The sequence below is a fragment of the Elgaria multicarinata genome, chromosome 9 (genome assembly GCF_023053635.1).
Source record: "Elgaria multicarinata webbii isolate HBS135686 ecotype San Diego chromosome 9, rElgMul1.1.pri, whole genome shotgun sequence".
Taxonomy (NCBI): domain Eukaryota; kingdom Metazoa; phylum Chordata; class Lepidosauria; order Squamata; family Anguidae; genus Elgaria; species Elgaria multicarinata.
In genome coordinates this window covers 74,029,103-74,173,281 of record NC_086179.1, presented here as the reverse complement: position 1 = coordinate 74,173,281, position 144,179 = coordinate 74,029,103, and the positions used below count along the sequence as shown (strand labels likewise).

Here is a 144,179-nt window from a genome sequence, read left to right as displayed (position 1 = left end):
CCCATTTCCATGAGCACCAAGGGTGCTTCTAGAGAGGGCTTCTTGGGCAATCAAATTGCCTCAGACACAGCATTCGATAGTGGGGGGGTGTATCCAGATGATGACATCTTCCATGTGTAACCCTCTTGGGTTTTCCTACCACTTCTTCCATCTTTTTTTCCCTTTACATGCAAAAAACCCTAAAAAGTTACACTTTAGCAACATTCTCTACATGAGCAATGTAGTACCCACTCATGATTGGCCACTTACAGATGTTCGCGGGTTGTTTGCATGGTGCCATCAACCTCCAGAACGTCTCCCATCCTTTCTCTGTTAATCTCATTTTTTTAAAAAAAAAATTAAAAATGGAGATAATCCAGTATTTAAATTATCATGGGATTTCCCCAGCATGTAATGTCGGCATAGGGCTGTAATTCTTCCACTAGATGGCACTGCTTCATTTAACAGAATAGCCATTGGTCGCCATCTAAAGAACCTTGTAGTGAACATGGAAAGACCTGAGAAAAAGAAAGTCTGGTAAGGATGTGGGTTTTTTTCTTTAATATAGAGACGCTCTGGGGAAAGGCAGGGTCTCCAAATATTTAAATGCTTTTGCAGTAGTTATTCCTGACTGAACACAAAGTAAAAAGGATTTGATCTTGTGTATAATTGTATTTCATATGTGTTGGAGCTTTGCTTTTCCTCCTTTCCCACCTACTCTTTTAATCTCCCTTTCTCTCTCCATTACATATGAAGAATCCTTTTAATCCTCAGTTGTCTCACTGCTCTCGATTAGCTCACACATTTGAACCATATGGATTGTTTTTACTCCTTCTCAAGATCTCCCTGCTACATCCTTTCCAGCCGAGTCAAACATTCAGCCTTCAGAAGTTCACAGCAAGTGAAAGGGCTATAGCAGAGGGAGTTGGGGCAACAAATAGCTGAATGGCCTGCCAGCATCTAGCAACATCTTGTCATGCTCCATCCAATTTGGATGACTTGCAACAGTAGGGTTTGTAGGGTTTGTAGGGCAGTCTGGTTCCGTCCAGCTTGCCTTTGTTTTCCCTGAAGTGCCCAGTAAACTGTGGTTTCTTGTACTGTGCTTGAGGATGGTATTGGGGTGCTCGTTCTTGTGGCTGCTGCTGTCTAGGAAAAAATTGTGGCTGGTTCCTAAACCAACATCTTTGTCCAAAGGGCCTTTGCTGCTGTTGTTGTTGTCCAATACCCATTCTCTTGGCTGTATTCTTTGCCTTCTGAATGCTTTCCATGGATTCATCAGTGGAGCAGTTGAATAGTCCGTCACCATCAAAGGGGAGGTCTTCTATACGGGTACCTGCCTCTTGGGACAGTCCTGCTGAACGTAGCCATGCGTGCCTTCTAAGTGCAATGGAAGCAATCACAGCTTTCGACGCACAGTCTGTGGCATGTCGAGCTGTGTTCAACTCCTGGCGAGACAGCCTCATTGCCTCAGTATAAAAAACTGTGGCTAACTCACTCTGATCATCCGGGAGATAGCCGTAGACGGATGCCATCTTTTCCCACAAGAAAAGTTGGTATTTCGCCATGGTGGCTTGGTAATTGTGGACTCTTAGTGATAGTGCAGTAGATGAGTAAATTCTTCTGCCCGGACCATCTAATCTGCACCTCTCCTTGTCGATGGGTGTGTTGTGTCTTCTTTGTGAACGTCCCTGCGAAGCCTCAACAATGATGGAGTTAGGTTTTGGGTGAGTGAACAGAAATGATGCCGTCTTTTCTTGTATTTTATACAAGTTCTCCAGCCTCTTGGAGGTCGGAGGCAGAGAGGAGGGCAACTTCCAAGATTGCTGAGCCGTCCTTAACAACACAGGTAACTAAGGGATGGCAGCAGGTGTAGAAGACTCACAGTAGCCATCGTCGTAAACTGGATCGTTTAGTTTCTCCAGAGGTTGGGACATTTCAATTCCCAAAGACTTCACCATCCTTGGACTTGTTCCACGAAGTGTGCCAGGTCCTCCGACCGTGAAACTGTGTCTGGAGTGGCCACTAGATCGTCTGGCGACGGAATAGACGGTGTTGGAGAGGCCTCCTGCGAAGAATCTGACTGGTAATCCTCCTCATGTTGGTGCTTCCAGTCTGCTCCTTTCGTCACTCCGCCCGACAGGGGGTGTATTGTCTGCAGGGGAGTTCCCATGCTCTGTACCGAGGTGGTCAGTACCACAGTGGTTGAAGGTGGTTGCGCCCAGAGCGACAGCCGTGTCGGTTGCGAGGGGCGCGCTGATTGCGGTGGAGGTGATGGTGGCGTAGAGGGGCCATCGTGTGGGAGAGGTGGACGAGTGATCATTTCCGATGGCGGTTGTCAAAAGCGAGGGTAAGCCGGGTGTAGCTGCCTCTCATAATAATAGTCTTGGTCCCTACAGTACTTTCAGTCGTCCCAGTAATGTGGGTGGTACGGAGGCGGTGACCAGTCAGCATAGTAATCATGCCTCCTTACAGGCGAGCGGGAACGTTCGCCATAGAACGAACGCTGGCATCCCGAAATCTCAGACGCGATCAAAGTCAGAGAAAGATCCTGGGGGCAGCGGTGCAGGGACATCACTCGGTACCGATGGTCCCTGCTGTCGACTGGAGGGTGAGATCCCTCACGGTACCGAGGAGGAGAGAGCCTTTTCCTAGATAGAGGCTGCGCGGGGCACACTGCAATGTTGTCTAGAGAAGAGTCTCTAAGCTCCCCTTCCGAAATGGACCTTAGGGGTGGTTCGTCCACCAGTACCGTGACTATCTGAAAAGATGATGGTACCGGAGAGTCCAAAGCTTCCTCATACTGTGGAGACATCGGTGTCGGTAATGTCAGCATCGGTGCTGAGGTCGACGTTGTATGCCTCGGTATCGAAAAAGATTTTGGTAGCGAAAGCCTCGGTATCGCGCTTTTCGGTACCGAGGGAGACTTCGGTAGCGAAGGTCTTGGTACCGGGCTCTTCGGTATTGATGAAGACAGATGTGATGCTTTCTTTTTGCCATGCTTTGTCTTAAGTTTGCTCTTCTTGTTGTGAGGCTCATCGCCCCTGTTGTGCTCCCTAGCTCTCTTAGAGAGCTTCTTTGCCGCCTTGACGGAGGAACTTTGTGTTAGAGCGGGTGGATCCGACAGGGCTTCACTCCATATAGGAGGAGGCTGGGGCAACGACTCCATTTTCTTTAGAGGGGTAGAAACTCGAGCCGGTCTCAGAGTATCTACTGCCGCCAGCGCCCTTTCCCAGAGAATAGCCCTAAGGCGATCTGAGCTGTTTTTCCTCGCTTGCCTCGAGAATTTTAGGCAGAAAACACAGGATTCCACCACGTGTGCTTTTCCCAGGCACAATAAACACAAAGAATGTCCGTCGGTTTGGGAGATTTTTTGTCCACAGGTAGTGCACTTTTTGAAAAGTGCCCTTAGTGCCATAGGCACCTACTAATCAATAATAACAAATTTTTATTTTTAATTTTTTTTATAGATAGAAAAGATGGAAAACTGGAGAAGGAGAAAAGAAGAATAGAAAATCGGAAGTTTTCAGCACGAGTAAGTAAACTAACCAGGAGTCTCACGAAAAAGCTGTTGACCCACAGGCGGTTGAAGAGAACTGAGGAGTTAGGGTGGGAAATCCCGAGCATGTTCAGTAGATGGTGTTGGAGGGTTTCCCTCCCCAAAAAATGTTTTCAGCTAGTGAAGTCTCCTGAGCTGGCCCCGCGCAGGTGCAGAGCCCATAATGTGTGATGCACAGAGACCATGAAGAAGAACAGCACAGGATCCATCACCATGCAGCATGTATATTTGGATGCGAAAGACGTGCTACAAGAGTGTGACTTTAAAGGGGCCCTGGCCTGTGATGGGGAGTGAAAGAGAAAAAATAAATGAATTTAATTTGTTTTAAAGTTATCTCACAGACCTAGCACCAGCCTACCTTGCAGGATTGTCATGAGGGTGATTTGCTTAAAAGTTAACTCAGGCCAAGCACTGGCCTGCTACTTTAAGATGATTACTTCACAGACATATATCTTAGGGGGGCCAAGCAATGCCAGGTCTCTCTCTCTCTCTCCATATTCTCATAGGGATATATATCCTTGAGCACTCTTCTGAAGTGCTCAAAGATAGAAATATGGTCTTTACCTCTAATATATTGTGTTTAGCTTAAACCAGCCTCCTCCAACCTAATGCTCTCCAGATATTTTCAACATCAACCCTCATTAGCATGGCCAATGGTAAAGAATCCTAGAAGCTATAGTCCAAAACATCTGGAGGCAACCAGTTTGGAGAACACTGGCTAATACTGAGTCACAGAAATGGGTCATACACTCACCAGGTCATTGACCTTGTTCACGTGGTGAGCAGGCACATGGATACATACACATGTGTCACACATACAAATTAATGTGTCTAGGGCTATGGTATGAAGGCACATAATCTTACCAAAGTTAACTAGGTCTGGGACCTGGTCTGATCCGTGCCTGGTACCCTCTGTAAACCAGAAGTGGGTTCCGTTAAAAGAAAGTGGGATATAAATTTGGCATGAAGACTTTGCCCATAGAACTAAATGCACATTGGCATAAATTGAATATACTATTAGTGGAAGGGACTGCTGTGCTAGTGGAGCTCTGCTGCCTTTGCCAATTGTGCAAGTGCTAGAGGAACACTTTGTAAACCTAAGATCTGTAATTGGTTGCACAAGCAAAACTATTGCTGCATTCTTCCTGTGTGCATAGTTCAGAAGTTGATTTCCGCTACTACAATGTTATTTAAAGTAGAAGAATGAAACCATTTGGTACAACCCATCACCCCAATTCACATGAATCTTTTCTTTGAACAACCTGTGGAAATACAGTAAATTGCTTACATGCATTTATGCCATACAGTTAGTCAAATATGTGTGTCTTAATTGGTTTATAGTGAGGGCCCTGTCAAAATTAATGGTTGGATGGGGATTTGAACTCATGACTCTATAGTCCAAGCATCCTTATAGAATGCTGTCTAACCTAAACAATCAAATTCTTCCAAAGTATATTACACATAATCTTTTACGAAGTGTAGTGCTTCACCTGCTATGTAATGAGTGTGTCTCTTTTTGCTTCTTGTAAACTTTGGGTTTTCATTCTGTCTATGCTCTGGAGCTAGTTTACAAAATAACCAATTTTCAATGCTTAGTTTCTTGTGATCTTTTGTCAGTCAAGAACACAGGCAGGAAATCTCTTCAAGTGCAAATGCCTTGACCATTGTCATTCTAAGAACTACCGGGCTAAGTCACAGGCACAATGGTGCCTAGCCACAAAACAGGGGTAAGCAACATGGTACCCACAGTCACCTTTCCTGGTACCCACAAAGGTGCAGTACTCCTTCAATAACCAACTTTCTTAGTCGTAGCTGGAATCACTTCATAGCAAAGTGATGGCTTTTTGCTGCTCCCATCTTCTTTTCCCACAATTGCCTCTGGGCCATACGTGAAGCTGAGAGGCATTCTTAGGAAATAAAGATGGCAGGTGTCTGCTTTTACTCCCAGTGCACCTATTTTGTGGTGGTGCCCAGACCAGTGTCTCAAATTGCCAGTTGGGCCCAAAAACGTTTGCCTACCTCTGCCCTAGAATATTCCAGGGAAGAATTTTCTAGTGAAAAATGGGTAGAGGCCAAGAAGAGATCTAGCAGGGGAGACAATTAGGTTCTTAGGAGCAGGAGTGAAGAGATATTCTGGAGAATAGGAGTCTCCATGACACATATCTGAAGTTTATAGGGAGATCCTTAGGAATCTAGGATGCTGTGAAATATATAGAATATTACTTGAGAAAGGGTTGATGGATAGTGCAGGAAAATTGGTCTGGGAGACAGATTTGAAGGTACAGATAGAACAGCAGAGTTGGGAAGGACTATGGAGACAAAGAGTGTTGAGAAATATGTCAGTGAGAATAAAAGAGAATTATTATAAAATTATATGGAGGTGGTACCTAACCCCGGTTAGATTAAATAAGATAAATAACCAGCACTCAGCAAATTGTTGGAGAGGTTGTGGGGGAAAAGGAACGTATTTACATATGTGGTGGGAATGTAAATATGTGCAAAAGTTGTGGAAGATGGTGTTTTCGGAGATTGAAGAAATTGTTGGAATGAAGATAGAAGAAACACCAAGAGTTGCATTACTCTCACTATATGAAGATTTAAAATGTAGTAAAGAAATTAAGGAATTGATAACAAATTTGCTGACTGCAGCAAGGTTGATTGTAGCTAGGAACTGGAAGATCCAAGGGAAGATCCATTGAAGAGTAGTATAAAGAAGTATGGGAGATTGCTATTAATGATAAATTAACATGTAACATTAAAGTGAGAAGATGTATAGCAAAAACGAATGATTTTGAGGAAATTTGGAAACAGTTCCTAATATTTGTGTTTTCTAAGGGAAGTGGGAAACCACCAGCAGAAGGTGTTAAGATTTTGGAAACAGGAATGATCCCGAAGGGAAGGGGGAGCAGTTGTTATTATGTTGAATTATGTTGGATTATGTTATGATAAAGTATTATATGTTAATATATATTCAAGTAATTTGTTAGGTATTGGTATTTTAATTGTTATGTTGGTTTGTATATTTATGTAGTAAAAAAAATGGAATCTAGGATGCTAGGGCTCATTAAGAACATTCAAGACCTCAAAGATCTTTGAATACGGCATAAAACGAAAACATTCTCAATAACTAAAGTTAATCAGTCTATTCTTTATAATATGAAAGTATGAACATTCAAAACTTGCATTTATTTCTTTGTTCATGAGCAGGCCAAACATGATTATTTTACTCAATTATTTTGTAGTTGTAGTGACAGCATGCATTTAGTAGTTATCTTTCGAGAGAGAGACTAGGGCCATAGCTAGACCTAAGGTGTCACCTAGACCTAGGTGACACACAGGGGATCCAGTGCTCAGGCAGGGGTGAACCCTGGATGATCCCAGGATAAACCTTAGGTCTAGCTGTGGCCTAGGTTGGATTAGCACGATTTTGGTTTTCTGCTAGTTGGTCATGCCAAAATACTAGGGCTGTGCATGGACCCACCAATCCGCTTCGGAGCCCGATCTGGACCCGGATCTGAGGCAAGATTCAAAAGTCCAATTTTTTCCCATAGACTTGCATTGGAAAAGAAAAACGCCTATAACTTTTAAAATTTATTCTATAGAGGCATTCAAGAGGCAGCTGGACAACCATCTGTTAAGTATGCTTTAGGGTGGATTCCTGCATTGAGTAGGGGGTTGGACTCAATGGCCTTATAGGCCCCTTCCAACTCTACTATTCTATGATTCTATTTTTCAAGATACACACATGTAACTGGATCCCATGATAGCTTCTACATAGGACCTTATGCATGCCAACTTTGAAGCAAATTGGATCATCCTCTGATTTTTAGGCGATTTTTTAAGTCCCCCCCCATTTACAAAACTGCATTCATCTCTGTCATTTTTCAAAATACACACATGTAACTGGGCACCATGATAGCTTCTACATAGGACCTTATGCATACCGACTTTGAAGCAAATCGGATCATCCCCTAATTTTTAGAGAATTTTTAAAGTCCCCCCCCCATTTACACTTCCTTTTGAAGTGCTAATGATGTCCTGAGATGCACTTTCAGCTAGCTCCTTCCAACACACATTTTATTTCTGAGGGATATTGTGGTTGAGGGTTAAATCTTTAAAAAAATTCCTTAAAAATCAGGGGATGATCCAATTTGCTTCAAAATTGGCATGCGTGAGTCCTATGTGGAAGCTATCATGGTGCCCAGTTACATGTGTGTATCGTGAAAAATGACAGAGATGAATGGAGTTTTGTAAATGGGGGCGGAATGCAAAAATCTTTTAAAAATCCCAAGGTCAGGGGATGATCCAATTTGCTTCAAAGTCGGCATGCATAAGGTCCTATGTGGAGGCTATCATGATGCCCATTTTCATGTGTATATGTGCTTCGGAAAGGGTCTGAATTGATCCAAATTGTTCCAAAGCTATTCGGACCTCTCCAAACCACTTCAGATAGATTCGGACCTCCCCCGACCTGGCGAGGTCCAAATCACCCTGATCTGCTTTGGATTTGGATCCGAAGCAGTGCACTGCCCTACAAAATACACTACTGAAAAATGTGGCATGTTGAGGCGAGACATAGCACTCTTCAAGTACTTGAAAGGTTGTCACATGGAGGAGGGCAAGGATCTCTTCTCGATCCTCCCAGAGTGCAGGACACAGAATAATAGGCTCAAGTTACAGGAAGCCAGATTCCAGCTAGACATCAGGAAAAACTCCGTGTTAGAGCAGTATGACAATGGAACCAATTACCTAGGGAGGTTGTGGGCTCTCCCACACTAGAGGCATTTAAGAGGCAGCTGGACAGCTATCTGAAAAGCATGCTTTGATGGGGATTCCTGCATTGAACTGGGGGTTGGACTCGATGGCCTTATAGGCCCCCTCCAACTCTACTATTCTATGATTCTATGCAATGGATGGGTAGAGAAGCCCCTCTTGTAATTGTTAGCTTAGCCCCAGTCTTAAAAGCTGAGAATTTTGAGAGTAGGGAAATTTTCCTCGGGGAATATCCCAAGGCTACTTGTTTTCATTTTTTCACAAGGAACTGGCTAAAGCAGCTTCCTTATGAAATGTAAGCCTTATGTGAGATTCTTTTACTTTAGTTAAAAAAGGGGGTTTCTGCATAAAGGCAGATTTTAATTTCGGGCATACTTTTAAAGCCACTTTGCATTGGACAAATGAGCTCATGCTAACAAGGGACGTTTTCTGCAAGAAAAGAAGTCTGTCATAATTCTCCTTAGGCATTTGGGTATTTGCACTAAATGAACACTCAATCCATCAGTGTGAAGTGCTAAAACCCCTCAAAGGCCATTATGCTAATGTAGTGCTGTCATTTGATTAATACTTAGCGCTTCCAGTGTTTTAGGCCAAAGAGGAAATGAGATGGTGGGGGGGAAATAAGAGGTGAATGTTATTACTCTAATATAAACCACAGGATTTAGTAGAGTATCGTTTTTACAGACGTTTTGGGACTCTATCGGGGTGGGGGGATACACATACTTTCGATAATGTAGTTTAACCTAACTACTCTTAGAAGATGAAGGCAGGGATCCAAAGAAACATGCCACTAGTTTTGCTAGCTCAAGGTGACTGTCCTTCTATTTCCCAAACACCAGCATTTCAGTTTTTACCACATCTCCATCTCTTTTGCTTTTAAGTGATACTTTGCACTTAGCAGGGAGAAGTAGCGCTATAGGGTTCAACTGCCCCTTGAAAGTTTGGGCCTGGAAGTTTAAAATAACTTTTTCACTGTTTTAAAAATAGTTTTCTATGAATGCAAACATAGAAATCATGAAAAAATATTACACACATAAAGAGAATACATACACAAAGTCCATAAACACTGTGCTATACCTAGATAATAAGAATATTATTTCCATCAGCCATGCTGACAATTTAATTAAACTCTGACCTCTAAACTTCACACATTGATAATTAGAAATGCAGCTAATTTAGCAATCATAAATATATGTAATACTTTCCTATCCTGAAAAACTGCTAGCCATTGACACCCCCCAAAGCGGCATGTTTTCTTTATCCTGGTTGTGCTTTTTATATTGTATTTTGTATTTGTGTTTTTAACTTGTTGGTTGTTTTATGATGGTTTTAATTTTTGTGAACCACCCAGAGAGCTTCGGCTATTGGGCAGTATAAAAATATAATAAATAAATAAATAAAATACCAAGGAAAACAGCCTTCTCTAACCTGGTGCCTCCTGATGTTTTAGACAACAAATTCCAGCATTCCTGACCATTGATCATGCTGGCTGGAGCTGATGGGAATTGAAGCCAAAAACATCTGGAGGGCATCAGGTTGGGGGGTAGCTGATGTAAAACATGTAAGTTGTGAAGTAAAACCAGTAAGAGCTGGCCACAAAATCATAAAGAGGTGGGCTACACATGATAAGAAAAGCAAGCTGGTTCTGTTAAGAACCCTGAAGGCTCTCTGCTCTATAGGCAAGGGAAGCTGGAGAAGCTTGAAGAACTCACTCATTCATCCATTGCTTTTCCCTGATTCCAGGGGGAACAAGAACTGAATTCAGAGGCTAGAAGCCACTGGGGCTTTTCTTTCTCTTCTTTCATTTCATGCAGCTAATCCCTCTGGACTTGTCCAAGGGGAAGTGTAGGGCAGCTCTTAACTTTGTGATCAAATTTTTATTGCTTAACTCAACCCTAATTCTATCACCCTCAAAACAGTCTAATAGCTGTAAACATTTGTTTATATCTTTCTGCCAAAGAGTTAGAGGTTAGACTTTTAACAAGCCTTTCAGGGAAAATTCCACAAAAAGCAACAAAGATTATGGGCAAGATTCTTACTAGGTATATATCAGATGCAGAAGACGCATGCATTTTACAACAATGTTATCTTCATTATAACACAATTGGAACTTTCACAGCAGCCCTTAGTGTCCGGTATGTAACCTATTCTAATATAGTACAATATATCTAGTGAAAAATCAAATCATGAAAAGGCAAAAAAAAATTTTTGATCAATCCAAAATGCACATTACCAAGAAGCCCTGGAAGCTGTCAGACTAATATAACTAATGTATCTTTTGTCCAGCTATGTCTCAGTATTTGTATCAGATTTTACATTTGAAATTTTGCAACTCTCACTTTAAAACTACTACATTATTCTCTTTGGGCTGGTCAGATACTACATTGGTCTCCATCTGTGGACTCTCCTGGCAACTGCATTTGAATGAGCATCATTATACACAATCATACAGAAGTTGGTTGAAGCAACCTGTCCTTTCCAGATGCGTCCATGTATTGCTGGGAATTCATGTTGTTACGTACAAGATCTGTGAGCTCCAGCCCTACAGTCGTTTATGCAAAGACAGATGTTAGGAGGTCCAAAATACAGCCTCGTGCAGGGAAAGTCTGAACAGGATATGTTGAACTGAGGTTGAGTCATCTCTATCATCAGAACTAGGGAGCTAGAAAGAAGTTGGGTAGTTCTGGATCTTATGGAGATTATAAGGGGCTAAAGGCATGACAAAAATATCACTTGAGAAAGGAATTTTATTTCAGCTTCTAAGGGGGTATTACAAACCATAGAGAATAAAAACATTAGAAACTATTCCAAAATTGGCTGTAGCTTTAAAATAAAAATTCAAGCAGGTTTTACAATGAAGAATGCTATTCCATGAAACTGTTTTAAAAGATTTTCAAAGTATTGGCTTTGCCATATCTGCTAACCCATTATTAAAAAAAAGCTGGGCATAAATATTTCGTGCATTCATATGCATTATTTGGTGTTGCATATTATATACCTTTTGTTACAGTATTTAAGTTATCACTGAAGAATCGAACGCAGTGCACTTATAAATAATGTAGTCATTATAAATCACATTGAAAACATACTTGCCATTTTCATAGTTACAAATTCAGTATTCCAGTGAACATAGAAATAAAGTAACTACAACAATCAATAGTTTGACTTTATTTTTTTTTAATATAAAAGTTATTACTGGAAACCCACCCTACCATTTTCCTTCCCTAAATGTAATGCTTTACCTCTTTGAAATAAAAATAAAGTACTAATTCTATATACATCACATGTACCATACAAAAATGTATCCAAAGTTTCTATTGCTACCAAAGTGTTCTAAAATTAAAAGTTACATAAATCCCCTCATTGAAACAAAGATTACAAGTTACAAAAAAGTCAAATTACACACAACCCATCAAGTTATTTTATACAACCATTTCCAAGACAGCTTTTTCTCCCAAAGCAAATTGTCTTATGTGCCTGTATAAAAATGTATATCAATATACTTTCTCATTTATTTCTCTTTATAAAGCAAAGTAATACATTTTCTACAATAAATATAACACAGGGAGGCACATAAAATTCAGGGGAGATAGATGAGATATGGTTTTTGCAAGAAATAATATACTTACAGGCTTAAAGCCAGTTTTGTGTAAAACACAAATAATTTCTAAAGTTATCTTTTGGGCAACAAGGGAGTGTTTTTGGTGATTTTTCAAGTGATGTACATAGCATAATTTTTTTTTTTACTTCTTTTGTCTTTTTCACAAAGTACCCTCCAATATAATGTAATTTCTTCTCTTAAAATACACATTAGTTGTTGTAAATTTACATCTTAACTATGTGGTACTTTGTGCAAAGACTAATGATTTATGAAAAATCAAACATTCAGAGGTCTTGTTAAAAGCTACAAATCACATAAAGTTACATAAGCAGCACCATATCATAATATCTGATTTAGCCAAACCTATCTGATGTTATTTACTTCAAGATTCACCTAGCACCTTAAGCTGGAAGGTGGCGCTTAAGATTTTTGTTTTTAAAATGTGGAAAGAAACTGAAGTGACAATCTATCCCTTTCCCAGCAAAATAAAAGAAATAAAAAGCTACATCTAAATCAGAATAAGTTAAGAGTTGAATATACATATATGTACAGTTTATGAACACTATGAACAAGATATTTTAGTGGAAAATCCTCCAAACGGCAACAATGATAAAAAAAAAATCTTTAAATCAATATGGCAATGGTGATTCAGAGGAGCTGCTCAAGGAACTGCAGAACTCTGCCACTGGATCAATGATTACGAAGCTGTATCTTCAATACATTCTTGTAGACAAAGAGGTTCATTCGTAGGTCTCTCTATACAAGGTATTTTTGTGCCTTAGTGATAACCTATGTTAGTCAATATCACTGAAGTCACTGACTGGTTCTCCATGAACTCTACTTAGATGGTTCATAGCACGATCAAAAGCAACTCTAACAGCTTTACGAATACTTGAGTTCCGACCTTCCATCATTTTTAACTTGTCTATTGTTTCATCAATCCCAAGTGGAATCATTTTGGATTTTGGAAGCCATTGCCTGTAAGTGGACAAAAAAAACACCTCATGTAACCTGAATACTTAATGTGTCTGATGCTATGTATTTTTTTAAAAAAAGTCTATACTTGTCTTCATTTTAAAACAATGCTCAAAGCAGCTTACAATATATATAATTAGAATCAAAATCTATTAAAAGTCATAATGAGAAACAACATAAATAAACAAAATTAATACTTGCAGATTAATCAGAAAACTCCAAAGGTAAAAAATCAAGAAACAGTGCTATTGGCCAAACAGGCTCCAAATAAGGAGAAAAAGGACTTACTTTGTACATTCAATTCATTATCCTATTTTCTGCAGAAGTGGGATGTGAAACAAAACCTCATGCAAATGTCACAATAGAGAGATGTGTGTATAGGAAAAAGTACTATAAGGTAAGCTGGGCCAAGCTGATTAGGGCTTCATTACGTCATGATCAGTAACCTGCAATGTGCCTGGAAACAAAATTAGCAGCCAGGCAGCTGAGCAAGAACTGCTGTAGTATACCCAGCACCAACTAAAAGGCAGGCAATATGGTTCTGCACCATATATCACTTCCATGTATTTTAAGGCAGGGATGGGGTACCTTTCTCTCATTCAGAGGACTACAATCCCTTGGGGAAAAGTGGTTGAGGGCAAAATGTTTTCTCTTCCACCCACATTCTCTATGACAATCTCGCCTCTCTTTCATATAATACACACACACACCATTTGCCTTCTGTGCTGTAAAGTGGGAAGGGAGCACAGAAACACTGTGATCTGGACATGAAGAAAGGGTTCTCCTTCTCCATATCCAAACAGTTGGGTTTCTGTGTTGTGTGGTGAAGAACTACACAGCAAATAAATACAGAGCACTCCCTCTTCCCTGTTGTTCAGGAAATAGTGAGCAGTGGCAAAGAAGACGCTACTCTGCCAGAACAGCTGCTTTGAGGCTCTGCTTGTGCCTTGAGGCAGCAGTTCTGAGGCAAGCAACTTCCTTCTCCCCTTGATCTTCCCAAGGGGTGGGGCTTAGAGGTAGGATCCTGGCCAAGCTTCAGTGGGCTGGATGGGTAGATCTGGTGCGTCACATCCAATCCATGAGCTGGAGGTTCCTCATTGCTGGTTTAAGGAAAAACCTCATATTACAGAACATTTCACAGTATTTCATCCCAAGATTAATAGTGGTCATAACCACTATGAATGGCCATGCAGGTTTTTTTTTTACAGTATTTATATACCACTCCATATCTAAAATAGATTCCAGAGCGTCGAACACAATAAGAAAGAAGACAGTCAAAAGATAAAAAGGTCAAAACAGCATATTAAAATTGTTCATATTAAAACAGAATCCCAATAATAGCCATGGCTGGACAGTTAAGGGATGCTTCCTGGAAAAGAGCTGTTTCCAGGAGGCAGTGAAAACAGTACAGTGTTGGTGCCTGCCTGACTCCAGGGGCAGGGAATTCCAAAGAAAAGAGGCCACCACCCTAAAAGTTATTCTCCTGATGGACAGCAGTCAAGAGCATGCCCTCTAATGACCACAGTGACCAGGCAGATTGATGAGGCAGAAGGTGCTCCCTCAGGTATCCTGGTGCCAAGTTATTTTGGGCTTGGTACAGTAGTACCAAAACCTTAAACCTGAACCAACAGCAAATAGGCAACCAGTGCAGTTACCTCAGCAAAGGAGTTACATTCTGAAAAGGGGCAGCTCCAGACAACAGCTAAGGTGCAGCGTTCTGCACTAGCTCCAGCTTCTGGAGCAGCCCTTAAGCGCATTCCAGTAATCCAGTCTTGAGGTTACTAACATCTGTACCACTGTGGCCAAGCTATCCCTGTCCAAAATAGGCTGTAGTTGGAGAGCCAGCTGAAGCTTTTAAAAGGCACTCTGAGCTGCCATGGCCACTTGGAACTCTAGTGACAATGATGGATCTAGGAGTACTTCCAAACTATGAACCTGATCTTTCAGAGGGAGTGCAATTCCATCTAGAACAGACAATAAGCCTATCTCCCAGACATGGGAACCACTCACCCTTCTGTCTTGCCAAGATTCAGCTTTAGTTTATTGTCCCTCATCCAGCCCATCACTGAGTCTAGGCACTGATCCAGGAGCTGCACAGCCTCTCCTAATTCAGATGTCATAGGGAGACGGAGCTGTGGGTCATCAGCATACTGATGGCTCTTGGCTCCAAATCCCCTAATGACCACTCCCAATGTTCCTTTTTCAGGAAGGGGCACAATCTTGGCTTCAGTCGTGTTTCAGAACTCCAGTATGTGCACATTCTATCAAACATGAATATCAAACATGAATAAGTGCTTGTGAAATCTCATGCCTGAACCGATTTTATCATTTTGCTCTACTCTTTCTGCAAAGCTCCACTTCAAAAACACATAAGAAGCTATAGAAACTAATTCATCACATTCTCAACTTCCTTTACAGCAAAAGTACATAGGACTACTTGGTTTGAAAGAGAGAAAAAAAGTCACGTACCAACTTCTTTTATTGTCAAAAAATAAAACCAAGAAAAGCTTCTCATCTGATTTGGTCTGCATTTGTTCTCCAATTTTCAACACATCAAGGGGTGGCACCGGTATTGTAACACCATTGTGATGACCAGCAACACGAGGCATTTTAGGGTCAATTATCTATAACACAGAGGGGGTGAGGAAGGATGGCAAATTACTAGCCTGTATTCTTAAGAATTTTCTTTTATATATAGTAATACTAATGCAAATTAAAACAACAACAATGGGTTGGATCCAGGGTTAAGTGTGTATAACAAAGCCATCAAAAGCCAACTCTCCTCCATCTTCCCGCCATAGCAGCCCCTCCAACCCCCACATAGCTCCTGCAAAGTATCTGGGGACCTTTCTGATTGAGGTAGTTATGGTATGGGTGGGTGCTGATGGGGGAGGAAAGACTTCCTGAAAATTTTAGAGCAAACTTCTGTGAGTGCTTAACTGTGGATCCAACCCACTGTACACAAACTTAGACCTAATTCAGACATTAGCTAAGCAATGTCAGAACGAATTCTAACTTGGGTTAGTGCTACCACCCAGGAGATGCTCCCACATGGTCAGAGCCCATACTGCTAAGGTAACACCTTCAAAATTTTATTTAAAAGAACAGAGGACTGAATTCCTTATGAAATATATTTTGAAATTTATTATGGATAAGTTGAGAAAACAAGGTTATGGTTGTTGTTTTCACCTTACTAGAGGGCTGACATTTTTACTCACAGAACAATGGGGCACCTATGCAAGTTATTTCACCAACTCCAGTGGCAGTCACCTCCTATGGCCACCACACATATAGTGAGCTGATTTTTTTATTACAAATTATAAATATATTTTGAAAACTAGCTGTTAACGGGATACTTGCAAAATTGGATGCATCCAGAGATGGATTCTGACAGCTTCAAGACATGACAATGATCATTTGTCATTTCATGAACTCAAACACATTAAGTAATAAATCATGCAACTGGAATAAAAATTGAAACCTGCTCCTGGTCAGCTCTAATGTACACTACAAAACAGAAATGTTCAGGATTCCTACATAAAAATGTTTGATCTGTAAACTGTGAAATTTAGTTAATTTTAATTATTTGGTGTTTTGCTGATGGGTTGCTAACTCACCAGTGCCGGATAGGAAGGATACCCACTGCATTTGGCCCACACGACTTTTAGAGGCTCAAGTACAGAACTGGAAGCATCAGTAGAAATCCACATGCTGCTGTGTCCAACTTCTAAAACGAATAGTTATTTCAGAAAGTAGTTCATTATGGTTATTTGCAAACAATACACTGTTATCATGGTGGCCACTGAAAAGGGAAATTATGTGGGTGCCTTCTGAGTAGGGCATTAGCGGGAAGAAGCTCCTATATGGTTTGGATCAATTTTAATCAGCAATCTCCCCCTCTGCCCTAGTTGCTCCAGTCTTTTGCATGATTAAAAATCATCACGAACCACAAAGGAGCTGTTTCAAAACGAAGCTTTCCATGCAGATAAGCAAGATCTGGGTTGGATCCAGATTCAGGCACATGCAACAGTACTGGTGGACATGGATTCTCCACCCACTCCTCTACATGTTTTTATGTGTTTTATTTTTGTACGTCGCCTTGAGAGATTGCCCAAAAGGCGGCCAAGAAATATTTTAAATAAATAGCACATCTACCACTCCCTGAAAAAGCTACTCTGTCAAGAGACCCTGATGAATAGGGTAGGTTGTGGCACAGGGAGCTGAGGGGCAAAGAAGGTGCCTTGGTCCAATTTTGGGGGACTCCCTTCCCCTTCACCCCCACAGCTTAGCCCATTCTGCAGGGTCCCGACCCTCTGCGCAAGCACTTTGGAGGGGCTGCCATGGGCAAATACGCTTCCACCATCTCCATTGCATACGCCTTAATCTGGATCCAACCCATAGGGTTTACACTTTATATTAGATGGAAAAAACAAGCAAAACTAGTATGAATAAGAAGGACAGCTCAGGGGAAGCAGATAAGGGGAGGCTCATTCAGGAAAGGCAATGCTAAATAGGTCATGAGAGGGAACTCATTTGATGAATGGTAAGGGGAATACTATTATAAACATAGGGAGCAACAAACAAAAGACATGGAAATAGCTGAATGAGTCAAAGCAAGTTGGGTCAGTTGCGAATAACAGAATGTGGGGAAACAAATAGAAAGAATTATGGGTAGAAGGGGGTTTGCATATGCTATGATAATTTTTGTTGGGGGGCGCATGCAAGCGAGACGGTGAAATATGAGACTGATCAAAAGAAGAGACATCGGGGCATCAAGATGAGGTGCAACTTGGAAAACCTTTTTATACACAATGGAATAGTCAAGTGGTAGGTATAAAAGGGCAGGGCATCCATTCACCTGGGCACAGAAACACATGACTTGAGAAGACACAGGCATTTTGCACCTAGAGAGCAGGCAGAAAGCCTTAGAGATGGCTATGTGTTTATTCAATATGTTTTTTAAAAAAGATGTTAGTTACCAGCTGCAATTCTTGCTGCTTTTGCGTAGTTTCCATTTTCAATGCATGATATCAATTCACTTCTGTCTTCTAACGTGTGCCTTCGTATAAGTGCTGGTTTGCCTTTTCCACATTTGGGCAAGCTAAAACTGCAAATATTTGAAGCATTACTAGAAAACACTAAAATAGTCACTTGTTTGTTTGCAGATACGAAAAAAAAAATATTCTACTTCTTTAGAGCGCTGCAGATATGGTTATTTATATGTCAGTATCATTACAAAGTATTGTTGAGCTGCCCACTTGACTTTGGCAACTTACGTGAGCCATCAGTTCACAAGCAACGTATGAGATTTTTTTAAAAAACTGTAGATACTCATATTTTCAACTAAACTATGTATTGGATCCTGAGTTGTTTTTCTGTTTGTGAAAGGTCTCCTTCCATTTGTGGAAGGGTCTTCAATTCAGTGGAGACTCCTGGTTGAGGAAACCGAGGAAATTTTCACTGTCCCCTCCTCTCACACTCTTCCAAGAGGGTCCCCCCAACTCTCCAGAACAGGAGAAAGGAGGAATTGGTGAAAGGAAGAATTTGTGAATTCACCTCCACCCCTTCCTCTATTGGGAGCATCCCATGAGCAGAGTTCTGCTTATGGGAAGTCTAAATCTAATCTGTTGTATTTTGCTCATCCTTTAACTTAGGCTAAAAACACCATGTTTTTACCTTGAATTACACAACAGGCTGTTACTTGAGGATAGACTAGATTCTGATGCACATCGTCGACGAGGTTCAACTTTTCTCCCTGGAGTATCATCTGATTCTGAGTCTTTACTGCCATCCCCAAAACCATTTGAAAGACCTGGCAGGTTAACAGAAAAGAACACACAAGCATAATTTGAAAGTGCACTGTATTTTTATACATGTCTGACATTCAAGTGCATGTTTTAAAGCCTCTGCTAAAAGAGCTGTAACATGTGCAAGAAGAAAGAGAAAATGTTAAACAATTAAGAAAAAAACATGCAAAAATGTGTAGAAATAGGAAGACAAGTCAAAGGAACTGATTATCATTTCAAGATATATCAGACAGTGCTGATCCTAAAATAATACATGCAGAACCAAATTTGAAGTAACATAAGAGACACACAGAACTAAAACATCATTAACTGCTTTGAAAGCTTCTTATCCAAAATTGTGTAAATATAGCACTTAAGCCATCAGAATTGTGAGGGAGTGCACTCATTCTGCTCCTCCAACTGGTCAGAGGAAAATGGAAAGTTGCTGTCCTCCATCCATGACCGTTTAGGTGGATCACACTCAGCCAACAGAAGGGCAAAAGTGCTTATTTCCTTTAGAGTCCAATTTTCGACCCTATTGTTTACATAGATAGCACTGCACAGAAGCCAAACACAACACTGAACAAGTCCAAACCTCCACAACCCAAGCAGTTTGACAGCTCTTAATTTTTAGTGTGTTATCTTTTGCTTCCGAACTGGGGATAGGGTAGTCTAATCAAACTTGTAGAGGATATACTGATGAAAACTGTCAATTTTCTTGTGGTGAACAGTCTAAGCAAGAAATTATGTGTCTTTAGAGAGCCTTAAATCAGGTATTTCCAATGTTGTTGTTGTTGTTTTTAAAAAACACCCGAAAACTCTATGTAAGATATAACTTTTCTTAAGTTAAATCAAGTATCACGTGATGTTCAAATCACATAGCAGTCAATCTAACAGTGTGTGCACCTGTTGCAATAAAAACCAGAGGCAGCCAACTATAAGACAGAATGCAGACAAAGCCTAAGAGTGACTTCTCACATTAAAATTTCCCTGTACCTACATATGCTCTGGTGGAAGAAAATGTGTTCATGTAACATGGGAAGCAATGCCAGAATCTTCTCCTACCTATCATTAGCTAATTATACTGCTAATTGACTGGAAACTAGGGAGAAAATCGTATACCGTTGTGGGATGCAGACATTAACCTCTCTCTATTAAGGGCACACATTTCCTTACTCTAGAATATGCTGGGCACAGGGAAATCAGTGTGAAAAAGAGTATTCAACAGTTCGTGCCATGTTACCTGTGAAGTTTTCCTGAAGTTTCCACATTAAACAATTCCAATCCATAATTGTATGTATATGCCCATTCTGTGAGATGGTGCATAGGCAAAGATGATTCCATTACTCAGAACAGTAAATATGTGCACAAATCTTAGTGAAAAAAACTACTATTAGAAACAGCAGTTACAAGGCTAAATCCTCATGCAATTAAGACCTCCAGCCTCCTCCAAAATAGAACAATTTAAGTTGGAAAAAAGCCATTCACAATTATACACATAAACCCAAATGTAACAGAATCTGAAAAGCAAGTGAATCAGGACGCAAACCAAGTGCTATGTACACACAGGGGCTGAGAAAGGGAGCTTGGAGGGCCTGCAACTTATTTCTAGGAACACAGTCTGACAGATGCCTGAAAATTTTGACCAGTATCATGGCATTAACTGAACTGGGTTGTTGTTGTTTTTGCTACCTAGTAAAAAGTAGAATATTTAAGACCTAAACTAGAATAGTGCAGTTTAAAATATTTGACCCAGTAAGAAGTAGACGATTTAAGACCTAAGCCAGAACAGTGCAGTTTAAAACATTTGTTCATACCCCTCTATATGAGCACCAGGCACAAGAGTTTAAAACCACATTCAACTGAAATTTAATTTCTTACATCCACACAGAGTTCCATGTCTTAAACTCCAATGAGTTGCAAAAATACATGCAAAATATATTTTAAAAACTACAAAGAGATAGAAGAGAAGTTACTGGGAACAGATACAGTTCCATATAGCATTTTGGACTGACCAACAAGTTGTTTATGAATTTATTTACCTGGTCTATATCCCACTTTTCTACCAAAACACGGTGCTCAAAGTGGCTTAACTCTATTAACACAAACAGTTCAACAAAACCAGTTAGATCATTATGAGGTGGGAAGCACAGAAGCTGCACAGAGTCCCAGAAATTGCTCTGTTGGGCAATGGTGAGTCTGAGAATCAATACTCAACTTCTTCTGCAACCGAAATGTTCTGTTAGATGCACCCTGAAATTTGCTGCAAATGGTTAGTACCATTTCAAAGGCTTGTTAAAATTCCCATGATCTTTCCATGTTTATAAATTCTCACTGTCCCAAGCACCACTTCAGCTAACAACACTCCATTCTTTGCTACAACTCTTCTGAATAACATTCAGAAGAGAAGTCGTATTAGTGTGTTTTAACAAGGAAAAGTTTGTGGCATTTTAGATACTAACTGCCTATAAAAGCTCATAGCCAAGAGCTTATTTCAGATCTACTTCACTTCTGATGAAATAAGCTCTTGTCTACACAACCTCATGCCACATAGTAAGCCTGTTACTGTGCCCCAGGACTCTTAAGTTGTAAAGGGCTCTTTGACTACTATTAATGAAACTGTCCTATATATAACCACCATGTTTGTACTGAGACTTCCAACCACTGAGAGGGGAATCTCTTTTGCAAAAACCCAATTATCTGAACATAGATTCTATACTTTAGTACTGCTATGCCAGAGATAACGCATATAAAAAAACACACGGACCATTGTCCACCAGATCAGTATTGTATACTGATCCCAAAAAACTTCATGAAGAAGCAAGCAATTTTGAAAGAACAGAAGGTAAAGGGAAATATATTAAAGGTTGAGAAATATTATTACAAATGTGTATTTAGGAATTCAATATCTTTGATTTTATGTTGTCAAAATGTATCAACCAATTCCCTCTCTATATAACTGAAGAATACAGGATTGGGTAGGCTTATCTAGACATTAGTTGAGGGTACAGCAGGCAAGCATTTTCAACAATCAATGAGATGGAGGCAACTACGTAGACACTTTTTGCCACTAGGTGCTTGTGTAAAATCATGTGTTTGTGTAAAATTACATTTATGTTTCAATAACTACTTCCATCTCCTGATTATTTCCTAATATACAGATGATCATATTGTATGAAACCAAATAAAGGTGGAGAGAAAAATAGTTACCAAATCTGGTGTATGTATTATGAAGTTAAAATCCTGGCCGAGGGAAGATTAGATTGGTTTGCAGAGGAATGGAGATGAAAAGGAACATTCTTAACCAATCAACCCACATGGAGCATGTTTGAGATAAGAGTTCTGGGGATTGGTAAAACTGCGACCAATTTATGTCACATAGATTGCAACATACAACTTTATAACTTACGGAGATGGGGAAATATACTGAATGAAGAGCATAGGTTCATATATATCAAAGACTTCCTCCAACAGTGTTCAAGATATTGATTTTGTTTTAAGGATGGCTGGTGTCTCCAACATGATCCAAAATAATTACTTGAAATGTAATTGTCTTTCTGCGTTCCAAAATGATCATTACATTGAATTCCAGTCCGGGTTCAGGATAATAGAAAATAATTAGGATCCAAATAGATAAATACTCAGCATATTAGTTAATATGAGAACCTGGAAGACAGTGAAAAAGCCATTTAGTCTCACTGAAAGGAAAAAGAGCTTTAAATAAATAAGCCCTCCTCCCAGCAGTTTCCAGAGCAAGATTAGCAAAAACTATGCAAACTATGTGTTCTACTAGTCATATTTAATATAAAATTTGAAAGTGAAAGACTGAAATAGTCTCCACTTTAAATCAACTGCTCATCACTGAAAGCAGTAGCGTCAGGGAACTCAGGGGTCATTTTTTAAATAAAAATAATGGGCTGCTTTTTGTTTTCTTTCAGAAATGCCTTTTAATGAAAGAAGAGGACAGATAATTTTTTCCTATAAGTTTCAAATGTTAGCTTATATAGCACCTATATTTAGAAGTCAATACCAGTAACTCTGAGGATGCTTCAACAGTGCAGAAAGACATTAGCAAAGAAAGCCCAAGAAAGTATCTTGCACATGTGAATTTTGGAATGTATATTGTAGGCTGTGTCCAGGGTCACAAGACGCTACTGAATTAGTTTTCAGTACATGGAAATTAAGAAAGGAAACAAAGTTGTAGGTTTGGGTTTAAGTAACTACAAAATAGCTTGATCTTCTCCCCAAATTTTGTTTTTATCATGTACAGTGGTTAAGAAGTTCAAAGAAAGCAGGGAAACCACAGAATGAAGTGCTAATGAAAAATACCTTGGGAATCTATGTACTAGATAACAAACAGAGCCTCAAACACAGATGATATTAATGTACTTGAGATTTATTTAGAACAATGCACTCTGCAATCAACTGCTAGATCTTATGTTGTAATGCAGAGTGTTTTAGAAATAACATTTATAATTACTGTAAACTGCTCCAAGAGAAATGAAATGGGCTTGAGAGCATTTAGGTTTAACAATTTCTCAGCTTCTTCTTTATCTGAAACCATCGCACAATTTTCCTTAAAACCTTCACTGTGCAGAAAAAGTACAGAAAGAATTTTGCTTTTCCACAATGGAAACATATCCACAGAATGGTCTTGCTAACATTTTCAATATAGTACAACTTTATCACTTTTAATATTTTTAACAAAAACAGGATGCTATTTTCCAGTTTAGGGGTTAACTGATTAGTTTTATTCCTCCAATCCTGTACTCATGACTTCTATACACTAAGCTAAAATTCTGATCAATACAGTCATAAGAACACTAGGAAGAGCATTTTTCTGCAAACCAACTTCAAAAAATTGCATAAGCATCTAGGATCCAGAAAGAAACAGCCCTATATTTTCTTTTTGTAAGCCAGCAGGAACAGTTGTTTACAGCCAGAATGCAAGACCCCTTTGAGATACTTATTTGAAAAAGATTAGCGTGCTCAAACATATTTTCATTATATGCAATCAAGTGAAATGGACTGCAACCTTGCAATCCTTTTGGACAAACTGATCACAGGCTACAAGAAGACTACTAGAAAGCCCTTTGAAGACTGCAGCGAAGCCAAAAAGGAATGTATTGAGCCACTTACTTTACTGACATTTTCCAAAGATTTTATAGATTTCTAATTTTATGGAATTTCTAGTTGGTTTAAAGTGAAGTTGTATACAAGAAGCTTTGAACAGAAACACACACACAAATCGAAAAGCATAGAGCATTTTTTTAAAACAACAACAACAACCAGTGTCAGAGAAATATCAGACGAAACCTTGCTTCAGGGTTGGGGATTATAGCCATCATCTTTTTTCTAAATTTTTTCTCCTGTGCTAATGGGGTTATTGCAGACTTCAGCAGCTGTTTGAAATATCTGTATTCTTTTTAGGGTATTTCAACCACTTACTCCATGTAATCTGCAACAACTGTGGAGAATTTCCTATGTTTCATTTCTTGCCTCACCTTTTAATTTTTTTAAAAATACATTTAACTTGCTATCAGTTTCAATGTTGAAATGAATGAGGAAGTGCAACTAACAAACAACTAAGTCCATTCTATCTCCAACAACTTTATAAAAAAATAATATATGATCACAAAATGCCAAGTTAGTTTTCCTATCTTATTTTAAAGTTATACCACTTTAAGAGCACTGTAGATTTGTAATAATAATAATCTGCACAACCCTGTGTGTATATGAAAACTCATTACAAGTATTACCTTAGGGAGTTAATTCTGCTCCGAATTGGTATAAACTGGCGCAGGAGTTAATACTCTCATTGTACAAGCTTGCAACACTGATTTGTAATGTTGTTTCTTTGGGTGGGTGGGGAACCCCTATTAGGCTATTGGGGTATATTGGACCCCTTCTATTATTTACTATGAGACCAGTATTTCACCTAGACATTTTTGGTCTCTGTTTTGCCTTTTCTTTTATTAACATTGGACCTGTTCAGACAACACATTAAGCCATTTGCAGCAAATGGTTAGTGAGCATGTTTAAATTGTGGTTATGTTGCCACCATGATTAGGAATGGTTTATACGACACAAAAAGCCATAATGTTTAGCTCAAAGTGTTTAACCACCATGGCTTAGCATGTCATATTGTGGTGTCCAATATACCCCAACAGTTTTAGTGTTAGACTAAGTTTTTGGAATACGATTTCATTAAAATATATATTTTCAGCACACAGCTCAGCAGCATGAAGGGGATAAGATTTCTCACAAGTATGCATCAGATGCTGCTTGAAATAATGGTAGGGGACAGTTGGAACAGGCATCCAACTATCCATTTGTCAGAGGAGAGGGCCTGTAGCAAGGAGATCCCTACCCCAAAAGCTTTATTTCCATTACTGTTTTGAGCAGGTGAGAAACAGCAGGAATCCCTTCGAGCACTGAGAGGACCCCTAGTGTTTCTTACTCCTCGATATGCCACACAAAGTTCCTGCCTACCTCTCAAGGCCTCTGTGCATGCCAGAGGATGCAGAGGAGGGGATTTGTGGTGATCACAAATAATGCCTGGCTATTAAGTCAAGCAACATTTGTGGATCTCTGGTTGAAGATAATGATTTTTCCTGAACTTGTGGTACATCTTTTTACAAAAACAAAACAAAAAACCACTGAGGTTAATGTACGTAACTGCTCAGCAGGAACGTTCTGAATGCACATGGTAAAAACGGGGTTCCACTATGACCTTGTTCTTCACCAATTGAGGGATTCAAATGAGCAAGAGGAAGTATGTTTTCGTTTGGGGGTTCATTATGCTGCCAATTAGGGGACTAAGAGCATAAGCATGAAGAACATATGCAGGAAAGCTTTGATCAATGGGGATTCTAGAAAAGAAAAGAAAAACAGGCTCTATTTGTGAAATATTGACTTTAATACTATTCACCCTTGTGGCTACTAAAATAAGCCCAGTACTTACCCAGACAAGTATAATAATAATAATAATAATAATAATAATAATAATAATAATAATAATAATAGAGTAACTACAAAGAACATTTCTCTCTGCATCAAGACAGTTCTGTGAAAGACTGAGAGAACTGCAGTGGGAAATGTTAACAGCTGACCCTAAACCACAGGACTTTTGACTTTGTTGGTTTCAACATCACCTTCACTACAATTTGAGAGTTGCAGCAGACCATGAAACAGCTTGCTTTGTGATTAATTCCCAGTAACTCAATCCCCATCAAAAGGCAGGACACAATGAGTTAGATTCAGAGCTAACCAAATGTAGGTCCCACTGAAATTAGTTTCACTGATTTCAACGGAACCAAAGTTTGACTAACTTGCTCAGCCCAATATAATCTATCAGCTACTTCCCTTGAATGAACATAGTTCTAAAACCTATACCCATCACATCTATTCAAATGAATTCCTGACCACAGAAAGAAAACAATATGGAGGCAAGGCAGTAGATAGGATCTCTAACAGCATTTATGTTTGTCAGATCACAGAATAAAGTAATCAAGTTCACTGAATATTTAACATAGCTGTGTGTATCTTTAGGGGTGGACTAGCGTTCCTCCTTGTGAGTTTTCCAAAGGTATCTGGTTTGCTAATGGAAACAGAACACTTGTGACAAGGTACTTAAAAATTGCTTTACTCCAGCAGTTTTAAGCAGACAATGTAAGTATAAGCCACCAACATTTTCTACCTCTGCAAACCAATAAAGCTTCTTAATAACAATGACATTAAATATGCCCATCAAGAATGTTATGCTTAAACTCAAGCTTCTCAAACATAGGATGGCATAATCAAGCCCTATTATTTAGATATCAAGTAGCAGCTGAGAACTGTTTAGAATTATATACATATTCATACATTGATCCAATATAGGCTCAATCAAACATGGAGGGAAAATAACCCACGGTGGTTTATTTTCCCTCCCCATGTGTGCTAGTCACAAGCCACCTAATTAGCGTAATTACCCTCCCCAGACCCGGTGAGGGTGGGTGGGTGGGATATGTTCTTTATTACCTAACCATGGTTAGAAGATTGGCTGTGTATTATGGGCTCATGCTGCTTCTCCTCTCCAACACAAATATTCCTCTTGCTTTCATGGTTTGCCTGAAGTATGATGTGGTGTTACATCTACATTGGAACATTGTCCTTGAAAACATGGAACTAATGGCTAAAGCTAACCAATAAATGGAAGTGGGAGAATACACAGGAAAGGGAGCAAAGAGCACTCAAACCTCTTGACCTCTTAACCATGGTAAATTTAAAAATGATACATCTGCACAGGGCCTTTCAAGATGGTAATAAATTCTTAACATAAGATACAATTCACCAGGTAACATGTGGGATGGTAGTAGTAGATGACCAGGATGGTAGTAGTAGATGGAACCTTAGACTGAGGAACATATCAATGATGCTCTCTAAATGGGGTCAACTAAAGAACACAACATCTACCTGCAAGGGTATTAATGGACTTGCACACAGCAGCTATGGCAGGAGTGACTTTTTCTAGCTCTACCTGGCATTTCAGCTATGTCTTCTAGGACAACATCTCCATAATCCATGTTTTGTTAATCTCTACATTAGACTACTATAATGCACTCTACATCTGCCTGCCTTTGAAGATAGTTTGGAAACAACTGGTCCAAGTTTCAGTGGCTAGAGTTTCGCCTAGTAAAGGCCAACAGGATGAGACAACACTAATTCTGAGACTTGCATCAGCTATATTTTTGTTTCTGGGCCAACTTTAAAGTGCTGACACAAAAAGCAACACTCCCTCTCATCTATTCCCCCACTGCTCTAGTCACTGAAATCATCTAAGGAGGCTCTTTAAGTGATTCTCACCATCTGAGGCATGACAGGTTGTTATAAAATCTAGAGCTACTTATTAGAGGCACCCCACCATGCTTAGTGAGGCATCTCTGCCATCCTTTCTATTGACTTTTAAAAAGTAAGTAAAATCTCTTTTTGTTTCAGAGAGCTTATAAATCAGGAGGGGGCAACTTTGTGAGGTATGAATGCCATTTTTGCCACCCAAGAACCCCATCCATGGGCCACACCTCTGCCCGGGGCTTCAAAATTGTTTTATTTTAATGGTGTCTGGAGTGCTAAAAGGGTCAAGAAGGCCACTCCTGATACCTTTTTACTTACTTATTTTTTTAACAATGTTGTGGGGCAGCGGAGGTGGCAAGATTCATGTAGCTCACTTGCATTTTTAATGAATTAGGTTTTCAGCTGATTAATATTTTTTAAACCTTGCTGTTATTTATTTTTGTATTGTAACATGTTGTTTACGGATTTATCATATTTTAATCTTGAATTGCTCTGAAATACTGTTATAGAGAAATCTAGGAAGTTATAAACATTCACCTTCAAAATCAATGGAACATCATCACGGAGCCATAATTTTAGCTTTAACATTTGTATACTATAGAGCCTGTTCTGACAACATGCTAAGCCATGGTTAAGCTGATAACCCTTTTGCAGCAAATGGTTAGTGAGCGTTTTTAAACTGTGATTATGTAGCCACCATGATTCGGAATGGTTCACACGACATGGAAAGTCATCATTCACATGACACGCTGAGCCATAATGTTTAGCTCAAAATGCTTAAACACTGTAGCTTAGTGTGTCTTCTGAACAGGGTCATACTTATTAATGTTTGCTGGACACACATACACACACACACACACACACAAAGAATGTAACAGGAACAGATACATATGCTCAACAGTCAGCTAGACATTAATATTTTGATTCACAGGTCTTTTAATGTTTCTGGTACATGAATTCAGAATCAATGTTTCTGAAGAGGAATTTATAAACAAGTGAACATGCACAAATAAAGATAATCTCGAGCTGCTGACTATACTCTGCATTTTATGAGTAGCTTTGTCATACATTTTAATAACTTCTCAATATTTATGTTTTAAGTATTTGTTTACCTATTTTCAAAAAATAGCAATGTGCACCTAGAGACGTACAAATAAATGTCATGATGCAAGTAATTTTCTTTCAGGAAAAAAAACCTAGCTCAAATGCTTAACAAAAAGTGAGGCAAGTTTGCAGGTAGGATTGCCACACACTTCCCACATCTAGAAAACATGCGTCCAATGTGTATGTGAAACACCTGTTCAAGTGAACCTTCAGCTCTGACTTCAATAGGAAGAAACCCCTGAGCATGCATAAGTTCATATCTCATCAGAGCTCCTGTGCGCTACAGAAGTTCTTGGATCAATCTATGCCAAGATTGAGTGCAATGATTAAGAGAAGCCATCACTCATAAAATTTTCAGAGCAATATAATTTGAAAAAATGATAAATATGAGTTTGGATCCCAAAGTGCTGCTTTAATATGCATTGCATAAGAATAGTGAAACTAAATCCAAAGAGGTTCCTGGGCAAGCACGCGAACTGTTACAGAATGTACCTACTGTAGCATAGCACAAAGTCTTGTGCAAACATTCATGGCATGGCACTAAGCAGTTATTTTCCTTCCAACTCATGGTTCCTTGAATCCAACCCATAAAGGTTAGGGCAGAACTACACTTGACACTGAATACGGGCCTGCTTCAGAAATGGAACAAAAGAACTGGTCAAAACCTTTGTTTGGGTTGGAGCACAAGTTCCTCTGTTGTCTTTTAATAAATAGAAAATAATTATTTTTTTCATGTTTCAAAACAAAGGAAACCATATATGCAATGATACCAAATAGCAAACATTATAACATGATTAGTAGGTAAGGTTTGGAGGAAGATATAACCTTTCATTTGATTTAAAGAAGAACAGATCACAGACAACTATTATAGCAGAAACGCAACTTCTAAATACAAAGTTAGACAACATGGATAAAACAAATACATTGAGATCAGAATATATCAGGATGCAAACAAATATAAAGCTCTATATTTACTTTATCAATTGGATGTGGACAATTTGATATTAAATAGATTATTTATCCATGTTATCTTCAAAAAGTATACTAAAGCAAATGTTTACCTGTATCCAAACGCTTAACAGGGGACTCATCATCCACCTCAGAATCTCCACATGCACTCCTTGATCTTTTCCTGGGCTGCAGTAGTGTCTCCAACCTTGGAAGGACTACAGACAAAAAGGTTTTGGTCCCTAGCTGTGGAGAAGTTGGCTGGGTTTCAGTGTTCTTTGCAGACTTTGGGGGGCTTACACTTTTCGATTTGCAGAAGAGAATTGATGTACGTCTGTTTACATCAGTTGATGACTCAGCTACAGCAGAAACAGTCGACTCACTGAGATTACTGTCAAGTAAGTGTTCTGGAGTGTGTCCATTTATTTCTTTCTGAATGGAAGTACTATACAATTCATTGCCAAATTTTACTCTTTTGTAAAGTTTATTCTGCTCTGGATTGAGTTCTACTGGTTTGAGGGTTGGTGGCTCTGAATTAGTCTCCGAGTTTGAAGGAAGAGGCAATGCATCTGATGGTTCAAGTTTAGGGGGAGATTTATCTCCTGAAAAAATTAATAAAGTTGGGTTTTTGAAAACTGATAGTTATAAGAGCTACTACATAAAACTTAGTATAAAATATGTAGCCCACAATAAGTACTATTGTTTGATACAAAGTATAACACCTCATGTACATAAACTTTAAACAAACTATCCTAGTTAATGCCTAGATTTATATGGGACTATAAGCATGGAAAAGATTGGCTCTAATCTTCAACATATTTATTACATAGAAGCAAGTCCCACTGGAACCACAGGACTTACTTGGAGGCCATGGCTAGACCAGTCCTATATCCTGGGATTGTCCCGGGATCATCCCTGTGCATCCAAATGACACACAGGAGATCCCGGGAGCAGGCAGGGGCGACCCCTCCATTTGCCTGGGATAATCCTTAAGTCTAGCTAAGGCCTTAGTATTATGGATTTGAACTTAAAAGAGATCTGGTTTGTGTCAAAAATTTAAGTCTCTAAAATATTATATAATGTGAGAGACAATAGTATTTCATGACTTAAACTGTTTATGGAAGTACTTACAGTTAAATGCAATAAACTGAATATAATACTTATTAAACCTTTTCAGTTAACTTTTTTACTTTTGCATCTTGAATTGCAATGAGGGGTTTTGATAAGTTAATATTATTAAGAACTGAAAAGAACTTTATAATTATGGCTACAAGTTTCAATCCAGTAAAACTTGCAATTATCTCTGAATGGAAAATACTTGGCAAAACATATCAGAGTATTTGGGAGAAATCAAACAATTCTTCTTTTCTACATTATTTATTTCAATACCATTTTAGACATTCTTTACAGCAATTATGCACTAGGGAGACTGCCTGCTATTTGGGTCAAGAAACCCAACCATGTTTGTTTTCAAGAACAAAAGATTCCAATAGTCAACAGTCCATATACAATCTCTACAAACTCCACTGAGGACATAAATATAGCAACTATTTCTACTGAAGTACTTTGTCAGCATCTTAAAACTGACAATACTTTATGGATACTTTAATGTAGTCAGCAACCAAACAGTCCTTGATTATAGTTTCATTTCCATGGGGTTTTCCTCTCATCTATTTCCTCCCTATTCATGCTGAAAATATTGAGTGGTTTCCCTTCTACAAACTATCTAAGTCCCAGCTTCAGATTTCCATATATGACTGGAAAAAAAATTCAGAACACTTAAACATTATTTATTCCTTCCTTAACCTTTTTATATTGTTTTGCATAGGCTTAAAAAAATCCACATATAAAGCTTAACTTTTAAAAAACAATTCAGTTTTCTTAGGATTTTTATTTAGAGAGGGGTATTTGATTTGATTTATGACAATGGACCCAAATGTCATAAATAGAAGAGCAAGGGGAGTTGATATGTTAAGTAAAACCACACAAGACAAGATGCACAGCCATAATTATGAGAACTGTGTGATGTATCCAATGGTGTCCTTTCAACAGCAGAACGGACTGACAGACTGAATTTCCCTTTACCCCCTGCACACATCCCAAACCTACTCCAGAGAGTTGGGGGGGCCCTCCAGAGCAGGGGGAGAGAAGGGAAAGGGGAACTTCCATTGCGAGAAAACTCCTCTCGCATAATGTTGGATTTAGTCCTACAGGGCTAATTGACATGCACACCTGAGGTAAACTGACAGTCATCTTAGAAGTATGAGAGCAGGGGAAGGGAATACCTATCTGTAAAAATGTGAGACACATTACTATAACTAATGCAACTCTCCATTCAGTGTAGCAGCTGCAATATCTCTTGAAAAGAGATAACAGTGAGCTATTTAGCCGCATTAGTTTAGTCTCACCTCTTAATACATGCTCTTTCAAGATTTACTATACCTTTTGGAATTATTTCTATTTGAAATTATAGTCAGTATATACAAAAACACTTAGGGGTGCACACATAATAACTTATTTTACTGCTGCAAGAGTCTGAGCTGTTATCATGTTAGCAATGAAGTTATCTGGAATATCATAACCAACAGCTTTGGTCTGGAAGAAACTGAGCAAAACTAGATTAACTTTCCCACCCCACTGAAATCTCCAATCTCTATGCTATCTTGCCAGCATGCAGTTTGACCCTATGCACGTTTTTACCCAAAAGTAATTCCTTGTAATTCATGCAGTGTAGGACAGCTTCCTGCTGCTTTCCAGATGTGTTGGACTACAACTCCCAGCATGCCCCATGGCTGGCTGGGGCATGCTGAGAGTTGCAGTCCAACACATCTGGAGGCTGGGGAAGGAAATGAAAAAAAATATGAAAATTTGAGTGAACTCTGAAACCAAGCTGCTATGAAATATTTCCTCTATTGGAATATGTGAAATGTCCTTTACTTACTCAATATAGTACAAAGATTTTGACATAAGACAATCGACAGCATTAGAGAATGTTAATTCCTGCACCTAGAGGGTGCTGTCATCTTTATGAGAGGCGCAGACAAGGCTTTTGTTGCTTGCAAATAGCTGCTTTCCTTCTTCTGGTGTCCTCTGATTTAGTCCCGAGATACTAGAAGCAAGTCTCCATCTGCTGTGCTTTGGATCTGCCCACCCTCCCACCCACCCCCGGTGATAAACCTTTTCACCTCCCCCACAAATGGCCATCCTGTTAAAGATTATACACTATGAAAGAGTTCAATATTTTCAGTGCTGTTATAAAGTTTAATTTGTCATCCCAATATGGTGCTAGTTCTTAATACTGTGACTGCATGTGATTTTTTGCCCTAACAATATACTCTCTTTTGCTCACTACAAAATGTGTACTTTCTATTTGCTACATTTATTTTTCCATATTTCTCAGATAGCAAAAACTAATATACATGTGGTTAGGCAGCATAGGGTACAGCGGTTTGCATCTCTCTCTCTCGTATTGGATATGTTCACAATCTTGCTTGTATAAAACTAAGGCATTTACACTTTTGAGGCTGCTTAAGTTGCACTAAATAGAATGGAACTTACTTCTGAGTAAAAACGCTGTATAAATTTCATAAATATGCAGAACAGTACAACTTTATATGCCAACTTATAAATCATGTATTTTATGTTGTTCAAGCAGTAAAGTAAGTTAAGTTTGAAAAGAAAGTAAGCATTGCATATATTTCAATTTTTCATTGACCAATCAACAAAACTGGGGAAGGAGGCGATAGAGACATTTCCCCCCCATGGCTTGGAAATTATAATTTTAGATTATAACGTACTCTTGGAAGCTAGACAGGGAAAGTAGTGAAAGAAAACATTTTTTTTTTGTTATGTAGTAACCAAAATTAAGTTTAGACTCTTAAACCTACTTTTAAAGCCAGCACAGGTTTACACAAGTGAAAGGCTTACAACAACTAATACCAAATAAGCTTTGCCAGCTTCCCCAAATGTCTCTGATGGTTACTTTCAACTTTTTAATGCTGTTTAAATCAACAAATCTCTTACCTTCTTCTTCACCTTCTTGTTCTAATACTGCATTTTCTTCTTCAAAACTTCCAATACCTGAATCAATCTGAGGGGGCTGATGCTGCTGCTGGCTTATCTTGATGCGAATCAAGTTAATTTCCTTCTTTAAAAGCTTTGCTCGTTTGCTCCTAGACCCGCTGGATTTCATTGCACAGGTGAGATCAAGTTTTTCTAACAACTCTCTCAGCTGCTCTTCCAAAGACATGTGCACTCTGTTAGCAGGATTCAGTAACCTATCCACTGTAGTTAAAACAAAGGCATTGAACACTATTTTTTCCATACTCTCTCAGCTGCTTCTGAAGCAACAATAACTCTCAATAACTTGTAGAATTCTGTTCTGCTAGTGCAGTTTATACAGTGCAGCAACAGTTAAAACAGCGTACTACACTAGACTAACAGGCAGAGCCATTAAGTTCCACCCTGCTGATATTTTAAAAGCATTAAATCATTCTACACCCTGGTTGAAACAGCATTTTGTTGACACAACATTGCACCGATAGCTCAGTAGTAAAACAGTGATTTGCATATAAAAAGTTGCAGGTTTAATATTGTGGTTTAAATTTTATACGTAAGTTTTATTTTATGGTTTTAATTTTTGGGAACCGCCCAGAACGCTTTGACAACTGGGCAGTATAGAAATGCAGTAAATCAATCAATCCATCCCTGGCATCTTCATTTCAATGTACTTCTGGTAGCAAGACCACTGACTTTGGAGAGCTACTGTTGGAGTAGACACTACTGAGCTCAATCGGCTGACTCAATGGCCAGTTGACATGTCATGGCAGCCCAGCATTCTTTTAGAACCAAGGGTTACCATGAATAAGCCAGCATCCTAGTTCATGCAGTTTGATCATTCCCGCTTGGCTCCTGGTAATGGAAGGCTCTGTCCCTGGCTTGGTTAGTGTAATGTCTGAAGCCACAACAATGGCTAGTGTCTCCCCTAACAAACCAGAGTTGAAACTTCCCGGCTCACTCACAGTATGCTGGTTCATTCATGGTAACCCAGCATTTAAATAACAAACTGGGGTTTACATGACGTATGAACTGGGCCAATATGGCAGCTGCATATATTCAGTAGTAATAGACTGTTCCAGGAGCTCTTTGGATCAATGTCAAGTGCTTTTGATGACTCTATTTATTTCCTACCATCCAAATTCCTAAGCAACACGAACTGCACTGCATATAGGGACTTAACTGTGGAAGGCACAGAGCAAACAGCTGCAGTTTAACCAAGTTCAGGGGAGTAACTTGGTGAAATTAACACTCCACAATAAAGTAAGATAGATGACTTCCCTTTACTGAAACAATTCAAAGCATTTCCACACTACTCTCGGACAGCCATTTTATGCTGCTGATTTGTCCTACATCTAAAAGTAATAACCCACTTCAAAGCATTCCAAGTTGGTTCAAGCAGAGCTATAATAGACAGCTTATATAGCAGTTCTCATGCTTCCGCATATGCAAGATTTTGAGCAGCCTAGAGCAAATGAAAAAAAAAACACCTTTGGATTTCCTTTCACTTTCCTAGTGGATGCTTTGGCAGAGATGTAGTACAGCCATTCCATAAGCGGAAGATACCTTCCATTTGTGGAAGAGGATCTTTTGTAGCCAACCCCTGAGAATGGAAGCTTTACTTGGTTATTTTAATCTGAATTTCATGTTCTGAAAGCCATAGGCATTTGTCTTATGGTATCACACCAACAAATGTATTTGGCCATCCTATTTCAAACAAGCTGTGGCATAACATGGTCTATATCAGGCATACTTCTGAGTTTCCTTCTCTTTGAATTTCTCCCTGGATTTAATAGAACTGCCCAGAGAGTTTTGGCTATGGGGCAGTATAGAAATGAAATCAATAAAACAGTTCCAATTTATCTAGTAAAGAGAATGAAACAATGCATTTGTTTTCTATCATTCTTCCAGTATGTATCCCTGGAATTTGTAAAAGCTGTTGCAATGGCACCACATGTATCATTTGATTGTTTTAGAAGCTCCTTTCCCTGCATTGTATGAACTTCTAAATGCAACACAATTTTTCTGAAACCCTGCTGCAGAGTAATTAACATATTACTATTATTCACGAAGAGTCGGAAACGACTGAACGAACAAACAACAACAAGTGCACATATATGTGCTTTTGAAGGAGAAAAAATCTACCAGAGGCTGAAGGTGAATTTGGGTGAGTTTGGACAACTGCAATGAGGAAAACAACCATTGTCGCTGCTCCCCACCCCTGCCCTGTCCGTGCACGTGCACAGCTACCGTTTGCATTATTCCCAATCCTGCAGCTTGAGTTGGCATGTCACCCAAACCCAGGGCATGGGGGTATCCACTTCTACAACCTACATTTTGCAGCAGAGGTTGTAGGGTATGTACAAATCCCCTACCACCACCATGCCACATTCAGATGATATGCCAAAACATACTGCAGCACAGGGAATAATGCAAATAGAAGTTGCACATACAGGGGGAGCAGCCACAATGCTTGCTTCCCTTATTGTGATCATCTGAACCAAGACATTTAGCTATTACAATATTACAATTTTTTTTCAACTGTTCTGTATGTGTGAAAGCTGAAATCAAATTTCCTTTCTTTTAACCAGAGACCAAGATGAGCATTATAATACAGATTATATATCTTACTAGAAAAAAGGGAGAAAATCACATGAATTAATGGAAGGAATGGAAAACTGTGGCAAAAGTAAACTGTAATGAACAAATTCTGAAGTAATAGAAATTCTCTATAAACAGGCTGAGTGAAACACTGGGCATAGTCAACCCCTGGAAGATATCCAGAATTGAACAGGGATAATATTGTCTCATCAACCCTCACTCTATTGAAATCTTTTTCTTCTTTCTATGCAAATGGAACAATGACTTTAACTTGTTTTACGATGCTCAAATAAGAGACCTTTGCTGCTTAATATATTATACTGTCCAATTCCTATAACGTCAATTGCACTTCGTAGTCACAAACTAGAGAACATGTATGTTCGATCTTTCGTTCATCCAGTCTTTCATCCCTTCTGCATCACACCACAATATACTTTGAAATTTCTGGGCTGCTTTATAAACAATTTGCAATGCTACACTGAGGCTGGCCCTAAGTACATGTAATCCTTGCCACGTGCCTAAAGATGTTCACTTTATTGTGTGAACATCTTTAGACTTGCAAACAATGATATGAGCAAGTAATTTCTTAGACCACTCTATTGAAAAATACGGTATATTTACTCTGATGTGTTCTTACCATCTTCCCAGGTAAAAGGTGGAGGAGATTCAAGTTTAGGCCGTTCAGGTAAGTGCATTCCAGTTTCATTATTATACCCAATTGCCTCAGCATCTCTTCTAGCTTGTCTCAGCACAACACCTCCTTGATCTCTTAACCGCACAGCAGCTCTGTAGAATATTGTATCTTTTGCATTATATTTCATACAGTTATCAATAATAAGGTTGAAATCTTCTTCAAACTCACTGAGATTTTTATAACCTTCGGTATCTAACCGTTTTCTCATAGTAGAAAAATCCATGGGATGTTTAATATGATCCAAATAATCGGGAACCTGAAGTACAAGAAATGAAAATATTTTAATTATTTGCATTTCGATTAAACACATTAAAATTTAACGGATTATATTTTGCAAAGTGCAATGGACTATACCATATTAATAAAAAGCAAGCTTAAGAGTAAATCTGTTCAATCAATGAGAGTCATCCAAACATGTCAAGATAAAAAATGTACAGCTTGGAGCTTTGCTTTCCAAACTTTCCTTTTTCCATCCTACTTTTTAAGGCAAACTTTTATTTCAAAGTAATCCGAGCACAGTCAAATTAACTTTAATGTTTAAGCCAGAGGATAACCTAAAAGTATATTTCTGAGATTTCTATGATTAAATACTGCAAATTAGTTAAAAATCAACATTAATCTTATTTTTATACTTATTTTTATTTATTGCATGCATTCACAGCATCTGGAAAAGTAATGAGGATAGTTTTATTTTATTGTTTCTAAATTAAATGTAATTCAACTACATGTTTAAGTCTGGTGACACCAGATATTTCACTAAAGGTTTTGTCGCATCCTTCGAAACAGTATTATTAACACTTATATTATTCTATACTATACTGGTGAACTACCAACCATATCAGCAAGATTAAAGTTTCACCTCTTTAAGATTCACTGGTTGAGCAAATATGCGAGCAGAATCCTTTTCCTGTAGCTGGTCCAGTACTGACCGCAGTAGTACGCTAAATGGAGTTAGCTGAAGCTCCAAGGCAACCTGTTCCACTTTGATCTACACCATGGAAGAGAAACACAGTCCAGTTCATTAAAAAATATGAGTACAAGCTACTTAACTGTTATAGGCCTGGTTCGGACAACACGCTAAACCATGCAAGCAGCATGGTTTAGTGTGTTGTCTGAACCAGGCCACAATGACCATACAAAGCAAGATTTAATGCATTAAAGATCAATCCTAAACAGATTTACTCAGTAGAAATTCCTAAGTGTGCCGAGGACTGAAGCCTTAATGTTATAAGAGTACTCTGATACAGGTGGCAAAGCCATGTTTTGTTTTGCCTGCATCTTAACAATTTACAGCTTAATTATAAAATAGCGTCTGCATTTGGTAATATACCTAACTGCAACCATAACATTTTGGAAAGAGCATGAGCCTTTACAGGATAGAAAACATATTGTATGATATATAACCATGATGCTCTTTGAAAGGTTTAAGAGCTTCAGCATACTTCACACCCATCCTATATAGAGCCATATAGAAACAACAGTGGTCTAGAGTTTTAAAAAGTTGGCAGTTACAGGAAGAGAACATGACTGACTGGTTGAAGCCTTGAATTATGGCTGAATTCCTTACTTAACTATTTTGGATTAAAAGGAAAAAAGATTATCTGAAGGAACGCCACCTCCCATACGTACCTGCCCGGACCCTAAGGTCATCCTCAGGGGTCCTTCTCCGCGAGCCCCTGCCAAAGGAAGTGAGGCAGGTGGCTACCAGGAGGAGGGCCTTCTTTGCTGTGGCACCCCGGCTGTGGAATGAGCTCCCTAAGGAGGTTCGCCAGGTGAAGACCTTTTTATTCTCCCAGCATTTTAACAGTCTATAAATAATTTTTAACTTGGTGTTTTAAATTCGTAATTTTGCATTGCTGCTGTTTTTATCTGGTTGAGCTTTTATATTGTATTTTATATTATGGTTTTATACTGTTGTTTTATACTTTGAATGTTTTTAATTTTTGTGAACCGCCCAGAGAGCTCCGGCTATTGGGCGGTATAGAAATGTAATAAATAAATAAATAAATAAATAATTTTGGGGGGGGTGTTAATTGTATATAAAGGTCAGAAGTGTTCTACTCTTTTTTGATGAATGCTTCCAGTTAAACTGCACTTTCAATGTGCTCCAAGCAATTCTAAAAAGCACAGACAAGGCCCAATGTTCCTCCTGAACTTGGAGTTGAGGAGAGATGGGAGGATCATGGCTACAGTTATGCTGCACTTCAATAGGTGGCTTGGAATACCCCTGAAGCACAGCTCAACTGCACAGACTATCTCCCAATTCTTCACCGAGCTTGTAGCTCAGGAATAGGCCTAAGGATTCTCCATGAAGCACTGGCTTCCAAGGAGTTTAACTACAGTGATTCTGATCTCCCAGCTCCAAACTTGGGAAGAGTCACCCATGCCCTAAGTACTACTCAGTACCTACTCAGGTGCCCTAAGTAATCTGATACAAGCTCCAGTCCTCCTTGACCATGAACTCCAGCACAATGTCAGAAACAAAATATTGCCCCTTCCCCCATTATGGGAAAGATAAGGACCCTGGTAGCCATATATTTTGGTTGGCTACCAAAGCAATCCAAAATGTATCCTTTGAATTAGCCTTCTGATTATTCAACCTTTGCCTTCAAAATCCTACTAAAAGGAGTTACTCACATACCTGTTCTCTTTTTAATTTTTCTCGTTTTCTTATAAGCTCTATCAACAACCGTGCTCTTTCAAGATCATGACGAAGCCTTTGCCAATACTTCAACTTCTCCTTTAAGGCTTGTGTTTCTTCATCATCTTCCCTCTTAAGAAAGAAAACAGTAGATTATAGGATATTGTACTCTTAACTCCTATTTTAGAAAACATTTCAAAAACAAATTTTAGTGTAATTAGTCTGTGACGCTATTCACTATGATCCCAGGAATACTTTTTTTTCTGCTGTAGAACAAGGAGGGATATAAATTCTCATATATTTACTTTCATCTCATGAGAAATTATACTGATCCTAGCTACTTAAGCCATACATAATCAAATATGAAATAATGACAACAGTGTCTTGGGGGGAGGGGCATAAAATTATTCATTTTCATGGCTATGAGATCAAAGCTCTGGCTCCAACCTCGTAGACAGGAAACCACGCTCCCCCCCCCTTGTAGCTGGCGCAGGGAGAACTGCACTCACTACCTCTCCGCACTCGGTAAATGGAGCGTGGAGATGGGGGAAGGGGGCGTTCCCAGGGAGAGGAGGAGACTTTGACATCAGCCATATGATATTTCTTATGGCCTCCCCAACCTCCTTCCCTCCTGTTCCAAAACACCACTGGTAGATGGGGAAAATGCCCATCTAGCAGAAATGTAGGGTGGTTAGAGAGCAGAGGTGAAGATTGCTTCCACACTCCAACTGCCCTGCACTGGATACTCACCATTTTCCATGTTCAGAAGCTGCCAATTTCCTTCACAGAAATGCACCCATAATTATGTTTTGAGTTATGAAACATACATACCTGTTGTGTGTTTCTTTGTGATTGCAAACTGGACTGTAGCCTTCTCAATAGAGGAACACCATTTCTGGACAGCCTTTTAAGTAACCAGTAGCTGTGTACTCTTTCAACAAATTGCTTCTTCCGCTGAATGGCCACCTGATTCATAATTTTATTTAATCTAAAACATAGAAGAGGAAAATATTTTGTAAGAAAATGCTGCCAATTTTAGTGTTATTGTTTTTTTAAAATCAAGAATAGATTTCTCATTTCAAAAATACATGTTGACAAGTTTACATGGCCTGGTATTCAAAGAGCTACTTTGGGCTTTGACATGTCCACTTGTACTTAATACTTGTTTTTTGTTTTGTTTTTTGAATGGTGGACACTCATGCCACATCAAACTGTATTTGGGACTCCCCTCAGTTTCAAAAGGTTTACCATACACCATTGGGGATTGCTGTTCAAGAAACAAAAAGAAAACTCCAAGGCACGAGGAAAAAAAATCTAAACAATTACATGTATCATACAACAGCTCATCTTTCAGAGTATTATTTTCACCTGTTACCTAGTAACAGTTTATTACCATAATATTCCAGAATAAGGATTTTTTAAAAAGAAAAAAAGAAAGAAAAAGAACCCAACATCAGCTCACACCCAAAATTCTTCAATAAATGAACTCATTGCATATTGTCTTTATTTATTTTGGCCACTGCAGTTATGTAATGCAGACTTGGATACAAATACACCTGTTAGTCATTTATGGCACAATGACTGCCTAAAAGAAAAAGAGAAACAACACTTCCAGTCTACAAAAGTTTCCCTACTTCTCACTAGAGATAATTTCTCAACTGAGCTAGGCAAATGGCTATTTACAAGTTTGATTTATCAGACTGCTTTATTACTACTACTGTGCCAGCTGTGTTTGCATCATCTAAGCACCAACAGGTGCACCTTGTTTCCTCCTGCTATCTCTTCATGTCACACTAATCTGGATGATATAAGATTCTATTAAAAATGCAGAGGCATAAATAACCTTCTTGTAATAGGCTAAAATATTTTTTTGGGGGGGAAATAGCTTTACAGACAAGTGCTAAAACCCAATATAATAAATGGCTCACCTTACTGTTTCCTACACAGAAATGCAATGTGTATTTAAAGGGCACTATGTACTCACTAACTTTATAAACTGATATATGAAAATATTGGAACAGCAGCTAGGATCCTAATGCAGGTGCATCAGTTCTGCATGTGCACCAAGGTTTCTCTGGCCACCCTTCCCAAGGCAGCCAGCCCTTTACACTGCCCCCACTAGCTGCTCCTGAAAGGTTGTGAACACTCCGTGTAGCATTAAGAGCTGCAATCCAAAAGCAAGATTGTGTATTTACATAAAAGTAAATGTCTTTACTTTTCAATGCATGACTAAATTTTCACGCAACTATCTACCTTAATGCATTCTTTGAAGACACTAAAATGTGTTGAAATGTTGGTGCTGGATGTTAACAGTTTTATTTTTTAATCTCCTCTTCTTGTGGGTTATTTTGGCTTTTGTAACCTATGGTATATTTCATGATATCATGCCATGTGTCTGTGCTGATTTTAAATTGTTTGTGGAATTGATTATGTTTTAATCTATATATTGTCAAGAGTAACTTGTCTATGAAGCGTTTAAGTATTTAGTAAATAAATAAAATGATGCCTGCTCAGCAGCGACTTTCACCGGCTTCAATGGGACTTACTGCTTAAAGGTACAGAAGACTGCAGTCGTAATTGATCATTATTGGTTAATTGAAACTTCAATATACGAGATGAATGTCTCTAGAAGAGACACTCCTATTTTATTCTGTAGGACAGAAGCTATAACAGAATCATCAACTATAAGTACAAGTCTGAAAGTTATTCTTTCCTGAATAGATCTCAATACTAGACTCATAGTGTTTCAATAAGACAAAGGTGACTCTTATCTACAAAAGCTTATGTCATAATAAATTTGTTAGTCTTTAAGATGCCACAAGTTTTTGTTGAGTTTACATACTCAAAAACAGAGTCACTAGATATATACCATGAGAGTTTTATGAGTTGAAAGGCAGATTTATATATTCTTAATGATTTCTTATAAATTTATCCAGAATTTCTATGTGCTGAAGTTCCAAATATGAAAAACTGTTTTTACACATAAAATAAGGGACTTATTTTGTGTTAGACCCAGAAACTATGGTTTAAACTCAGGGTTGTTTTATATTGTGGGGGTTCAACGGCTAAATGGTGAGAAAATATATGGTATGCACGCACAATGGAATGCAGCTTGCCCACAGGTATGTCTACACTACTGTCACAAAACTTGGTTAAATTTATCTTGAATTTAAACCCCATCCCCCCACATTTATTTCCCAATAAATGTACTAAAAAGCACTACAAAAAAGGAAATATTTAACAGTTTCTGATATCAGATAGTTCCAAGCAGTAGATTTCTGAGTTGAGCTACCACACCACACACTCAAACATATTCAAACCATCAGAGTTATCTCCAGATATACTTGCTCAAAATTCATAAAGCCTCTTTATAAATGAATACAAGAATGTAACAGTCAAACCTGTAACTCCAACTTATTAGACACTATGCATAATAATCCATTTAATTACAAAGTACACTGCATTTCAAGACCACTTTCCACTTTGCTTGAAGTGCATATAACTGATAAAGACATTCATCTCAAGTACCTGCAGCCAGGAAGGTTCCTGGCCATTTAAATTAATTACTAAAAAGGAAAATTATTTAAATATGCCTAGGGTAATATGTTTAACTTCACTGCATGTCTAGAGATGGTCACCATTTAAGGATATAACAACTTCCACCCTTACAAACCCCAGACCCACTAACATACAAGCACATAATTGAAAAACAAGGAACTTCATTTTAAAAACATCTGACTGAAGAGCATTGCTAAATTAGGATTAGGCTCTAGGTGAATCACCACAGATTTCAAAGGGAAGCAAACTCTAACCAACCTATCCTCTTTCCTATAGAGAGATTAAGTTTTGGAATAAGAATATTATTTTAACAACCTATTATTTGAACAGACCCATAAAGTATAAACTCTAATTTTATCTCGATAAGCTGACAACTAAAAGAACACCAAGGAAAATGAAATAAAGCAAAGAGCTGACTAAAATATTTATTTTCTTACCTCTGAGGAGGGATACATGGAGCAGATACTGCAGGCATAACTGTACAGGGTTCAGTCGGTGCTTTCTTTGACTTTTTAGCCTTTTTTCTGACCTTAGACCTTGTTTTGGCAGAGCCTTCTTTTCTATAGATGCCGTTTTTCATTTCAGCTTCTCCATAAATATTCAGAGGTCTCCGAATAGAACCTGGTGGTGTATGTACATCACAATATGCAGTCTTTTTCACTGAGAATGTTGTGCCACTGCCAGTTAGTTCTTTCACTGGTTCCATTTTCATATACAAACCAGCCTTTTGAGCACACGTAACATGGAATGCTGTATAGCAGTTTGCTTTGTGGCACTGAATACAGGCACCGACACCTTTTTGTTTACAGAGGTAGCATGTTAACTTCCATCGGGCAGGGGGAATGTTCTTGACTCCATCTATTGGCTCAATAAAAACTGTATTGGCAAATCCAACTTCTGGAATCCAAAGAGCACACACAACATGTCCCCACCGATCATCATCAGTCTTTTTAAAGGCACCTCCTTTGTTTGGACACAGTACACAGTCTACAGGCCTTGAACGGGACTGCAGACACTGTCTGCAGAGCCACTGGCCCTCAGGTATATATGGCACCCCGTAACACTCCTGATGCACTGCTAAGTTACACATATCACAAAAAAGAATGACATTGCTGTTCTGACACTCTCCATCCATGCAAATACAACAAACTGCATCTTCATCAATTAAAGACTGATGTTCACCCTGTTTTTGAGTCTCACAATAAGACTCTTTTTCGAAACGGTCCATAAGAAATTCAAACATGTTTTGTGACACAACTGAGACTCCATCACTCTTTCTCTTCTCATTGATTATTTCTAACCATGCATAATCTTCTTCATCCATGTCGTACTCCACTTCATTATCAAGTTCTTCTGAAGACTTTTCAATGAATTTATAGTAGCTTGGAGGCCTCCGAGGTGCAGAAGGTGGACTGTACTCAACAATATGCACTTTGGGCTCTGGAAGAGTACTTGCTGTAGACGGAATACCATGTACACTTGGAAGAGCTTCATTTTTCTTTTTAACTTTGTTGTTCCTATGCCTCTTCGTTCTCAGAAAGATTGGCGGCCTCTCACTATTTTCTTTATTGCTGTTGCATTCACTTAATTCTTGAGCTGTAAGATCATCTTCTAATATAATTTCCAAGGGTTCAAAGATACTGATCCTATGCAAGCGACCTTCAATTTCTATTTCTACCATCCTTTGAGCCTGGGCATAGGTCAAGGTTTCTCTAGTAGGGGAGTGTTTAATACTACATGGAGAAGAAGAGTGCCGTGCTGAAGATACTCGATGACATCTTCCTTTCCTCCTCATTTGGTACTGATTACCTAAAATAGTAATAACAATTTAAGATGAAATTATATCTTTTAACATCAAAACAGAAAAGCAAGGGAGAATAGCTCAGTATAACCATCTATCTGGCTTTCTCCTAAAAAGTAAGCCTAGTACATGCATTTCAAGGTGGGAAAACTATGAAACAGAACAACAGGTTCATAAAATCAAATTAATGACTCCACATATTATTGTAATTTTAAAAGTCTGGAAGTGATTCATTTCATTAAAAATCCCTCCATTAAGCAGAAGTATGTCTTGGCATTAAGGGAAAAATTCTGGACAAAAATGGTATCAGGTTCTTAATTTATTCAGCCCCAGCAGAGTACTTATACTATGACAATTGTTTTTTTTAAAATGACACATTCAACATCTACCTCTCATAAGCATTCCATATATATTCATTCTGCATTGTTTAAGGCAATAATCCTATAAATACTTATCTGGAAATAAGTCCCATTGAACTTAATGGGACTTACTTCTGAGTAAACTGCACAGGATTGCACTGTAAATATTGTATGTGCTATACATATTGCATGAGATTAAATATGAGTAAACAAAGCTAATAACATCTGATAACGTGAGACATTCACAAACTAGAATAGAAAGTTTTTAAAATGTAAATAGCCTCAGAAGAGCTATTTTCTTCAGGGCTGCAGTTGGGGAGGAAAGGAGACTTTTCATCCAAAGAGCAGAGTAAAAAAAACACCCTTCAAATAAATGAATAATAAAGTTATGAATTCTGTTTATGTCCACTCATATACCACCACACCTAAACTTTTCTTCCTGTTTTATGCATATATTCTTGTCTTTTCGGCCTGGGAAGGGACAGTTTTCATATTTGTAATATAACAATAGTTCTATCTTGGATAGGGTAGGTGGTGAAAGCAAACACTGACACAATTTTCAGGTTTGTACCAACAGTTGTTGAAGTGCAGTGTACATGGGCCCTTAAGAGATATCCTATGGGGAAGTCTCAAGGATGGTTGCTGTGGTACATGGTAATTGCAACAAATGTGCTTGTGAAGAAGTGGGACCTCTGTGGTGTGTGGCTTGTCTTAGTCATTGGTGGAGAAGAAATATTTTTATGTCTCTGCCTTGTAATAGGGTGGGAAATTTGCTGAAAAGCCTAAATGTTTAAAAGCACAATGGACAGAGACTGAGAGTGATCCAATATGCCGCTAAAGGGAGAGAGGGGCAAAAGAAAGACAGCCAGAAGAGTTATACTGGAAATTCTCATGCGAAAATGTTGAGATAAGAGAAAAATGCTGTGAATTGATCTCAAAAAGAAAAACAAAAGCAATGCTTAACCATTTCTGTTTCTTTTCATATAGTTTTAACCAAAGATTATTGCTTTATTTACAGCAATTAATCTACCAGTTACGCAACAATCCTGTTAAGGTATCAGATCCCCTCCCCAATTAATCAACATTCATTCTACTTTAACAGGAATGAAACAGGACTATTTAACAAGCAATAATACAGAAAAAATATCAGGATATATATGGGAATATGAAGTAACTTATAATAAAGGTGCAGGTGTCCTATTCTCTATAGGGCTATTTTCCATACTAGAACCACACTATTGCCATACTGAAGTAAACCCTGAATTTTTAGCCTTAAACTACTGCTTTAAAGTGTCAATTGCAACCCACCAGCACTTATTTCAGTCAATATTTGTAGTTACCCTTGACTATTTTGAGTAACAATTCAACATTACAAATGAATGCTGTTTCCCAAGGACGAAAATGATTTTACAAAGTCAACAAAAGTGTATTAAAACAAGTTTTCAAACATTATCTAAATGCACTCCTGGCTTTTGAGAAAGTGACAAAAGCTGATTATTCCATTTCAGCAAATGGACAATAGCGTGCTTCAGAGCACTGAAGGAATGATGACACCTTTACAAGATCACATGTGCACTCCACATTTTATTTAGAAAGGTCTCTATCCTTGTTAGTTAATGTGTATTAATGTAACCAAATTACCTATAAGCATATATTTAAAGCATGGGAGAGAAAAAAGCCCATCCTTTAGTCATGATCCTTCGCTGAGTACCCATACATAGAAGAATTATCAATAGGACATGATAAGAATCCTGTTTTCCTCAGCCCTTCTCTATTGAAACATGGGCATACAGCGCATCAAGCCGTTATAGGAAATAAGAAGTATGTGCACAGCTCCCATACTCCTTTCTATATCAAGAAGCATGGTGTTTGCTTACATGTGAGTTGGTGGTAGAAGAGAGAATAATGCTCAGTGATGTCCTATTGGTCTCCCTAGCTGTGTAAACACTGTACCCACACAGGGAAGATCATGCCCTCTGTGAAAAGAATGCTAAAGTAGTTTAAATTGTTTGGGGTAATTAGTGTGCATACAATGATCTTGAGCAATGCACACTTGTCTGTCTGCCCCACCCTCCAGATGGTTTGCAAAAGCAGAACCTTCACTTACATGAGCGTAATACATGTATGTCCTTATTCAAACATTTAATGGGCATGAGTCCAAGGCTCACTTTCCTCCACATGTACAAACATTGTGTAACTAGCAGGTATGTGGGTTTTCCAGAAAATTTTGAACTGAAAAAATTTCCAAGACAAATTAGGCGGATTTGCATAGGGCTATTTACATCAGAAAAGATTCAGTTTGTATTGGAAAATCACTACAAAGTGATTTAACTTAGCATGTTTACTGAATACAAGTTAAACAAACCAGAAGGCTGAAAAAGAATCCAGTATTGATTTTTTTGACCCAATACACCACAGGTATTTGACCTGAAATATTTAAAGAACAAAAATTAAAGCATGCTTAATGTGATTTAATGTTATGTTGACATCTTCACTGGAATTTAAAGACAATAGCTTGGTCTTCATTTATGTTGGTTAAATGAAACAACGGTACTGAAAACTGTTGACGCACTAATTTAGCATTCCCCATCCTAGTGCCCTCCAGATGTGTTGGTTTACAACTCCCAGCATCCTTCAGTCAGCATGGCTAGCTGGGGATGCTGGAAATTATAGTTCAACACATCTGGGGAAGTCTACACTCAGTAATTTTAGCATCTAAACAACTGTGCATGAAATGCTGACTCTCCTGCTATATACAGTAGGGCTTACTTCCAAGAGAGTTCAACTCTCTTCCACTGAGGTTGTTGGGGCACCTTCAGTTTCGATGTCACTACTTATTCCATTTCACATTGAGACTTATATGCATTTCAGTGACATACATGAATCACCTCATGCACTTGCTAGGGATAATCACATGAAAAACAGTAATTTCAACTTTGCCACAGCCAAGCTTGTATCTGCAGCTCGCATCCATTCATTGTTACTAATGAACTTATAAAACAGAAAATTTCCATGAAAAAATGAAGCACAGCAAAAATTCCTGTGGAAGTTTTCTGCATCACATCACAAATTCTTAAGCTATAAATATTGTTTTTGTTTTTCAATTTAACTCATTAGCTTGTTATATTTACGGTTTAATCTTCTTAAGAGTTTAGAATGCCACCATAATTTCTCAGTCAGTTGCATTATAAATCCTTATAAAACTAAAGTATAATACAAGAGAATAATCAGAAAGTTTGTCACATAACTTAGCTTCAGAATATTACTTGTTTCAGAAAGCTCTCCTGACTGCAACACTTGTAGTATAAACAAATGCAACTGACAGCAACTGGTGTTTTTTTTTTTTTAAGTAATAATAAAAGGCTACTGGATAGCAATCACCAGTTCCTCCTTCACTTACTGCAGCTGTTTTTAGAAAAGAATACGACGGCTGTGCAAAGCAATTTGAAGACAACGTGCAACCTTCTGAACTGAGAGAAACTTTTTATGGGTGATACCTAAGAATATTTTTTCAGATTTTTATGTCAATGACTCTTTCCCCACTTCACCAGCTCTGAAGAATGAAAGTTCCTTCTTTGCAAAGTATGTTGGCATTTTTTCCAGGAAAAACCCTAATTTTCTAAAATGGCAGGGACAAATACAATTCAAAAACAATTCCCCTATTATTTCGCTATGAATACTGAAATGATGGTTGGAGAAGCGTAAGAAGTAGTGAAACTGTGATGTTTAATCATTAGTTCACCAAGTGTGTAGCAATTATTTCCAAATGCAAGACTTATCCATTCAAATGAACATCAAAATAGATTATTATTATTTTTTGCAAAACTGCAATTTATATCTGCCGAGGTATCTCTCAGCTATAAAGCAAGGTCTCAGTTCAAAATTTAAAAAAGAAACTGGAAAATATCATTTTTAAAAAATGTTGAAACTGAAATAAGGAATGGAGACATTTACGAGTATTTTTACACTGCTAGTTTTATTAAAAATGGAATGTTTTACAGCATAATCCTCTACATGTTTAGAATCAGAACTGAGTTTAATGGGATTTGTTCCCATATAAGCACATATATCAGCCTGCTGCTGCTCTCCAGAAGTTTTGGGCTACAATAAACTTTAATAATCCCTGACCATTAGGCATACTGGCTGGGACTAATTGGATTTGCAGTCCAAAGCATTTAGAGGGTACTGGGCTTGGGAAAGGCTGGCATATAGGACTACAGCCTTAGAATCTGCTCGCTCTCATAACAACATTGCAAGGTAGGTCATTACTGCTCTCATTTTAGAGATGGAGAAGTGATGAGTGAGACTATGACATAAATGACTCTTAAATCCAGACCTCTCAGATCTGAGTCAATTTTTAAAATGGCTATCACATGTATTACTAATAGTGTTTATTGTTTGACTAATAGTTTTTACTTTATTGTTTGACAACCGTTAACTGACTTAAAAATCTTCTGCCTTAAAATGATCAAAATTTCAAAAATCAAGCTAGACGTTTGTCTTTGTGTAATGAAACAGTTTTAACAGAAGACAACAGAAGATGTTAATATGCATTAAACAAGAAATATTTCCCCAGGACTTTAAAGACATTAAACCACTACGGTAAATTTATTTTTATTTGTATTTTATTTATTATTGCATTTATAGCCTGCCTTTTTTCCTCCAAGGAACCTAAAGTGGCATACATAATCCTCTTCCTCTCTATTTTTATCCTTACAACAACCCTGTGAGCTAGGCTGGACTGGGAGTCTGTGACTGGCCCAAAGTCACCCAGTGCGTTTCCATGGCCGAGTGGGGACTACAGCCCAGGTCTCCCGATTCCCAGTCCAATACTTTAGCCACTATTCAGATATAGTGAAAGTAATCCATGTCTAAAAGACGAACAGACAGAAAGAAATGTTTGTTGTTGCTCAAGCCAAGTGTTTGAATTTCAGCAACAACAGACAAGGGTTCTTGAAAATGAAAATGTTGTTATGGGTCTAAATATTTTGTTCAGAAAGCATCCAAGGAGCCTACTGTTTATAAACATTATGACAGAATAAGATTTACAATATCCGTATTACCCATGAATACATAAAATAATAAGCAACAGATATATTTGTTTGCATCTTACATTATCTCTCCTATAACACGCAAATGAAAGCCTCCACTGTTTCAATAATGTATAACTCAAGTAATAACCTGGCATTGTGATATATACCAGTGATCAAAAATGCCAATAACCTAACCCTACTCATATTTACACTGAATTATACCACACTGAAGTGCTTACCCCTTAGACGTATTAGGGCAGCAAACAAAAGTCAAGAGAAAAAAGGGAAAGTCACATTGCACTTTAAAAAATCACACACACACGAAAGTGAGCTTCCCGGAAACTACCCCTCCCTCCCTGACGTCACTAAATCGAATGCTTTTCAGACCGATAAGATCCAGAATTAAAGTGGTAACTGTGAAGAGAAAGACATCATCAATTCACGTCCTAGTATTAAAGCTACAGTGCACTGACATGTGCGCCACCCCCTCTTTTCATGAATGGTTCCACCCGGCACGAGCTGCAGACACCCCCGTCCTAACACGAGCTTCCCACCCGCCCCGTCTCCGCCTCGTCGTGACATAAACACACTCGCTGGAGGGCTCCGGAGCCCGGCCCCTCCTCCCCTCCCACGCCCCGCCCCCGCTCCGATGGTGCCTGCCCAGACCCACAGCGCTCCCCTCCCCCATCCCTGCTCCCTCCCCGGATCTCGCAGAATGGTTCTTCCCACGCCAGGCCCAGCAACTCTTTCTCCAGCCTTTTCCGCGAGAAGCGGCCCCCCCGTCTCCCCTCTCCTCCCCCGCTTCAGCCGCCCCCCCGCCCAGGACAATACTCGGGCGGCAAACATGGCGCCCGCCCAACACAACAGCCGCCCCGGCTCTCTCACCCCGGCGGAGCTCGCCCACCCAGGGGCCGAGTCGGGGCCCGCCAGCCGCTCCCTCCCGCAGGCCCTCCCGCTCTCACCTGAGGGAGCCGCAGGGATGCGGCTGACAGGCCCTCCTTTCACTCTGAGACACCGGGCTGGGTCCGGTCCAATGGCGGCGGCGGCTGCGCTCGCTCCTTCCACCGCTAGCGCCAAGCGGAGGGGAGACCGAGGAGGAAGAGGCGGCGGCGGCGGCAGCAGCGGAGGAAGAGGAGGACACCGCGCTGTCGCGGCCGCCCGCGGGCTCCCGGTCGCGGCGGCGGCGGTTGCTGGATCCGGCTGCAGCGACGCATTCGGGGCGGGAGGCGGAGCGCGTCGCGAAGGGCCGCAGTCCGGCTGCGGGTTGGGCGCTGAGGCTCCCGTGGCCGACGAGCTTCCCCTCCTCCCCCCCTCGGCACAAACAATGCGGCGGCTTCACCACAGCGCTCGCGCCGGCGGGGGAGGGGAGGAAGGGAGCGCGCGGGTGGGGGGGAGCGAGAGAGAGAGAGGAGGAACAGGACGCGAGGGCGCCAGGCACCTCCCAGCCCCGCGGACGACGACGACGACGCGGACGCCTAGCCAGGACTCCGCGCGCTCGGTGGGCGGGGCCAACGGGTCTCCCCCGCCCGACCGCCCCCTCCAGGCTCGTCATCCGCGCACGAGCCAATCCTCGCGCGGGATGCTGCACGGCGAGCGCTCCCCCGTCCTAGCGGGCGTAAGCAGCCGGTCAAGTTCGGGAAGAGCCAGTTGTTCTGGGCCGGTCGCTTCTCGTCTTAACCGCCTCGTCGAGTGTGTGCGGTTAAAGCAGGGTGGGGGGAGAAACGAAACGAAAAACACTCTCTCTCACACACACACACACACCCAGGTAGCGTCTTGTGTCGGTGGCAGCAGCTGCCATTTTAGGCTTCATGCACGAATCGCGGAAAATCAGACGCCTGAGCTGCAGCTGGTTTAAAACCGGCCCTCCCGGGAGATCCTGTGCATGTTTACTCGGAAGCAAACTCCCATTGAGTTCAATGGATCGCCTGAGAAAATACTTAGACCGCAATCCTCATTTCAGCCCGTGGAAATAAGTGGGATCGCACTTTTAGGTTCCTGCCGCAAGCGCGCATAGCTTACAGCTTGTTTTCGTTATGCAGGTTTACTCGGAAGATACTCCACTGAGTTCAGTCGGTCTTTCCCGAGTAAATAGAGCATAGGTTGGTGGCCTGCTTTCTATCCATAGGGAACAGAGTCTCTGAAAGGGGAAAACTAAATGCACTGCCACGTGTCCCAGTAGTAAAGGAATAACTTTATTCTCTACTTGGACCAGAACTGAAGATAGTTTATGCTTCCGCAAATAACTTCTCTGCAGCATTAGGACATAATAGTGATAAATGGTTATTATTCTTTGTACATAGGACTGCTGCTTTATGACTACTAATATACGAGTTTACTTGTCAGGTGACAAGAATCTGCATGGAACCCTGCCCTATGAAAGGCTCAGCAACAGAATTAAGCAAACCTCAGGACTGTAGTGTGATGTGAGAATGTGGCTGTAATCCTATACACAATTTACCTGGGAATAATTCCCATTGAATTCAGTGTCATTTAGTCCCACATAAATTGCGTATAGATGTGCACGTAGGATTGTGCTGTAAGTTGTAGAAGTATCACAGTAGAGTCTGCCATATGATTCAGTTCTATGCAAATCCCACCATGTGATGAATAAATTAGTCATTTGTAAACACCCATGTCAGTAATCTTAAAGGGCTTCAAGGAAAATGGTCTGATGTTAGTTTGTAGGCAACGACATCCAATATATGCATATAGTGAGAAGACAAATTGGAAGGGAAATGAGGCCAAACTATGTTATGTACATTTTAGTCAGTAACCAACTGTCCTTGTTTTCAAAGGATTTCTACAGAAAGGTTATTCTGCAAAACTGTCTCATTCCATTAGTCTTGGTTGCAGCAGCATCACTTACCCTTCTTTATAATTAAAGTAATATTTTTACATTCCAGATCTATACTTTTTTTTTATGATTTCTGTCCTTCAAGTTCCCTTACATCACTGCATTTAAGCCAGACAGCTTATGTCTACTGAAGAAGTAAACATTAAGCGTAAGGCTGTCCTGTTCAGTTTTATTGGCAATATCAAGCTGCATCTGCACATTTCTGTAATGTAAGTATACGTTGTTGAATGCTATCTTTATTTAAATCAACTCTGCTGCTTTTAGTTTTTCATCAAAAGAATTATACTATCTTCAATTTAGAAAGGAGCGGAATCAAATGTGCTAAAGCGGAAAGCTAAATCTTATAAGAATCATTACGGCCAACTAAAATGGAACAAAATTCTCAGCAAGTTTTAAAGTTCACAAGAGATCCTCCTTACATATAACACAAACACAGGGGGAAAAGATGTTCCGCATGATGAAAAAGCTGCAATCTGCTCTATGAGCCTGAAGAAATTTTTCTCCAGTTCCATTCTAGCCTGAGAACTCTGGTGCTCTCAAAAGCTTGCTGACAGCTTTCCAGCATTTTAGTAGCCCAACGTACTGTAGCTACCTGCTATTTTTCTAAAGCATAAAACGGTGCAATATTTTAAAAACAAGAAAACTATTTCGGCCTCCTCATGTGATTTACCTAAATCAATTAAAACCTTTGGAAAATAGATTAACATATTAATGATTAAAAGTAGAGACTGGAAAAAGGATTGAAATATAAAATAAGTTAAAGATTGAATGTAAAATGTGTGCTTATTTCAACCACACCTTTACTGAACTGTTTGTGAACTTCAGACGCTATCTAATTAAAAGTGTATGGGAACAGGAAGGCCTTTTTACTATATCATTGAATCCATATGTTTACATGTCATGATTAAGAAATGTAACTACGTTTGCATATATTTACATTTAAGTTATTCTGCTTAAATACATTTTGGATTATTTAAATATAAATCCATGTTTTCTTCTGTTATTGTCAGTTTGTTAGTATTTAAGAGCTTTTTAACCTGCTTTTCAGGGCATACAGTCCTCCCAAGGCAGTGTACATGATTACCAATATATGGACATACAATCACAAACACACATACTCACAAATGCAATTGTTTTGAAATGCTCTGGGAAACTGATTGAAAAACCTTTCTGATCTCATGAATCCATTGCTGAGGAACTCCATTAAGCTACTACGCTAGAAAGCATTATTTTTTATCACAAAAATAGTTGTTAGGAACCATGCTGTAAAAAAATATGCTGCCTTATTTTAGCTTTTAAAGACATTTAGGTTTTCTTCTTTATCTTAGTATGATTGCCTAGAAAATGAAAGTTTCTGTTGATGTGTCTTCTAAATGTGATGGAGTACAATGTTTGACACTGGGATTAAATTTTGCTTTTCCAAATAATGTGGCAGTTCTCATTTGCTTTAACTACCAAGATTTCTTTTTTTTTTTTTGCCATAGAAGCACTATTAATATAATTGGGATATTAACTAAACTAAATCTGAAACTCCATGGCCTTTTGAAAACTCTCCATGGGTAGCACATAAATATTTCTGGATTTCAAGATGATCAAACCTCATGACTGTTATCTGCAAGGCAGCACAAATCACTATTTGGATCTCAACATAGGATGTCTAATGACTTGTATAAAGATATCAGTGTTATCTCCGAACTTGATTCTTTGACCAGTTTAGACAGCAATCCTATGGCCCCTAGACAGTGTCTGGGAGACATAGGTTTGTTGGTTTCCTGGCTCTGAGGTCAGAGACAGTGCTCCAACCTTGAAGTGAGGAAACTGCGCGCCCCTCCCCTTCCTCCTCGTAGCCAGCGCAAAGAGAACTGTGCTGGCTACCTGTTTGCACTCAGAAAATGGAATGCGGAGACAGGAAAAGAGGCCTTCCAAGGGGGAGGAGCTTGATCTAGCTAAAATGCAGAGCGAGGTGGTGGTGGTGGTGGTTGCAGTGTGCCTCCTCTTAACCTTTGGGAGTTCTGAAGCTTATTAGTGCCCAGAGTGGATCCCATAGGATTGCATATTTAGAGTGCAATCATAAAGAGTAGGGATTCTGGAGGATGGGATGCTCCAATCTGAGGCTCCGTCCCATCCAAAGCCCTGCCAAGGATTTGCTGGCACGGTGGAAGCAACAGTCTGTTGCTTCTTTTCCTGTCTGTAGGGCTTTTTACTCCCAAATCCAGTTATAAAACAGTCTTGGAAGTAAGCCCTACTGTATATAGCAGGACTTGCTTCTGTTCCAAGTAAATGTGCTTGAGGATCATGCTATCCTTCTGTGTCCATGGGCTACTGTTTTGATATCCTGAATCACTTAAGACAGTTGTGCCCTTCCTTTCTTTTGCCTTGTTTACATTTTTAAAAACTTAGAGTTTTCCCTGCCTGACACCCTTGTTGACTTAGAAAAGTTTACAATAAAAAACCTGAGAATCCCTGCTATACAAGTACTGGAAGGCAAAGCAGCATACAGCTTGAGTTTAAGTACACAACACTGGTATCAGTAGGTCCATAATGCATTTATTTAATATTTTAGCAAATTGCATATCTTAATAATCACACTAAGAGATATTTAAACTGGAATTATTATATAAAAAGAAGTTGCTCAATGAGTCCTCTCTCCAGTTTTTCGTGCAGTTTTATATCCCTAAGGGCACAATCCTGTACATATTTAGACAGAAAAGATTCCTACAACTCTCAGAATTCCCCAGCCAGCCATACTGGCTGGAGAATTCTGGGGGTTGGATGACTTTTTCTGTATAAACATGCATAGGATTGAACCCTAATTTGCACAAATCTCATTAAGAATGCTTTCAGAAATCACACCCAATTTTCAGAGACTATCAGAGCATGATTAATGTGATACAAGTATTTAAAGACTTGAGGCAGACAGAATTACACCACACACAGAGTCCTGTATCCCAACGATCTTTCTCACAGAAACAGAGAGTTATGTTTTATCTTGGTCAAAGCTCAGTCATACAAACTGGTCCAGCAACTAAGTAAAGAAAACTCTTGTGTAACATTTTAAAGTATTTTAGAGGAAAGCTTGGATTCATGGTGGTGATACTAAGGAACCTCCTACAAAATCCTTCAGATGCTGAGTAGCCAAATGTTTGGGAGTCAACAAAACCAGTAATCTGATAATTGTATGGTTGAGTCCAATCTGACAGACTTGCATATATTTAGCCAACACAGATGTCTTGTCAGGATATTCTATTCCATTCAACACCTGTATAAGATTGCAGATTCAACTGGTGTCTCCAGCTAGAAGACCTCAGGTAGAAAGACTGGAAAAGTCCTATAGCCAAAAGTTGCTGCCAGTCAGAACAATCAATACTATACTAAAGGGACATATCTAATTTGGTATAAGGCATCTCCTTACACTATTACACTAAATTCTGTGACAATAGATAAAAATACTATTGCAGAAGATATGTAAATCAATGCATCACATACCTGCACCCAGGACTGCAGTCATAGCTGAAGTCCTAAGCATACATATGGACTCTGTTCAGATAACATGCTAAGCCAGTGGTTAAGCATTGAGATTAACTTTATGGCTTAGCATGTTGTGTGAACCATGACAGTATGTGTTGTGTGAACCATTCCTAGCCACCACGGTTTAAACATGCTTACTAACCACTTGCTGCAAAAGGGTTAACAGCCTAACTATGGCTTAGTGTGTGGTCTGAACAAGCCCATTGACTAACACTCTGGAGTAAGAATACATAAAAAGTCTCATTGAGATTTAATCAGATAACAGTACATGAAAGTCAATGAGAGAATCAGCTTTGTATTATAGGTTTTAATATTTAATATTTTAATAATTTCATTTCACTTGTGAAGTGGGAATTAAATAGAAAACTTGCTATACCTCCACTTCAATGCACAGAATTACCATTGTTAAAGAGGACATGCCTAATATTTAGGGTGCTCAGATGGATAGAAGCAGGATTTTGGTCAGATGTAGGTTGGGTAGCAGGATTTAATAGTTGGAGAGAAGCAGGATTTTGGTCAGATGCAGGTTGCCATGTTATCAAGTACCTCAAGGGTGAGAAAACTTGGTCCTGCAGAAATGCCCTCCACCTATGAAAGGTACTTTGCCTTCTATTGCATCTGCTCATCCTCGACCACTTTTAGTATCTACTGCTCTAACGTTGTTTTAAGCACTTATCTAAATATAATAGTGTTTACCTCATGAACCAGAGTAATGGTAAAACCATTTAAGGCTTTTTGGCCCCACAGCACCTGTGTTCATGTGAATGTAGTCTAAATTTTGGGCCTCAAAGCCTTTGTGTGTGTGTGATTACCTTGAAATCTATCACACTATGGACTTCCTTTTCAGGAGTTCATTGGTAACATGTTGAAAGTGAGAAAAGCATTCCTGTACTTTTCCTAGTTTAGAGGAGGAAAATATGGCAAATGCAGCTTAGTATATATGTCCATTGAAATCCCCACATTGACACCACTAATGGAGGACCTATGTACAATTACTTGAAAATGAGCTCCATTCTACTGACAAGAATTGCCAGTTGACCCCAAACCCCATGTTGTTAAATGCTCTTGTCTATTTAGTAGCAGCTTAACGTGCAGCAATAAGGTGAAGATTTCATAGCATGGGAAGATACATTAACTTCCACTAAGGATTATGCATCAAGGAATTCTTTCAAACTGTTACGGAGGTCCGTTGAGATATTAATGCCGTATATATATAGTCAATAGGACTTCCGAATAAACGTACGTAAGTTTGGGGTTCAAAGGCAAAGGAGGTCCCCACCCTTGACCCCTTTTGAAAATGGTGGCCTTCGCATCACTTGCGGCCACACTTTCCACTCAAGCTTCGGGATGTGATTCTTCGCCCTAGAAGGGCCTAACCTCTTCGTGAGGGAAAAACGACCGTGCCTGACCGGCGGCCGTTTCTCCATAAGCATTCCACTTCTGTCCCTTCGGTTGACTCTCGGCGGCACAGAAAACCTCGTAGGAACAGGCACAGCCAAAATTACAACTGAACAGGAAAAAGAAAAGAAAAAGCACGTCTGTACTCAGCAACCGAGGCACAACGACTTGCCTCGTACTTCCCCAACCCTCACCTGTCCTTCAACCCCCATCTCTCAGCGGCATCCATTTTGTCGCCGTGCCCTTTTGCTTTTGTCTCCCGTTCCAATCGATGACGACAGCACGCGACACCAGCGGCTGACGCGACACGCTGCGCCGGCGCGTGGCCGCGTGCGTGTGACGCGTTCGCTCAGCCGACGGAGGCCGCCTTTTGCCGCTCGGATTGCGTGCCATGCCCCGGCTCCGCCTCCCCCGCCTTGCCTGTTGCCCCCGAGCGTGGCGCAGGCGCAGTACGAGCCGTGGCAGCCGAGCCGGGGGAGTCCGAGTTCAGCGTCGCGGCAGCGGGAGACAAAGCGCCTGAGAAATGAATGGGACGGGCCCACTCGAACCTTCGCGTTAACCATTTCAGCCCCGGCAGGGCGGAACCGAAGACGGTAGCGCTCGGAGGAGAGAGTCGAGAGGTGAGGAATGAAAAGTCCCGGCTGTGGGGAACGGCGGCGTATGTGGTGCGTGTCTGTCTGTCTGTCTCCTGCCGCCTCCCCCCCCCCCGGGACTCCTTTCAGCCAACCGCCGTAGCTGTGCTTGGGCAGTGACGCCTGAAGTCAATTGAAATCCTTCCGCTGCAGCCAGACCTCTGCCCTCACCGCCCCCCCCCCTCACCGCCGCGCCACCGGCCGTTCCGAGAGCCTTGAGCGTCGCTGTTGAACCGGAGTCGGGCGGGCGCAAGAAACAGCGTCCGTGGCCCTGGTGCTCGACCCGCTCTCTCTCTCTCGCCCTCACTCTAGCGTGTGCCGGCCTTATTGTCTGAGAGGACAGCCTGAGGGAAGGAGGATTGGAACCTGGGAGGGATCTCTAAGAAGCCCCTCTGTCAGACGAGGAGGACGGTGGGGCCACCTTCGCCCCCCACCCCGCCGCCTTCTCTCCCCCTCCCTACATTTTCCCTCTCGGATCAGGAAGCCCCCCTGGGAAGGCGCTGGGCCGCACTTCCCTTAATGGAGCAGGAGCATGCGCCTGGGCTTTGTCTGGCCTTCGGTTCGGTCTGCTCCCCCCCCCCCCCTTTCCTACGCATACCTTTAGTTCCCTTATGGGGGTCCGCCCGTGAAGTATGTTACACTTCGCCCCGTTTTACCAATATCAACCCCCCCTTTCTTTTGGTCACCCCTTTATTCCTTCTCACCTTCTGACTTACTCTATGGGGTGGTCCCAGGTTGGCTTGAACATATGCCTCCTGGGGAAAAGAGGTAATGAAAGGGGAAGGTGGCGTGGCCACGTTGAGTAGAGTGACACCACACCTTCCCCCAGAGCAACTTTCCCCCTTGTAAACAACTCAATCAGACCCAGTAAGATGGCAAATATGCCTTTTTAAATAGTGCACAGTCCTTGTTTCCTTACCCCCCACACTCAATAAAAGGTGTAGAACACATTTGTATGTAGTATTTGTTTAATCCTCTTAAAAGCCCAGGCAGTGGAAGGAGGAACTTTCAGGGATTGTTTCTTTTGTACAGATGGGAAATTTAAAGCCACTTCTTGCAGTTGCCACTTTCCAATGAATTAGGAAATGCCACTTTCCTAATTCAGCAAATTAGGTGTTGCTACAGTCATTCAGTACAGTGATCTGTTTGTGATTAATTTGTTTTGATGGAATTACTTATCGATGTAGGAAAAACGTAATATATGAATCACTCAAGTGCTTAGTGATCAGAGAGTTGGTAGCTGTTCTGATCCCGTAGATATGTGTAAAATCTCAAGTTCAGTGTATGGCATCTCCAGTTACAAGTATCTCGGATAGCAGGGTTAGGAAAGACCTCTGGCTGAGACCTTGGAGAGCAGCTGTCAGTCAAAATAGTCAGTAGATAATGGTCTCAGTGATCAAACATAGGTGGATCAATAATCTGACAACATCATGTGGCTTTATATGTACACACATGTACAGTGAAATCCAATTGAAATGACACCTCAGGACCCGCATGGAGACTGACACACAACACTTCCCATATAACCACTATCATCCATGTGCTGTTGTGCATGTTTGGGCCAAGTCATGGTTTAGGAAACTTTTAAACATTTGCTTACTACATGGAGAATAATAGGTTTATGTAGGGGTTGTTTGATTTAAACTTGTCTTGAGAGAAACACAGCAAGTGATATAACTTTATTGAGCCAGTGTGTGTATAAAAACTACTAGAACTAAACTTTCTGATTAAGTCTTTAGGTGTTCAAAATAAAAATTCATAAAAGTAATAGTAGTAGGATATGAATTTTGCTCTTAATATGGTATATTAATAAACCTTCCAGACTTTAATCTGTGCTGGGTCTAGAACCCTGCTTTGTGGTGTTTCCCGTGGAACTGCATCATGATTTGGTTTGCTGAATGGAGATCAGTATAAAATTGAAAATGAATTATTTACCAGTAGGGAGGAACTTGCTATTTAGAAAAACAAAATATCTTCCAATGCCAGGCATAAAGTATAGTAGGGATAACATGATTGTTGCCCTTTTCTTATTTCCCACAGAATCCAAAGTGTACAAGCTACTGTTCCTTTCATTTGTAGAATATGTATAAAGTATTATAATCTTAGTTAACTTCATAATTCATAAATGATATTTATAGTGTAATCCTATGCATGTTTACCCAGAAGTAACTCATACTCCCTTTTAAGCATGTTTAGGATTGCAGCCTTTAATTTTTATGATTCCCATTTCTTTATCTTCATATTGTACTTGCAAACGCATACCCAATTCATGTATAAGTAATACATTACTGTGTTCTTTTATGTAATTCAGTAAGGTGTGTGATGCTACTTGTTAAGGAAAACATAAGGATATTACACTAATGATCCAGGTTTCATAGATTGTTATATTATTTGGTATAGAATGTGAACAGAACCTTTAGAAAATCTGAAAATCTGTTTGTATTTGCAATTGGAAAGTGGCTTATTTATGAGTAGGGGAGTTCTGTCCTATGGATCTTCTGTATAAGCATCCCAAGTAAATGTTTGATCAAGCATTTTATTTGTCTTTTTTAAAAAATTCTGCCTTTGCATTTTTAGAATGCGTGAAATGTCATAAAGGTCAGATTATATTTTTTATGTTTAAAAAGCCCAACAATTGCTGCATGATAAGGACTACATAGCCAGGTAAAGATAGTGGGAGAGTACAACTTCTTGCTACTGAGTTTGCACAAATACTGGATACGTAAGATCACATACTCCATGACCTCAATCCAGTCCAAGTTAGTTGTGACTAACAGCACAATCTTGCCCATGTTTATTGGGAAGTAACTTTCATTGTATTCAATGAAGCTTACTTCCATGTAAGGGGTCATCGGATTGCAGCTTAAATTCTATTGAGACTAGTGATAGAAGTTTTTGTTCTATGGGCTTACTTGCAGGTAACGACATAGGTTTGTAGCATAGTCATAATTAACTTTTGCTGGATTGAGGCCCAGGTTAGCAATTTCAGAACTGCCACTACCCTGCTCTCAGACTATGTACTTATATAGTCGCTGACACAGATTAGAATCCCTACTTCACCTGAAGCATGCATTGAAAAGTTTGAATGACAATAACACCACAGCTGTATTTTAAAGAGTGTGAAGGAGTAACTATCCTACATTAGTTAAACTTCTCATAATTAATGATGCAGTTTGTTAACATTTTTTAAATGGAAATTTAAGCCGAATATCCCTGTGTGCCAACACTTAAATTGGTGGAAAGAAACAGGTACAGCTGTGGGAGATTAAGGATCCCTTCATACAAGTAGCCAGCAGTATGAGGGCTACCTTTCTGAAATGTGATCCATACTACTGAAATTGGGTAGTATACAATGGTGTCATTCTGCAAACTCAAATAGAATTAGCAGAGTGTCAACAAATCTTTCTGTTGCAAAAGCAGTTCTGCATTATGCTTGTTTAACAGGTTGCACAAACATAATACACAATTGCTTGTGCTGCTGCACTTGTGTAAACTTATTTAGTTGGATATTCCTTTTGCAAATAGTTCAGAAGCTAGTTTCCACTAATGCATCATCATTTACACTATTTGGATATCCACTTTTAGATACTGCCCAGTGTCTGTATATATTGTTAAAGGTGAATGTGTTTGCAATCTTGCGATATTAAAACTCACTGTAGTGTTATGTCTGTGGCTTAGAAACACTGGCTACATTCAGACGTTTTCCGGGGTGAAAGAAGCCATGGTGACTTCTTCCCTGTGTGTGTTGTGTGCGTGACCACAATTTGCATAATTACCTGCGATGTGCAGGTTGCTGTGTTGTCTGAATCCTGTGTAGTGCATGGTAGGGGTGGCTTCTTAGTCACGCAACAACCACTACTACAAGCCATAGATTGTAGCATGGCTAAGACTCCACCTGCAATGCACTGGGTTCAGGTGACACAAACCTGCACTGCATCATGGATAATTGCACAAATAACAGTCGTGTGCACAGCATGCTCAGCAGAAGAAAGCACAACGGCTTCTTTTGCCCCCATGGTTGTCTGAACCTGGTCTCTTAGTAATATAGAAATGTATAGAAAGGCCAGAAACGTCAAACAATACTGTAGAACATTTTTTTTTCCAGTTCTTTCAAGCCTCGTTTCCTTATTGTCTAAGGTTGTGCACAGGCACACACACCCAATCCACTTCAGAGGCCAATTCAGAGCTTCGGATCCAGACCTAATCTGATTCAGACTGATTTGGACCTGATCCGACCCACCTTGGATTCTGGATCCAAAGCAAGATTCAGAAATCTGAATTATTTAGATTTTACATTTTCCCATTGATTTGAATTGGAAAACATAAATGACGGTAACAGTTTTAATTTTTATGATAAATACATGAAATCTGGAGACTGTGTAGCCCCGATGCAGGTGATTGAATTTGCCAAATTTCAGGCAGTTAAGTCCAGTGGCTTTTGTGTTAGCCATAGGTAAAATTTGCTTTTTTCAATAAAATCTGTCACAGCACTGTGTGCTTTGACATCAGTACATGGAATTTGGGGACATGGCAGCCCCTATGAAGGTGACTGATCCTGCCAAATTTCAGGCAGTTAGGTCTAGAGGCTTTTGTGGTAGCCATGCATTTCCCTTTCTCAAAAACTAAAACAAAAGGTTTAAAAAACAACTGTCAAGCCACACAGAGGATTAGAGATCCTAATCAGAAGGTGTTTAAGGTGACAATTAGAAGGTCACTATCCCTAATCTCTGGTGTAGGTGGGTTGTTTTTTTGTTTTTGTTTTTTGAAGTGCAAAATATCCCCTCTCCCCTAGAACTTCTCTTTTGTCTATCCTGAATCTGCCAGTGTTCAGCTTCACTAGATGACCTGAGGCTCTTCTCATTAAGGGAAGAAAAAAGTTAAACCTCTCTTTGACTGGAATACACATTATCTGGAAGTAAGTCACACTGAACCAGTGGAGTTATTGCACTGCTCCACTTCCTCTGTTTCATATAATTTTATAAACCTCCCCTTTATTTGCCTTTCTTCTAAACTAAATAGCCCAAACATTCAAGCTTTTCCTTATAAAGGAGTCTGTCATATTGGCAGTCCTTTCCCACCATTTGTAAAAGGAAGGGTAAGATGAAGCAAACATTTTTAAAGAATGCCTATACCCTAGCCTGATTATATTCTTCCTATGGTCATTTGATGTACACAAGGGAAAACAAATGACCGGCAAACAAGTAAAAACACGCGGCAGGGTTTTGCCACAGGTAAAAAATTCCCAGTAATTCTTTAAAAGAAATGCAGGGGGCATCTTGGAGGGCATGAAGTCATAATCACCAGCGGTACCAGCCATTCACCACTCATGTGCGCATGTTCCCAGAAGTGGAGGAACCGTGCAGTGTGACATTGGTGGCAGAAGTTGGCAAAGGAGGAGGGCAGTAATAGCAAGGAGGGCACTGGACAGGCACCTGGCAGGCAGAGAGAAAGAGACACCATTCAAGGCTGGCACAGTCTCCCTGGTGTTGGCGGAACTGTGCAGGACAGGCTGACAAGATCTTCTTCCCCGTTAATACACCAAGGGTAGGCATGGGTGGCAGAGGCTAGCAGAGGAGGAGGGCACTGTGCAGGGACTGGACAGTCAGAATGAAGGAGAGTCAGCTGTGGGTATGGGTGCAGCAGGGTGCAAGTATGCTGTAGGCCCATGGCATTGAAACCAACAGGCCAAGCTACATCACCCTGGCACTAAGTGGGCAGGAAGGAAGGAAGGCGGAGTGGCAGAGCAAACTACGCTATTTTACTGTATATTAGTGCACTGCTTTGGCCACACACTGTTTGCTTGTGCACAATAATGTTTATACTGTACTCATGTAGCACACACACTCAAGACCAAAGGAAAAGCAGATACAAAAAGAAAAAAGAAACTACACAGGCTAGGGGGTGGGGGAAAAGGGAAATAACACTAACTTTCTATCAAAAGCCTAACAGAAGAGAAAGAGGGTTTTTGGGGTGTGTGTGTCTCTTTTTATATGAATAAAAACGTTAGTTTTCATTGTTTTAACTGATATTTTACTGTGTATATTTTTATTGCTTTTAATGTTTTAATTTTTTTTAATGTATCTTATTGTTGTAAGCCACCTTGTGAGGGCTTCTGCCCTGAAAGGCAGGCAAGTAATGTTTTAAATAACTAAAATGAATATAGATGAAGAGTTTAAAAATGGGAAGAAGCACTTCTCTTTCCAGTACTAATTCTTGGAAGGCAAGTGATAGGTTAGAACTCTATAGTAGCTATATGGAAGCCTTGATGATTATGAGAGTGGCTTCTGATCTATTTCTCCTTCCAATTTGGATAAAATGCAGCAGCTATAGATAACAAAGTGCACCTGTCCAGATGAAAAACTGTACACTCAGAGAACATAAAAGAGTATTTGCTTCTTTTCAGTCCAGTGTTACAAATAAACAATAGAATTACTGTAAGAGAATCTGTTTCCCAGTTCCATATCTATTGTCATTCGGGGTCCAAACAACTACTATTGTATCTTTTATACATTTTGTATTACCACAAAAGCGGAAAGTAGCCGTGTGTACTCTAAGAACTTTGACATATTGTTACTCGATTTATATAAAGGAAATGGTTGCATTTACCTCTTAAGTAACTGTTGATCACTAGGCAAGGTGGTTGGAAAGGCTACATTTTGCAGTATCACAAGAACATTGGCTACATTACAGTAAACCATGGTTTATTGTGATGGAAATGAGCCTAGCCTCTCTCCTCTGGCATGGCTCTGACAAGGAGATTGGAAGCTTCTATGTTATCTAAACACTAAATTGTGATTAATCTTAACTGTAGTTTGTTTAAAACAGTCCAGTGTCATAACCATGGTTTGATGTTGGCTTGTTTCAAATAAACCATTATTAACATTAGCCATAGTTTGTTGGGTTGACACGACACTCTGCATTAAAAAAAAATGGAAGGGAAAACTTCCAAACTCTTCATTCCTGTGACAGAAGTGGAGAAGGGTGTGCAAGCTGGGTGAGTGGGGCTTGACTTCTTCCTGTCACAATGAACCAAAGTTTATCATTTAATCTTAAAAGAATATATTGTGGTATTAAATCTAAATGTAGTGTAGTAGAAGGGACTACATATGAGATGGTGGGTATCTTCTATGTATTTTTGTCAAAAACCACGAGCATGGATTTATATTAAAATAGTGTTTTTTGTTCTCTCTTCTGTCATCGTCCCCCAGCCCAACTCCAGATCTGGAGATTCTTTTTTGAAATGAAGCCTGGGGAAGATAGTTTTCCAGATAGGTGAGTGCCCTGTCAACCATGTGTATTTTCTTCTGCTGGATATATTTTCCACTTGAAATTATTACTATGTAAAATATTTTCATCCTGCCATAGTGTCTCAAGGTGGATAATACTCATGAAACTATAAGGACAGCTAATACTGCATAGTATCATTACAAATAAAGCAACAACATTCAAAAAGATAAATAGAAAAAACTAGAAATACATCCCAATATGAAAACCCTGCAGTCAATTATCTCCCAGGACAAAAGCATGCTGAAATAAATATTTTGGCTTGGTATCTAAAGATAGGGAGGAGGGAAATTGACAGGATATTCTGAGACAAAGAATTCTGCAAACTGGGTGCCACCACAGAGAAAGCTCTGTCCTACATGTCGACCTGCTTTATCTTAAGCAGCAGTGGGATACAGAGCAGGGTCTCAGATGAAAATCTAAGCATGCAAGTTGATTCATAGGAGAAGAGGTGGTCTTACAATATCGAGGTTGCAAACCATTTAATCTATTACAAATCAAGATCAACGCTTTTAATTGGGCTAAGAAATGGATTGACAACCAATGGAGATGAAATAATATTAGTTTAATGTGATCAAAACATTGGCACTCAGCTTATACATGTCTATCTATCTATTAGCTGGGTGCCAATGTGTGTCTGTGTGAGTGTATATGCACTTGCAAACTTCAGTCAAACTTTCCATGTTCAAAGTAAAACTATCTGAATAAATCACTATGGAAAGCGAGATGTTATGCTACTAATAATTTAACATGATGTTTAAAGTATTTTAGGTGCATCAGTGTCATCACACACACACACACACACACCTGTGGCAGTATCCAGTGCTCCCACTGCGCCAGCAGGAAGCTTGTACTGGCTAGCTGACCTGGAAACTGGCCCAAACTCTTGCTTCCAGAACGGGACAAGTCAGTGGAGCTTCCATGAGCTACACTGACTTGTCCCACTCTGGAAGTGGTAGTTTCGGCTAATTTCCTGGGTTTTGCTATTAAGAGCTAATTTTCCGTTGTGTTCCCACTAGCACAACATGTTTAGAGCTGGCAGATTGCCAACATTAGACACTGCTGTATATGTCCAATGTTATTGTTTTCTGAATGTTCTGCCATTACAGCTGGAGCTCATGTCTTGACTGGAAGGGAATTAATTATTCAGTCTTTGAATACAGATTGCTCCTAAGTATCTCAGGGATACAAAGCTAGCAATAAGTCATTGCAACAAACCATGGTGTGTAGTGATGAGTAGGTATTACAGCGGGCCTCTGTGTTCTTCTCCCTCTTCTTTATTCTTTGCATATGAGGGGAGGAATCTAAATCTTTAAATTGAGAGGAGAAGATCTAAATCTTTAAATTCACCCAGGTATGGAACATTCTAGTTTCTATAGTAAATTAACAAACAGGTTATCAAACCACAGTTTGATATACTGGTTTGTTAAGTAACCATAGTTTCTTGGATTTGTATAAAATAGGATGCTGCGATCAGAAGTTTAAAATCTCATCCAGTCAGACTTAAAGGAAGGGGTTTTGCATTATATCTGATTAGCGCCATACAGTTATTACCTGGCAATGATGCCTGGATTGAGAATTTTCTAGCAAACTTAGTCAAAGTAACAAATAAGGAGAAATGGAAAACATTGTAAACTGAATATTATTTGTCTTTCTGTAGGGTTTCAGAGCATGTTGGCCTCTTCCTTAGTTTATGAAAGTTCCCATGTTTCTTTATTCATGTGGGCCCTAATTAGAAGTATGAAGCATACAAGGTAGGTGAAATACTGATTCTGGCAAGCTTTATTCAACATTTTCAAGTCATTACTGAGTTAAGAGGCAGATTACTTCCCCCCCCCCCTTTTAAATAAAAAGTGATTTATTTGAGTGATCTCCATTTAGCAGTTTTTAACCTCTTGCTTGTGGAGCAAAAAGAATGTGTAAAGCAGTTTCTTGCTTCAGCAGTGAGTACTTGCATGTTTTGAGCCACTACGTTTTGCCTTCAGTGCATGCTGAATTCCACCAAAATCTGTAACTTGAGAAATAAAGTTCCTAAGGGTACAATCCTATGGTTGTTTAAGCATACATAGGATTGCACCCTGAATGGAATATATGAGCAGCAAAGTCTAGGAAGCCAGGGACTTCGGTGTGAAACCAGTTATTTTATATTGGAGAGTAGACTGATGGCAAATAATCTGGAGCTGGGGGAGCAGTCACTTGCAAAGTTGACAGTGGTATACGCAGTGTAGCATTTCCAGATGCTTTTATATATACCATCTATATAAATTGTCTTCATGAGTACTGATCAGTTCCCCACCTCCAATAATAAGCAAAATGTGAAATGTACATACAATATTGGTTAAAATGGGTGTCTTTAGCTTCTTTTAGGGTCCTCCCCCCTATATACAGTTAAATATTGGTGCTCATGTCAAAAAGAACATGTCTGTTGTACCAATTCAATTGTACAGAGCTTTGATTTGTTAAATGAAGGTCAGTATCAAGGAGGAAAAAAAGTCTATTTAAATAAGTTGGTAGCTTTTGCTAATTTTTGGATGACATTAAATGTATCTTTAAGAAAAACTGACTTCAAGGCAGAGAGAACTCAGTAGGAAAACATCCATTATACAAAATGTAGATGTGCAGACTATTGTTTTATAGCTAATAAAAGCTTATTACATATGATTAATTTAGTGTATTTCCATATGCATAGAGGCATGAAGGCCTGGAAAAACCTCAAATATTAAGGGGAAAAACTGTTTTTTCCCCACATCCCCCCCCCAAAAAAAACCCTGATTGTTGTTGCTTTTTCGGAAGAATTGGAAAAATTGAACAGTTTTGGATTATGAAATATTTTCTTTTAGAATTTAAGGCAAGGTGTTTATAGATTGTTACCAAGCCTTCACTCCCACCCACAAATGATTTCTAAAAACTATGCAATAAGACTTTTACAGAAAGACTAGAGATGCAAAATGTCTGGAAATAATGAAGCCATGGGGGAATTTTTTTTTAATTGATCCAAGTCATGCTTAGTTCCCTAACATGTGAATAGAATCACCATATCATAATATTGAAGAAAGTGTATATTCTTGACAGTTTGGATTTTGTTCTACAGAGTCCTGTGTTTTTGGACTTTGCGTCCAAGTTCTCTTTGTTTCTTCTGGCTTCTGGAATTATTCAGATGTTTCAGGGACTACTTGGCAAAGTTACCTCTGGTCAGACATAAACTAGGAAACTAAAATATGTTATGTATAACATGTTTGCTCATAAAAGTAATCATGTTTGGTATATTAAACATTGAAACTACAGTTTATTCAGGCAATAATTACAACTTTATTTCACCTTTGAAAGTTTCCAAATACAATTATAATTTTATGAGCAAACTAAGTTATACATAATACAACTTTAGGAAAATGAGACTGTTTTACATTTCTAAAGTAGTCTTCCTCAACTTGGTGCCCCCAAGATGTTTTGGACTAAAAAATCAAGCATTCCTGACCACTGGCCATCCTGCCTGAAGCTGATAGAAGCTGAAATTCAAAATATATGGAGAGTACCAGGTTGGGGAAAGTTGTCCTAAAGCAACAAAGTGACTTAGATGTTTAAAGAGTGCTAAAAAAAATATTGCTTCTTTTTCATTTTTTCCTAAAACATTTGTTTTCTGAAAACAAAACCAGGAAAAAAACATGGCATCTCCATGGCATCAAAATTTCTGGAAATTTTAAGTCCACATGTTATGTTATTTTATATTATATATATAAAATTCCTAATGAAAAATTCTTAAGATACTTCTGATCTTTATTATAAGAGTGAATGCCTTCTCAATTCAAATAATATTAAAGGGTACTGTAATAGTCAGTTCTTTTTTCATAGTTGCTCTTAACCAGTAGTAATAGAGTGCAGTTTATGAAACTTCCAGAGTCGAGTGCAAAAATTGTGTTCGTATTAAAAAGATATACATGCTGGCATCTTTGGAGAGAAGCAGATTAAAAACATAGTTTTTTACAGGTTAAGATAGACCACAGTCCCAAAAAGACACCTTGTAGAGTTATGTGCATTTCAGGTCAGTTCTGGCCTCAAACATGTATAACTAGCTTAAAAAAAAATGAGAAAACATCCATTATATCCTCTTTCCCTTCCTCCCTTTCCCCTTACTTTCTGAATGAATGAAATAAATTAATATGTCTTGTCTGTGTTTTTGTTTAGATAAGGACAATACTTATTCCCTGGGTCTTTATAGCAGGGAAACTGAGCTAGATAAAACAGGAAAACTGTCAGCCAAGTGGCCAATCTAGTTAGAGCACCAAGTGAGCAGACCACACCCCTTCACGCACCTGTCAAAATTTACACACACGACCCCAAAGCACTCACTAGACAAATGGGGACGAGAGGGCAGGAGTTGGTGCTATTGCCACCACCTTAAATTAAGGGAATGAAGGCAACAGCTGGAATGATGTAGGATGGAATGCCAGCTAGGCTGAGAAGGTTTAACTTCCAGGCATGTGCTGTGGTCCAAAAGCAAATGTACTGAATCTAAGTAGGTTTGGGTCTGGCCAGTGCTTGAATGAGAGAACATGTGGGAACCCTTGTATTCTGTCTTGAATTCTGTTGAAGGAAGATGGAGTATAATAAATGTAATAAATAATCCGCAAACAAACATTAGATGGGAGGAAAGAGGAAAATAGATAATTGGCACAAAAGTGATGCCACCTAATCCCTCTTTTCCTCCCACAAAAACAAAACATAACTCTGTTAGTGATAAAATGTACAACAGTGACCCAAACTGTTTTTCATGTAACCCTTTTGTCCAGTTGACATGGAAATTTTCAGAAGGAGGTCATAGGGATTTGACATGATCTGTTTTTCATGAGCCTGTACTGCTTAGCATTTATGTCCCTGAGTTATGGGTTGAGGAGGAGTTTTGTATAGTTTTCCCTTTAATGTTTAAGCTTTATTTGGTTTAAGTAAAAGCTGTTAATTGCTGTTAATTCAAGCAGATGATGCCCTGGGTCCAGAACAATTAGCTTTGTGTGGCCAGGGTGGCTTTGAACTTGGATTTTTGAACATCACCATAAAGTATGTCAAAATACTTTTGAGAGTGAGGGTACTTTCAGAAAAAGTAACAAATCACATTGGGCTTGCTAAGCTTTTTGACACACCTAAGATTAAATATTTGGATCCTGGCCATTAGAAATAGTGTATAGAAATTATTTTTCAGATGTACTTTGCATAAATACATTTGGAAAATTCTATTTTTTAAAGAAGTTGTGTGTCCCACTTTCTTTCCCCTTATTTTATGCCAGCACATGGATCCAGCTTTGTAGAGGCTGGAACAGCCCTTAGTTTGGTACAGTGAAGCCTTCAAGCAAACTTATGCAGCTGCCAGAGTTGGACACATTATGCTTTCACTGGCCCCTAGGCAAAGCCTCAGTCATGGAGAGGTCTGTACTTCATTCCTTTAGGCAGAGCCTCTTGAGGGAGAGGTTTGTCCACTTCATTCCCCTGAGGGCGTGGCATGGCCCAGGAGAAGAGGGGAGAGGACAGCCATATAATGCTTTCCCTGAGAGTACTTTCTCTTGACTTCAAACTGTATGAACTGCAAAACTATCTCCTGGTTAAGAAAGCATGCAATGTGATGACTGAATATGGTACTGCAGGCTTCAACCGCCCAGACACAATTAAATTAATTATAATTAATGCATTTTTTAAAAAAATAATCCTGAGATGTAAATCTGTAGGGTCCCCTTATGTCACATTTCAAGTGTCTAGGTTTCACACTTTTGGAGCTTCAGGTGTCTAGGTTTCACAATATTGGAGGATACACAAACAAATACTTGAATTGAAGAAGTAAAGCTTTAAAAATATTGACTGACCACCCTTTCGTTTCAAAATGGTGGACGAAATTTTCACTAAGTGTAAAAGCATCGCTGATAGAGGTACAACAAATCCTAAGTTTCGTACCAATTAGATGTATAGTTTTCGAGTCCATCAAGGACATTCAAACACTTCTTTTTATTTATTTAGAAGAACGACAGTTTAAAGGTTAAACATGGAAATAAAGGAGTAGTTAGTCATTTACTTTAGTGGAGTAAACTGAATTTGTGTACTTATATATTTTGTTTTGTTTTATTTCTAGATGATGTGAGTGGATTATAATAGAATTGACATGAGTATATGATTTTATTGGGGAAAAACTCAACTCCCTCTCAGGCTTCTCCCCACAACATGAAGAATTTATTACCAACACCCATCAAAAATAATATATGACCTGGAAATATCAAGATCCTGGTGGAAGAAATGAGATTCTGTGCTTAAACCAAGTGCTTTTTCATAAGTTTGTGTTAATGCATTTTTATCAATTCTACAAATATTAGAATACAAACTTACGTTCCACCCCATCCTTTTGCATAATTTAAGAAATATAATTTCAACTGAGTTCGAAATCTTCACTAAGTTATGAAGGCACAGCAGAAATAACACACCAATCATGGATACAAATAGGGCAGATTCCCCACAAATTGATTCCCCACAAACTGATGATAATTTTATGATGGATAAAATCAACAGTTTAAAAGTGGAACCAGAAGATGATAGTAATTGTGCTTTAGAAACAATGGATATAAAAACTGAGCAAGAAGACATAAGGCAGTCAGACAGCAGCGATGAACAAGATGACGGTGAAAAGAATTTCCTTCATAACAATTCAGGCAAATACATCTCTGCAGAAAATGAAGATGATTATGGATCTCTGTTTTCCCAATACAGCAGCACTCTTTATGATGTAGCAATGGAAGCTGTAACACAGAGCCTTCTTTCAAGCAGAAACATCAGCCCCCGAAAAAAGTCCCCTGCTTGGAACCATTTCTTTATATCTCCTAGAGACAGCACTAAAGCAATATGTATGTACTGTATGAAAGAATTCAGCAGGGGTAAAAATGAAAAAGACCTAAGTACAAGTTGTCTAATGAGGCATGTGAGGAGAGCCCATCCTACTGTACTCATTCAGGAAAACGGAAGTATGGCAACTATATCTTCTTTTTCTTCTTCTACCTTATTAATGCCACCTCAGCCTGCAGATGTTGTAGATTTAACTAGTGTGTTATCCCCTATAAAATTAGTTAAGAAACCTGTTTCTAAGATTCCATCCCCGGATCAAATAGCCGAGGAATCTATTCCTGTAGTTTCTACTGAAGAAATGCCCTCAGACCTGTCGCATACTGAAAAGAGCATTAAAGAAGAATGTGGTGTTGGGTTAGCTCAAAACTTGTCTAACAATCAGTGTGAAGAAATGTTGGAAAATGAAGCAGAGAAAACTGTTCAGGTCCCTAAGAGTACATCTGGCTCCAGAAGAAGGTCTGCTGTCTGGAAACATTTTTATTTGTCTCCTCTAGACAACTCAAAAGCTGTTTGTATCCACTGTATGAATGAATTCAGTAGAGGAAAGAATGGAAAAGATCTTGGAACCAGTTGTTTAATCCGACACATGTGGAGAGCTCATCGTTCTATTGTTCTACAAGAGAATGGAGGTGGTTCAAGCATACCCCCTCTGTATTCTGCTCCTCCAACTTTATTGCCACCTTTATTGCCTTCAGATGGTGAACCAAGTTCTGTGTCATCTCCTGAAAAAATGGCTAAAGAACCAACATCTGTCTGTTCTTCTCCAGATAGAACAGCTGAAGAAAACAATTCTAATCTCCCCTTGGGAGATACACTCATGGAGGAGTCATCATTATTGTTATCATCTGAAGAGATTGGTGAAGCCTCTTTTGTTTCTTCCCCTGAAAAAAGTCCTTTGATATTTGAACATGGCCCTATTTTTCAACAGAATAAACGGACAATGCGAAAGTTTAAGTTAGAAGTATGGCATCATTTTTCTTTGTGTCCAGAGGATAATCTAAAAGCTGTGTGTAGACACTGCAATTGTATGATAAATCGTGGGAAAAAAGGTGATTTGGGCACAAGCGGTTTGACAAGACACTTATTTAGATATCATGCTGAAGTCATTGGGGTACAGAAGAGCTTTACAGATGTGAGTTTAGCAAATTCTCCTTATGCTACTTTGGCTTCTGCAGAATGTTCATCCTCAAAATTGACTGACTTACCTACGATGGTTACCAACGATAGTCAAGTCATATTTCCTGTCAGTAGCAAAAAGACCTCAAAACTGTGGAATCATTTTTCAATTTGTTCTGCAGATTCAACTAAAGTAATATGTATGCACTGTGGACGTACAATAAGTCGAGGGAAAAAGCCAACCAATCTAGGTACCAGTTGCCTTCTAAGACACTTACAACGGTTTCATCACAATGTCCTGAAACCAGATGCCTCAGAGCCAGTATTGTCCTCTTCTACAAATAATCACGTACCACTGAGCACAGATCTGTTGGGATCTTCATCTTTTGATGAAACCAATGACAAGTTTTCTGACACTCACCCTGTTGCCAAAAAAATTACAAGTCTTGTAGCTGAAATGATTGCACTTGACCTTCAGCCATATTCTTTTGTAGACAATATTGGCTTTAATCGACTGCTCGAATACTTGCAGCCTCAATATTCATTGCCTTCACCATCTTATTTCTCACATACCGCGATTCCTGCTATGTATGGTAATGTGAAAGAAATCATTGTTTCACATCTTAAAGAAGCTGAAAGTGGGGTGGTCCATTTTACGTCGGGAATATGGATGAGCAACCAAACCCGAGAGTATCTAACCCTTACTGCTCATTGGGTAACGTTCGATTCCAAGATTCGACCACAGTGTGAAGATTACCATTGTTCAGCTCTCTTAAACGTATCACAGATAGATTGTGACTACAGTGGTATCAGCGTTCAAAAGCAACTAGAATATTGGTGGGAAGCCTGGATAACATCCATTGGGCTTCAGGTTGGAATTACTGTTACAGATAACCAGGCTATAGGGAAAACATTAAATGAAGGGGAGCATTCAAGTGTGGAGTGCTTTGGTCACACAATTAACCTCATAGTGAATGAAGCTATTAAAAGCCAGAGAATGGTTCAGAACCTGCTTAGTATTGCAAGAAAGATATGTGAACGTGTTCATCGGTCGGCAAAAGCAAGAGACAAACTTGCAGAGCTACAGAAAGAGTATCACTTGCCACAGCACCAGCTAATTCAAGATGTTCCATCAAAATGGAATACATCATTCCATATGCTCGAACGCCTAATTGAACAGAAAAGAGCTATTGATGAAATGTCCATAGAGTGCAGCTTCAGGGAGTTAATAAGCTGCGATCAGTGGGAAGTGATGCAGTCTGTCTGTCATGCACTGAAACCATTTGAAGTTGCAAGCAGAGAGATGAGTACAAACATTTCCACTTTAAGCCAAGTAATTCCAATGATTCACATACTCAACCGGAAAATTGAACTGCTGTTTGAGGAAACAATGGGCATAGATACCATGCTAAAGTCCTTAAAGGAAGCAATGGTAAGTAGACTGTCCTCCACGCTTCAAGATCCAAGGTATATTTTTGCTACACTTTTGGACCCTCGTTACAAGGCTTCCTTATTCACTGAAGAAGAAGCAGAACAGTATAAACAGGACTTAATCAGGGAGCTAGAAATATTAAATGCTACCTCAGATGATGATGAGCAACCTGTTTCCAATGGCTGTGGTTTGGGTTCACCATCTAAAAACTCTTATGGAGACAATAATCTTTGGTCACTGGTGGAAGACGTGAAAAAAGCAAAAGTTCCAAAAGAGAAGGCAAAGTTGCCAGAAGCAATGGTGCTTTTATACTTGGAGGAAGAAGTGCTTGAGCATAACTGTGATCCCCTAACTTACTGGAACTTTAAAAAGTCGTCTTGGCCAGTACTGTCAAAGTTGGCTGTTCGATTCCTAGGTTGTCCTCCAAGCATTGTTCCATCAGAGAAATTGTTCAGTACATCCAATGAAAACATCAACTTTAGTCAGTCAAGGCTAGCAATGGAACACTTCGAAAAACTTATATTTTTGAAAGTAAATCTTCCTTTGATATACTTCCAGTATTGAAACTAATGAACAAGCTGCCAGTCTAAAATTGTTGTTTGCTCACTGGATAATTACTGTATTTGTAACTTGGATTGTTAAACTGCTCCAGTAGGGGCCATGTATGACATCTAATCAGTGACTGTAGTTCCAAATTTAGTTTTATTTTTCATCTTTCTATATGTCTACATGTGCCTTATTAATAGTCCTTCAGGCCAGATATTGTATATAAGTGGGTTTTTTTAAATTTCACATTAGAATTAGACTTGTTTTGTCCCAATTATAAAAAGTAGATTTTAATTGAGAACTGTAAATGTTTCAAAGCAGTTTGAATAGAATGGCAAAAAAAGAGATGTAAACAGTTCTATTATGTAGTTTTTTATTCAATTATGTAAAAACCATAAACCAGGTACTGTATATTAGTTGAACATTGCTTTAATTGCAAGAACCATTTTGTAGCTGTCAGAAGAAAGCTGTATATAAAGGTGGAACTGAAGCCATCTTTTTACTTAGCAGGTTTTAACTGCAGGCCTAATGTACTTAAGGGGTAATGATAATATTCAAGTATGATATATGTACTAAGGGTGGCTATTGAATTAGTATTTGATTAAACTAAACTTAGAAGTATTATGAAACACCAGTTATACAGTAACCTGTAATCTTGCCATTCAGTGGTCCCTATTCAGGTTTTTTACACTGTAACTGAATTAGAGCTTGAGTATTTATAAGGTCTTTGGGACATTTATTTTCAAAATTTTCCAATTGTTTGTTATTTAATGCGGTGTATTGAAAAGTAAAATATAAAGAGTAGGTATCATGCTAAAGCCTTTTAAAACGGAGTGCACCTCAACATCCAATACTCCTTGGTGTAAAAATTAAATCCTGGTTTCGATGTAATTGAAAACTGTGTATGGCATTCTCTTGCATTCCCGTTACAAGAAGCTGATTCTCAATGAATATCTTATAGAATGGAGTCCTGCTTAGAATGTTATATAGTAGAATTACCCATAATTGACAGTGTCCGTCAGGCAAATAAGATATTGTAGAACCCTGTTAAGCCTCAAATAGAGGTAAGAATAGCCAGCATTTTAATTGTAAACAGTATGCCCTCCACACTTTTGAAATATTATCCATTTCCCCTTTTTTTGTGCATTGAAAATTATTTGGGGAAATGAGTTACTATGACCTTTAGGAAAGATGTAGTTTTGTTAAAATACTGTACCTCTGCCTAATTTTTGCATTTACTATGTTTTAGTGTATTTATAAATCGTGAACTCAGTTTCTGAAATTAAACATCTTATTTGCAATTTTTAGAGTGAGTCTAACTCCTGTTTTCTATTTATAGGGCAATGGGGATTGCTGACTCAAAAAATGAATATGCAGGAATATGCAGGACCATAAAAAGTACATAGAAACTATGGAATAAGAATCTGGGGTGGGGGGGTCTTGCACTTTCTTAGCATTAGTATTTTCTTTGGTCTCCGTGGATTTCCTTTCCCAAACTAATTCTTGCAGATAATGATGTGTGTGATATAGCATTTGCAATACAGAATATTTGAATATTGGTTGGATATGTCAATCTGAATTTATGCATAAAAACACAACATAGAGGAGCTCCCTTGTATAAGCTTCCATTCAGCCCATTCTCTTCTAAATACACACTATTTGGAAATATTTTATTGATTTTAAAAGCCAGGCTATTGAGAATATTTCACTAATAGATTCAGGATGAGACCAAGGGCAAAGAGGTGCTTTCCATGGGTAAGATTTTCCGACAAACTGGAGAACAAAACTGGTTGTGACCTAAGAATTACATATGCTCGAGGGCTTGCTCATTCCTGTTAGTATATCTGACTTGGAACAGATTTCAAAATTCTTTTGAAATGCTCCTTTTTTTTTTAAGCTTACCATGTGGCGTTGGGAAACTTGCTGACCAACAAAAAGAATTCTGAAACCCTTTTGAGAACACAAAAATAATTATACATTATTCTGATCCTGACCTCTGTGCTTATACAACTTGTGATTCATAATACTGGGGCTTAAGTGAAGAGTCAGTGCATGTTACACATATCTGAGAAAGGAAATTAAGATGCTTTCAGAGACCCAAGTCACTATCATGAAAAGAATGGCAAAACAAAAGTCAAATAGTCCTATTTGTGTCATAATTATTGAAGTAATGCCCAGTGAAGAATAACCCCTTCATTTAAAATTGTGTTTATTGAAAATAGAGTGAGGTCCAGGAATACATTTCCAGTCCAAATCACTGAAATATAAGCAGTGGCATCTCTAAAATTGACAGGCCATGGCTTAATGGTGGAGCACTGGTGTTGCTTGTATGGGAGCCCACATTCAATCAGTGACATATTTCATTTGGATATTGGTCAACAAGGTTTTTTATTTATTCAAAGCACTTTTATCCTGTTCTTCAGTCAAAAGACTCCCAGAGCAGCTTAAAAGAATCAACAGTGAGGCAGTTTCTATCCTTAGGCTCACAACTGAAAAAGACATAAAGCAGAAGGAAAGGAATTGGGATGGAGATGGGGAAGGGGGTGGGAATCACCATGATGTTAATGTTTGATTCAACTGCTCAAAATAGATTGAAAGATATCAATTAAATTCAGGTTTGCACTGCATCTATTGGCCTTCTAGGCTGCCCCATACTTTGCTGTCCTGATCCTCTTTCCCCCCTCCTTTTCTGCAGTTTTTCTTCTTTTGAGTTGAGGCCTAATCTGTTTCTTCTACCACCCCCTCAGGGCAAGATATTTCCGCAGGTGCCCTTCTTGTGGCAGTTTGGGGAGGAAGGACCTTGCCCAGGTTGGCATGTCATGCTAAACTGCAGTGACCACCTGCTGCAGGTTGAATATTCACAATGGCAGCCAGCTTATTTTAAGCCATAGTAGGCACTGTCAATCATGTAGGAAAGGGTTTAAGATTTGAGTAGAGATTACTGAAGACAGTGGGTATGGATGAAAGGCAATCTTACCTGGCTACCTGTTCCTTTGTTGAAGTGGACGGGACAGGATGTTCAGTTAGTTTCATTGCATACTCACAATATGAGAAATCCTGATGTACAGTGCTAGACTACATGGATTTTTTGTTTGAACACCTACCGTAGTAAACTCAGCTTGCACTTTGCAAACAGAAACACACGCACACACATATATACCTTAACAATCACTCTGCCTCTTCTTCAATCCCAAAACTGTTAAGTGATATAAATGTGGAACTACACTTTGCTTCCACTCTATTGCATGTGTGGGTATTCCTGTTGTCAGATAAAACTCTTGGCTGCTATTGCAAATTCCCCACAGAGGCTGATACTGAAGAAGCAAAACTACATATGGGCCAGAATGTTAAGCTGTGATGGTTTGGTTTTCCCTCCACTCACTTGAGTCATACATACATTTTGGGACAGTGATTTCCAGCAGCAGCCATGAAAGTGTTCTATGCTTAAAGAATGCAAGATCTTTACCAGTATAAAGACAATATATCGGCCTCACTGACATGGTTATCAAGATTAGGCTTCAACAACTGAACCTGTGATAATATAGTCCAATACATTCTGATTATTAGAGAAGTAGACAACTCTTTTCCAAAACTTGAGACATGAAGATTATCTCATGAGAAAGGGACTCTCCACAGCCAATTGTTTCATCAAATATGCACATTGGCTTTCTCTTTACTGGAGTGTTGAGTGATGTTGGGACTGTCTTCATTTTCCAGGTTTAGCAAAAGAGAATGCCTTGTTTTATGACTTTTCAGATAATGAGATCACAGGAGGGTAAACTGAGTTACAGCCCGGAATGTTAAGTCTTAAAATGAGGATGATGGTATAGCATGTATGGCTTTAACAATCTTGGAGACTTCCAAGTTGTATTTACAGATGCTATTCACATTTTCAATTGAGGTTGAATTCTAGAAGTAATTTAGTCTAACTTATTCTGGAAGGGAGGGCAAAACCTATCTGTCTATGATTCACATATATATGTATTTAAGATAAGCAAAACTAAAAGGTGTGGCTTCTATGTGACCATAAATAAATAATCCTTATGTCCATCAGATGATTTTCTAGCAGTATTTATATGGGTTTTAATTTAAAGGAGATAATCCATTATATTCATCTATCAGCAATGCCTGGTACACAAAGCAAGGCTGCAGTACCTGATGCCCATGTTAGTGCTAGAAATAGGCTATAATTGTGGCACTGTGCCTAAGGCTTACTTCTTCACCTGCCCTGAGTGGCACCAGTTGCTGCTAAATACCTGAATAAATACATTGTGCTATTCTCTTTGATGCACAATAAAATTGATTAAATGTGTGACATAATATACAAGGAAACTGCAGTACAGTGTGGATAAACCAGATTTACAGGTTGATATTTGTTGCATCTAGGTAAATCTGCACCCTCCTCATTCTGAGATAGGCTACACTCTGTTATGAACACCAGCAGTTAGTTGCTCTTTTATTGTTATTTTTAAAAGAGTAATTTGAAGCAACATACTTGCTTAACATTCTTTTGAGCGGCCAGTTCGTTTTCAGGATCCACAGCTACTGTTTGCAGGCCATCACACAAGGGGACTTGTGTTAACCCACTGCTTTCTATGAGGTATCTGTTAAGTGTTCTGCATTGTGACCATTGAAAAAAATCAAATACAATTGCTAGTCTGACTCAGAAGCTTGGACTGTATGCCTGCTTGTTTTGGATGTGCTTTACCACTTAAACACCACAATTTTTAATTAAAATTAGAAAACTAATTTCACTAAAAGCAGTTCACTGAATCTTATTAACTAGGTTTTGCATTTTGCAGCTTGAATACCTAACATGGCTTACAGTGATTAAAACATTTTCAAGTAAGGACAGATCGTTCTCAACAATGTACACTATTTTCTTGTTAATTAATGTTTTAAGAATATCTTGTTAATACCTTCAACTTGATTTCCCCACAATTGTCATTCTATAAAGACAGGGAACCTAATTCAGAAATCTTGCCATAGGATGTGTGTGAGTAACTGTACCCACACACATGTGCATACAATCCAAGAGATACAGACACAAATCATGCAGTCAATTCCCAGATTATGTAGGAGATGTTAAATTGTACAGCTTGGCTCTATGCATGCTGGATTTTTCAGATGTAGATGCTATTCAAATGTGACACCTGCAAGTTTACATCCAGAAAAACAGGTTCTCTTGGCAGGCAGCTGTAATCCTGCTCTACCTCAGTGTATAGTCAGTAAGTTTGTCTGAATCATCCCAGAATAGATTTAGATATTATGGTCCTAAATAACAAAAATAGTACTTAGCAGTTAGTGAAGGGGAAATATTAAAATACCCTTCACACACACACACACACACATACAGAATTACATAAAAACAATACAAATCCATTAGATGTATATTACTAGGTAATGTTAAACTGTACATCACATCTTTATGAAACACATGACACAGAACTTTCTACATTACAATTTTTGAACAGAGCAATTGCATGAAAAGTATATACAGCTGGCACTAAATAGAAATGTGTACATATCCAACCCACTCACATAAGGAAGAGAAATTAGTGGAATCATGGAAGGTTCTCATGATCAATTACACACATTGCATGATGGTTTTGAATTAGTGCAACAGAATTTCACCGGCAAATGTATTCAAAGCTTATTCAAATTTATGTTCCAGAAGTAGGAAGTTTTTCCAATAATACTAGTTTAGATTTCAAGTTTAAGGAAATGGGAGGTAGTGCTGAAAAATTCAATACGACCCCACTGGTGCCAGGTATATGTGCCAGTACTCTGTGGGTTGTCTTGTAATGTGATACTTGAACAGGGTCCATCTCCATAAGTACATGTGTGTAGGAGAACATCAGTGGGTCACCTGGTTTAAGGTCTTCCCTTTTGTCATACCTGTAAGAGAACAAACTAATTTAAATATTGCAACATGCCAAATTGCCCCCAAATCTCAAGGGAGCTTCCACAGAGACCTCTTGCCACAGCACCAAAAAAAGAAAGGAAGGGGTGGGAGGGAAACCTATGTGGATGTGAAGGAAATACATCTATTCTGTGTATTGTTTTAAGTGCCATGTTAAAATGTTTTTATTTTCCTGGTCATATTAATGTTGTTTGTGAGGTTTTTAGCTGTTGATTTGGTTTATCCTCACTTCTATGGATTGAGGTTAATGGTCTTTTATGATATTGTTGATGTTTGTTTTATCTTTGTCCACTACCCTGGAATCCACTTTTGTGAGTGAAGGCTGTCTATAATTTTTAAAAATAAATAAATGAAGGAGCATTATGGATGACTACTACAACAACTACACCTAGATTAAAAATCAATACATTTTACTGTATGTCAGTATTCCCCAGCCTGGCTCCCTTCAATTGTTTTGGCCTAGGGTGCCCATCCCCTCTGCCCACTGGGCATGTTGGCTGGGCCTGATGGAGCCAAAATATCTGGAGGGACCCAGTTTGAGGAAGGCTGTTCTTTATGCTTCATGAGGCAGGGCCTAAAAAGATCGTGTGGGCTCTCCCACACTAGAGGCCTTCAAGAGGCAGCTGGACAACCACCTGTCAGGGATGCTTTAGGGTGGATTCCTGCATTGAGCAGGGGGTTAGACTCGATGGCCTTGTAGGCCCCTTCCAACTCTGCTATTCTATGATTCTATGTTAGGAATGAATATTTTTTAAATTATTTTTAATCCTCCCAATAACTAATGTTGTCTGGGCTGATTACAAACACTTAGAGAATACAATACATATTGACAAACAGCGCAGGAATATATAAATATACAGATTTATAAAAACAGCCATAAAATCTAAAAACTAGGTCTCTAAAATCCCCAAGAGAAAAGAAAGGTCTTCACCTGGCGCTGAAAAGAGAACAATGTAGGCTCCCAAGCGAGCCTCCTTGGGGAGGGTGTTCCATAAACGGGTTGCCAGAACTGAGAAGACCCTCTCTCTTGTAGTTGCCCACCAGACTTCCTTTGGTGAGAGTCCCCAAAGGAGGATCTCCAAAGTTCACCTAAGGGTCTGAGCACATACACTTCTAGAGGGCACCAGGTTGGGAAAGGCCATTTTAGATACTCTGAATGGATTTAGGTTCTAGCAGAGAAAGCGGAAGGTGAATCAATAGAGTAGTATTGAAAGAAGCATTCCCAGGAGAGGAGGGCATCTATTATGTTATATGGAACAAAGAAGGCTTTAAAAAGGGGGTTATTTGGTAACTGAATAGTAAAGATAATACAGCATTGCCCAGTCATTCAAAACTTCTATACATGATTACATCAGATTCTGTTTTTAAGTTTGCTTTTCTCTGTTGAACCCAATATAATCAGTATAAAACTGACTGGATCTTTTAAGCTTCTATAGGGAATCCCTTTTGGTTTTCAGAAAAAGAAGTTATTTGGCTCAGTTCTTATGCTCGACCTCTTGTTTCCCCCCACTATTTTATTACAATACAAATAAGGCAGGACAAATAATAATTCAAGATAGGGCTCTACTTAGAATAAAAGTGTTATTTAGGTTAGACATGGCAATTATGAAGTCTATAACATACGTCCAATAATGCATAGAAACCATAATATGGAACTTGCAGCTGCATTGTTTTTTGGGGGTGGTCAAACAATACTACTGAATTACCATATGAACCAAATGACCATGGTTCTACTTGGACTTTGAACACTCAAACATTGTTAGCCATCATTATATTTCCCAAAAAACAACAACGTTTCTTAAGACAAGGGATCATTTAAGAACCCTCTTTACTGCAGAATCTCAAAAATCTTTTAAGCACAGCCCATGTTCCACTGCTTTCAGAATTAAAGAGGTCTTTCGGACCTCAGGAAACTTCCACCGCACAGTACTTTTCATTATCAGGATCTTCAAAATCCCTATCTAAGTTTCTCTCTGCTTGGCTAGCAAGATCATCCCAATGAGAGGGAAATTATACCTATTGATTTCCCTGCCCTTGTGCCATGACTCTACAGTACCAGTTTGGCATCCTCCAGCAGCAGAAAAGGGTGGAGGACATTGCAACAGGATGCAGGCGCTGGGGGAGCTAGCAGAAGAGCCTGGCTGGCTGGCTCCAGTTAATCACACCAGTTAATGCCTTCAGCCCTGCATCGTATCCATGCTGCAAGGTATTGCCCTGTGCCTTCCTTATTTACTGCTTTGTTTAACATTTAAGAGTCTGAGAGACATCAAATTGTCAACTGCTTTATGACAGAGACAGGGCAACTTTTCCGCCAACTTCCTCATAGTCGCACGGCCTCTCCAGGAGATTGAGAGTGAAGAGAGCACAGAATGGGTGCGGTACACAACCTCAGGCCCAGGGGCCAAATCCAGCCTGCCTCTGGTCCCCAAACAGTCACAGCCCACCCCCTTCCCCTCAATCACCAATCGTTTGGTGGATTCCCAGCTTTTACTGTTTTTTTCCACATTCTAAAATACTGAAATGCCTCTCCTAAGGCTTAAGTTACTGTCAGTAAGAGATTTAAGTTACAATATGCTGGTATGTTGCCCCTTTGCCTCCACACACCACCAGAATGCAGCCCCCAAGAACTTTTCCAAAACAGAATTCAGGCCTCAGGCTGAGAGAAGTCCAACACCCATGACAGGAATAAGGCAGTCCGCTATTCAAAAGGGCTGGCCTCCATTCCTAACTATGGAGAATAGGTTCTATCCAAAACAGCATTGACCACACTCCTACAGACTTTTAATTCAAGGAACTTCTGCACATCACTAGGCAAATTTTCCCCATCTTTCTCATTAATGGTATGCTAGTTACCAGGTGACATACCAGATTCAGCTTCTAATTGAAATAGAAAGTCTGGCCCAGATGCTGCGTAAAACTACACACCTGGACAACGCTTCAAGCAATACTTTACCTTTGGCTATGAAGAGCTGTTATTAGGATGCAAGCTTCACTGAATACTATTATTCTATGATACTCTTTCATCCTAAATACGATACTCTTTCATTCTAATTCAGTAGCTGCAATGCCAAGATTAGAGAGCCTAGCCTGTGTTAGCATTTATGTCAAGCTTATTGCAGTCAAGTCTCTCAAGCAAAATAATACAACGCCTGTAATTTTCTTAAGGCATTTCTTGGCATGGCAATGAAAGGCAGCTATGGTTCAGATGACCCTTATGAGTCACTTTGTTTATTTAGGTCCCAAATCTTGAATGCAAGCTTCCACTAAAGGGGAAAGACGGAAGAATGTTTCTCACATATTTTAATCTTGCTTTATATTTATTCAGTTAATGTTTGGGATTTTTGAAGGGGAAGTACTCCCCAGTTTTTGAAAATTCAAACTCTTTCTGCAGATTTCTATTAATGGGAATTGAAAACCCCCTATGTGAACTTTGTGGAAATCTATTAAACTAGTTTCACATGGAGGTGGGTTACAAACCCACAACTCATGAAAATACGTATTTTACACATACATATTCTGTGGTATTAAACTCTCCAGTACAAAATGAGAATCTATTTGAAAACTACATTTTTTTTCCAGACCTGGGGTATGTTCCCAGTTTCTGGACTAATGAAGCAGAGATATCCCAGGTTCAAATTCATTGAAGTGGAGAAGAAGAAAAACTTGTGTTGTTCACCCAAAATCTAAACATCAGCTCTAAACATTTGCCCTCAGCCAACAATTATGTAGTTTGGGTTTTCTCTCTCTCTGCTACTGTCCTTTAATACCAGACATGCAACCAAACGATAAATGTCAAGATTTATTCTCTGGCTGGTCAGGAGATGGTGAGAATCTAGATATAGTCATCTCGCAAATGAAGCAACCACTTTACCTTTAACTATGCAAATCAAGTCAGATTTGAACAGTATGCCAGGCATGCCCCTCAAACAACAGGACTTAATTAATTAAAGAGAAATAGTTGTTCTTGAGTGGAATGGAATCTTCCTCCCTTCCCCATTTGTCTAATGCTCGCAGTAAAGCTGTAGAGGAAGCAAAAGCATACAGGAGAAGGTGAAATCCCAGGCATTTCCTGTAAAACAGCGATGGGCAATTTTTGTTGTTGTTAAGGGCCATATTCCTTTATTGGTGATCTGTTGGGAGCGGCATATTGGCAGTGGACAGAGCCAAAGCCCCCAGTGAGTAAAGGCAGGGCCAAATATCTCTCCCTCCGTCCCTCTTCCTATGCAGCACCTGCTAGGGAAAAAATAGATGGCTCTTGCCAGAGGACTGAAGCAATCGCGTGCGGGCAGTGTTTGAAATTAGGCTAAGGAGTGCATCCACCACTGCCATACAAGATGAAGCAGTAGCTGAATTTGAAGCCTAAGGGGTGGACACGCCAGGGGTTGAACATGGGGCCTCCTGCATGCTCTGCAGCTGAACTACATCCGCCTTCTCATTTGTAGCTTTGAACCAGTGCAGGAGCAGCCAGTCCAAGCCAAACCAAAGTAGCATAAGATGCATGAGGAACTTCCAGTGCCTACGGAATTCTCTACTTTTGGACATCGTATTGCATCAGGAACCTCCTGAAAACATTGCTGTTTCAGAAAGCTTTCCATGAATGACTGGCTGCGGTTTTACCAGTACTGGTTTGTTTGTTTTGAGAACTTTGTTCTTTTAAAAATTGTATCATTCATATATATATATATATATATATATATATATATATATATATATAGTTTATATTTATTAAAACATTTGCATCCTGTCTTATATCATCGGGATCTCAGGGCAGCATACAGATAAAATCAATTCAAGCAGTTTGCACAGCTAGAACATATTAAACTATTAACAAGCTAATAGCAGTAATACAAACAACAACAACAACTGAACTCCATGAAGTTTTAGGCAAATTTCGACATCAAAGGCTTTGATTAAAAGCCACATTTTAACTTGGTGCCGAAACAAACCAGCGTCTGAGCCAGTCAATTTCCAAGGAGAGGGCATTCCACAACCAGGATGCCATAACAGAGAAAGCCCTCCAAAACCTTTTGGATGAGGAGAGGCATATGAATATTGTAAATAAACAATTGTTTATCACTCTGAAGTCTTTTGGATGGGGAGCGGTATATGAATATTGTAAATAAATAAATATCCGTCCAATATTCAAGGATGTTTCAGAGGCCCCGGGGTATGCTTCACTCATGAGCTCTTTGCTTCTTTCACGAGGGCCTGTGGCCTTGGGCAGTGAGACCAGCTGAGCCAAAAGCAGCATGCAAGAGACCCCTGCTCCACTTCCAATAACCTCTGGGGTGCCATTTTCAGATTGTATGCTCTGCTTCCTCACTGTCTGTGCAGAAGACTGCCTGGGATGTAGGGAAAAGCAGTCCCTCCTCCACTGGTTCCAGAGTGGCGCTGTCTATACATTTGGGAGGTGGCTCTTGCTGGTTGGCTGACGGCTCAAGTAAGAAGTGACACCAAAGGGAGGGGCTTCCCTCCGCTCCCAGACTAGGCCCATCTGGCTAGTAGGCAGCAGACTTATGACTGAGCCCTTGCAATGCAGTTTGAATTGTACTTCAGCAACTTATTAATGTGTGGAAGAGATCCTCCCTCTCAGGCAGGGACTTGGGCAATTCTTGGTTGTACTCCAACCCCCGAAGTCTGAGGAAAAGAGTACCGCTGAGGAGAGACGAGCGTTCCTGGGGAGACGTCCTTACGCTCCTGGAAGAGCTTCCTCAGCCTGGCTTCTCCTCTCACAGAGCAGAGCAGGAAAACAGCCAGTGCCGAACCAAACGAGACTGGTGAGCACCACTATTTGGGCTGCATATTTCTGTCACCTCCTCACCACCTGACCTATGTGTCACGTGGCTGTACCTCATGGCATTCCACAAAGCCTCACAGGAGGTGGACACCAATTTGAATGTTGCGGAGAAAGCAAGCAGCGCTATTTGCTCTCCTCAGTCACAGTTTGGGGGCCAGCATTCCGCTTCTGGTTCATTGGCTTGCAACACCCATGAAGTGGTATCTATGAGGAGCTAAGGCCCACGGGTGCCAATAAAGCAGTGAAGGTGCTGTAAGTAATATCTCAAAATGGTTCCAGTGGGATCTCCTAGTGTTTCCGTTTCTTCAGCGTGTACCAGTTCATTAACTTATATTGTTGAATAGTTTTCTGGTGTCTTTTTAATATACTTTTCCCTTGTTAGGGCTCATGGGGTTTATTCCAGGTTCCGGGTTTGGTCTGGGAGCTGAGGGGAAGCCCCTCTCCTTGGTGGTGTTGCTTGCTGGAGCCCTGTCAGCCAATCAGAAGGAGGTGCTTCCCAAATGTATAGACTGCCCCACCTCAGAATCCTTGAGAATGCAAATTTATGGTAAGTTCAAACTTTCCTTTTCTATGGCACCAGCTAAGTCCTGTCACTGGACTCACCTGCTGCTCTCCAGTCTTTGTGACAGTGACCTGCTGCTTAAGAGCAAATGGTGATCACGCTGGCAAGTGTATTCATGCAAAGAAAACAGGGAGAAGAACAATCTGGAAAACATCACGTTTTGTTTGTTTTTACCTCCAATCCGAATTGACTTCCAAAAACCGAGAAACTCCAGTCTGTGCTGCAGCCCCATCAATATGGACTGAGACATCTGAAAAAGAGAAGAAACAACACTTCTCAATAACTAGCCCTTCGAGATGGAGACACTTGAAAGCAAAGAGAAAGGTTTGTAAGCAGTGGAGGCAGGTGGCTATTTCAGTGAGGTGGTGAATCCACTCCAGGTTTCTGTCAGAACTTTAAAGGAGCTATCTAAGGTGCAGAAGCACCTTGTTTAGCTCCTTTAGTGTTCTGAGTAGTTCTGACTGAAACCTGAAGCAGATTCACCGCCTCACTGATATTGGAGCCACCAGCCTCCACTGTTTGTAAGACTATATTTGGGCGGACAGACTTGCAGGATCTGCCTGTGGTCTAGCAGCTAGAGCAAAGTGCAAAACAGTGGCCCAAGCAAAAGGGGGAGGGGTGGATATACATTTCAAATTAAAGAACGTCTCTGCCTCTGAGCTCATGCTCAGTCCAAGAATTTGATTTCAGCACCAGCTCAGTCCCTTCCCACAAAAATCCGCTCTGGGTTTCCCCTCTAATCTTTCTTTCTTTCTCAGCAAAGGGGGAAAAACCTTTCTGTTGTGCATCTCCCTTACATGAGTTCTCTTTTGGACATTGCAGGGGAAGCGTGAAGAATAGAAATGCATCTGCTTGGCAGCACTACTTGTAACATGTCAAGCAGGGCTGATTCCCATCAACCTCAGCCAGCATGGCCAATGGTCAGGGATTATGGGAGCTGCAGTCCAACATCTGGAGGGCCACAGGTTCCCTCCCCTCTGCAAATGCAGCTCCTTAGGAATGACTTCTCTTGCATCGAATAGCCAATTCCCGAGAAGCCAGTTCCGAAAACTAAAGCTCTGCAATGTAGGGGGAGTGGGTGGCATTAAATGTGTGAGGAATGGCAGAGAGGAAGAAAAGAAAGGATTGAAGGTGGAAGGATGCGGTGGGGAACAGGTCCTGACCACCTTCTCTCTGGCTGCCAAAATTATTCTTCAAGTCAATGAGAGCCAGTGTGGCAAAGCAGTTAAGAGAGCCACACTAAAACTGGGGAGAGCCAAGTTCAAATTCCACACAGCCATAAAGCTCACAGGGTGACCCTAGGCCAGTCACCACCTCTTAGCCTAACCTACCTCACAGGGTTGTTGTGAGGTTAAAATAGGGTGTCAGAGAACCATGCATGCTACGTTGAATTCTTTGGAGGACTCAAGGGGGTTATGAACGTAGCAAATAAATAATAATACAATTTCTGGGTAGTAAACAGATATTAGAACTAGGTGTTGTGCTGAAAATGTCTTCCAAGTTTTTTTTCAATCATTCCCATTGAAGGTTGAAAAAAAAATGCTGAAAGTGGGAAAACTTAGAGAAGTTCTTATGAGCGAGGAAACGGGAGCCAGGCTGCCAACACAGTTTGCAGTGCTGAAAACAAAACAAAAACCTGAGGGGAAAAAAGAAAGAAGCTGTGCTACAACCACTGCTAATGGTGAGCTCCAATCTGACAAACTGTTGGGAGAGTCTCTCTAACCCCTGAAGAAATTTGATGAAATTCCCACCCCCGCCCCCGCCTCGCCACCAATTTCCTTGCCCATAAATAGGGTGGAGAATTGCAAGAGTCCATTTGTGCACACCTATAATTAGAACACAGAAGCCCTTTTCATCACACTCAGGTTCAGGCTGGACGTCTCTTCTCATAAACCTCTTTCAAGGTTTGTCTCACCCCTCTTGCTGGGCTCAGACTGAGAGGCTTTGCCTCAACGATCTCCCTCAGAACTTCTCTCTGCTCTCTTCCTGGTGGCCGCCTTCCTTTTCAGCAGACGTGTTGAACCTCCTGTGGTCGCATTTCAGGGAAGCCAAAATACCACAAGTGCCAGCACGTTTGAGCTTAAAGCTCTTACTGACAGTTGCTTAAGAGAAAACCTTTCAGAATGAGAAAAAAAAACTGCGCAGAAGCTGGGAAACCACCCAAATGATTTGTGGTGGCGAGACCTGGAGGGGCGGACTGGGACCCCTGGTGGACTGGATTTGGGCCACAGTCCTGAGGTTCAACACTCCTGCTTTACAATCTTCTCTGAACGGGCTCTGCTGACTTGGCATCTCACCACCAACACTGGTTCTTGTTTGTGCACACAATTGTGACAGCGCAGTTAAACAACAGCGGTCGACCTTCCCAGCATTACAGCTAGTATCAAAGAGGGTGATTATAGGACACACTTGACAACTCTATGCCCCAATGACTCCCCTCTCCCATGCCTTCCCTCCCAAAGCAAAGCGGCTTTACAGAGACTTTGGAGTGAGGAAGTGGTAGAGTAGGAAATCATTCATTCATTCATTACATTTCTATACTGCCCAATAGCCAAAGCTCTCTGGACAGTTTACAAAGGTTAAAAAGCACTAAAACAACTTTATATAGATAGTATTAAAAACCATTTACATACAAATGTATAAAACAGTCAGTGCACACTAACCTATCTAAACAGTTTTTTAAAAGCAGTAAGAAAAATCCAGGACCTAATTAAAACCTTCATCGTATGTGGCCAAATGCCTTAGAGGAGAGAAAGGTCTTAAACCCTAATTGGTGCCAAGCAGGCCTAGCTGGTTCCATAATTGGGGACCACCACCAAAAAGGCCCTCTCCTTGTTTTTGCCTTCCGAGCCTCCCTCAGTGGAGGCACCTGTGGGAGGGCCTTAAACGATGAACATAGTGTACGGGTAGGTTCCTGCTAGAAGCATCGCGTACAGGTTGGTTCCTTAACCATTTTTCCTTCTCAACGCAACTCCTGTTCCTCTTCCCTCAGTGGGCGGTGTTCGAAACGTTGCAAATGCATGAGAGCGTGTAACGCGTGGCTTGCCCTAGCAGACTATTGAGGGTACAAGCTAAAATGCCTGCTTAAGTTTTCAGTCCGCTTTACGCACCTGATGTTGAAGGTACTAACTGGTGCAGTTTCTGCATGGCAACTCCTCCGGGATAATTGAAATGTGAAACGTAGAGCGATGCTCCTGCATAAGCAGCATTCACTAGAAGATGTGCTACAACGAATAGGGATCCTAACTTATACAGCCACGATTTCTTGTAATTGTTTAGACTGTGAAGAAAGAGAAAATGGTAGGGTACTTAGTGACTGATCTTGCCTTCGCAAAATATATCCAACTATAACATGGAAAACCGTTTTTTAAAAGGCTTCATTAGTAAATATCGTGAGAGAAGGATAATGTTTTTTAGGCTGCATTTCGATATTACAAAGAAATTATGGATTATTGCTACATACACAACCTCTGAGCTCATGTGTTTTGTTCTCCCTACTTTCCTTTGGCATGGCCCTCAGGAGATCGAAAGCTTTCGCTTCAGTTTTCAGTTAACCACAGTTTAGGGTTATGTCTGAACTCTAATCTGTAGTTAATCTTAACCATGATTTATTGGAACAAGCCCATTTCATAAACCAAGATTTGAAATCTTGTTCCAATAAACCAGTTAAAACTAACCAGTTTGTCTGGATTTCAACATAATGTAAGTGTGGTTAGTTAAAAATGGAAGCCAAACCACTTGATTCCCTTCTGGTGGCTGTGCCAGAAGAGGGGAGGAGGACAGCATGTGAGACCAAAGCTCATTCACGTACCAGGAAGCAAGTATAATTTATACTATTAAGATTTTATCTTCAAATTATTTCTTCACTTTTGGAGGAATGACTGTCATTATTAACAGAGCAAGTCAATTTAAACTCTTAAGTTTAAAAATATTTAATTCTACTCTTTTTTATTTCTGAACATTATCTTCATGTCTTTACCCTACTTTTAGTTATAACTTTGTAATTTTTAAAGGTAGCAATTCCTTTGGTACCTAAACATTTGTTCTGTTAGACAAGGTGTGGGCAGCTTGTGGCCCTCCAGATGTTTTGGCTACAACTCCCATCAGCCCAAACCAGCATAGCTAATAGCGAGGGATCATAGGAGATGTAGGCAAAAACATCTGGAGAGCCAGAAGTTGTCCACCTCTGCCTTAGACACATAGCAACATATAGCAATGGATTTGTTTTTGTGCTGTACAGGAATATTTAACTTATTGTGGTGTGATGGGAGATAGCTGTTCGTTCCACATTTTCTTTGTGCCTCCAAGATCCACACACACACACACACACATATATATATCCTGGGGCTTCTCCAGCACCTTCTCCCCAGCTGCCTGGTCTCCCAAGTTACTTCTAAAAATCAGCAAACCCTTTGAAGGAGCATGTGATGAAGTGCAGGTGGAGGAAAACAGACAAGTCCCCCATATGCTTGCAGAAGTGCCTTCCATTCACACGCTAGGTGAATAGGGGAGGGGGCAAGCAACAGAGAAGGACCACAGTTCAGTGCAGGAGGACACGCTTGGCACAGGTTCAATCCCTGCCATCTCCATGCAGGGCTGAGAAAGATTCCTATCCAAAACCCCGGAGAGTTGCTGCCAGTCAGTGCAGAAGATACTCAGCTAGGTAGAGCAATGGATAAGGCATCTTCCTATGATCCTGCTTGCAAATAATTGTCCAGCTCTTAAAAACTGTCTAGAATTCTACCTGGAATAAAGCCAAAATCCTGCAAGGAAAAGCTGTAATGGGAGGAAATTATGCAAAAAGGGAAATGTTGAGGTCAGCCTAACATATTCTAAAGAATTTATGATGCATTGTTGTTCTGGGATTAAGAAAGAAAGTGGGGGCATTTATGGAAAGCTTCAGACAGACAGAGGAGCTATAATTGTTAGGCAGCCTTCCCCAACCCGGTACCCTTCAGTTAGACTACAAATGCCATCATTCCCATAGTCCAACCCATCTGGATGGGTTGAGTGAAGAAATCTCACCCATGGACTGCTAGAATTCCTAGCCCTGACTCTCCTCTTGGTTTACCTTCTTTGTCTCGCTTCGAAACTTCAATGCACTTCAACATTCAGAGGACCAAGCATAAACTACGTATTTTTGCTTTGGAGTTTTCCAAATCCTCGGATTCAAGAAGATTCTGTTTCTAACCTGAGTCATCACAAGGGGCCAACATAACTTTATACTTTACTATTTATCCATGTCTCCCGCTTCAGGGCTTAGGACCAATTTTACCTGGCTTTCTAAACACTAAAATATACACCCTGATGGAATGAGACAAATTAAACACCATTTCTTCTAAGTCATTAGAAAACTGGCAAGTGATAAACAGTAATAAAGCCAAATTCTGGATATAATACTAAACTTACATTCGTGAGCAGCCTTTGGCAGCCACTATGTTGAAGACTGGAAAAGTGTATATGATAAACCGCAGCTCTTTGTGTGGAAGAAATGAATACAAGAAAATAAAACCAAGTGTAGGTAGAATTAATGTCCGGGTCCTTTTGTCCACTGCACCTAATGGTATAAATATAATACTGCATCCCAGAGCACGAGGCAAGGCTGAATAAAAATACCACAAGAAAGGAGAGGTCTTTAAGGAGAAAAAAGTTAAGGATTATTTTGTAATTCAAAATGTATCACCATTTTATCAATTATATTCTCTATAAAGTCACATCTGCATTCAAGGAAATTTCTAGTGAAAAGCATGTATTGAGTTCTCTTTGTAACATATGTGTATGCTATTCATATTGGCCATGAATAAAGATGGAAATTATGGACTGCATTCAATGTTAGCCCTACTTAACAGAGCCCTATTGAAATAAATGGGACTTAGGTTAGTCTAACACTGGAAACAACCAACCTCCCCCACCCCTCATGTTTAAAGGGATTCAGAAATATTACTTTCCCATTTAGGACATTTACCATCCAAAGATCACACACACACACACACAAACCATTCCTAGCTGTAGAACATTTTGTGGATACTAAAAGTGCAATCATGTATGTTTAGACAAAAGAAAAGAACTAAAACTCCCAGCATGTCTTTATTTAATTTTATTTATTTATTACATTTCTATACTGCCTAACAGCCAAAGTTCTCTAGGTAGTTCACATGGTTGGTTGGGGAATGCTGCAAGTTGTAGGCCTTTTCTCTGTCTAAACATGCACAGAATTGCACCCTAAGAGGTATTTAATAGTTAAGTCAGCTCAAGTATAAAGGGCTTACATGTTAAGTCTACATTCCAGTATCAGACTCAGTAAGCCTATATACACCAGTTGCTGGGGAACAAGGGTGGGAGGGTGCTGTTGCACCGTATCCTGCTTGTGGGTTCCTGGTCGACAGCTGGTTGGCCACTGTGAGAACAGAGTGATGGACTAGATGGACCCTTGGTCTGATTCAGCATGGCTCTTCTTATGTTCTTATTCTTCTCAGTAAGAGTTTCAAGGTCACAACCCAGAGATACTGCATATACCTTTAAAAGTGCCATGCGTGCAGGAGAGCCCACCATAACATCTTCTGCTCCATGACAGAGGTAGCTGCCTTATACCAGGTCAGATTCTTTTCCGCTGGAAATGCCAGGGATTGAACACGAGACCTCATGCATGCAAAGCAGGTGTGCCCCACTTTGGTCATCCGCCCCTCCCCCATCTACCTAGGCTGTGGTGAAAAACTGGAAGCCCGCTTGCCACAGCAAAAGGAAGAAGGGAAATGTGGTGTAGTGGCTAAAGTGTTGGACTGGGAGTCAGGAGATCCAGGTTCTAGTCCCCACTCAGCCATGGAAACCCACTGGGTGACTTTGGGCCAGTCACACACTCTCAGCCCAACCCACCTTACAAGGTTGTTGTTGTGAGGATAAAATGGAGAGGAGGAGGATTATGTACACCGCCTTGGGTTCCTTGGAGGAAAAAAATGCAAGATATAAATGCAATAGCAAAATTAATTAAGGGACCAGGGAAAGAATACAGTAGACGCCATAGCTACATTATCTCCTCAGGTCTTTGGAAGGTATATGCCAGGGTGGGCAATTTGTGGCTCTACACATGTTTGGGCCTACAACTTCCATCATTCCTCACCTTTGCCTATGCTAGCTAGGGCTAATGAGAGTTGTAGGCCAAAAAATCTGGAAGGCCACAGACTGCCTAACCTGGCAACCCTACTCCTACAATGTTTCAGGTCCTGTAGTAACTGATGTGGTATAAAAGCATAGAAAGAGATTATTCTTGATAGGCTGAAGTCACATATGAAACCACACAGTTAAGTGAATTCAGGTATGTGAATTCATGTGCCATGTGCAAGGAGTCTGGCCATGTGACTGTACTCTTTCCAAACAGGAGGGATGTGATTTTTTTTAAAAAAAAAAAAAAGCTTAAAAACAAAACTAGAAAACAGAAGCAGTGCTTTTTTGATCTGAGTGGTTCTAGTGAGGTTCATAACATGAAATACATAATGCTCAATATCATATCACTCATGTTAACGCATGGCAGGGGCTAAAGACACTTCAGACTTGAGTCCAAAAAGATCATCTCGGCCGGAGTACAGTTCTTGATAGTGCAAGGAGTTAGTGTTATTTGGTGGGGATGTGAGATCAACAAGGCTTTGTGGTTTCTTTGTTGATTCGTTCCAGTTTCATTCATTTAAGACTTGACTACACAGTTTAGAAGAGGCATTTCTCAAGTCACTTTCTAGCAACTCCTAGTTAAGTAGTATGAGTACGTCAGAATATCTGACTCTACTTATGCTGTGCCTACCAATTTAGGTTTGCCCAACATTTAAAGGATACTCCCCAGTTGGAACTTTTATTCAAAACTGTGTTATACCAAAGTACTTTTCCCTCAGGCCACAGAAGCTGCCTCCAAAACACAGAGTCCAAGGCCACTGTGAGTCCTAAAAGGCAAAAAAAAAAAACATCCAAGAGTAAAGAGCTAAACAGAGAATGCTACTTCTTCTTTAATTTAACCAAAGTCTTCACTTCACAGACATAAAATGGGACCTACTTGAATCACAGTCAAATAAAAACCATCAGACTAACTTGATTGGCAGAAAGATGTACATCCTGCCATGACAAAAATGCTGTGACTTCAGGCTGCTGTAATTGCTCTTCATTCTGCCTCATCCACACTTTGTTAAGTAGTAACTTAATTAAAGATGCCTTAGTATTAATTGAAGGCAATGAGTCAAAGAGCAAGTTCACGCACAGCTCTGGTTTGTATGCTCTAGACATGGTGAGCCTTGGGCTTGAACAGAAACATCCATATATCACAAATACCATTCTGCATCAACCAGGGCACATGCATATATGCTTGTACATTCAATACACAAACGCACACACACAATGTATTTTGAAAGGGTCAGACCTCATGGGCAGGGCAGTCTTGCATGAATGCATGTACATATGCCCCAATTCATCCCAAATGGTGTGGGTGTTCCACCTTTCCCAACCTGATACCCTCCCGATGTATTGGGTTGCAACATGGTCATGCTTGCTGGAAATCATGGGAATTACAGTTCCAAACACTTGCAGGGTGCCAGGATGGGTGTAGAACATACTCCCTGTGGCCACTTGTGATGCAGATCTCAAACTGGTTTAAACCAAGTCAGCTTAACTGCTTTGTGGACACAGACACTTTTTTTGCATGCCAAATTAAAACATAATACACACAGTTTTACCCATCTTCTAAAGAACATTTAAGGGTGCAATCCTATGTATGTTTAGACAGAAAAAAGTACTATAACTGCCAGGATTCCCCAGCCAGCCATGTTGGTGGAGTAATGCTGGGAGTTGTATGATTTTCTCCTGTCTAAACATGCATTTGATTGCACTCTGAAACCCTTATTCAAGACTTGGCTAGATAGTTTTAGAAGAGACATTTCACAAGTCCCACTAGATCAAATCCACTTAACACTTACCTAACCAAAAAGTTCCTGCAGGAACAGCATAGGAAAGCATTTTCACAATGGAGAGTCTTTTATTAAACAGGGTCACCAGAAGCATAAGACCCAGGAATAGACAAAGCTCTGATCTGAAGACGATAATTGCCAAAGCTGAGAACCAGATAAACGGGCGATGCTTTTGCTGTATCCAAGATGTAACCGCTAGTAGAACTAGTAAACAAACAAACAAACAAGCCAGATACTGAATACAGAGCTTGTCAGTCACTAGATCATTTTAGAGATGTGAAGGCCCGGAAAAAAAACCCAAAAAATTGAAAAGAATGAAGAAAAAATGGATTATGGAATGTTTTATTTTAGCATGATGAATAAAATGTTTAAGACAAGGTGCTCATATATTTACTTCTCCAAATGATTTCTAAAAACTATGTACAGTATCAGATTATTATAATTCCTGTGCACCAAGGACAAGCAAGTCCAGGTTGCAAACTGAGACTACAACTCCCAAATGCAAGAGCAAGATGCATTTCTGCCTCTAGGGGGCACTGCCATTGAAGCAGAGACTGAAACTGATAGTGATAGCTATAGCTCAGGAAATGAGTCTGATTAAATTTCATGCATATTCATTGAATCTTGGTCCCCACTTTTTTCCCTTCCATTCTTTTTATGGGAATGGGGGCTTTATGTCTGCTTGATACTGTGGAGGACTAGTGGAGACATAAATAACTTTCTTTGTTACTAATGTTGATGGCAATCCAACTTGTACATAATTACATTTTATGTTCCTAAAGTAACAAAGTGACTTCCAATCTGTAAAAAGTACTAATAATGCATTTTTTAAAAAAAATCAAACAAAAATCAATTTTTTTCTGGGGGGAAAAGGGGAGAACGTTCCCCCCCACCCCATGGCTTCAAATTTTCCAAATTTTTTACATCTCTAGTTGAGCTTGAGTTTGAACTATTCTCAATTGAAAGGGAAATTCTACTTCACCCAAACACGTTACAATGAGAAAATATTGAACATCCAATTTAAAAAATCAGAAGTGAGGAACTTGTTGGAGGTGTTGTTGGAGTACAATTCCCACCATCCCTGACTATTGCCCACATTGGGCTCCAACTCTCATTCACCCCAGCCATGAATGTTTGGCAGGCCACAGTTGCCTCAATGCCAAATAAAGCAACGTAGAACTATCTGTATCTGAGAGCCAGTTTAAATAGAAAGGTCTTGCATGATTTTCCTAGAATTCCCCATGCTGGTACACTGACAGGATTCCTTAGGATTTCTACTTGAGCCACAACCAAGAAGGCCCTGCTGTTTCCCCCATAGATCTCTCCTTACAAATAAGAGGCAACCTTATTTCCTCTCCTGAAGATTTTAATGGATGGGAAGGCTGACATTCCCTGAGATAAGCTGACCTCCAGAGAGTTTTACTCATCGTGGGAAGCTAATGACTCACTTCTTAGATTCTGCCATGTGTACCATCCACCTACCCAGGACTTTAGAGAGTGTTTAACGATATGAGCTATGAAGGTGTGTCTGTGGACAGCAGTAGACAAGAGAATACCTCAAGCCATTCTCAGTCTCTTTTGTATCCACCATGTTCCACAGATGGTTTGTGTTATGATTAGCTACTGAGAAAATGAAAAGTTATTTCAAACCAAAGCGATGGTGCAGCTAGGACCTCAGAGCCAAAGTCAGGGCGCTGCAGCCAGCCTCCCCACCCCAAATGAACACCCAAAACCTAGCGACATCAGCACCTGGCAAGCCAAGCTTGACCAGAGCTAACGTTGATCACCACAGCACCCTTTTTTTCTATTTTTCATTACATTTTACCATCACAGCCAACGGTGCGGTTGCAGATGCTCATGTTATTTTTTACTTTTAAAATATGTTATCCTTTTCTACAACACAACAGTGCTTATTCTCAAGTTAAGCAGGATAGCAGAAACAACCTCCATTTTACTCCTACTGTCATGACATAGCTACAATTGGAGGAAGCAATCCCACGGCCGCCAGGCACTGGACCAGCGGACTGTTCAGTTTGGGGGAATCAAGGTCAGAGCCAGGGCTCTGGCCTCGATTCCCAGAAATCATGCCCCCCGCCCTCTCCACACCAGCTACATCTCCACACTCAGAAATGTGGAGAGACTGGAAAGGGGGTGAGGACGGGAGGAGAGCTACTTCACACAGCTTCCCAGTGGGTCCCCAGGTCATCCCCTCCCCCTCTCCAAAGCCACACCTAAACAGGCGAAATCACCCATGCAGGACAGCTGGATGTCAGGGAATAGCTTCAGCACTGTAATGGAGCCTTGTAAGTTTTAGCTAAGATTTAATTAGAAGCAGTCTGGAAGAGTTTGAGCCAATTCAGCCTGTGGAATGTCAGAATCTGTGTGAGTTGATCTCTGTCAGCGTTCTCAGAGCAGGGATGGGGGAGTTTCCCTACTCCCGGTAGCCACCCTGCTTGCCCTGGCCTTGGCAGGGAAGCCGTCTGTGAGAACCATAGAGTTGGGAGGATGAGTTTGCAGAGGAGCCACTCATCCTGGTGGGCTGAGCAGTGCCGTCCTGTTTGGAAAGGGGCATTGCTGAAAGGCCAAAAGCCCTTGTCTGTCAAGTGGTCCACAGGAGGCCTAAGCCTCCCTTTTTAAGCTGATGCAAAGGTGAGGAGCCTTTGCTAAGAACATCTTGTCTACAATGCACGAGCCCCTTCCCTGTTTGGATCTATCATCATGTGAGACTCTGGAGGCATTCTTTCCACAGACTCTCCTAACTGGAACTTTGGATTGCTAAGGACTTGCCATGAAAAGCAAGTCCTTAGCAATCCAAACTGTGAACTGTGAGGCTTTTCATAGTCTTGAACTCTTGTTTGCTGTGGATTGTGTGCCTTTGTTTGTCGTCAGCTCAGTGTACCGGCAGACTGGGTTTGATCTACAACTGTTGGACTTTACTCTGCCTAGACTCAGGTGACGTGGAGTTGCCAGTGCGAAAGCAGTGGCATGGAACTCTTTGTGTCTGTGGGTTTACCTTCCCCTTGATCTTGTTTAAGTCTTGACCGTGTTGCCTGGAATTATCAACGAATGATCCAAAGTTGGACTAGCTCTCTTTGGGTGATTTGTTGGGCCTTTCAAGAATTTGCCACTTTGATTGACTGAGGAATCATGTCGGAAATCATCCCCATTCCTTGTCCGGGTTTGGAACCCGTGAATAGATTGACCCTTCCCTTGAGTTTTGAACTGTGGAGATAGCAATGGGGAAACCACATTGGTTGGCATCTCAGTCACGGTAGTAGTGAGTAGCCTTTGACTGTTCTGCAATTTCTTGGAGCCTAAGGCTACTGACCATCAACTATATGATTTCTGAAGTGTGTAACCATTAAGCTTTTGCCGTGAGATTTCCTGCAATAAAAACTTTAACTGATTCAGGTGCCCCCTCTCAGTTTGCCAGAATGTGTGCTTGATTGAGGGCCCAGGAAACCTGACACTGGAGCACAGAGGAGAGGATTTCTGGCAACTATCCGGTTAGGATTGTACCCTAAGTGACTTTAAAATGTGAAGCTGAACGTGCTCAGAATATTTATTTATTTCTAAATCAGGGTTGGTGAACAGAGTTGTTGTTTTGTGCTCTAATGCAGGGAAATTCACAGCAGCAAAACTAAAACAAATCCATTGCCACGTGGAGTGGTAAACAGGTCAAATTTAGCTTGCTCTCAAGTGAACCCTCCCCCTCTTTTTTTGCTTGTGCAGAGCAAGGGGGTGATTTCATGGGTCACCATCAGGAGTGCAGCCCTGCATGGAGGAGAGAATGTTCTGGGGTGGCAGAAATGACTCCAGACGCAGTTGTCAAGCCCTACTCTAACATATCAGGAATGTAGAAGCCGTTGAAAGTATGGAATGGTGGGAACAGGGACAGAAGAGAAATTACAATGGAAGTAATACACATGGCCACTTAAAAGCAGGGCTGCAGAAGATTCAGATTTGGAATTCTGAAGCATGGCGGCCATTTTATGTGCTGAGTATGGGAAGGGTGTGTGGGAGGGAGGTGCTCTCGTGCCTCCCTCCCGCACATAAAATGGCTGCCATGCTTCAGAATTCTGAATCCAAATCCAAATTTTGCACAGCCCTAAACTAAAGCCTTCCCAGCCCAACTCCTGCAACACCATTCAACGCGGGGTCTAAAATCACCTAACTGTAACAGTGGCCTAAAGGCAACGTGAAGTATATAATTACTTACCAACAGGAAGTGCAAACACATTGGGGAGAGTTCGGGTGCAGTAAAACATCAGGTGGAACTGAGTAGCAGTTATCAGACAGAAAATCACGGACACGGTTGAACCAAACTGCTTCCTCACTTCTTTGTGCAACCGCCACAAGGCGTAAATCACGCTCAAACCCAGGCTTCCTCGGACTTATGTTAAAATAAAATTTAAAAACAGATTCATTATCTGTAGTGGAAATACACTGAATGTTACATTACAAGATGATCTAAGCTACCTTAGCAATGTAACAGCACGAGAGATTACACAGTATTACGGAACAACAGCAAGACAGAATACTCAGGTAGAACAGAGTTGTTCCTGGCTGGGACAACGTATCTCATACCTATCAGCTGGGAGTAAAACTTAGACATTTTCAACAGAGACAGCACATATATGGCTGGGCCAGAAAGCACAGCCACAAAAATTGGACCAAGGAACGTTCTCGGGACAACTCCAGGAAATTCATGATGATCGTACTGCAATTAAAAAAAAACAAAAGGAGTTGATGGCACAGACAATATAGAAAGAATAACCATCAACAGAAAACACTTTGTCAAAATTCTATTTCTTATTCTAGATTAGAGCCAAAGAGGGTCAAATTAGATGGGACTGTCATCACCAAAGCATTTACTTCACAGTAGTCCTGCTGACATTCACCGGTCTTCTCCAACTAAGTCCTTGAAACAAAATGATTGTTATCAAGTAAGTCCCTCCAATGGAATTTACTTGATAACAATCATACAATTACCTACTTTGCCACATTTTCAGTCTGATCCACAGCCAAGAGCAGGAACATAAGAGGCTGCCTTTATACCAATTCAGACCATTGCTCTATGTAGCTCAGTAGTGTCGCTCTGTATCCAGTTTCCCCACCCTGTTGCTCTGCAGATGTTTTGGGCTTCAACTCCCATCAGCCCCAGCTAGCATGACTAATAGTTGTGAATGCTGGGAGTCATAGGCCAAAACATCTGGAGGGCACCAGGTTGGGGAAGGCTGCTCAATACAAGTGGTCTTCAACTGGTCCAGGCCTGAGACCCACCTCGGACTCTCAACCTGCAACGTGGGACCCACTTTCACAATTGCCCAATACGGTGGCAACAGCATTGCTGTGACCCATCTGCAGTGGTCTCGTGATTGATTGATTGCATTTCTATACCACCCAATAGCCAAAGCTCTCTGGGTGCTTCACGACCTACCAGTTGAAGACCAGTGCTCTATACTAACAGACAGTGGTTTTCCAATGCTTCAGACAGGCGTTTTTCCCAGCCTTGCCCAGAGAAGCCAGAAATTGAACGTCCAATGTTTTGCAAGCAAAGCATACGTGCTACAAGTTAGCTAGAGCCCTAAAGAAAACAATAAAACTAACAATTGGAACCTAGTTCCTGTAAGTTCCACGGAGTTCAGTGAGGCTTATTTCTGAGTAAGTGAGCAAAGGATTGCAGCCAAAGGATAATTTTACCCACTCCATACAGTCCCTCCTAACCACCCTTAGGTACAGGGATTGTATGAAGGTCTTCTGTGTGAACCGGGGCTCCTACATCTTCTGGTCACCACACCTAAAAAGAGATATTGGCTCTGTTCAGAAGACAGCTTAAAACACAAGTTTAACCATGGTGAATAAAGCAAAAGGCATTATTCATTGTGTTTAAACCCATAGTTTAAGGTGTCTTCTGAACAGGGCTATTATAGAGCTGGGAAAAGTACAGAAAAGGGCAACTAAAATGTTCAAGGGGCTGGAGCAGCTGCCCCAAGGGAAGATTACAACAGCTGGGGTTGTTCAGCTCAGAAAAAAGGATGGTAAGGGGATACACCTGATAGAGGTGTACAAAATTATGCATGGCGTGGAAATGTGGATAAGGAGACATTTTTCTCCCTCCCTCAAAATACTTGAACCCAGGGTCATTCCATGAAGCTGATAGGTGGGAGATTCAGAACAGATAAAAGTACTTCTTCACAGAGCTCATAGTTAAACTATGGAATTCACTACCACAAGATATAGTGATGGCCCCCAATTTGGATGGCTTTAAAAGAGGGTTGGATAAATTCCTGGAGAAGGCTCTCAATGGCTACTAGTTCTGATGGGTTGGGTGCTACCTCCAGTATCAGAGGCAGTAAGCCTGTATACTCTAGTTGCTGGGGAACATGGGTGGGAGGGTGCTGTTGCACCATGTCCTGCTTGTTGGTGCCTTGCTGATAGCTTCTTGGCCACTGTGTGAACAGAGTGCTGGACTAGATGGACCCTCGGTCCGACCCAGCATGGCATTTCTTATGTTGTTATGTCTAGACACCATAAAATTCTGCAAATGAGGAATGGAGTGGCGTGATCAAAGCCCCATCTAGAAGCACCCTGAGTTATTCATTGTTGTTCACATAGTAAAAGAAGACATATACTGAAGTGCATTTCCCTCTATTCTCTATTTACACATGTGAACAAAATTCGCAAATTAAGTGCTTCAGCTAGAATTACCCACAAGAGAAATACATAAGAGTGCTTGTCTTCCAATCCAGCCAAATTAACTGGTTAGTTTTCAGTCTTCCACACTCATCCAAGTATCTCCTGGCGGTGCCACATACTTCAGTGGTCCACTCTGCAGTCATTTGGAGCAGGGCAATTAGTATAGTGGCATCCAGTATGTGGAATAATCGTCCTCCTGACATTAGACACATCCCCAACTTTTTATTTTTAGCCAAATGTTGAAGACCCATCTGTTTATGCAAGACTTTCTCATGTAGTGTACATACAATATATTTTATGTATTGCTTTTTATTATGTTTCTATGATGTTGTACAGATACTAGCAAATACATACATCCAAAAATGCAAGATGGGATAGTAATGCCAGGCCTCACAGTCACATGTTTAACTCATGAATAGTTGAGTGCTGCCTGCTCACCACTTTCACTTGCATCTGGATTACAAAAACATGTTTTGTTGTTGGGTTAAAACTCTGGGTTGTTCCTTCCTGAACAACCCAAAGTTCCAGGTTCGCACATCATGGAAGCAACCCAGCTCCTGGGTTATTTTGTAAAGGCTGTCTTCTTTACTGATCAATTGTAAGCCGCTCCGGGAGCCTTTTTTGGCTGAGGTGCGGGATAAAAATACTCTAAATAAATAATCCAGGTGCAAATGAAAGTGGCAAGCATCGTTCCCACATTATCCCATTCAAATTGGGTCACGATGAGCGGAGAGGCTAAAAACATGCTGAGCTTTAAAGATGATACTGGTAATCCGAAACCCACTCTTTGCTCCTATGAAAGTAAACTCAACAGCACCCTAGTCATAAAAAAGGGAGATCTCTAAATCAAGAGGACTGGCCAAAAGAATAATCCCATTCACCTTCTCCAAGTCCAGCTTGTGGTACACAATGTCGTGGATGGCCTGCAGATTAAAACTCTCCTCTACTTTCGTAAATGGGCAAACCGCTAAGTGTGTGAAGGCAACAGCAATGATCAGCAACAGCAGCAGCTGCTGTCCTCCCAAGGGCTTCTTCTCAGCCATGCTGGATACAAAATTTTCATCTACGTTATTATAGTGAGATTAGAAGTGAAAAGGAATTAAGTATCTGTCTAAAGACACGATTAAAAAGCAAACACAGACGTTGGGCATGCAGCATAAGCATGACTCGTGATGAATACAGTTTTCACATAAGTCTCCGCTAGCTCAGATTCTAAATGCATCTCGTCTATTGCCTAGCGGGGGTGGGCAACTTGTGTCCTTCCAGATGTTTTGGCGTACAACACTTATCATGCCTCACCACTGACTGTGCTGGCTAGTGAATTGTAGGCCAAAACATCTGGAGGGTCACAAGTTTTCCACCTGGGTCTGGGGCAGGCATCTTCAGCAAGCATGTTACCTATTGTCATTGCCTCCTACATAGTTCTATGTAGAGTATATGGTGGTCTTCCCCAACAGCCGCCTTCCAGATGTGTTGGACTACAGCTCCCATCATATCCAGCCAGCATGGATGTTTGCAATGCAACACATCTGGAGGGCACCAGGTTGGGGAAAGCTGGTATATGGTGTCACCCTTGACATATGAAAATGGACAAAATTGCTTTAGACCAGCTTCCCCCCCACATAGTGCCTTCCAGATGTTTTGGAATTCAAATCCCATCAGGCCCAGCCAGTATAGCCAATGGCCGGGAGTGCTGGCAATTATAATTCAAGCATCTGGAGGGCAGCGGGTTGGTGAAGTCTGCTTTAGACCTACTCACCTGCCCCAAGTTTACCATGTGTGGAGGCAGTCACCTACCATGTTTTGATTACGAGAGTAAACAGACTATCCCACATGGGGTAATTTGGGTAACCTGCCCAGATCAGCACCTAGCAGAAGATCTGAGTGATGTGCAAGTAGATCGCCAAGAGTTTCTGACACTCAGTTGCCTAACAATAGCAACAACTGAAATATTTGCTTTTAAAAAAACGCTAAGGGGGCAAACCAGGAGTGTGTGTGTGTGTGTGTTGGATTGGAGAACTCGGTCCTCGTACTGAACACAGGTTCCTGGCCGGAGCAGGTGCTCAGAAAACCCCGTTCCTTGATCTTTAGCGTGCGTCCATCACCCTGAGCCGTTTCCCCCCACTTTGCTCCTGGATCTAAGAAAATCCAAGCAGATCCCGCAAGGCTCCAGTATGCCCACCCGCCGCATCAACGTCCCAGTGGGGGTATGCGTGGGGGGACGGACGGACAGCCCTGCCTTTGCGTTGCTTCAGTGGTATCTGCCCCGAATTCCCTCCCCTTCCCACTTGCAGCCTCCTGGTCCATCTTGACTCCGATTCCTTGCCCTGTTTACTTCCAAGAGGAGCGGCTTCCATTCGCGCTCCTCTCGCCCTGTGAGAGATTAAACGGACGGAGCCCTACGGACAACATGAAAGGCCCCCACCGCCCCCCGAGCCTGGCTGGGAAGGGACTGAGCGGCTCCTCCACGCGGCCCTCCCGCTCTCTTCCTTCCTTCCTTCGCCCGCTTCCGATGAACCTGGACTTACCCGCAAAGGACCCACGTGGCCTCTCCAGACAGGGCAACCCACGGCTCACGTGACGCACTTCGGAGCCGAGGGAAGGGGCGGGGCCAAGCTCGTCAGGTGACTCAACCGCCTCGGGAAATGAGAGGGGTTGTTGTTGTTGTTGTTTTTGGCTGTCTACAGCCATCTTTGTTACGGGCAAAACGGGCGCTCGGCCTTTTTACTGCTCGTAAAGATTTAACGATAACAGTCAGAGTCTGCGGTCTCTTGCTTATCTCTTCGATTGACAGTTTCTTACGATTTTGCCAGCCGTGAGGGCAGCATTCTCCTCCGCCGTTCACTTGCCCGGACTTAACATGGCAGCTCAATCCAGGCCTAGCCCAGGTTCGTAGAGATAAGAAAAAGAAGAGGAAGTCATCGCACTGTCTGAAGTTGGAACCACCCGGGTTCCTTCCGTTTAGACTTTTTTTTTCTTTTCTTTTTTAAAAACTTTCTTCCGGGCGGAAGTGAGAACTGCTCATAGAAATTAATGGACAAATCCCGGATTTTAGTATAGCCCTAATTGTACTGCTCCATCAACCAAAATGGTAGCAGCAAAGACAGGAGGAGGTTTGGGCTCTTTTTAACTCTGGCCCTATTTTGTGTGAAAAATGCGTTTGTTCCCCTAATTTAGAAAAAAAAAAGTGAAGATTTCCCCCCCTCCAAAATGGCAATTCAGTCTTTTATTCACATATTTTAGAGTGCGCTGAAGATTCCGTGGTTTGTGGCTTATGACAGTTCTGCAGCTGTCTCCTGTTAACACTATTCTGCTGGCTTTCTAAGCGCAGCTCTCGTTCCGCAGAGGGGAATAGAACCTACAAAATGAACCAAGAATCCAGAGACCTGCACAGCTCTACTTATTATAAGTCTACGGCTTGGTTCCTGCTGTTTCCCTTTTCCCCGCCCACCTTCTCTTTACGTGGAGTTCCCATTGGCTCGGAGCGTGGCGAGCTCCGATTGGACCACGTTCCGGCGGCCGAACGCGTGGAGCTCCTGGGGCTTGTCGCGGGATTGGCTGGGCCCCGAGCGGGGCAGGGCCTCGCTCAGAAGTCCGGATGGCCCCGGCGCGGAGCCGGCCGCGCGTGTGCTTCGCTCGCAGAATCATGCCCGGCGTGGGTTCGACGGGGGCGGTTGCCCACTGAGCGCGGATGCGGGAGCGACAACGGGGCTGCCAGACATGAGGCCTTCGCCTGGTTCAGAGCCCCGCCGGGCACCGGGCCGGTGGCTGAGCGCCGCCTTGGGTCCGCTAGTCCTCCTCTCCCTCGCCCTTCCGCCGCCGGGTCTGGGCTCACCTGGGGAGCGGCTCCGGCAGGCCTGCAACACCTGCCGCGGAATCACCGAGCGGTTCAGTAGGGTAAGAGAGCGGGGAAAGGCCGGGCCTGACAGCTAAATCCGCTGAAGGACCGTATGCTCCTATGCACGGCTTCTCAGAAGTAAGGTCCGTTGAGTTCAATGGGGCTTGCTCACGGGTGAGTGTGTGTAGGAGTGCAGTGTGAGATGCCTTGAAGCCGCGGTCCTCTGCTGGTTGAGATGGGGGTGGGGTGGGGGGAGAGTCCTACAACTCCCAGTATCCTCCAGATGCTGGCTGGAGGATGCTGGGAGTTGTAGGACGTTTCTCTCCCCCCCCCCCGTCTAAATAGGCAGAGGATTGCCGTTGATCAGGTTGTACATCTATGTATCTGTGAAAACACTTGTCATTCCCAAAGGGGTGGCTGTGTCACTTACTGTGAATTTATATAGCCATTTGCTGGAATAAAGTGAGTACGGCTGTAAGAATGTTTGGGCTTTTTCTTCTTGTTTTCATAGGTTTGTGCTTTATGCACCAAAATGCATGGGAAACTGTATCTTCACTTTTGTTGTTCACGTTGTTAATAAGACTTGCTGTGTTTAAAATTATTATGGGCAAAAATCATGGTTTGTATTTATGCACAAATAGTTACATCATCCTTTTCTTCTGGATTATTATAGTGTGGAACAAGTGTTGTCTCAGTGTGTTCTTATCACCGCACAGCTGCTCAAAGTGATATAAAGAATACATTGGAAAGGTGGGAATATACCTTTAGAAAATAACAATAACCAAACAAAATTGCTCTTTAATTTGCCTGGATTTGGACATGAGCAGTGGGGGGAAAGGCCTGCAGCCCTATACCTACATCGCTGGGAATAAACCCCGTTGAACTCAGTGGCGTGTCCTTCTGAGTAGACGTGTATAGGATTGTGCTGTGAAAAAAGCAGTAAGTTGGTCCAGCATCAAAGCTACTGACTTCTGTGCTTTGCGTACACAGCCAGTTGTGTGTATTTCCTGCCGCAGTGGAACGTGGCAAAAGTAAAGTAGTCTGTTCCTGTCAGAGAGTTTAGGTTTCATTTTAACTTTGTAAAATATGCAAAACATGCAACATAAAGCATATCCGAATCATAGCATACAAATATAAAATCGGTCATGATTTTGGATACAAGTTGTTAATTTCTTCATTTATGTTTGTTTCTGGTCTGCAGGGTCTCACAGATACTGCAAAAAAGAACTTTGGAGGTGGCAATACTGCTTGGGAAGAAAAAACACTCTCAAAGTATGAATCCAGGTACGGTATGTGTGATCCTTCTTTTCATCCTTGCCTACAGAGTGGAAGATGCCTAGGACTGGATGAAGAAGTATATGTAAAACAGGGAGCATTTTAATTGAGAACAATGGTGACATGCTACTATTCGTAGAAATTAGAAGTTGTAATTCTCATAAACCCGGCATCCTCTTTCTCATTATCCTCTTCACACAGCCCATACTTAAACTGTGGAATTTGCTACCATAAGATTTAGTGATGGCCACCTATTTGGAGGAAAAATCTTATCAATGGCTACCAGGCATGATGGTGATAGCAATCAGAAGCAGTATCCCTCTGTATACCAGTTCCTGAGGTATATGGCCAGGAGAGTGCTGTTGGGGTCATGTCCTGCTTGTGGGTTTCCCACAGACCACTGGTTGACCAGTCTGTGAACAGAATGCTAGACTAGATAGGACTTTGATCTGATTCAGCATGGCTCTTCTTATGTTCTTAAAGCTGTTATTCTCTTTTCATTTTGACATGATTGACTTAGCCAAAATCACTATTAATATTTTGTGACATTTTGGCACCCTATTTTTACTAGTTCATTATCATTTGAACTTCTTTCATGCATTTCTATCACGGGTCAGGTTTGAAAATGTCTCTGGCAAAATTTATGCATCTTGGCTCATGTCCTCCCTGTTCCCTCTCACCTGTAGTTTCTCTCTTCTCTTTTTAGCTAGCTTTGACCATACTTTGCCATAACATCTGAATCAGGTAAACTATGGTCTGCGGTGTTGGCTTTCTTTTAAATTAGGGTAATTTGCAGAGACAAAAAATGTTTGGTTTGCGTAGGAAAATTTTCAGATTTCCTAGAGCATGTTTATTTTACGACTTAGTAAACTACTATTTACAAACAACAATCTTTAAAAAGTGTCCCATTGTCTTTTGTGTGCAATTACACCACAAGTATTTGATCTGAAATATTTGAAGGGGGGATTAAAGCACAGTTAATGTGATTTAAATGTTATGTAGATTTTTTTTATTGGAAAGTGTGTAAAACTTGAAAGACAATACATGTGATACCCCTTATATTGTTTAAATTTAAGTGGAGGAGAAACCAAACACACTGAAAACTGTTGGCACATAGAGGGAGCAATCCTATGTTCCCAAGACAGCATGGGTGGAGAGCATAGGAAATTTTGGATTTCCAGATCTGAGGTCAGAGCACTGTGCTTGCCAACCCACCCACCCCAACCCCTTGCAGCTGGCACGGAGAGAACCATGACCTCAGAGAGGAGGCAAAGGGGGCGTTCCTGTGAGCAGGGAGGGGCAGGGCTGGGTTACGCTGTATCCTCAGGCCCCTCCAGCCTTTTTCCCTCCCCCTCCATAACGGTCCAGCAAGACGGGTGAAAATGCAAAGTGGGTGGGAGGGTTGACAGAGGCAATGATGGCATCCACCATTCCTCTGGCTCTGCACTGGAGCCTTGTAAGCCTCCCAAGTTCAGAGGCTTACTAGCACTGAGTGCGCATGTCATAGGATTGTGCCCTAATAAACTTTAGCACCCAAAGGACCGTGCATGGCATGCTGGTTGCCGCTTATCTACAACTAAGAAACTAGCAACCTTGGCATATTGTATTTGCAACTGGATCTGTGTGTTGTTACGAATGAAGTTACATAGTAAAAGCATTTCCGCAGAAAAATAATCGCTGGAACGTTTATTTCTGTTTTGGAAAATAGTCCACCCCACGTCACTAACTTCTCCAGGAATTGCCTCCACACCCGGATTTGAAACCATCGTGCTAACCGCAGTTTGCTCAATGTAGAGATCACAGCAACGATGGTGCTATATAAATAAATAATAAACAATAATAACCTATTGTTAGAGTAAATAAGGAAAGGGAGGGGGGAAAAACCTGTGTGAGAGAGGGTAGGAGGGATGCATAAGCTCACAGGGGACTCCTGGCTGCTATAAAGTCTGAACTGGGGCTCTCTCTCACTTGCAAAGTAGGGCAAGTCTTTCCCCACAGTGAAAGTCCCACGTCTTTCTGCCCAGGCTTCCTGCTGCTGCAGCTGCCTATACCAGCACGTTGAGCTCCTGTAAGGCAACTTTGAGAGTTCCAACCATTCTGCAGGGGTGCTTTAGCAGTTCTGGGTAGTCAGGCCCAGGCAGGGAGGAGGGAAATCAAGTCCCCTTTTATAGCATTGTGTTGCAGTTAGTCCCAACCAGTCTCCCGTTGCAGAGGAAAATTAAGAGTCTGATTCAGGCAGGAAGAGATGGAGTTGGGAGCAGCGCTGGAGTAGGAAAGGAAGGGAGAACGTGAACCTTTTGAATTCTCTCTCACCTACCCACCCCTTTTCATCCTCCAATCCCACTTCATTCCTTGAAGGGACTCAATAGCTCATTGTTTGAGAGTGTCCGGCTGATGTTTCAGCCCATGCCCTGGGATATGAATGCTTATCTCTGCTGGCATTTGTAAAGCATATTTAAACACTCCGTATTTTATAATGAAAGGGCTTACCAAAGGCTCAGCCTTTCTTTACTTGTGACCTTGCTGGGAGCATATTGGATTTCCTGTTGGTTGCATGTGCTACATGCAAAACGTTTCTGATTTGAGCGATAGGACTAGAACCAGTTCTTCTGAGCTGCATAAGAATAACAACTTGAAAGAACTTGGAGAAATGCATTGGGCAGCATCCAGCAGTGCACTTCCTAAATACCAGCACTTCCTAAAGGAACCAGGGAAACATTCATTTCTAGAACAGGACAGATCAGCAGAGTTTCCTTCTGCGAGTTCCACTGATCTGTGCTGTTCCAAAAATGAACGTTTTTGATCATTTCTGATTGCCTTGGGAACCACTAACGGTAGGTCCTGCTAGCACATGGGAATTAATAGATACTGCCTATAATTTCCACCTAGTTGAGCTAAAGTTGGCTTTGGCCTTGAAATGTGCAATCAAAAGTTTCCCCTTTGCCCAGATCAGCTTGTCTTGTGATGCATGAATCTCTGACATCGCAAGCTGTCACATCAGAATGGTAGAAGCAAAGGTGGCCAATGAAACAACTGATTAACTTTTCCACAATATCCACTTTGCCAGCAGAGGCCTGGAAAAAGTGATATAAAGATTTTTATGAATGCTTGGCAAATGTTGTTGCATGAGGATGCGGCAGGGTCTTGCTATTTACTGTGTTATCTGTACAGCACCATGTACATTGATGGTGCTATATAAATAAATAAATAAATAAATAATAATAATAATAATAATAATAATAATAATAAGAGGAATGTACAACAGTTCCTCCTTTAGAAGCCATTTACTTCCTATCTTAACGGGTCTAAACCTAAGACATGCCATAATGTACTGAAATACTTCGTAAGAAGGATACAGTTCTGAGGCTAAATAAATAAATAAGTAAATCAGATTCAGTTATAGTGAATGATAGCGTTGATTGTATTTGCACAGAATGCAGCCAAAGTAACCTGTCTTATTGTGAATGAACTTTGGTTTTTTGTGCATGAGCTGCATGGCGTTGGGTGCAGTCTGTTCACTCCCACTTTAGACCTCCCTACCAGTGCTGCTGGTAAACAAACCAAGACAGATGTTGTTGTTTTAGTGTTTCAGCTAAAACAGATATATTGGCTTGTTGCTTTTCTTACAAGCCATGATTGCAAACCAGGGTTTGTTTTTCATTTACAAATACTGGCTTATTCAGGAGCAGGAAGCCAGGATCCCCTGGGCTTAATCTCACACTAAAAAGACCCACCCTTCTTAGTTGGTTTCGCAGTTCAGCAGTTGGTTTAGCAGTCTCCAGAATCCTGGCTTATTGTTCTGTACAGCTTTCTGTTCAGACGATTTCAGCAGTTGCAGAATCTTCTGCAGAAAGGTAGTGCAAACAAAACAGAAGCCGAGGAAGAAAGTAAGGGAGTGCAGGAGGCTTGAGGGTCACAACCTGTCATTTGACCAGACTTATAGTAAGTAAGCATGCAGCACAGTCCTATGTATGTTTACTTAGGATTCAGGGGGACTTACTCCTAAGTAACGGGGGTAGGATTGCAATCTTGGAAGTGTTTAGTGTTTGGGCTTTTTAAGCCATTTCACCGTTTTTCCTCATTAAACGTTTAAGACATTAGACTTTGTGTTTTCAGCTCAGGTAGTATCAGAAGCTAACAGTAACACTAATATTTTTTATTTTCGCAGTGCATTTTAATTTATATTTTTTTTTAAAAAAAGTAGTCCTATAGAACTCAGCAGAATAAGCTAATTTAACTTGATTTATTTTTATATAGTGAAATTCGTCTTGTAGAGATCATAGAGAACCTGTGCGACAGCAGTAACTTTGAATGTAACAACTTGGTTGAAGAGCATGAAGAGCATATAGAAGCTTGGTGGTTCAAATGGTAAGTACGAACTAAGGTGACATCATTTATTGTGTTTTCAAGACTGTCTCCACAAGAGGTGCAAGCCAAAGGCAGGAGGTAAATTTGCTAAATACACAATTAAAAATAATATTAAATGCATTAGTAGCAAATTCTTAAGCAGTGACTTGATAAAACTCCTTGCTTGCACGCTGTTGGCTTCGTAAAGTGGTGCTAATTCAACAGATTCCCGATTCGCAATGGAAACTGTGGGCTTTGGTCTAGTTTTCCCCCCACGGAGTATAGACAAGGTGCGTTATTGATGCAGGACTTGTTTTGTCCTGTTGTGACGATTTCAAAATACCTAAAAGGACTTTGGAAATCATCTCTGCAAATTAAGGGCAGAATGCAGTTGGTGTTCTCCTCCAATCCTCCCACTCCCCGCCCATTCTGCTGAACAGCAGGCAAGGTTTTAGACTAGAAATGATAAGACAATCTGGTACTCGCCAGTTGTTATTATTATTAATATTTTAATTAATAATTATTATAATAATTATTATAATTTTTGTGAACCGCCCAGAGAGCTTCGGCTATTGGGCGTTATAAAAATGTAATAAATTATTATTATTATTATTATTATTATTATTATTATTATTATTATTATTATTTGCGTCCCGCCTTTTTCCCAGTACTGGGACTCAAGGCGCTTTACAAAATTAAAACATGTACAATTAAAACATATAAATTTACAAAAGTTAAAATAGAATTAAACCTACAGTAAAATTAAAAACATGTTAAAAATTTAAAGAACAGTAACATCAAAAAGGGGAAGGGAATCCAATACATCAACACAGGTCCAAAGTATTTCCAAAAGCCTGCTGAAACTAAAAAGTTTTTGCCTGCCTCCGAAAGTGTAGCACAGAGGGAGCCAGCCTAGCCTAGCCTCCCTGGGAAGGCAGTTCCAGAGCCTTGGAGCAGCCACTGAGATGTTTTGGACTGCAACTCTCAAAAGCCCCAGTCAACATGGCCAGTGGTTAAGGGTTATAAAAACTAGCCCAAAACTTCTGGAGAGCACCAAGTTGCCTACCCCTGTAAGTGTAGACATGTCAAGCAGATGGCTTGTTGCGTGCATCAGGTTGACCCATCCGTAACTAAGTAGACTAGCATGAGCTTTTGCATAGCCAAAGTTGATGGATGCCACCTTTTGTTTAGTAACTTGCAAAGAGAACCAAATAGGCATTGAATTATCCTGCAAGAGCCTAGTATGCTCTTTTCTAGCGGCCTGCAGTGTAATCCTGAGGCTTCCTTTAATGTTGCCCACCTGTGACTGCTAGGTGCTCCTGTAGCCTTCCTCAACTTGGTGCCCTCCAGACATTTTGGACTACAACTTCAGAAGACAGTTTATCTGTCTGCAAACCCTGACAGCTCCACTTGGGATCAGAAGGGCAAGTTGTTCTTCCTTATATATCATCACTTAGCTGTAGAGTCTACAAACCAGCTTTCTACCTTAAGTTACACCTGCAAAATTCAACCTTTTGTTCAGTGGCTTTTCTAAAATGTACCCATTTGGCAATTTTTTTAAAAAAAGTTGCTACAGGGTAAAGAGATGGCAGAGGAGTCATCAGCCAGTGTTGAAAATGGGTGAGCTAAGGTAGTTGGCTGTTCAAAATTGTTGCACATCTTACCTGGAGTTCAAAGGGTTACCTTTTTCGTTTGATTTCTTAGTGACCATTTCAATCAAGGTTCTCTATAACCATGATTTGGATCAGTTCATATGAAAATGTAATGTTTGATATATGCACTTGTATACAGTTGTCTTGGGTTTTACTTCAGGAATACATAAGTATTATTTTTTACAGGAAGAAGAAATATCCAGATTTGTTTAAGTGGTTTTGTATAGAAACTATTGAAGTTTGCTGCCCCTCTGGAACACATGGACCAGATTGTCTTGGTAACTAAACAACAATAATAAAGTATTGGAGTCTCTTTAAATTACTAGTATGCAGAAGCTTCAGTTGAATGGTAGCTTTGTACCATCAGTTCTGCAATCTGCTAAAGCGATGTCTTCAGATGTGGTTCTGCGGGTAATGTTATCGTGTGGGAAGTGCATAGCAGCCAACTTTATTTTTCAGGCCCAGTAATACTGATCTAAGAGGGAGAGCAAAAGAGGGCTAACCTGTAGTGAAAGTAAACAAGGAGCACACCAGTAGTAGGAGTTCTGTGTGGAAATTGTGTATAAAGAAAATATGGACTTCGGATTTTGGTTCAAGGGGATGTTGTTGAATTGGTAGCCAGGTAGCTTACAGCAGCCTCTCCCAATGCACTGCCCTCCTGATGTTTTGGATTATAACTTACTACGGCCCCATTCAGAAGACACCTTAAACCATGGCTTTAACCACAGTGGTTCAGCCAGAAAGCCAGGCCATGCTCAGAAGACACCTAAAACCATGGCTTTAACTATGGTGAATAAAGCAAAAAGCCTTATTCACCATGGTTAAAGCCATGGTTTAAGGTGTCTTCTGAACGGGCCCATTGTCCTCCAGTTTATCAAGAGCAGTGGTGTTGAACCTCAGGCCCATGGGCCAAACCTAGTCTGCCTGGAGTCCTAACACGACCCTCCAGGGTTTCCCTGATAGGCCCACACCTTTCCCATAACCTTGGTTGTTTGGTGGTTTTCTGGCTTTCTCCAGTTTTTCCCCATTCTGAAACTCCTAAACGTTAATTACTGGCGGTAAGAGCTTCCGGCTAAAATATGCCGGTATTTTGGCCCCCTCCCCCTTTTGCCCTGCCTACCACCAGAATGCGCCTCCCCACCATGCTTCTCTGAAATGGAGTTTAGCCCTTAAGCTGAAAGAGGTTCAGCACCCCTAAACCAAGAGGATTACAAATACCTGAAATGAGCGGTAGGCTTGATTGCAGTGGGAGATGTGTGGGGGAAAGAAATCATTTTTCCTTTATTTTGAAGACATTCTGAAGTCGTGTTTTGTGTCATTTCAGCTTGCCGTGGGGGATCAGAAAGGCCTTGCCATGGAAATGGCCATTGTGATGGAGACGGCACCAGGGAGGGTGATGGATCATGCAGCTGTAAAAAAGAATACCAGGGGGAATTCTGCATGGACTGCTCCGATGGCTACTACAACTCTTACAGAAATGATACACATTCCGATTGTACAGGTAGGATTCGTACACCTACATTAAGCATCTTGATCATGGGCTCGGTCCAAGGACCCACACAATTAGTTCCACGCGTCCAAAGGGACTTCAGACCTGGGTTTCTCAAAGAACATTTGACCATACTGTGTATGACAGTTGTTTAAAAAGAAGAAGACGCAGTCTGCGATGTGACGTGGCGATTTGCCAGTCAAAGGGAAAGAAGTCAAAAGTCCCATTAGACATACCGAAACGACTGTGCTTGCCTAAAGTAGATTTTAGATTGCTTTTTATAGTAAAATATTAAATTTAAAAACATAAAATATATTGCTCAATATTTAGGGAAATCTATATTGTAATTTATCACAAAAATATTGTTTAATTTGCTATAAAAAAAAATTAAAGAAAAAATGTGACTATATAGATTTGAATTTATCACTTTCAATGCATACATATGAAGTGTGTATATGTATGAAAATACAGGTTCTAAGACCTGTATATAAACTTTAACAAAAGCACATGAAATATCCGAATAAGTATCCTTTCACAGGTGGCATTTAGGATGTTTTAATAATGTGTACTATGTTTTTAATCAATTTTATGTATTTATACTTGTTGTTCCCCGCCTCGATCCAAACGGAGAGGCGGGTAAGAAATAAATTATTATTATTATTATTATTATTATTATTATTATTATTATTATTAACCTGTCCAAATGTTGAAAGCATTGTAAGCTCTTCAATCCATTTCATTATAGGAGCTGAGCTGAAATAAAAAGAAGGTACAAGTCCAAAAAAATGCAGCTGAGCAAATAAAATTCCAGCATAATCCAACCTCAAGATTAGATTACTGCACTGCTCTCTCTGACCTGGTTCACATGATTAAACAGTTGTTTGAGAATGAGCAAGCGTGATGGCTCCCCTCAACCCACCCACATCCGGAGCAGCAAACAACCTCCCCTAGATTATTCTCTATGATGTGTGAAACTGGAACTCTCAGAGTTATACCCCAAGAACACATTATGGACAGTATTCAACGTCGTTCCATTTTCCCCTTGTGCATAGTTCGGAAGTAAAGTAAAATAAATCCTAGTAAATGTGGTCCCTCTCTAGGGCATAGGAAAATGTTCTGTTGCAAATTAGCCGAATTTCCATAAGGAAGCTTTCCAATTCAGAATTTTCCAGAAAACCCACATCACTGGTTTCTAGATGGTGGGAGGGAAGCGGGGGAATGTCCCCTCTCTTCCCCCATGCTCTCTGTGAGCTATAAAGAGAACTATGAGACTCTTATTCCTGGCTGGTGTGACCCTTGAACAGGAATACTCTTGTTGAGGATAAATGGCAGCATTTCGTTGTGGGTGCTTCACTTTTGTAATTGAAAACTAATTTTTAAAGTGTTGTATGCATCAACAAAGTCCTTGGACATTTTGCTTGTCTTTATAGCTTGTCACGATTCATGTAAAACATGCACTGGTGCAACTAATGCAGACTGCAAGGATTGTAAAGAAGGTTGGATCAGAAATGAAGAAGCCTGTGTGGGTAAGTAAGGCCTCTTGATATAAATTAGTTCACACTAAGTGCTTAATTTGGAAATGGGCCTTGAAAACACTATGTTATATTACACCCAAACACCTTTGTCACTAGTAGTTTGGAGGATTTAATTTTCCTGATTCAAAACTTTTAATAGATTTCAGTTTGCTTTTTTAAGCAGTTAATTAATGAAATTCTTTATTAGTTGACCTTCCTCATTTTTTAAGATAAAGGGGGAAATGATGGTAGGGTTTTCTGAATACCTATTTATCTGCACCTCTGTTTCTTCAACTCATACATTAATGCCTGCTATACGTCATTTCCCCACAATAGACCATGTCCCAAATGATTTAAACATCAAATATCGAAACACAACATTACAGTTGAAACCGATTACAACCTATATTAACAAATGCAAATAAAGATCAATAGTTCAGTCATCGTAGAATAGTATAAATGCAAGTTTACAGTACAATCCACGCTTAATACATAATAATCAAACACAAAAGCAATATCCCAGTGAAACAAAAAAGCTAACTCAGCCCTACATGCTAGCAGCCCTGCCATATATTAATAGTAGCCATGTTAAAGGAATAGTATAAAACTTACAGGCTGGAGCCCAAAGGGTTTCGTGGACGATGATTTTATTTTATTTATTTATTTATTTATTTAAGGATTTTTATGCCGCCATTCAGCCAAAAAAGGCTCTCATGGCGGCTTACAAAAGTATTTCTTGACAGTCCCTGCCCACAGGCTTACAATCTAAAAGACATGACACAAAAGGAAAGGGGATTGGGAGGGAGGAGGAGGAGGAGGGGGGAAAGAAAAGCAAATTCAGGCACTACAATCTTAGTTGGGAAGTTCAGCAGTTACAGGTGACAGCAGGAGGGAGGGGGCTCTCAGCTGGAGCTGGACCCAGGCCCGATGGAGAGATGCCTGGCTGCTGCTTCCTCCCTCACTGGTGGCCTCTCCAGGGACAGTTGGTAGCAGGAGGGAGGGGGCTCTCAGCTGGAGCTGGACCCAGGCCCGATGGAGAGATGCCTGGCTGCTGCTTCCTCCCTCACTGGTGGCCTCTCCAGGGACAGTTGGTAGCAGGAGGGAGGGGGCTCTCAGCTGGAGCTGGACCCAGGCACGGTGGAGAGGTGCCTGGCTGCTGTTTCCTCCCTCACTGGTGGCCTCTGCAGTGACAGTTGACAACAGGAGGGATGGGGCTGTCAGCTGGAGCTGGACCCAGGCACGGTGGAGAGGTGCCTGGCTGCTGCTTCCTCCCTCACTGGTGGCCTCTGCAGTGACAGTTGACAACAGGAGGGATGGGGCTGTCAGCTGGAGCTGGACCCAGGCACGGTGGAGAGGTGCCTGGCTGCTGCTTCCTCCCTCACTGGTGGCCTCTGCAGAGACAGTTCTTATGACTAATGTATTTTGCATTCCCTAAAAAGCTGCTCCTTGAAATTGAGGGTTCACATGTGTCAAGAGTCATCCAGAGTAATATTTGATGAGGCATAAGTGGCTGCAGTGAGGAAGGAAAAATAGACAGATTATTTTTGTTGTTTGAACTATTTCATTCATATGGCGATACTAATGTTTAATTTCTTTATATCACTTTTTCAGATGTAGATGAGTGTGCTGCAGAAGACTCTCCATGCCATTCTGACCAATATTGTTTAAACACAGACGGCTCTTTCTCATGCAAAAGTAACCTTTTAACATGTATATATAACTTGGCCTCAACTTGTAGGCTAAAACAAATGTCAGATTTATGGCTTGAACAGGAATTACTCGCTTCAAAACCCCTGACAGAACTTTACATTTAATTTCACACGTGAAATTAGAGAATTTGCTATGCTTCCTTCTTAATAAACAAAACACATATTAGGGCCGTTCGCATAGCAAGCTGAGGCACACACAGTTGTTGAGTGTGGGTGGTTTTGAACCATGGGTAGCTTATTGAACTGTGAGGTTAGCTTGTTGTCTGAACGCAGCTGGGGTGTCTTGTTAACCATGCAGTGTGGCTTGTTAACAACAAAATAGACATCTTTCTATGGTTTGCACATCAAAGTGTCACGCTGTGACAAATTTACACAACACTTTGCAGATAAAATCAGTAATATCTCTGCCGATCTGGATGGCATAGTTGTTGTTATTATTATTTATTTATTTATTTATTTATTTATTTATATAGCACCATCAGTGTACATGGTGCTGTACAGAGTAAAACAACAAAATAGCAAAACCCTGCCGCATAGGCTTACATTCTAATAGTTGTTGCTGGTCTGGTGGGTGTAACTTTGGCCTCAATCTGTCCAGTTACAATTGATTCTTCTGAATTTGTACAATGCGAGGATGTGGATGGAATCCTTCGACCCTTGCACTTCCTGCCTTACAAAATCAGCCGGGGGGAGTGGCTGAGTGGGTAAGGGTAGTGGTGAACAGCTCTTTATGGCAATGCATGATTCCGTCTTACCTCAAAGAGGCGATGGTAAGGCCTTTGGTTGTTTTTGATCCACACTATATTGGATCATTTCCAACTTGTCTCCAATATTACATCCTTGGGCAAAGTGTTGAAGTGTGTTGTGATCCTCAGCTCCAGGGATCTCTGGATAAAGCGGATTATCTAGATCCATTTCAGTCCTGATTATGGGACAGAGACTGCTTTGGTCACCTTGGTGGACAATCTGCATTTGAAACTAGTTAGGGCAAGTGTGTCCCTATTGGTTCTAAGGGACCTCCTTGTAGCTTTTGATGCCATCAACCATGATATCCTTCTGAGACAGAACTGGGAGCACCTCTGCTCCACAAGTGCTTCTGCAGTTACAGAAATCATAGCAAGTGTATGTATAGTGGCACTTCAGACATTTTAGGGCACAATCCTATGTCTGTTTAGATAGGGGGAAAAAGTCCAACAACTCCTAGCATGCCCAGCCTACTATTGCAGGCTGGGGCATGCTGGGAGTTGTAGAACTTTTTTTTCTGTCCAGACATGTATAGGATTGCACTGTTAATATCTATGTGATTCCCTCAAGCAGAAACTCACATCCTTCCCTCTGGGGTCCTAATCTGGCCTTCTAGGATTCCCCAGATGGCCACACCCCTTTCCCAGATCATTGATGGCTTCTCTTTTACTGGGCCCATTCAGGAGACACCTTAAACCACCATGGTGGTTAAGCCAGAAAGCCAGGCCATGTTTAAAAGACACCTTAACCACAGCTTTAACCACGGTGAATAAGGCGTTTTGCTTTATTCACCATGTTAAAGCCGTGGTTTAAGGTGTCTTCTGAACACACAGCCCGGCTTTCTGGTTTAACCACAGTGGTTAAAGCCATGGTTTAAGGTGTCTTCTGAGCAGAGCCACTGGCTTTATGCAGTTTTCCCCCCATTCTGAAAGATTGAAATGCCTCTTCTAGATCTTAGTTACTGGCAGGAAGTCCTTTAAGCTAAAATAGGCTGGTACTTTTGGTATATCGTCCCAACCCATTTTACTCTCAGCCCCACTCGCCCTTGCAATGCGGTCTCCGAGAGAAAATAGTGACTGGAATGTAAGACGTGGGCTACCTTAAAGCAATACAATAAGTGGAAAGGGAAAGAATTCTGTGGGCAGATAAGAAATGGAGCCAATCTTAGAAAAGCCAAAGCTATCATGTTGAGTGGAAGACCAGGAGAGATCAAAAGGTCCGAATGGTGTCACGAACATTAACATCTCCAAGAAAGGTACTAACTGAAGAGGAGAGTAATCCTCAACCAAGTGTCAAAGCCTGAGAGAGAGAGGGAAAGGTACCTAATTAGGTGGTAGCAATGTAAAACAGCAGATTAGAGGGTAGGGAGACCTCATAGGGAAACAGGAGGAGTTTAAAATAAATTGTCAACTGTTATCTTGAAAAATTGTCGGGAATGTTCAGGGGACACCACGGTGGTTAAGCCAGAAAGCCAGGCTGTGTTCAGAAGACACTTTAAACCATGGCTTTAACCATGGTGAATAAGGCTTTCTGGCTTAACCATCGTGGTTAAGGCTGTGGTTTAAGGTGTTTTCTGAATGGGGCCGCTGTGTTAGTGCACCCACTAACTTCAAAGATGTTTAGTTGACTACCAATGCAGCAGGAAATCTAAAGTGTGGAACTGCACAGATCTGGATATATGAACATTCCCATAGGTACTGTTCTATCTGGTTGTTGTTGTTTTGACAACTTTGCCACAAGCACGAGTGTAGCCATTGCCGTACTTGCACTTCAGCATCTGTTGGCTTTGATTTTTTTCCTCCTCTATTCTTGCATTTCAGTTGTGGTCTTTTAAAAGTGACCGGATTCCCATTTTTATGTTTCAGCATGTGATATTAGCTGTGTGGAATGCAGAGGGGAAGGCCCCAGCAACTGTAACAGCTGCATATCTGGCTATGAAATGATAGATGAAAAGTGCACAGGTTAGACTTTTACTTTGTATTTATAGAAAGTCATAGGTTTTCGCGGTGATTTGTTGTTGTCCTTGTACAGTCACAAGTCCCGCCACAGCTGAAAATGGAACAACTTCCCCAACTCTCAAATGAAACCCACATTTATTGTTGCTTTGCAGTAGTAGTCAGTTTTGATCTGGATATATTATGACACAGTTACCTTAACACTGTATTCTACATTGAAGTTGTCATTAATTTTAAATTAAATTTGAAAAGAGCTTCGGCTGTGGGGTGGTATAGAAATCTAATAAATGGAAATGAAATGCGGGGGGAATGAGAAATGGTTGCTGAGAGAAGCCAAGAACTACACACTGCAACTTTTTATTTATTTATCTTTGTATACCACCGTTCAACCAAATGGGTCCTAGAATGAATCACAGGAAAACAGAAAAGAACAATAAAAACAGTACAGTATAGCAAAATAATTCTGCCATTGTGAAATCAGCAATGAAGCAGTAGTTATTTTTAAGACACAGAATTTTAAAAGCCTGGGAGAACAAGTAAGCCTTTTCTTGGCACCATAAAGAAAAGAGTAACAGTTAGGCAAGTCTCCCTAGGGAGCCAGTTCCATATGCCATTTCAAGTAATCTGAAAGCCTGCATTTTTAACTCTTAAAACTGAAATGAGGCCTGTAAAACGTAACTGCAATTCAGATTTCATAGCTTGTTTTGTATGATTACTATTTAGCAGATCGGGGAGAATGATGTCTTGGTTTGCAGCAGAAAATTACTTGACTGGCTACAGTTTGATGAGTGATAATCTAGAAACTGTTGTTTCTTTCCACTGTAGTGTATGTGGGGAAATTTATGTTCTGCGTGATTCTTTTCAGTGGAATATTTGTGAGCCAATTCATTCAAGTCTTTTTCTTAGACTGGGGGAGCCTTTAAACCCTAAATATAGAGAATCCTTGCTTTAAAAAACAAAACAAAGGAAGACAACTGATAATATGTTTGTTCATACATAATAATGAAAAGTAAATTTTGTTCTCAAGGTATTTGTAATCAAGAGACAGAAAGGGATATTTTATTTATTTATTTATTTTATTAAAACATTTATATCCCACTCTATATCACAAGGATCTCAGGGTGGCATACAGATAAAATCATACATGTAATATAGAATAAATACACAGTTCTAAAACAATTTAAACCATTAATATGTTAAGACCAATATGAAATTTTAAAACCGTAAAATCCAATTAAAACAAGAATTATTTTCATTCACTTCCTTGAATTAAACGTCTTTTCACTTACATTATTTTTTTTTTTTGTAGATGTAGATGAGTGTGCACTGTCAGAAAAAGTGTGCGTAAGAGAAAACGAAGACTGTATTAATACCCCAGGTGGTTACAGATGCGTCTGCTCAGAAGGTTTTCAAGACCTGGATGACACCTGTGTTCCAGCTGTAAAAGCAGGTGAGTGGCTGTTTTTCAGGATGTCTTGATGCTGGTTGGAAGGGGATTGTGTTAATATATACGAAGTAGTCAATTTTCTTGTGCGTTCAAAAAACATTATTTCCAAAGTCTATGATTCTCATTTTGATTCTTAACACATTTGTTTGTCATCACACCAGTGTGATGTAGTGGACTAGAACATTAAAAATTAGATAGATAGATAGATAGATAGATAGATAGATAGATAGATAGATATACAGATATGTTTATTACAATCAAAGATCAGCATATATAAACATTGGGTTTTAAATCCCCATCTAGCAGTGAAGCTTACTGGGTGATGTTGGACCAGTCACTGTCAGCCCACTTCATAGGATGGTTGTTGAGGATAAAGGGGGTGGGTTCACGGGGGGTCGTGCATACTCCTCCAAGCTCCTGAAGGATCAGGTAAAAATGTAAAATATCTCTTCCCATTCACTTCTTTTTACCTTAGAAGACATCTGATTTGGAAATCATTTCTCATTGGCCTTGATCAGTCTTCCCCAACCTGGTGAACTCCAGGTGTGTAGGACTACAACTCCCATGCTGGCTGGGGGATGCTGGGAATTGTAGCCCCAAGTGATCTGAAGGGTGCCAGGTTGTAAAAGTCTGGTCTTTATAGTCCAAAACTAATTCATTGAATTTAATGACAAGCCCAGTCTTGGCTCCCAGCAGGGTTATAGTCTTGCTACAGATGTACTTGATAGTTCTGTAGTTTTCTTTCTTTCTTTCTTTCTTTCTTTCTTTATTTATTTTATTACATTTATATACCGCCCCACAGCCGAAGCTCTCTGGGCGTTTTACAACAATTAAAAATAGTAAACATTAAAAGTATACAAAAATTTAAAAAACAGTATAAAACAACAGTATTCATTTAAAAACAACAATTCTGGGGTCCATTAAAAACAAACTTAACGTTGTTAAACGCTGTTAAAATGCCTGGGAGAAGAGAAAAGTCTTGACCTGGCGCCGAAAAGATAACAATGTTGGCGCCAGGCGAGCCTCATCGGGAAGATCATTCCACAGTCGGGGGGCCACCACTGAAAAGGCCCCTCTCCCTTGTTGCCATCCTCCGAGCTTCCCTCGGAGTAGGCACTCGGAGGAGGACCTTAGATGTTGAGCACAGTGTACGGGTAGGTTCATGTCGGGAAAGGCGTTCCATCAGGTATTGTGGTCTCAAGCCATGTAGGGCTTTATAGGTTAAGACCAGCACCTTGAATTGGGCTCGGAAACATATAGGCAGCCAATGCAAGCGGGCCAGAATCGGTGTTATATGCTCAAACCTCCCTGTTCCAGCTATCAATCTGGCCACCGCATTTTGCACAAGCTGCAGCTTCCGGACCGTCTTCAAAGGCTGCCCCATACAAATAAAGATTGTATTTGTATGGCTGTCCCATACAAATAAAGCCCCAATACAAACAAAGTTTGTATTGTGTATTTAAAAAAGAAAAAGATGGCTGGGGTCTAAGCGCTGTGCATTATGTACCGCATGCTCATGGAGGCTTTTCAGCTCCCCCTTCCAGCAAACCCATACAAGGGTAGGTGGGTGTGGTATTCCTCAAGCGTGAAGGAAAAGTCTGTCTTTGCCCTTCCCCATGCATGCATGAAAACACTTTGCCCACAAACATGGACCTCTCTGAATTCCAGCAAATGTCAGTAATGTAATTGGGTAGGTAATTAAGATTCATTGTTTTTGACAGAAGAGGAGACGCCAACAAATGTATCTTCTCCTGATGCCCATGAGGACTTATGATCTACATTCCAAGACGAGATGTTGATATCCCACCCTTAAGTTATTGAACTGAACAGCCACTACGAGGGCAGGTTGCCAGTATGACTCTCCTTGGAAATGGATGACGGATTGCCCTTAAAACTGCATTTCTTTATTAAAAACAAACAATTGCTACTTTTTTTATACTGCCGTTAAAACTATCTTAGTAGAAGTGACTGGAGACAGAAAAATCACAGCACCTTTTCAGTGTGTTTGGTTAAATCCTTATACCTTGTGGAACAATGAAAAAGAAAATAAATTGGTGAACTGAATGCTTTTAAATGGGGATGGGTTTTCAATGACTAGAACTTGTCTTTTCGATACTGGCAAAAGGAGGCTTTTGGTGTGTGTGTGCGCGCGTGTGTGTTTAATAATTGTGTAAATGAAAACTGAATGTCGAGTATGGCATTCAATAAAGATTTATTTTGGCTGCTTTGTATTTTGCATGCTTTGTGTGTCGGTCTCGACTGAATGAATGTGCATACCAATTATAGATAAATCCATTTATACCTCTCTTGTTGTCGTACAAATTAGCTCGTTTTAAAGAGAAAACCAGTTTAACTTCTTCCTTAGCCCTCAGGAAGGAAGGAAGGTAGAAGGTCACTTTTCTTTGCCTCAGTATACAGTTGTATATGTTTTTTAGGGAATCGTGTGTTTAATACCTCTTGAATTGGGAATTATAGGTTTTATATACCAGAAATAACAGTGGGTAAAATTCTGTTGGAGTAAGTATCTTGTTATCCAGCAAAGGTAGAGGTGTGTGTGTGTATTTAATGAGCATTTAATTTTTACAGAATCACAAAACAACCTTATCAAAAGAAAATAGGTTGCATCTATCCCAAACTTTATTTTCAGATGTATTTTTAGCTCTTTCAAAGGAATCTCTTAGTAGGTGGAATGTGAAATGTGGGTAAAACGAAATCGTGGTTGAGCAAAGCTGGGCAACATCCAAAATGCCCAAGGGAATAAAGAGACAAAGGCTCAGTATGTTGAAAACGTGGTTTTATTCCAAGTAGTAGCCCTACGTGTTTCGGCCTTGAATAATATATATGGGGTATAGCAAAGAAGGAAGAAAGGATAAGAACACATAAATAATATACTTTAGAATAAAATACTCCTTTTAAAACCATGTCAATAATAACGAGCAACCCAATGCCTGTGATTATTTACTCAGTATTTTTAAAAGTATCTGTAGCGATCTCTGAAAAAGGTAATCTCCAAGGTGAATCCTGCAGCTGGTGTCATATCAGATATGCAGTAGTTCGTATACATATATACCAAAATATTTCAGCTGTATCCATGTATTTTCTGATTTGGCTCAAGGTCTTGCATTTCTGTACATGCAGCATCTTAGGGAGTATCTCAAAAGTACTGGACTTAACAAAACAAGCTGAAACTCCAGTTCTTCATTAAGGCCCCCAAACATCATATGATCCTGTCATCTGTTAAGTTTTTGCAAAGCCCTGAAACCGCGTATCTTCTGCCAAAACAGCGCCCTGTTACTTGTTTCTAATGTTGCACCAATGTTCACCTATCTGTAATTTAATATGTTCTTGTCCTTTTCGCCCTCTTTTGATATAGACCCTGAAGAAGGCCCGTATATATTATTCAGGGCCGAAACACATAGGGCTACTCCTTGGAATAGAACAGTGTATTATTTTAACACCCTAAGACTTTGTCTCTTTATTCCATAAAGCAACATCACGCATAATAATCATATTCAAGTTAAACAATATATGTTGGCTTTGAGAGCAAGTGGAATCTACTCAACTGTGTCGCCTATCGTATCAAATCACTGGAATGCCACTCTGTATGCACTCTGGAGCCTTTGCCCCAATTCATATATTATCTAGGTCATATATTATCTGAAAGAACTGGGCATGTTTAGCCTGGAGAAGAGAAGATTGAGGGGAGACATGATAGCACTCTTCAAATACTTAAAAGGTTGTCACAAAGAGGAGGGCCAGGATCTCTTCTCGATCCTCCCAGAGTGCAGGACACGGAATAACGGGCTCAAGTTAAAGGAAGCCAGATTCCGGCTGGACATCAGGAAAAACTTCCTGGCTGTTAGAGCAGTACGACAATGGAATCAGTTACCTAGGGAGGTTGTGGACTCTCCCACACTAGAGGCCTTCAAGAGGAAGCTGGACAACCATCTGTCGGATGCTTTAGGGTGGATTCCTGCATTGAGCAGGGGGTTGGACTCGATGGCCTTGTAGGCCCCTTCCAACTCTGCTGTTCTATGATTTGTGTACTGAATGAGTGACACCATTTACTACACTGGGGACATAACTAACCAACTACAGTAGTCTTTTATCTCTTGCGCTCCTCCTACACCACTGCTAATTTGCTGAGTGCTCCTGTATTCTCTTCCCCCTCCCCAGCTACATAACACCCCACCCCTGAAGCCTTCTCTAATAGCCCAGATCACAGTAGCTGGACCACCGCTAAAACAAACAAGGCAAAGCTAGAGAGCCCCTGTGAGATTAAGCAGCTGCTCTGAAAAGAGAGGGGTGTAGAGCCATATTTGAAGTAACTGGGAGCCACCTGCTGCCCTGGGCTCTACAGTGAAGAACACTGCCCCACAAAATTATGGGGTGAATATGAATTAGGCCTCTGCATGATTGCATGGGGTGGCCCCTGCTCAGAAGCTGCAGTAGTACAAAGCACAGGCGCTGGAAGGGAAATTGAATACCCAGATATGAGAGAGAGCAAGGCAGATTTCGTAGCCTTAAGTAAAACAGAGCATTCTCTCAATGATGAGCAAAACTTTGATCCCAATCCATGAACCTCGTTGGAACTTGCTTGCCTGGGGAGTGACCCATGAGGACACCATGGAGTAGGATGGAGAGGTGAGGCCTGAAAAGGTCTCCAGCCAAGTCCGGTGCACAGTGTTACCACTTGACTAGGGTGCAGAGGAGAGGGGGGGTGTCACACCCCCACCATGTCCTGAGAAATCCCCCCAAGTGGCCCAAGCTGTGGTGCCTGCAGACAAAGTGGCCCCTGCTTAAAAAATAGTGAAGATCACTATTCTAGGAAATCTCACAACTGGGACTTCCATGCGATCCATCATTTGTGTGGAGGCTCAAGTTCCTATTATGTCAAATATCCATGGAACTTAATGCTCTTCCACTAGGTGAAGTAATTATAAACTGTCCTTGTCTTCCAGAACTATGAGTGTTTAAGAAGTGAGTGTTAGCAATGCTGCATGTATATTGAACTGTTTCATGAGCAGCGTGCCTGGGCATGTAATGCACGAATCCGGTCAAAGACACTTCAGTGTGCATAGGCTGCAGCCTCTAGCTTTGGTTTGTTCCTATCAGAAACGTGTGACCATTGTATAAGGAAATTCTTTCCCCCCTCTTCTCTTCTGAGCAACATTAGTATTACGCAGCCTCTGTTCTTTCCACCACCATCGCCACCCTTTTGACTAATGCAGAAGTTTGGAAACCACCTTGATCATCAACTGGGACACCTGCAAGCACCCACCCACCCTTTCTATGTTCATAGACTGCAGTGCAGCTGTTGAACAGTTTCATTTTCAACCACAAGAGGGCATCCTTCAGTTGTTGCGAGCCTAAGTAAAGAATCACAGTAGCAGTGCAAAATTGTTTTACTACTGCAGCAACACAGGAGTTTAAAGTACTGCCTTTTACAACAAAGATTTTAAAAGTACTTTCTGCGCATCATTGTTATTATTTGCATTTGTATTCCGCCTCATAGCCAAAGCTCTGGGCAGTTTACATAATATTTAGACATTTAAAAACACAAAAATTAAAAACTGCAAGAACATGCAATATATACACATACATTTAAAACCACTGTAACATTGTGCTCAGGTTTTCCTATTACCGTAAAGATGAGATCTTTGGGGTCTATTTACCATGGTAATTAAACTCTAATGTTGCATATATTTGCTGCCTTTTCTTTGTCAATGAAGCCAAGATGAGCTTTAGCAATAGATTAGTTCTCAACATAGAGGTGGCGAACCTCTTTCAGCCTGGAGACCAAATTTTGTTTCGGAGAAGCTCGAGGGGGAGGGGGAGGGGAGGGCAAAGGGTGTGGAGCCAAAACTACACCAACTACCAGCATATTGTAGTGCAATGACAAACTCTGCCTCCTACCGCCACGAAATTCTTCCCAGCCAGCAAAAGAGGCATTGTGTTTTCTGCTGCTTTTACAGGGGAAGGGGAGAATTTTGAGGAAATTTCTCATTGGCGAAGGGGTTCCATTTACTTTTAAGTGTAGGAGTTGGAAGAGAGAGGTCTGTTTTTTTGTTTGTTTTACTTTAACAAAGCTCTTCACACTAACCGTGATGCAGGGGTCCTGGCAGGGAAGCTTTTAACCAGCAATGCTTCCTGGAACGTCCAGGAGACTATGGGCATGGCTAGATGGGGCGATATCCCGGGAATCTTCCCGGGACCGTCCCTGTGCGTCCACATGACACACGGGATCCTAGGAGCAGGGAGAGATGATCCCTCCCTTTCCCCGGGATATAGCCCTACAATTCTATCCCGACTTTCCCCATGGTCTCAGGATGATCCCAAGACCACGGGAGGTGTGGGCCACCATCCTGGTTTTGTCCTGGCTCATCAGGAGCTTTGTGCCCATCAAGGATGGGGGGGAATGGGAATATTTTTTTTAAAAAAAAACACCTCACCTTTTCGCTGGAGCGCTCATTTTCGATTAAAAAACAAACAAACCCAAAATGGCGCAACATCCTCTTCGTCCCGGGATGTTGTGCAGTGTGTGTAGACTGAGGGGGAGGATCTCACGAACACCATATCGTGAGATCCTCCCCCCCTGGAAAGCCGGGAGGTCTAGACATGCCCTATGTGACATCACGCAGGGCTCATCTACACCTGCAGCCCTTTCGCTGTGGAAGAAGGGTGCTTCCGAATGCTTCCCAGTTCCGCGAACGCCACTCATGGGGCACACGTGGCTGATGTTTACCGCAATCAGCATGTGCCTCGTTACGCTGCTTCCGCATGTGTATCAGTAGAAGTGGGCAGTGCTAGGCAGATGACGTGTACAACTGCTCTCGCCAGCATTGCGCGCTGCTGCGTCACACCTGGCTATGGGGCAGAGGTTTTTTTTAAGGACTCGTGAGGTATGCGCCTGAGTGCAGATGCAAAGCAACATATGGACACCTCTGTTGTGTTTAAGGGAAGGAATATGTGCTCCTGCACAGAACTATGCTTGTATTAAAAAAAAAGTGTTAATGAAACACGCCAATACCTATCCAAAACGTGGTGGAAATGGCAGACAGGTCCTCTCCCACACACCTCCGATACCCATGGGCATGCCCCTCACAGCTGATTGGCTGTTTACTGAGCCCGCAACTCACAACGAACAGCCACAACATTGCAAAGGGGATGCACACCACACACGTCCTTCAGAATGGAAGCAGGAAAGGAAGGGACCCGCAACAGGGATATTTCAGTATAACTGAGAGGTGGAACCAAGATCACCGTGGTAACAGGTGGACGTCATGTGCCCCCTTAGTGATGACTATGATACAATCCTGCAATAAATGGCTGGTGTAGTCTCCCCCCGCCCCAGTCTCCTGAACAGTCAGGGGCTCTGCCTTGCTGAAAGCCTCTAGGCAAGGAGCCCCACAATGCTATGTACAAGAATGGGTCTTTTAGAGCTTCCCAGATTAGTCCCCTGACGTTCCCCACTCCTGTTACACATTGCTACACAACAAACAAGTAAGTGAACAAGTATGCTGTGTGAGCAAGAAGATTCTTCCCATTCTTTTTCCATTGCTATCATTGCAAACATCCACCATTTTCTTTTAAAGTAAGATGTATATATAATAACTTGGACACAATAGCACAGTTGCAGGTACTGCGTTGCATTTTTGAAAGTTGTGAGTTCAAGTCTTTTAAATCATGTATCTGGAGGTAGGAATTCTTACCAGAGATCATGCAATGTTGGCTGGGGTGTAGAACCTCATGCCAGGGGCCTCAATTTGGCCCTCAAGGGTTTCCCAGATGACCACGTACCCTTCCTCTGCCCCCACCTTCATTCCCCCAACTACCAAACATTTGGTGGTTTCCCAGTTTTTGTGTAGTTTTTCCCCATTCTAAAAGATTGAAATGCCTCTCCTAAGGCTTAGTAAATGGCATTAGTAGCTTCTCTACATGAGTGATTTATTGCACTCTCATGCCTAGTCATTCACAGAGGTTTGGGGGCCTTTACCTGATGCCATCAACTTCCAGGACACCCCCTGCACTTTTTCTTGGCAATCTTGCTTTTAAAAGCAAAATGGAGATAATGCAGCATTTAAATAATTGTGGGATGTCCCCAGCATGTAAAGCTGGCATAGCACTATAATTCCATGTTTTGTTGAATTTAATAGCATTGCCCAGAGGAAGTTTTCAATTCAAAATCATGTAGTCACCATTTAAAGAAGCACATAGTGAACAGGAAAGACTCCAGAAGAAGAAACCCTGGTAAGGCTGCTGGCGTTTTCCTTAATGTAAAGACACCCTAAGATCCTTACCCTAAACTATGCTGGTATTTTCGCACCTCCCCTTCTGCCATCAGCCCCACCCACCACTGGAATGTCATACTAAAAGCTTCTTCAAAAATGGAATTCAGCCCTAGGGCTGAAAGAGGCTCTGCGCCCTGTCTTAAACCCTTTAACATGAACAAGCTGGGGGGGAAAGTGTGGAATCAGATTTCATTAATTCCCGTAATAATTACCAAGGCAGCTTTTATGGATACTAACTTCAAAACAAAATGTTTGTGGCAGAGTGCCCCTAAATGTAAAACTAATTGATGTTCAAATGCAAAGAAGGTTTTGTCTCCCTTAGGACATTATAACTTCTCCGTGCTAAAATGCTGGGTGTACTAGCTCCCATTCTCATGAACACTTGGCTTAATTTTAGTTTATCAGCTGGAGATGGAGGGATAATATTCAAAAGAGCTTAGTGGGTAAAGTGATAGTTCCTTCTATCTGAGTAATTTAAATCCTGTGTCAAGCTTCTCTTGTAAAAAAGGAGTATTATCACAAGGGAGGCCCAGTGATATGAATCAAGTTCACCGCTATTAAATATGTGCCCCCCAAAGGGGAAAGCTACGCATTGAGCTGGATACAGAACAGCTAAGAATGAGCATACATTTTTCAAACAGATCTGCATTGCGGTTTCTGCCAGCAAGAGAAGAGCAAATCCTCCCCCCACACACACACTCTCTCTCTTGTTTAAAACTGGTGATATTTTGGCAAGCTGATCAGTGGCTCAGCAACCTGGCAGTGGCTAGCAATATTTCCTAGAAGTCTTCAGCAACTCAGATCTATTGGGAGGATTCCATAACTTATTTATGGTCCTTTAAACACACACAACTTCTTTTCTCTAATGTTTAATATATTTATGGAGCAATCCTGTAACTCTTAGATATTGCCTGAGGGACCATAGGATACTTGGGATTCCCCCTCTGAGGTTGGACGCAGCCCTCGGACCTCAGAAGGGGGAGTCAGTGAACCTCACCCTCTCACAACCAGTGTGGAAAGAACCATGCTGCTCCCCAAGGCTGGAAAAGTAGCCTGTGAAAGTGAGGAAAGGGTGTTCCGGTTGGCAGGGAATGAAGGAGACTGGAGATGCTAAGATATGAGCTATCCTGGGATCCCTCCAGTCTCTCTCCTTCCCTTTCTGAAATGCTGTTGCTAGATGGGCAAAAAAAAAAAGCCCATCTAGCAAAAAAATGCAGGGAGGGCGGGCAGGACAGGTGAAGATTGCCTCCACTGCTCCTCTTGTCCTGCGTCTCTGTCTCTGTCTCTGTCTCTCTCTCTCATACACACACACACACACACACACACACACACACACACTTAAGCATTGGTGCCTTATAAGGTTCTCAGTTATTTTTATTGCCCCCATACCTTCTCTTGCCAATGCTAGAGACCAGGGGCGTTGCTAGACGTACCGGGTGTTCCGTCGTTGAGGAGCGGTGAAAGCGGCTTTTCCCGTTCAGCCGTGACGCCTCATGCTCCACACCTGCCTTCGATTTGTGGCGGAAGTTTGCGCCGGTTGTGCTGCTGCCGCCGCGAGAACGGTTGCGCAGCCACACCGGCCTGATTGCCGCGGCTTTTTTTTTCGCTCGCTGCACGGTTTGCGCACGTCCGAAAGACCGCAAACTTGCGCAGCCGTCAGCGATGCCGCCGCCGGCCCTGGCGGCGGCAGCGGCGGCGGCAGTGCCAGTGCCAGCCGAAGTGCTGCTGGTGCTGTTGAGGGTCAACATTGATGCGCTCACTTCCTGATGGGGGTCGTGGCGGGTGTCATATGACCCGAGGTCAATCGTCTGCATGGCCACTCTGTGCCTACATCTCCCATCATGCCTCTGAGGTGTCGGCGGCGATGATCGCCTCTGTGCCCTGTGCCCCATCCCAAGGAGCCAACCCACATCTGGCCGTAGCCATGGCAGCAGCCCACAAACAGCTCTGCCCTCTGCCAGCCTGGTACCCACACTAACAGGCAGCGTACAGCACCGCCATTATGCGGCCACGGTAGCTGCCCACCGCAAGGAGTCACCAGCCACTTTTCTGGTCCTCCGTTCCTGCGCAAACTGTCACTGGGGAAATAAAAAAAAAAAGCCGCTCCGCCGCGCTGCCCCAGCTGGCGGACTGCGCGCAAATGGCGGAGGCGGCTTGACCGAAGCCGCTGACCACTCCCCCTTAGCACGCCTTTTCCTGCCCAGTGCGGACCGCAGTGACCTCACATCCTCCCACACGTACTCCGAATTACCGCGGGACAGCAGGAAAAGGCGCCCTAAAACTCACTTTTTTAAAGTCGGGAGAAAGAGGCTTCACCGCGGGATAACGGCGGATCCTCGTGAATGTCATCTGGAAGCCTCGACGTGACTGCGGAAGGTAACGCGCGCTAGAGCCTCGTCTAGTAACGCCCCAGGATTTATTATACTGTAGTAATTCATGATGAGTTCCGGTAGCAAAACCCAAGGATGGGGAATTCTGTGCAAAGCGGACAGGTTTCTGATTTCAGACTCTCAGTTGCCACCACAGTAACTTTTCCTGTTCTGTGATACACACAGGAAAGAAAAGATATAGATCATTATAGAAAGTCCCACAAACACTTCATTCAATCAATGGTGCATAAGTTACACAAGTGATATAAATACATGAAATGAAATTGTAGTTTTGAAATGTTATAATTTACTCTTCCTGTTCCTGTTCCGAATACTAGATTTTGAATTGTTCCCCCTCCTCATTGTTGTTCTTCACATAGGGCTGTGTCCAGAGATAGGTGAGCTGAACGCCGCTTGTGCAGTGAGGAGTCTCTCTGGGAGCCTCCTCCACCCTTGACATCCCCCTGCACCCCTGGGAAGCACTCCTGTGGGTCAGGAGTCCCTTGGAAATGGCATGTGGAGCAGGGACTGCAGTAGGACAGGAAAATCAGGAGAATTCAGTGGGGCTGCCTTGTGCAAGTGTAAGTGTCTTTACACTCATGCAAGATATCTGAGCTACCGGTGTCTGACCAAGAAAGATCTTGGGGTTGTAGTGGACAGCTCGATGAAAACGTTGATCCTCCTGTGAAAAAAGCTGCTGTGAAAAAGGCAAATTCCATCTTAGGTATAATTAGAAAAGGAATCAAAAATAAGGGTCCAGAAATAGATTGTGCTTGGTCATGATATTATTTAACCTAGCTCTCCAAAAGTGGAATCCCTTTAAACTTTCAATATCATGATCTTTTCATGTTTTTTTAGTCTACGAACCCCTGTACCTCTTGGAGGATCAAACCACTTCTTTTCTAAAAAAAACCAAAATCATTTTGGTTAAGATATAAATAACACTGGCATCAGGTAACACTGAATTACGACTATATAATAACTTGGCAGCACATCACATGGGAATTAAAGAAAATCAGAAGTTACATATTCAACCACCTGGATTGGGAGGGAAGAATATACAATACAAAATGTAATATATGTAATAATATACAATTCAAGATGACAAATCTTGCCCTTGTTCATGAGGTTGGATCTTAATCCATTTGTTTTTAAATGGAAATATGTCTTGGCATGACATGACAAAACTATCAATGCACTTCAGGCCACATAACAGTGCGGTCAGATCTATTTGATGTTCTCACTTTGATCTTGTGTGTAATCAATGCACTTTCGGCTCAGGTCTTGAATACACATCACTGGTAAACAAGACCAGTTCCCAGACCTTTTGATCTGCCAAATGATTCATTCATGCACAATTCCACACGATGTTGGCACTTTCAAGGAAATTGCGCCTCTATTTTAAGGGGGTTTCTTTGGCATTTTCTGCCAAAATATTGTATCCGAACTGTGTTCTATGGGCATCGCGGGATCTCATAGCATAGAGTAATGAACAGATGTGACCCAGTTTGGTCTCCTTAAAATTTGGGGGTCTTTTTAGTTTAGAAAGAAATATGACTGGGGGGGGACTAAGGGCATGACTAAGGTGTGTGTGTGACTGGAGGGAGAACATGAGGGAGGCTTATGACATTTCTAAACGGCAAGAGAGTCTTGATACAGAACTTTTCCCCACTCCCATAATACTAAATCTTGGTGGTGGGGATTTCACCCATTCTAATTGAATGGGTGTACTTCACCCAATGCACAATTAATATTTTTATTTATTTATTTATTTATTTATTTATTTATTTATTTATTACATTTCTATACTGCCCAATAGCCGGAACTCTCTGGGCGGTTCACAAAAATTAAAAATGAGATTCACAGCCACAAACTGTAGCAGTGACCACTAGGTTAAATGGCTTTTAAAAATGGGTGCGATACATTAATAGTTTGGGTCCATCAAGTGGCCATTGTACGTGATACCTAAAAGGAACCTCCATGTTCAAAGACAATGTCAGGTTTAGAAGACAAAGCAACAGGTGATGGATGTTGGTCCTTTTTTCTGGAGGCACCTGGTTAAGTTATTGGACACAGAATGCTGGATGAGATGATCCAGAAAAGCAGTTCTTAGTTTCTTACTATAAAGTAAAGGGAAACAGTCACTTTGGACAGCAGGTTCCCAGAAGGGCACATTGTTCCTGCCTCAAATATCTATCCCTGTGTATTATTGTGACCAGGAGGTAGGGTTCCATATGCTCCCCTTCCACCACAGAGACCACAGCACTTGGCTTTCCATAGCAGTGTCTTTGTTGTTAATGGGAACACCATTGTAAGCAGTGATTACTTCACCATCTCTTCTCTTCAGCTGATGGTTGGAAGTGCCACCAACCCCTGAAGCTGTGGGCAGTCCATGCCTGAATAGGGAGAATGGAAGAGTCTTGTCCTACGTCTCCAACTCTTGCCACATCCAGTAGTTCCCTGGATATGTCAAGGCTTCCCATGTCCAGCTGCAGAACCTGAGTCCTTCTTTCAGTTAGAACAGGCTGACCATATGAAAATGAGGACAGGGCTCCTGAATCTTTAACAGTTGCATAGAAAAGGGGATTTCCTCAGGTGTCATTTGTATGCATATCACACCTGGTGAAATTTCCTCTTTATCATAACAGTTAAAGCTGCAGGAGCTATACTGCAGCTATACTGTGACCAGATTTAAAAGAGGGCAGGGCACCTGCAGCTTTAACTGTTGTGATGAATAAGAAATTTCACCAGGTTCCCCATATATTCAAATGACACCTGCTGAAATTCCTTTTTCTTTGCAACTGTTAAAGATACAGGAGCCCTGTCCTCCTTTTCTAATGATGAACTTAAGACAGTGGAATAGCTAGAGCAGGCTATTTCCGGTGTCTATGATTGCAACATTAAGGGCGCAATCTAGGGTGACCAACTGTCAGGATTTCCCCGGATTTGTCCTGGTTTTTGTTCTTTCCATGGTGTCAGGGGGGATTTTCTATAATTTTCAATAATGTCCTGGAATGACACATCTTCCTCTTTAAGGCTGCCATTAGCATGGCAGGAGGGAATGACATGCTTTCTTGAGGCACAGCATTCCCCCACCCCGAGCTCCAATTGAGGTCTTAAAGGGGAAAGTGAGTCATTCCTGGACATTATAGAAAAGGCTCCAATTGGAGTGGATGGTGGTGGTGCAGAATGAAATTCTTTCCCCTCCTCCACTCCAATCGGGTTCTTTAAGGTGGCAGGGGAATAACGTACTTTCTGCAGGACTCAGAAAGCTGCTTCCCCACACACACACTAGGTGTCCTCTTTTTTGGTTTCCCAAATATGGTCACCCTAGCGCAATCCTTCCACTCTGCATTTTTGTTAGGTGAGCTTTTTTGCCCATCTAGTTGGGGTTCTTAGGGGGAGGGAAGCTGAAGAGGCCTGGGGATAGCTGGTATCCAAGATGCCTCCTTGCCCACCAGGAAGCCCCTGTTACCCCCACTCTGTGGTTGCTGGCATGGAACCGGCTGTAACGGGGAAGGAGAAGGGCTGGGAGTGGAGATTCCTGATTCTGAGTCAGAGTGATATCTCCAGCCTCAGATCCAGGAATCCAAAATATCCTGTGCCCCTGCCTCCCAGACGCTGCTTAGGAGCCATAGGGTTGTTCCCTAAGTGACATGGAACGGCCCTTACACGGGAGTACTCTAAGTAGGCGAAACAGCTCTTGCACGGCATGTGATTTCTGTAAGGTATCCTGCAGTTATGTGGCTTGGGATCAGAAGTGTGGCTTCTGATCCCACATTTCTTTTCTTTTCTTTTCTTTTCTTTAAAAAATACAACTGGAATGGAGTTCTCCGAATGAAGATGGCACTAATGGTGTTGTTGTTGTTTTTAAAAAGTCAACTCCCAAACCACCCCAAAATAAAAATTAGTGTTTGCAGCAATTATGAGCAGTTCTTCTAAAAAGGTAAAACATGAAACCTCCCATGTACCATTCCTTATCTGTGGCATTTTGTTTTTAAGCACAAATGTATCATCTGGCTTGAGTGTTGTTATGTTAGCTCTTGGTGCATCTGACAAGGTCTGCTGCTGAATTCTTTGGGCTTTTCCTGCAAGTTCAAAGCGGTTTTGGAATTCCAAGGGGAAGAGTTATTCATGGCACATTTCTGTCATCATTCACAGGGGATTACTTAAAGTAAACTGTGCAGGCCTCTGCTGGAAATAAGCACCTGAGCAATTTCGCTTCTTTCAGATCATGGCAGCCTTTAACTGGAGAAGTGACCCATGCATTATGCGTTGTGCACCTGCAGGCCTGAAATGCGGGAGTCGCAGGGCACTTTCCTCTGGGATCTTTCTACATCCTGTTATCGATATCCTGTTTTACCTCCTCATTGTGGAAAGAGAGAGATTGTCAGGAACTGGGTTTTTTTTTTTTTGCTTCCCAGGGAGTTTCAGGCTTGTCTCTCTTGATAATGAATACATTGACTCTGTGAAATACCAGGATTTACTTCGTGAAATGCAGGATAAAATCACACAGCATTCTTTTTTATTTATTTGTGCTTAAAATTTCAAAGCCATCCTTCAGGCCAAATAAATCAGGGTGGCTTATATAAAATAATTACATGCTATGAATTATTATTTAAAAAATTAAATAAACATTAAACATTAATTAAAAATAAAACTGCCAATACCATACTGCTCATATGGTGCGACCACACTTGGATTACTTTGTACAATTCTGGTCACCACTCCTAAAAAAGGATATTGCAGAGTTGGATAAAGTACAAAAAATTTGGATAAAGTACAGAAAAATACAGAAAACTAAAATGAACACCTCTCCTATTAGGAAAAGTTATGACATCTAGGTCTGTTTAGCTTAGAGAAAAGGTGAGTAAGGGAAAACATGGTAGAGGTGTATAAAATTATGTGATGTTCTTTGGGGTCTTTAAATGAGGGTTCTGCAACTGTGCCTGGGCACGCAACAGTTCTAAACACTTATCACTCTCAATAGCATTTTTTAAATTCACTGTCAATTTAAACTGGAGTATTTGGAACAACTAAAGCCAATGTATAACTTCCCTGATCTTCACTTTGGTTACTAGACAAGGGATCCATTGACATGTCTGCCTCTGACACTGTGTTACCAACTTCAGCTTTCTCTGTTAACCCTGGAATCTCCTCCTTAACCCTACTTTGGGACCTCGTAACAATGTGTGTTTGGACAACATGCTAGTAATAATCACCTTGACAGTTGTGTATCTAGGAGGTACTCCCCACACAACATAATAATAATCAACGGTGGTGTGGATTAAGTTCCATGTTGAGTTGACTATAAATCCATGTTAAGTTGACTCACTCATCCCCCATCCTCTCTCCCTCCTTTAGTCCTCCTGCTACTATCCCATCAGCCATTGCTGTGAAAAATCTATCTTGCAGGCTGGTCTAGGGTGGCAGCTGCCACTTTGACCACTCTTGCCTTATGACTCTGTGGCTGATGAAATAACCAATGGTGGCCAAGAAAATAACCAATAGTGCCCTTCACACAACACGATAAACAATAGCCAACTTGCACAGTGTTGGTTATTTGCGTTGGTTATTTCGTCCTAATAACCAACCAACATGCTAACTCACGGTGGATTAAATAACCCACAGTCAACTATTTAAACTGTCAACTATTCAACTCTTTTGTATCTGGTCACTCAGGCAGGGCTCCTGCAGCTTTAACTGTTGTGATGAAGAGGGAATTTCACCAGGTGTTGCATGCATATTGAAATTCCCTTTTCTATACAACTATTAAAGATACAGGAGCCCTGTCCTCCTTTTCATATGGTCACACCCTTCCTAGAAAAGACCCTCCCATGCCTTTTAGCCCATGTGTAGTTACCCAGTTTTGATTAGTGTTAAGTTAAATAAGCTGCCATCAGATAAAGTAAGACGGCATTTTCTGCTTTCTGAGCGAAAGCTAAGAATCTTAGAATTAACGGGAGAATTTCATTTCCCATTCCATCAGGGTTGGCTGACAATCAGTGTTTTGGGAGTTGTTGACCTGACTAGTCACTTGCAGGAAGGCCCACCTGCTTATACTTTGCCCCACCTGTCCATATTATTCTATAAAACAACAAAAGTGATACAACATCACACAGGTGCCAACTTCATTTTGTGCCAACTTGCCTAACATAGCTCCTCCCTTATAGGCTCCCTGCAGTAATCAGAACTCCTTGCCACCAGCTACCATAGCTCTGAGTGACAGCTGTAACCATGAAATAAGCTCTGTGTGGGCCACAACTCATCCCATGGATTGGCTGATGGATGCCACATTCTTACAAACAACCATGAACGAATAATTTAGCGATGTGGGAAAAATCACCTGGTGGTCACATGCTGCACCTTTCTACACAAGGCATTTATTGTGCACTCATTATTCCTCACTCACTTTGTAGGTGCTTTCCATGACATTGTCATCAGGGCCTCTCCTGCTCTATGCATGCATTATAGCAGGGGGGAGGGGAGGGGATTCTAACAATGAAACTCAGTTATTTCTTTGAATAGCAGCACAAAGCCCTGGTGTATTCATGCAATTCCACTATACCACATTGCCATCTAGTGGTCATGTAAAGGAAAATACAGAAAAATAGAGAAAGAGAAACTCCAGGGGTGAAATGTATCAAATGGCTGCTCTTAATCCCTCAAAGAATCTGGAAGAAGAAGTGTAAACAGTAAACAGTAAAGTGGTGGGTTAAAAGCCTCATATAGAAAAACCTGCTGTACCTCTCCACCTTATGCCCATAGTATATATAAACTGCTTATTTTTCACTGTCCCACAGACAATGCTAATAGGTAACACTTATCTCCTTTCCCCATCCCACTACCTGTTATCTGCTTATGGTTTGGTATATTCCAGATGAATTATTATGATGAAGTTATAGAACAGTCTGTTTATGTGTGGAAAAGCATGGTCATTTTATCCCTTCTGTCTCCGCTTTTTTAAAGCCAGGATAAAGTTTTGATGAGCTGCACAATCGGGAGTTAATTGTTAAGTATATGAAAAGAAATACTTGCTTAGTCATTAAAATTGTGTGTGTATGGCTATCTCAGGGTTAAACAGAGAAATACTATCTGTGGGCAATTACCTTGAGATAGAGGCTGTTCTGGGAACCTTGCCAAGATTCTAAGTTAGCCTCATCACAGCTGTATGTAATGTAGATAAGAATTGTGTAGATCTGTATATAGTTTCTCACTTGTGTAAAATGGAACTGATCACTGATCACTGATCACTGCTCTATGATCACTGCTCTCTGTGTATGCCTCAGTGTGCTGATCTGAACTGATCTGAATTGGACTGCACAGAAGCCTGAAGGAAATAAACCAGCTCTGCTGTGTAAGACTTTTGTGATGTGTGTTTGTTTCTGAGCACAAACAGAGTTCCAGAAGGAGAAAAGTTCTGGCAATAACCCAACAAAGGTTATGGGCCCAGTCTAGCCTAGACCAGCCTACGCCAGCCTAACCCAGGCAGAAGAACCAGAACTTGATGGGAATGGTGCAGTATCAGAACCAGAACCAGGAGTCTGCTAAAACAGAAAACTGTTGATGAAGGAAGACATCAAGCTAAAGCCAGTGCTGCAAAGTGAGGAAAAATCTCAGTCAGCTGACTCTGAGGAGGACTCTGAGCAGGAGGACGGTGAGATACCAATTCCTAAAGCAGAGGGAATGGCAGGAGCTAATATGTCTGGTTTGCATCAATTGTTAGAAAAGCTGAATGACTCTAACTATGCATTATGGTCTTACAAAATGCAAATGTATCTGATTCAGGCTGAACTGTGGTATGTAGTCACAGAGGATCCACCAGATAGAGCAGATCCACAGAATGCTAAATGGTTTAAAGACGATGCAAAAGCAATGGCAGTTATTGCATTAGCTGTGGAAGACTCTCAAATTTCCTTCATTCAGTTTTTGAATACATCAAAAGAGTGCTGGAATGCGCTACAAGCTGTATATCAAAGAGAAACAGCGGGCAGTAAAGTAATTCTAACCCGGAAACTGTATGGAATGAAGCTGAAACCAGGGGAGTCTATGTCAAACCATTTGAAAAGCATGAGAGAAATCTTCAATCAACTCAGGGCACGAGGGATGGAGTTTACAACTATACACCAAGTCTATGTGATTTTGTCAAGTCTTGATTCATCGTACGACGCGGTTGTCACCATGATGGAAAGTCAAGAGGAGAAAAATTTAACCCTCGAGTATGTAGCTGGAAAACTACTGGAAACCTATGAAAGAAGACAAGCTTCAAAACAACAGAGCCTTAAACATCCTGTGGCTGAATTTCAACAAAGCCATAAATCTTCTGATGTGGTGGCTGCATTAAAGGCAAGGAAATGCTTTAATTGTGGTTCCACAGAACATTTACGGCGGGATTGCAACAACAACAACAACAACAAAAAGCTGTTGACAGCAAAGTGGAGAGAAGAAAACAACATGAATGAAGCTGAATCAACAAAGAAGTGTCTTCTAGCAAGAGTCAAAGAAACAATGAATCCTTGGTTTTTGGACTCTGGGGCTTCAATAAGTATGGCAAAAGACAAACTTTCATTTGTAACCTTGGAAACTTCTACTTCAGAGCAAAAGTGTGTTACCCTTGCAAATGGAACAAAAATCCAGATTTGTGGTGTGGGTAATGTATATTTTGATTGTCTGGGAGTTGAACTACAAAGTGTTTTATATGTACCAGAATTAGAAACAAACCTTCTAAGTGTGTTTCAGTTAGCAGAAATGGGGTATGAGGTTTGTTTTACTGAAGAAAATTGTACTATAAAACAGGGAAACAAGGTGTGTGTGCAGGGAATAATGAAAGATTCTTTGTATGTGATTAATACTTGTACAGAAAATGAAGTTGTAGCCAGCAAAGTCACAACAAAAACAATAGCCAATTGCAAACCACACCAAGAGTGTATCCATTTAACTCATAAAAGGTTTGGTCATGCTAACTATAAAACAATTTCTAAGATTCCAGAATTGTGTGAAGGGGTGAAAATCAAACCATGTTCTAACTATGTAGAATGTAATGTATGCAGTGAAACCAAGTGTCATAAGTCAAACATTCCAAAACATAGTGAGAGAACAACAAAAAGAATTTTTGAATTAATACATGCAGATCTTGCAGGTCCTTTTGAGACAAGTCAAGGAGGAAACAGATTTTTCTTGTCTATTGTTGATGATTACAGTAGATTTGGATTTGTGTATGTGTTAAAACAGAAGAGTGAAACTTTTGGAAAGTTTAAAGCCTTTGTTAAGTGGAGTAAAAATAGATTTAAAGAACCTATAGCTAATCTAAGAACAGACCGGGGAGGTGAATTTCTTAGCAACCAATTTAAAAAATTCCTCAGTGATGAGGGTATACAACATGACCTTACTGCTCCATATTCACCATTTCAAAATGGAGTTGCAGAAAGGAAAAACAGAACCTTGCAGAACATGTTAAGAGCTCTATTGAAAGAGTCAGGATTGTCTAACCTGTTCTGGGCAGAAGCTTTGTCCACCTCAAATTATTTGTTAAACAGGCTTTACCACTCTGTACATGAAAAAACCCCATATGAAATGTTTTACAAAAGAAAACCTAGAGTGTCACATATAAGGGTTTTTGGGAGTAAATGTTTTGCTCATGTTCAGAAAGAAAACAGGCCAGGA

At 40.9% G+C, this 144,179-nt stretch overlaps 4 protein-coding genes and 1 long non-coding RNA gene across 10 annotated transcripts; 2 read left to right on the top strand and 3 right to left on the bottom strand.

Annotated features, from left to right (window-relative positions):
• Window positions 1-11,037: 11,037 nt before the first annotated feature.
• On the bottom strand, window positions 11,038-51,667 carry BRD1 (bromodomain containing 1). Of its 3 annotated transcripts, none has more exons than XM_063134105.1 (13): window positions 51,263-51,667; window positions 43,545-44,916; window positions 40,381-40,537; window positions 39,550-39,681; window positions 37,768-37,896; window positions 36,852-37,164; window positions 33,581-33,841; window positions 29,671-29,775; window positions 18,561-18,696; window positions 17,864-17,991; window positions 16,502-16,611; window positions 15,354-15,508; window positions 11,038-12,887 (listed from the first exon to the last, which is right to left on the bottom strand). In XM_063134105.1, exons 2-13 carry the CDS (start codon window positions 44,900-44,902, stop codon window positions 12,704-12,706), a joined length of 3,168 nt encoding a protein of 1,055 aa, XP_062990175.1. In that variant the 5' UTR covers window positions 44,903-44,916; window positions 51,263-51,667; the 3' UTR covers window positions 11,038-12,703. The 3 variants fall into 3 exon arrangements, with proteins under 3 accessions (XP_062990175.1, XP_062990174.1, XP_062990176.1); XM_063134104.1 differs by having other exon boundaries at window positions 29,671-30,159; window positions 51,263-51,666; XM_063134106.1 differs by lacking the exons at window positions 11,038-12,887; window positions 15,354-15,508; window positions 16,502-16,611; window positions 17,864-17,991; window positions 18,561-18,696 and adding an exon at window positions 22,131-22,336 and having other exon boundaries at window positions 29,671-30,159.
• Window positions 51,668-58,544: 6,877 nt separating this feature from the next.
• On the top strand, window positions 58,545-77,270 carry ZBED4 (zinc finger BED-type containing 4). Of its 2 annotated transcripts, XM_063134099.1 has the most exons (4): window positions 58,545-58,700; window positions 65,921-65,984; window positions 67,657-67,750; window positions 72,109-77,270. In XM_063134099.1, exon 4 carries the CDS (start codon window positions 72,460-72,462, stop codon window positions 75,979-75,981), a length of 3,522 nt encoding a protein of 1,173 aa, XP_062990169.1. In that variant the 5' UTR covers window positions 58,545-58,700; window positions 65,921-65,984; window positions 67,657-67,750; window positions 72,109-72,459; the 3' UTR covers window positions 75,982-77,270. The 2 variants fall into 2 exon arrangements, with proteins under 2 accessions (XP_062990169.1, XP_062990170.1); XM_063134100.1 differs by lacking the exons at window positions 65,921-65,984; window positions 67,657-67,750.
• Window positions 77,271-79,947: 2,677 nt separating this feature from the next.
• LOC134403709 (uncharacterized) lies at window positions 79,948-80,848 on the bottom strand. Its single transcript, XR_010025834.1, has 2 exons — window positions 80,529-80,848; window positions 79,948-80,362 (listed from the first exon to the last, which is right to left on the bottom strand). It is a non-coding gene; the product is annotated as an uncharacterized LOC134403709 (long non-coding RNA).
• A 27-nt stretch (window positions 80,849-80,875) lies between these two features.
• Window positions 80,876-106,462, bottom strand: ALG12 (ALG12 alpha-1,6-mannosyltransferase). Of its 2 annotated transcripts, none has more exons than XM_063134102.1 (10): window positions 106,415-106,462; window positions 104,768-104,930; window positions 101,775-101,907; window positions 101,407-101,580; window positions 97,197-97,391; window positions 96,070-96,173; window positions 93,655-93,878; window positions 91,356-91,525; window positions 88,420-88,495; window positions 80,876-81,861 (listed from the first exon to the last, which is right to left on the bottom strand). In XM_063134102.1, the coding sequence occupies exons 2-10, from the start codon at window positions 104,927-104,929 to the stop codon at window positions 81,627-81,629; spliced, it is 1,473 nt and encodes a 490-aa protein (XP_062990172.1). In that variant the 5' UTR covers window position 104,930; window positions 106,415-106,462; the 3' UTR covers window positions 80,876-81,626. The 2 variants fall into 2 exon arrangements, with proteins under 2 accessions (XP_062990172.1, XP_062990173.1); XM_063134103.1 differs by having other exon boundaries at window positions 104,768-104,949; window positions 106,415-106,457.
• A 1,039-nt stretch (window positions 106,463-107,501) lies between these two features.
• Window positions 107,502-126,083, top strand: CRELD2 (cysteine rich with EGF like domains 2). Of its 2 annotated transcripts, none has more exons than XM_063134098.1 (10): window positions 107,502-107,783; window positions 108,926-109,008; window positions 113,257-113,367; window positions 115,185-115,276; window positions 116,323-116,499; window positions 117,918-118,013; window positions 119,613-119,696; window positions 122,320-122,415; window positions 123,719-123,859; window positions 125,581-126,083. In XM_063134098.1, the coding sequence occupies exons 1-10, from the start codon at window positions 107,607-107,609 to the stop codon at window positions 125,628-125,630; spliced, it is 1,107 nt and encodes a 368-aa protein (XP_062990168.1). In that variant the 5' UTR covers window positions 107,502-107,606; the 3' UTR covers window positions 125,631-126,083. The 2 variants fall into 2 exon arrangements, with proteins under 2 accessions (XP_062990168.1, XP_062990167.1); XM_063134097.1 differs by having other exon boundaries at window positions 125,578-126,083.
• The last annotated feature ends 18,096 nt before the right edge of the window (window positions 126,084-144,179 follow it).

Coding starts and splice junctions, on each gene's coding strand:
- BRD1 (XM_063134104.1), bottom strand. CDS start 44,902: ATGAGGAGGAAAGGAAGATGTCATCGAGTATCTTCAGCACGGCACTCT. Junction 39,682..40,380: donor CACAAAGAAACACACAACAG/GTATGTATGTTT, acceptor TTCTTTCTTAAG/AGGGAAGATGATGAAGAAAC. Junction 37,165..37,767: donor AACCAGTGAATCTTAAAGAG/GTGAAACTTTAA, acceptor CTTGTACTTCAG/GTTCCCGATTATTTGGATCA.
- ZBED4 (XM_063134100.1), top strand. CDS start 72,460: ATGGATACAAATAGGGCAGATTCCCCACAAATTGATTCCCCACAAACT.
- ALG12 (XM_063134102.1), bottom strand. CDS start 104,929: ATGGCTGAGAAGAAGCCCTTGGGAGGACAGCAGCTGCTGCTGTTGCTG. Junction 88,496..91,355: donor GTTAGTACCTTCAACATCAG/GTGCGTAAAGCG, acceptor TCTCTTTTTCAG/ATGTCTCAGTCCATATTGAT. Junction 81,862..88,419: donor GAAGTCAATTCGGATTGGAG/GTAAAAACAAAC, acceptor GTTCTCTTACAG/GTATGACAAAAGGGAAGACC.
- CRELD2 (XM_063134097.1), top strand. CDS start 107,607: ATGAGGCCTTCGCCTGGTTCAGAGCCCCGCCGGGCACCGGGCCGGTGG. Junction 115,277..116,322: donor ACATGGACCAGATTGTCTTG/GTAACTAAACAA, acceptor GTGTCATTTCAG/CTTGCCGTGGGGGATCAGAA. Junction 116,500..117,917: donor TACACATTCCGATTGTACAG/GTAGGATTCGTA, acceptor TTGTCTTTATAG/CTTGTCACGATTCATGTAAA.